This window comes from Asterias rubens, chromosome 6 (genome assembly GCF_902459465.1).
Source record: "Asterias rubens chromosome 6, eAstRub1.3, whole genome shotgun sequence".
In the NCBI taxonomy this organism is placed as follows: Eukaryota; Metazoa; Echinodermata; class Asteroidea; order Forcipulatida; family Asteriidae; genus Asterias; species Asterias rubens.
The window spans coordinates 20,185,723-20,329,901 of NC_047067.1; the positions used below are offsets into that span (position 1 = coordinate 20,185,723).

Below are 144,179 nucleotides of genomic sequence, written 5' to 3' on the forward strand. Positions count from 1 at the left end.
ACAGCTGTTCTCATATTTGGGAGATCCAGTCAACACCAAGTGACACTCAACAACGAAATTGCTGTTAGTTCTCTTTCACCAGTCTCATCTTCAAAAATAAACCAAGGCGGAAATCGTCTATTATTTTGCCAAGATTTTTTTTGTTTTGGTACGGCACAATGCAGTTCATCGCTCTTGTGGCAAACGAACTGATGGAGCCCAGTTCATTGAACCTGGTTTGATATACCGAGTTTGAACAACTGATGACTGCATGGTGACGTCATCGCTACCTGAAAACGAGCATTTCCTGAATTAGGTGTTTGTTCTCATCCTTCGACTTTAGAGTCTGAGAGAAAAATGATGAGACTGATGCATTTGGCTTGCACTTTGGACTAATGAAGCATCCATAGCGAGATTGCAAAACGTAACTTTATATTGGTTGAGTAAACAATTTATAGGCAGAGAAAAAAAAACAAAAGAGCATGATTCATCGAATTGTGCCCAAAACTAGTGAAATTTAATCCATGCTTCAAACTATAAGAACAGCTCACCTAACTCGACCATAGCATCGTGTCTCAAATTACTGTAAAAGGGCTCAGAAAGACGGGAGCCAGCGAGACGTGAACTGCTCATAATGACGCGAGAGAAAGAGCGAGGATCGCAAATATGACAAATTTTTGGCGGGTGTCCCGGCGAAGAAAATGACTCACTTCGCAATTATCGTCTGCTCGCTGAAAATGGCGACTTTGGTTCCAAAATGTTCACGGGGCTGTGATTGGCTATCGTTGTTATTAGGCTACAATTACGGCCAGTGCGTGAGTATACTCCTTTATGCAAATAGGATTTCAGGACTGCGTGGTGGAGAGCGTTTCCCGCCTTTTGGTCCTTCTCTCTTCGTCGATTTTGCTTGGGGCATTATTTAGCAAGTTGGAGACTCAGAGAAGGAAAATGTTGTCTTACCTTGGGGGCTAAGGATTGGCTGTTTTATCAGTTGATGTACTTTCGTGTAGCTGAACGATTTACCGGTGGTGATTGGGGGAGACTTAATGCACTTACGAATATACGTTTATGGCTTCGAAAGTAATGAGAAATCACGGCGGTATGGCATGTCATAAATGGATTTAGACTTGAAGGATTATCCCTTTACATATATGCTTGCACCGGTAACTTTATGCTAGTGTGTTTGACATCCAAATGTGGACAAAATAGAGATCTGTCTTATAGTTTCAGTAGTACATTTTTCAAAAACTGATAAAACTTAATGTCATTTAGAAATCGTCTTCAACTGATTGAGACCAACTGAATGACAAAGAAACATAAGATAAATGTATTTCATATCCTGACTCTAATAAGTCCCCTGAGTTTTTTGTCAAGACTTATTTGCTTATCTTTGTACAGATCAAGTTAATTCCTTAATTTCCGCCATGACAATTAACGCGCGAAAACGAGTGAGTCACTTTTCACTGTAGTCCTAAGGCTGTCGTCTGTTCGGATCATCACTCTAAGGTTCGGGCGGGAAAACAAGGAGAGCCTGACGCGAGAAACTGATCGACACAACGGTCACAAGGAACCAGTAACTTAAAGGCACGGTGGACATTATTGGTTATTACTCAGTAATTTGTTAGCATAACAAACTTACTTGGTAACGAGTAGTGGAGAGCTGATGATAGTATAAAACATTGTGAGAAACGGCTCCCTCTTAAGTAACGTATAATTTTAGAAAGACGTCATTTCTCACTCAAATAATAAAATACTTCAGCTGAAGCCTTTTATAATGCATCTGATCTGAAAGCACACAAAGTAATGCAACAAGGGTGTTTTTTCTTTCATTATTTTCTTGCAACTTCGATGACCAATTGAGCCGAAATGTTCACAGGTGTTTATTGTATGTATGTTGGGATACACCAAGTGAGAATACTGGCCTTTGGCAATTATTACCAAACGTATCCAGTGCCTTTAAAACAAACTTTTTCTTGTTGCAAAGTCAGTTTGTCATCTCGACTTGGGGGTCTAAGATTCTGTCAACCTCGTCCCCAGGGAGATGACTAGGATAACATTTTGGCAAATGCACTTTTTGCCCGCGAGGTTCTCGCCTTCAGTTGTGATCTTTTATTCTCCTCTGTGAATGGGTGATCCGCGGCCAGCCGCGGGTCACATAGCCAATCAGTGATGTCGTTAATCCGATCCATCAAATTCGACCAATGGTGAAACACTCCGTGCATGACCACACAAAGCATCGTATGCTCTCCAAATTATTAATACATCACAGTATAATATGATGGATGGAGTGGAAAAGTGCATGTTTTATGACTCATACATGGCACACACAAAAACGTTTGGGCCATCCATGATTTGGGATTATTTGTCAAACAAAATAAGGATCAGGAAAAGTGGAGAAGAGGAAATTAAATGGCACCGCGAGTTTAAAATTCCTCATGTTACCGGGAAACCCCGGCAAATAGAATTAACTCGAGGTGGAAAATAACATGCATTGAGGGAATACTGGAATATGTATATATTTCTGGTAACGAAACCTCAATAATTTTTTGAGGTGTCTTTATAAGCTCTCCTGCAAAAGAAAACTCAAGCAATAACTATGAGATTAGATGGGAGGAATTCCCAAATGTAATCAGCCAAGGGTCTGAAAGCCAAGTCTATATGTAATATAAAAAAACCCCACCAGATTCACTTCTTCGAAAACTCTTAAGTTGTCGATTCTTCATTTTACTAATGAGACAAGCTCGTCCTCTCCAAATGCAATGACCGGTGTCCCATAGAATTCCATCAGTCGAAGATTCTGTCCACCATAATGGGAAATAAAGATGGGCCGGAGGAGGACAATTCAAAAGAGGGCGCGATCAGAAGCAGTTTGTACATAGTTTGGCGTATGGGGGAGGGGGGGGGGGCACCAGAATCTCCGGGGGGGGGGGACACACAACAGAATCTCCTGCCACATCGGCCTCCTTCCCGTGTCTCTACACTAAGCAATGCACTAGTAAGTTAGTTGGAAGTTCTAGCAACAACACAACCTGTTCCAACATAATCAAAGTTTTGCCTGCCACAATACATATCGGAACATAACATGGACGTTCATAATAGTGTCTTTTATTGTATCTTTCTGTATAGCTCTTTCCATAAAGCATGCTGACGAAAACCAATATAATATGACACCACCTTTAAGAATCGACGCTGTTTTTATAAAATGTTGTACTGACTCTCCTTAGGTGAGGATACAGGTGCAAAAACGTCGCTAAAGGAAGGGCAGACTGTCCCTCCAAACACCTTTTCTCCCTAATAACTCAAAATGACGCACCTTCGTGTGACAGTCGTCGTACTTTTGACACCCCCCCTCCCTAAAGCAACCCTAGATTTACTCCATCTGTCTAGTTTCTAACCAGATTTGTCTTGCTTACTTTTCTTTCTTTGTAAAGGGCCATGTCAGACGAGCCAATCTACAGGTAACCAGTTCCAGGCAGAAAGAAGAGAGTTTGGTCACAATATTGAATGTTATTTTGACATGGACTCCGTCCCAGAAAATGGACATGAAAACTGTGTGCATGTTGTTCCGGGAGAACTTGGTATATGGAGCAGACTTGGTTGTCCCTGCCAGACAATATAAAGTTTAATGTATATTAAAATAAAATCCAAACGATCCAAATATGAAAGAACAATGGTAAAGCTTCGGCTATTGCTGAGACTGTCCTTGTATCAATTTGATAAAACCACATTTCTTTTGCAGCATTCTGATAATATAGAGAGGCGAGACTTTTTCATTATTATTTCAGCTTTTCATTCTCACGTTTCTTCTCATGGTGTCAATTATTTTCATTCCTTTTTCGATCCACCACCACCACCACACCACCACCAAAAAAAAATAGTCTATTTTGATGACACAACATTTCTTTTTGCATTTTTTCTGATAACATAAAGAGGCGATACTTCATTATTAGCCTAGCTTTTTATCCAACGTTTCTCAATGTGTCAATCTGTTCCTCAACCTTCCACCACCACCATCAAAAAGATAGTCTTCGATGATTCATCACCGAAGGCGAGCGTAACAAAAGAGAACCGCTCGCCCGTGTTTGCGCAGCGATTTCCCCCTTGCCAGACGAGAGTGCGAAGGAGGGGTCCGGGTAATGGACACTCTCGTCAAACACTCAAGCCAGCTGCGCTCCGTCGAATCGTATTGACTCTTCTGATTGAACAACCATCGTGCTGAAAAATGTTATTCGAGCAAATTCTATTTTGTATGGTAAACTGTTTGGGCTATTATATAGCTGGGTGGTGCATACAGTGATTGCAAACTCCTGGGTCTGGATCGATAGCAAGCAATCCACTCGATGGGTGTTTTTTTTTCTCAGCCGTTCACACTGAGGTGTTTTGTTAGTTGGTTGTGGAGATGGATTTTTCCATCTCAACGCCATCGTAAGTGCTGAGTCATTGTTCGTTCACCTGTGTCAAGATCGTCATCTTCATCAAAACTCAAAGTAATAATCTCATGATAACAATCATAATATTCTCAGCCATTATCGAAATTATTCAATATTGTTGTTATCTCACTATCTACACATATCGCACTTTGCTTAACCCTTGTCAACGTAGCCTAATTCAAATGATCACAAAGCTAAAAAATCACTAAAGTTCAGCCTTCGAGAAATACTATGCTGGGGTTCGAAACATCGGGCCGTTTTAAAGACATGAACACTTTTGGTAATTGCAAAGACCAGTCTTCTCAATTGGTGTATCTCAACATATTTTATGCATAAAATACCAAACCTGTGAAAATTAGAACTCAACCGGTCGTCAAAGTTGTGAGATAACAGTGAAAGAAAAAACACCCCTGTCACATGAAGTAGTTTGCTTTCATAATGCTTGATTTCGAGAGCTCAAATTCTAAATTATGTGGCATCGAAATCAAATTCGTGTAAGATTACTTCTTTCTCGAAAACTATATTACTTCAGAGGGAGCCGTTTCGCACGATGTTTTATACTATCAACAGCTTATATACCATTACTCATTACCAATAAGAACGGTTATATGCTAATAATTATTTTGAGTAATAAACAATAGTGTACAGTATCTTTAAAAGTATTATTTGCAATTTAACTCAAGTTTGACTCAATTGGTCCTCGAAGTTGCAAGAGAATAACGAAAGACTGAAAGCGATCCTTGTTGCACGAATTCTGTGTGCTTTGAATTGTCCGAGTGGCGTACTTTTTTATATCTGCTCAGATGTCTGTCTCTCCCATGTCTTAGACGATACTCCTCAGAAGTATCTGAACTGTAAAGACATCATTTCCCTCTGCTCCCACTTGTTCTTTTTTTGTTGCAACTCAATTTCCAAGATGTTGATTTTCACACCCAAGTTCCCTATAGTAAACCAAAGAGGCGACATCGTGGCTGGGATTGTGTGTGTGGACCCAGTTCCAAGGGGAGTCTTGGGTTCGCTGAGATGCAGGACGGGCCAATCTTTGTGAAGGAAGACGAGCAGAAATACTTAGACAGTGCGGATGAGTTCTTTCACATCTTGGAAGAGGACAATTCGGTCTAAAGAAAGAGGATTTGAGGCATTGGACAATATTCTTAATTACTCAAAATAATTGTTAGCATAAAACGTACTCTGTAACGAGCAATGGGGAGCTGTTGATAGTATAAAGCACTATGGGCTTCCTGTAAAGTAACGAGGTTTTTGAGAAAGAGGTAATTCCTCACTCAAATATGAAAACTTCAGGCCTGAAGCCTTACTGAAGATGCATGCAGCACCATGAACAGTAAATACAAAGACAGGAATTGTATTTTTTTCAAAATCCAAATCAACCAACGTTGACCCCATTTTGACCCATCTTGGTTTTGCGAGAGAAACAATACTTGTCTAAATTTGGTAAAACTTCCAGATTATTTCTTTATGACAACACATGTAGTCAAAATATCACCTCGTATCAGCCCAAAGCTCTCGAAGACTAGACCATAAGGCAAAGCTCAAGTGCATGAGATGTCGAGACAAGTTCTCAATCATTGAGCAAGGATAATGTGTGCAATGTCGTAGGTCCTTATTTCGTTTTGCTTGCCAGCAGGGGCCCACGCAGCGATCTTGACCGTCTGCCAAGCCGACTGCTGGGCCGCATGATTGAGCAGAGATACAGACGTCTCTCTGCACCAGCATGAACATATTACTGACAAGATATCTATATTTTAGACTCGTGCTTTATTTCTTAAAAAATGAAGACAATATTTATATATCTTTGTCTCGAGTGTGCATCCTATAAAGTTATAACATCTCTGAAGGACTGTGGACGAGGAAAAAAAATTGCTGAAAAGCGTCAAGAGAGGGCAGGCTCACAAAGAGTGGGATGCCTGATTATTGAAGGCTTTGGCTGCATACACCATGGGCGTTTCTCTGTGGCCGAGTCCGGGCTCTGTTTGGAAACGCCATGGCAAAGTTTACCCATCTAAAGTTGATGACAGCCCAGGCCAGAGCTGGGGCCTATGAAGCCGGGGTTTGAAGTACAAAAAAATCACACAAAATGGCTGCTATTTCTGTCAGAAATTTTGTTTTGTTTTTGAAATCTGCAATTCTCTACCACTTTGGGTTGACTGGATGGTGATATTATGTTTACAGCCAATAGAGTGGCATTGTTGTCTCCCGCACTGCAATGCTCATGTATGCCTAATTGGCACAGTGAGTGGTGACACATTGGTGGAACCAACCAACCTAGGTTAATTGATGTGGTTATATAGTAATTAATTTCTTTGTCAAGATCAGATCCGTGTGCTATTTATTAACTTCTATCAAAACCGTTTTAGAGGAACGAGATTAAATTGTAAGATACGAGCTCTGGAAACGACACACTGCGTACACAGGTTCACTAATAACCAACGCTTTCCTCAAACAACATTTTCCTCTTCAGCACCATTCAATCGAACATTATTCACCATTAGTATTTCCTATGTTGTGTCTTCTATTACACTTTTCGTAAATCCTTTCATCCAACCATCCTAATTTCCAACTCCTTTCTGTATGCCAACTTCTGAATTTCTACCCCTCCCCCACATCACACACCCCCACCACCACCACAAACAAATCCCCAATCCCATCCTCCAATTACAAGCAATCCATCTAGTTTCATCTTCCATCCATGAATCAATCCCCAGACGCCCCATCCCACCCTCCTCCCCAGATGGGATCATCCTCATAATCCCCCTCCTCGTTCCCATCATCTTGGCAACGAGGTACTGTCAACATCCTCTTCCAAAAATCACTGCAGCTGAACGGTGACACCCCGGTGACGTCACATTATAGGTGTTGCATCCTACACGTGGAAGATACCATGCCACTACATGCACGCAGGCAAAACCGCAAAGTGAGGTTCAAGAAAATAACATCCGAGTTTGGGCGGGAAAGAGGCAGAGCGGTGGGAGAAGGCATCTCCGATCCTCAATTTGTAGATGCTGCTAACGAAGCAATCCGTCAAACCACATTATGAGTCATTGTTACTGCTCAATCGATGTTATTAAACCATAGAGCTTTCTCGCCGAGCGTGACCGCAGTACTGTCCACTATTTCGTGAAAGACAAAAGCCCGCGCTGCTGTTCTCAAACCGCCGCTATAATTACAGTGTGTTTGTACACATCGAACGCCGACATAAATCAAACAGTACCAGCACATAAATTATTACGCGGATCTATATTACTAAACAAAAGGCCATTGATGATTCATATCAAATAATGTCAGATATTCCCGGTCCCCCCTTAATAATTGTGAGAAAAATACTGTAGAAAAAGAATATGTTTCTAATTAGTAGTTTTAAAAGGTCTGAAATAAAACAGCAATTCAGGTGATAATTTATAAACGACGAGAGGTGATTTTGCGGCGAAAAAAAACCGTGGAAAATATAAGCAGGAAATGAACGGATCATACTCAGATTGAATTACAGCGCACCGTGAATGGTATTGGAGTGACAGCCCAAACTCGGCTGCAGGATTTCCTGTTACAATCTGTTAAATATACCAGGGTCAGAATTGACCCGGATTCTGGGTCCAAGGAAGGCCTGACCCTAAGAGCAATGGTTACCGAAGCGACTCAAACTTGGATTCTGCACCAGTTTGACCCTTTTGGGGGTTTGACATAAATTCCGGGTCATACTGGCCAGAAGCGAGTCACAAGGTTTTAGCGTGTGGCTTTGCGGACTCAAAAACAACACGACGTTCGTTTTGGGGATTTGAACTGGGGTCCGCAGAGGTGAAATGCAGGGACATGCGCGTCTTATTACAGAGGATGGTAGTATTTGTAGATTAAGTATTTGCCCCCGAAGCGTTCCATACTAAAGACACTTCAACTTTGATTTATCAAAATAAGAAACTTAATCCCGAATTTCAAATCAGAGTTCGGTGCAAGTCTCATAAGTTTGTGTATACAAAAAAAAAACATCATGACGCAAAGGCCTAAAACATTCTCACAACAAGTCAACGTGGCTATTTAATATTTCATCTCAACCACCATTCATCATTGTCCATGAAACACGCACTTTGGTTAATAAGCCCAGAGTCGTCCCTTATATTTGCGCCCTGGGCCATAACATTAGCGATTAGTGAACAGCTAGCTTCCCCATGGGGTGGGGGGGGGGGGGGGTCTGCCCTGCTGCCCGTCTGTTCGTAATGACATCCCTCCAACATTGTTGTATCGCTGTTATGAGTCACTGTGGTACACAGACTAATTTATACGGACCGTAGGGGCAATCCCTTTATACGCTCTGACCACTGATTGTGATCTCGCGATTCTACACGGGATTCCCTCAAGTTAAAGGGGCGATACGGCTTGTTGCACTGATGAAGACAATGAGAGATGACCGATCGAAACGTCGACTTGTGTTGAACCACTGGATGCAACACAACAAGAAACAACTGAGCTTATACGACGCTGATGCTGGACCGAGATGAGTGGAAGGCGACCATCAGAGCTTCCCGAGATGGCGTCGGCTGAAGACAACATCTCGCTCAACTACTTAAAACTTCTGGATGTTTCAGAATCACATTAGAGCATTGTGGACAAAACAAACATTGGTTTTGAATGGCACGCCTACCACAATTGATATAGCACAAATTGTATTCAAATGTCCATTAGTCTTTATAATGAAGCAAACATTTGATACAAGGAAAATATGGCTTTGTTAAAATTGTGGCACTAGTTTTTCTATAGTATAATGTCATACTTCATGTAAACTGGCGATATGATTAAAGGATTAAACACCATGCAATTATCTTATCAATCGTTGAAGCAAATAACCTAATGTATGACTTCTCGAAAATTACGAATGGAAACACTTTCACACATTATCATAGTTCATACAGATATAGCTTTTTACAAAAGTACACCCAGTAAAACATGCCAATGACACACATGGGTGTGACGTCATACGCGCATTATGATCTTTGCTAATGGTGTCTAATTGTTTTCGGATCTATACACATAAGCATCATCACGTACTCCTACGAGTATTTTTTTTCTTATAATCTCGTCAAAGTCTGTTGACTTTCATTAATGAATTCCATACAGGCGCCTCTTCCGCCTTCCATGTCTTTAAAATATTCACAAAAGTGCTATTCACACGACAGTACTTTAACTGGGGTTCCTTGCTTAATTTTGCAAGAGAACTCGGACAGTATAAACAAATTTTTGTCCTTTCATATGAGGTACATTTTGTAAATGTTTCAACCATGCTACAATTTAGCAAGGGACCCTTGCTAAATTGCTTTAGTGTGAAGGGGCTAAAGAGTGCATAATATGACAATGACATGGTATTTTGGCTGAGCTTTATTCATAGCATAGTTTTGTTTGTTTAGCTTATTTTTGTGCTTAGGTAGCTCTATGAAAATACCATGTTGAAAATATAATTTGTGACAGCTAAATACAATTTGTGACTGCTCATTTATGCCTCCAAAAAATTGCTCAGCTTTGTTGTTGGGATACACCAAGCGAGTATATTGCATGGTCTTTGCCAATTACCAAAGGTGTCCAGTGCCTTTAATTCATGCGTCTGCTATAAACTAATGGCTACATTATATTATAACCAAATCCAACCATGAACTTCAAACTTCGAGATCATGGTGAGGGTAGGAGTCTATCCGACGCAGTGAAGAGGAGTCGTCATCCAACAGTGAGTGATGAGACATTGTTGGCGTTAGGTGAATGTCTCTGTTCAGACAGTATGTGGCGACATTGTGTCGGACTGTCCGGATGAATCATGTAGTCATACGTGGCATGCGGGACGTGTTGAGAGAATTCCGGACATGCTCCGGACAGTTCCGAGAACAGGAAGAGTTGGAGATGGGTGCGGAAATGGTTACAAACCAACATGAAATGACAAGAAGAGGAATGACATCATCATGACGAGTTTGTAAGATATAGAATGTTGCAGAGGAGAGTTAAACAGATACTAAGGTTTAAGATCGGCAGTCTTGGAAAAATGAAATCCCGCCGTTGAAATTCAAGCCATACCTTCCATCGAAGACACAATTTTTTGCCTAAAAAGTAAACGAACTTGTTCGTTATTGTACGGAAGCTTGGCGCCACATGAATACAAAAGTATCTAATCGTGAACGTACACAAAACGTTATAGTGTATACATGATAATTCAAACCTTGTCTTGTATGTACACAATAAGTTCAAACTTATCGTGTACGTACACTATAGTTTGGAATTATCGTGTACGTACACGATAAGTTTGGACTTATCATACGAACACGATATCTTGTCGTGTTCGTACACGTTATTTTTAAAGATACACATGTTCGCCACCAGGAGAGTATACATGTACGTGTCACAGACGGAGGGTATTGTGAATGATACTGTGTGACTGAGTGATGTACGATCTGCCCACGAGGGACTGGGTGTGACGCCCGGGCAGAATATTCACAATCTGGGGTTGTACAGCTCCCATGTAAAGAACACGAATCGGGTCCCCCGCACTTTGAGATTTTGTAACTCGAGAATATCTAGGTGAAATAGTCGGGAGATTTTCTCAGTTTCCAGTTTCTAGTTTCGAATCTGACTTCAGTGAATCACGTGAAGGCGTGATGGTTGTTCGCCATGGAAGTCAGGCTCCCCCACAAGTCAAGCACTTACGGCACCTTGGGTTTACACAAACCATCACCCTTCCAATATATAAGCAAACTTTTGATGTTTTGTATTGAGTGACTGGTGCCCATGTATGCTGGTGCCAATTTCAAAGAACTTTACTATAGTCCCCATACGAATCATAGCTCCATGTACACAATCATGCAGATAATTTTTCCTGAACCGAAAACGAGATGCGTTACTGACAGTAACGTTTCTAAGACTGTATGTTCCAATTGCAGATTATTTTCCTGCGTGGACATAAGCACCGCTCCAGATTTTCGGCAATATCTTACAAACGCTACCACCTTTTTCCACAGGTTAATTTAATGATATGGGATTTCAAACAAACAATAGGTTCCAATTGCCAAACGTATACAATCCCTTTAAACATGAGCAAATCATGGTGTCAGATTTAGCAATCTGATGGAAATGCAATGTCAATGTCCCTTCCCATAGACATTTTTGAATGTTTGAAGACAGAGATTTTTACCATTAGGCATTCTACACATGACGCAACGTCTCGGCGTCTTCTTTGTCTACATCCGAAGCATGACTCAGCATTCTGGCTGTAGATTGATCTAGCCCTTGCCCTTGTAATACTCACCAGTTTTTAATTAGCCTCAGGGCTAATTTAGAGTTGTCTTTAGAAAAAACTAAATGGGTGTGTGTAGTATGGGATCCCTTCTTGTGAACAGTTCGGAAACTTCCTGGCACCGAGTTTTATAAAAACTGCAAGTTCTACCCAAACGAGGCTACAGACCACTCTTGGTAATGGGATACAAGAAGAAAATATTACATATGAAAATAACTGGGGGAGCTGAAGGAAGGAACTGATATTTCTCTAAATAGTAGGATGGAGGGAAGTACCAGGCAAGGAGTTCCAAAGAGATGCAGCACGTGGAGTAAAGATGTTTGAATATTGTTATGGTCTTTGTTCATACCTCGGCAAAGCAAGAATGTATGGGTAAGAACAGACATAAAGATTGGTTTCATGCTCAAGAATAGACAGACAAGTTCGTTCAGGTTTACCGAAATGATAAACACATTCATCATCTTTTGAGATAAATTTATGCCTATGGAGTAGATTGAAGACACAATGATGTGGCTGAACAAGACCTCGGTCGACATGTGCAAGAACCACATAGTCTCCTATTACTAATAGTCCAAGGGTTAACTGAGCTAGCATGTGCTACAAACCTGACAACATAAGCGGTGGCACATTTCGACTGAATTTAGACTTCATCAAAATGTGATTGCGAATAACTTGTGACATGAGTAGTCCTACTACAAATTGATTCTGACAACGAACGAATGAATGTTTTGGCGCTAACTTCGTCAGATCATGTTAGTTTGTGAGTGTGTCTAAACACACAGGCATGCCTAAGTGCCACAAGGATCGGTTATGTGTCCCTAACTCTCGCTTTGATTGCGTGACTGTGTGCGTTGAACCAAATTACCCGGGAATTATTGTGAGTAGTTGTTTTGTGTGCACGGGCGTGAATCCGCGTGGCTTAGGGTGTCATCCGAATGACACATTTTGATAAGAAGTTAATCTTGATATAGTGGGGCATTCAACTTAATTTGCCTGTTCTGTTTTACAGTACGATTTAAGAGTTGGCATGAACACATGCAGGTGACAAACTGTGGTGTAAATGCCGCGTGGTGTTACGAAGTAGTGTTTAAAGACCACCAGTTGATCCTAACCAACTCCTCAAAGATCCAGCCAATAAAAACGGGCGTCCTCAAAAAGCAATATTGCGATTGGCTGAGGGTAACTCCGCTGGCATGTGGCGGTAAGGAGTCTTAGGCCATATTCAAAAGGGACTTGTGCAAGAACCACACAGTTTCCTGTTATAATTAGTCCATGTGAAACTGACAATACCCATTAAGGTAACCCACTATAACTGAATGTGTAGAAGGTTCATATATCACTGTATACAAAACGTTGAGGGGTGCGATTTTGACTCCTCCCGTATGTTTTATTTCAACAAGGAGCTACAAACTGATTAAAAGAAGAATATTTTCGCATAGTAGGACAATTATAATAATTATTGCCAATAAATATGCCACAAAGTAGCTGAACTTTAATGGAATAGCAATTAGTCTATATACGACATCAGATTGGAATCAGTAGGCCCAAGCGCAGCCTCTCAAAAGAGTATGTAAAGAGGTAGAATAGTGCGCCCTCTGTCGTTAGGCAAAACTTATGTATAAGTTTAGAGAAACTACAGGCCGTGTAAGGGATCCATGGCCTCAGCAGTTGCTACGTCTGACACGCCGACAATTTACAGGTATTATTCTTCAACGTTGTTTATTTCAGCCAACTGCCATAGCCTTAGCGTTAGCCTTGTAATTTTGGTTATAAATTATTTTAAAAACAAGTGGCCTATACCCATCATAGGTTTTAAGTTCCCGAAGATGTCAAGTTAAAACCTTGCTATTATTTTATCCTGACGAAAATCGTGCAATGATTAGCCATATCTATTGCAGCGCATCACTCTCACTAAACACAATGCATTCCAATTGGTCCAGCTGACTAGTTCAGTATTGAAAAGCATCCCTAATATGGACAAGTGAAAAAGCTGACTCACCGGCCGGTGACCAATAAAATGAAAAACTATAAGTGGTACCAATGGCCAGTTACTGAACAAGTTATAAATGCAAACACTGCATTGCGCCTATTGTCAACCTATGTCAATATTACCGAAATTATAGCTGATTTTCAACTCAAAATGTGTTTACAGTTACTAACAGGTTGGCGCTATAATGGCCCGGTGTAATAACCCACACGAATTCAATCCAAACAAATTGTGTAATGAATTCTGAAGAAGGCTTGGGGCTTTTGAGTGAAAACACAACTCCACACTGAATTTAATGATTGATAGAGCCCCATCTATTATCCACACATAGCCTGATGTTTTACCATCGACGTCCCTATCTGTCAGAGAAAGATCTTGACGGTTGATCGGCGTTGTGTCCCCCACTAAAATAACCCCGGATTCATGCTCAGTCGCCACTCTCACTCTCGGTCCGATTCCAGGGCCCGTGACTCACCAGCACTCTGCGGTTTTGTCACCAGGGCATTCCTTCTTTCTAATTTCAGAGCTAGAAAGTAATCAATATTAATTATTTTAACAGTGTAATTACAGTTGGGGTATTTCTTTTGAACCAATGATACGACGAGTCAGGGCGAAACTGTCACACGACGGGACTGGGCAAGGAGTGAGTAATCTTTCACTGGGTCGTTGTGCGCTTTCAACGAGAGGCAAACGTTCATGGCCAATGAGAACTGATGATGGTTCTTCCAGAAGGTCATTAAAGGCACTGGACACTATGGGTAATTACTCAAAGTAATTGTTAGCATAAAAAACTTACTTGGTAACGAGCAATGGAGAGCTGTTCATAGTATAAAACATTTTGAGAATGGGCTCCCTCTGAAGTAACGTAGTTTTTTAGAAAGAGGTAATTTCTCACTCAAAATATTATTATAACAACAAACTTCAGCTAAAGCCTTTTATTATGCATCTGATGAAAGCACACAAAAATATGCAAAAACTGTGTGTTTTTTCTTTCATTATTCTTTAGCAATTTCAATTACCAACTGAGCCCAAAGTTTCCCAGGTTTGTTCTTTCATGCATTGTTTTGGGACACACCAAGTGAGAAACTGGTCTTTGACATTATTATTACCAAACGTGTCCAGTGCCTTTAACGACAATACTTTGTGTTCTATACACGGTATTAGTCAGCACCCTAAATTATGAATAATGAAAACAGAAACATGATATCATAGCTGGCAAACAATTTTGTAGATGGAAGAATAATAAATCTACACAGAATGTTAATATGAAAACCACGTTTGATTGTGTGGCATACGATCTTACGAGGCATTTTTGAATTATGGACGGCAGAAAGATGAGTTTATAAAAAACAACATTGTTTAAACTCGTAACATAACAGGGGTGCCCTTTGTTATCTTTTGTTTTGTGGAAGATGAACTGTGTTCAAATGTCATAGGATTACTGAATGCCAACCTCCACTTCTCAGGTGGGCGTGGCTTATACAACAATTATAGATATTCGTTTTCGTGACAAAAAAGAACTTAACAAGTTAAGTGATATCGAAAATATTGCTGTATAAAACCCGTGATGTCCACAATTTTTAAGAATTAGTCACTCGTCGTTGACCTTATACACGAAGTGCCAAATGGCATCCAATGCTTATGGTGTCATACAGTTTTGTAACATTTTTTTTCATTAATAAAAGTCAAAAACCGAGAGAATATAAAATATCGATTGGAACTAATTCATGCTGTATTGTTTGCGGATGAAAAGACTTCTGCAGAGAGGAGGGAAATGCTGAAGATAGAATTATTAAGAGGTGATAAATTATTTCTGAGGCGAATGCACTTGTTCCAACAAAAGAAGACAACAACAAAATGAAAGGAGCGCGATGGTTAACAATGGCACTTGCGGAGAAACCCCTGCGACCGTGAGATCAAATTAAAGTACCGGACAATAGCTCCGTCTTCCCCGGGTTGGTTGGTTCAAGACTCGCTGAATCTACACGGTCAAGCTGTTTCATAACACGGCGCTCCGTCATGCGCGAGATACGCTGCTCTTGAGAGGTATAACAATAGCAAGGCTGCATCAGTCATTATACGACCCCTTATAGAAAATATGAGAAATATGACCGGCCAGATTCTATGATTCATCCCCGCCGATTTTTTGCCACCTTATCACAAATAATTACTTGTAGGTTCTTGAATCATCGCACGGGATTAGGAGATCTCGGGGCTTTGTCATTGGAGTTGCTCCCATGGGATTAACCGGGCACTCACTGTGTGCTCTTGCGGGTGAAAAAAGGGCACAGAAAAAAAAATGCTCTCAGATTTTGTTTCTTTCTGATCTCACGTCTTTTTTTGGGTGTGAGTGTTGCTGACATCGCATTGTGTTGAGAACGCTTGGGGAATGAAGGGTTTATAGCAACGTGTACTTTTGAATAGGATTCCTTTATGCAAATAAAACCCAAACTTTGAAGGAGGGTTATTGAACTATTGCAGTATGCCACTCACACGGAAATCATTCTAGCTAGAGACTCTACTCTTCTCTAAACAATTATAACTTCTGTTATTTCGTACAATCTCTACTCGTCACAAGCTAACACTGAAATATTGTAGCCAGTCCAGAAGCAATAATTAAATAGTTGTAGGTGTATTTGTGTCTTTTCCATGACACGTGTCGTGTGCTATTGTTTTGAATGAAGCCACAACTCCCGCCCAAACTATATTCTAATGCACAGAATAGAAATGAAAAACAGCAATAGCATTTCTCGATTTCTGTGACTCTTCAATCTTTTGCAAATCCAATTTGTAATCCAAGCTTGGAGAGAGATAGGTGAAACTGTATGGATTGCTGTAAAATGATGTATGCTTTGGCACACTCGTTGAAAACTCAGTTTTCATTAGTTGGTTTTTACAACAAGATTTCTGAACATAATCAATAAAAACGAGAGCTGTGTAAACATTTGTCTCAAATATCGTCAATATTCTATTTATGAATTTATCTTAGTTCAAGAAACAGCGAAAATTGCAACAGTTTATGAATTGTTCATAAGATCATGACAGCAGATAGAGAGTAGAGAACAATGAAACTAATTTGATGATATTTGTTGCATTGTCTAGTCACATTGTCTCGCCATCGATTGTCATGACTCCACAAAACACCAACTTGGCATGAAAAGTGTAAACATGACAAACAGAGAGTCACATTTGCTCCTCTGCAAGAGGCAACAAAAAAAATGCCCGGTGATGGGTCCATGAGTCACCAGGGGCCATTGGCTAGAAAACGGGCCGAACAAAAGCTGGATAATACTACACCATGATGACACACCGTGCTATAAGCCTATTAGTTCTGGCATCACAATAATGCCTGCAGTCAACGAACATTTCCATCTTTGTGGAGTACCTTCTGTGAAAATTAGGAGGAAGGTGATTGGTAAAATATCGGTGGAACATTGTTGGCAATCATACTAGGTGTAATAACCAGAACATTACTAGCGCGCTGATCCCATGAATCATGTAATTTGAACCGGACCAACTTGCAGAAAAAATAATCTCGTCAACCAAATTCAGTGAGGCAAAATGGATTTTCAATGTAAAAAATATACTAGGTCTTCTCTTCAATATCAGCTTGTGCAATACAGCATTTCAAGGGAAGCTATATTCAAACATGTATGATACCCAACACAAGCATTAACCTATTTTTGTTTCAGAAAATGTACAAACACAATAACTATGGACGACAATTTGAGTCAAGTGTCACCCTGAGTGTCAAAACGTTTTTTATTTTTTGTAGTAGGCCTTATTACTTGTTTTGGTAGCAAGAGGGCTGCCTGGCGAAGCTAAATTGTTTCAAAATCCAGACAGGAGAAATTTTCATTCAAACTCCAATTCTTGACCATTCTTATTTTGCGTAGAAAATGCTGACTAAAACTTCGCTCGCATAATGACATCCCTCTGGTGAGATTGAATTTCGGCAACATGCTCTCACACGAGATCGACATAATAAAAAGCAACTCAGTGACTTTTTTACGGACAACAGAGGGCGCTATCGGAAGTTTATGGAATGAAAAAGTGAAGACAAAATTATACACAGGATCGAGGACACAAATTCCGAATCCAGGGTAAGTAGAAAGAAATCCTCGTAACATAGTCATACATGTTTGTATCAGGAATCAATGATGCTCAAATTGTAGCAGAAATAACAGTGGATAATGTTGGTGTACTTTGTTAAAACATACTTTTAAAATGCAAATGATTGCGTTCCAGTACACAGTGAGTCTCCACTGACCATCATTTTGTACGGTGAAACTAGACCCAGTGTAACTGGGGCGCTGTTACGGTGAAACCTATTACCAAATCATGTGTAACTATTAAGCATGGCCATGTGCAAGTCTCCCTCACCAATCCATGAATTGCACCAAGCTACCACATTCTCAAGTTCAGATAGATTATCTATGTAGCTATAGAGTTCTCAATCTCTCTTAAAATTTAAGACTTGGTTTTTATCTTTTGGGATGATCATTTTTAGTTTGGGATAGCTAAAATTTGAGACCCACTTGGTGCACAAGTTTGAAACTTTTCTGTGTTTCTACATACTTCTACTACTAGTACTACTGACACTTGACTGTACTTTGTGCTCAACATTACCATTTTGTTATTTTTTTTATGCAGATCAATCTCTAAACTATGGCGACAATACTGCACAGACTTGGACTGCTGCGACTTTGCACAACAGCTTCAACAACAATACCATGTAGACTGAGGTCATCAGTCCCCAACACCACCCTGCCAGTGGTGCCACCAGATGCAAAAGATACTCAAGTTGACCACCTACCGAACCCAAACCAGACACCCGGAACTTGTAAAATCCGCAAACTCCATCCAAGGGAAGTCTCCATCCTCTCCGGTAGTCAGCCAGTAGAGGGCGCCAGACTGAGAAACGATGACCTGCGGTTGATGTATAACGCAGACCCAAACGGTTTCTTTCTAGCGACGACCGAGAATGGAGATGTCGTCGGAACTATCGCAGCAGTTTGTCAGAGTGAGACATTGGGGTTCATTGGATTTCATCATGTGGCAGACGCTTTTCAGGTGGAAGGAGCTAAGCTTTGGGAAACTGCCATGGAGTATCTGGGCGATCGGAATGTTGGGATAGAGGTTGGGACGCCGGACATTGGCAAATATACAGAGCTTGGATTTAAAGAGCAATGGAGGACTGGATGCTTCAAGGTAGAAAGTGAATCCTCAAACGTCTGCCTTGTCATAAAGTTTTCAGAGAGAGGGGTTGGAAGTTAAGAAATTTATTTTATTTTATGAGAGATTGCCTAACATCATCACAAGGTCGAAAGGCCACTTGAAGGTAAGGGCTTCACTAACATGATGTTGGCAATGGACCCAAATCAACTGCCACCAGGGAAACATTGCCACCTAACTGATCCTGGGGCTGAAACAGGATCACCCCCCCCCCCTTGGGACATTCCATAGAGATGTAGGTATGGGTGTCATTGGGAGTGTCGTGGCCGAGCGGTTAAGAGCACCGAATTCAAACTCTGGTGTTTCTCATCAGCAGAGTGTGGGTTCGAATCCCCAGCTGTGACACTGTGTCCTTGAGCAAGACACTTAACCATTGCTTCTCATGTGTTGTGTAACGCATGTAAAAGAACCCAGTGCACTTATCGAATAGAGAAGGGGTTCGCCCCGGTGTTCCTGGTTGTGGCTGCTTAATGCGCCGTAGCACCTTGTAAACCCTTATAAGGTGCTAAATAATTGGGTCTCAGAATTCATCACTGCAATAACCTATCTTTCTGAAAGTTTGTATATATACTAAGCGCCTTGAGTACCTTGTTTGGTAGATACGTGCGCTATATAAGACTTCGATATTATATTATCCACTGGGAGCCTGGCCATCCTAACTTTTTACGATGTAATTATGCCTTGCTCAAGGGAACAGGTGTCACACGACCAGGGGTTGCACCCACACTCTGCTGTTGGCAACCCTAGAGTTTGGTGAACTGACACACCACAAGAAAATATTGTACCCTCAAATGACTGAGTTTGGTGTTAAAAAGAAGAACACAAGTACAAGGGGTTGAGTTACTTCAAATATAAGTAGGCCTGTATGGTTTCCAATGAGGAAAGCATTTCAAGGGCACAAAGGCAACGACCAGGGGCATGGTGGAGGCCATCGTTTTCGTTGCCTCCCTCCATGAAGTATTAGGCCTGTACACGAGAATTTTCTATGAAACTGATTGTTTCTTTTCTTTCTTATCAGGGTACTGGAATTCCCCTTCTACCAGAGGTGCAAAGTAACAAACTCCTGCGACCGATTGCCGACATTGGATATGGTAGAGTTGTAGACTTTGATACAGAGATATGTGGCGTGCCAAGGATCAAGTTCCTTCTGAGCTGGCTACAGAATCTAGGTGGTCCCTCAGGAGCTGCTCAGGCAGTCTTAGAAGGTATTCAAGAAATTAAAAAGAAAGCTTTATTTTTTTATATTTTTTGTCTGCACAAGAACAAAACTGGATGGGAAAAAAGAGATGATAATGAGAGGTTGACAGTAACAAGATAGATTAGCCTGCAATAGAGGCAGCAAATCCTAGAGCAACTGGTCCCCTGTGATTCTTCTTTGATCTTAGGGTGACCTTGTAAAAATATGATTCGTTTGAAATGGAATTGCATCAAAATGCTCTTTATGCACGTGTTTGAAGTAACCTACAAGCACCTCAAACGTTTTTACCAAGCAGAGCAGTTGCTCTTGGAGCCAGTCATTATTGGGAAACAATCAACGTTGGGAGCCACTTTTCGGCGATATCTCAAGAATGGTACCAATGAAATTTTCACATATTATTATTAGAATTAAAACAATCGCACAGTTCCAAACCCAAAAGTGCACTCTGCATTGTTGAATAATTATTGTGGAGTCAGAAACGATGCTACCATGAGACACTTCAACTTGAGATATCAACTATTTTGTATACTCATTTTCAGGTAATCGAGTCATTGGGTTTGGCGTAATCCGCCCCCTGCAGGCAGCCTCCAGCCACCGCATCGGCCCTCTACTGGCAGAAAACGCAGCCGCTACCCAAGTCATCCTTCTGTCCCTCCTCAGTAAGATAGCTAAGGAGACGCTCTTTATTGACTCGCCTCTTTGTAACCCATCCTTCACTCGGATACTGGAGACGGATTTGAAGATGGAACAGGTCGACGAGAGAGCAAGGATGTACTCGAGAGGAAATCCGGGCATCGAAGTTCAGAAAATGTTTGGAGTCCTGAGTAAAGACATTGGATGATTGGAGGGATCAGTGTATGAATAGTATCGAATCCTAGTCTTGATTCTTGTGTCCTTGAGCAAGATACTTTACTTTAATCTTAATCGCTTCTCTTTATCCAGGGGTATAAACGGGTACCTTTGAGCCCCATGGCAGCTCGAGAAGGATACTCCCTAAGGAGCTGAGAAAAATTAAAGGAATGTTATTGGCCCAATGACTAGGGCTAGACGTTATTGTGAATTAAAAACTAGGTATTCTTAAAGTATCCATCACTGCGTCGCGATTCCCTGGTTGCAGTAAATACTACGAGGGTTTCATAGAGCTGCATTTTGCGCTTAACATTTTCCTGCTGAGCAAAACTTAGTAGAAAACCAGTTACATTTTGTACATGTAAAATGGAACTTCTTCTGGTAAGCATCAGTTTGTTGTGCTTAGCAACTTTTGATTTTAACTTCATTTTGGACATCATGCTCAAAACGACCAAACAAAAACAATCATGAACACAAATTATTTTGTAATATTTTGTGAAGTAAAATTCACTTTTATGCCCGGCACAACATTGATACTTTTACAGAAAAAAATATGTAAAATACAAGATTGTTAATGGTATAATTATTCAAATTGTTTATGAGAACATCTGTAATGCATACATAAATTAATATTTGAACACCAACAAAACATGTCTCTTGAAATGGAACAGTCCAGATTTCATTTGTGATTTCTATTCTTCTATAACATTGTATTCATACGCATTCAATAATTGTAAAATATCAAACTCTTGTTTTTATGAATCAACCATTTAGAATCGAGTTTGAAGATAATAAAACAGTGTCCTATTTTCCCATGGAAAATTATTTTCCCATTAGTCTTTGCTTTAATATTGCATTCAAATGTAGAGATTACATTTCCGTCTCAAAATTGATTATTTCTGGGCAGGATCACCCGGCACCGCCCACCGCGGATACAGTACTGATCCAGATGTATTTGTAAAACAATCTTCTTAAGACCGAGTGCCGCCATTTCTTATTGTCTTGGCACTGGTTGACCAAAAACCCACAGACAAAAATCCTCCGCTTTGCATGTATCTTGATATATGTTCAACAGCAACACAATATGCAAACTATTATGTTTGAGCTGAAATCAGTTTTCTTTGGTAGATTTTCTTGTCGCTGAAGTTAAACTTATCAGCTATTAGTGGTTGGACGATGAAGACGCTTGACTGTTCTCGGTAGCCATAGCAGCCACTCCCAGATGTTTGTTGGTCAGGAAGTCAAATTGCTCTGTACTATTTATGGCCTGAAGGACGTGGGTTGAAAGAATCTCCTTTGGAAGTCTGCGACAGAAAATATATACAATGAAAACATACAGCATCTGAATGTATGGTAAATTTTTCAAAATTTCTCTAATACATTTATATGTATTTAATAAGCATAAATACTTAAATACAATACTTATGGCGCCTGTTTAGGAATACTTTTGTTTTTATAATACACAAGTTTGAATTATTCATCATTGGTTAAGCCATTTGACGAACACTATACAGCCCTGAAGCATGGTACAATGTTTTAAAAGTTCTGCTTTTAAAAAGTCTTTTTTGAAATACTAAGATTGTTATTATTCCTCCTAGCATAAAATTGACAAGCAACATTATCTGCTTCAGCAGCTCTATGAAATTAGGGCATGTGCATGATTTTGGTCATTCTTGTTGAAAGATTCTGCTTCATAAAGACCATGGAGTTTTAGGAATAGCTGAGAGTTGAGTTCGGAGGTCAATAAGTGCTTACCTATTATCTGTACGTTTATTATAAGCCTTAGATAATGACTTCCGTAGCAGAGAGCTCATGAACTGAGAAACGGCCTGAAACAGAAAGAAGGACAGACAACATCAAGTTAAAACACGACGACAAACAATTTAACATTGCTATTACCTTTGATTTTGAATTGCTCGCACTTGAGCCCTTTTTCACACCTTGATTCCTCGTGATCAATTTTACGAGTGCGGATTGTTAACTTCTTATCTTAAACTTTTGCAAGCTTTCAAATTACACCTGGGGCCAATTTCATAGAGCTGCTAATCACCAAAATTTGCTTAGCACGAAATTTTGGCATCGATAAAAGCAGGATTACCAATCTATTTTCCACGTGATTTTCAGGATAAGCAAACAACAGCTGAGTACCAGTAACAAGCAATATGCAACAAATGAAAATTTGGTTGGTAATCCTGTTTTTATCAAGGAAGAAATTTCATGCTACGCAAATTTTGGTGCTTAGCAGCTCTATGAAATTGGGCCCAACAGTCCTTGAGATGAGAGTACAAATATAGAGAGCTGACAAAAAAAGGAAAATTTCTTTTTGGAAGTAATGTTAAAATTACTGCATTTCAACCTTTTGGTTACCCCTTGGGTTTAGATTTCACAGTATACTAGGAACAGTCCTCAACACTACAGACGACAATCAATTATGTGGAAAACATAACGGCTGATTTTCTTCACCAGGTCAACTTCAAAAGTCTGAGATCAGATAAAAGTATGAAATTTCTCATCCCTTCGTTTTGCGGACTTACTGATAGCATGACCTCCTCCACAACAGGGGAAAATGTGTCCTCAGCTAGCTGAGTGGGCTTGAAGCATATTCCAATCTAAGAAAAAAAGTTTAAGAAAAGAAGATCAGCTTACATTGGCCATGGAGAATTAATTCACTTAGGTCTAACAGTTTCTTTTAAGACTTTTACATCAACTAATTATAACTATGGTGATAATTATTACTATATTATTGATATTATAATAATTATTATTGGTTATTGAAAATACCCCTAAGGCCTACATCCCCTTCTGAACAGTGCTTGAACAAGAACATTAAACTAAAAATACTGAATTTACAGGAAATTTCAACGGCTTACTTGAAACAAAGATACGATTAACAACAAAAAGTTTTAAAAACAAATGCTAGACACATTTGTATAGTGATAATATACTAAAGTCAAGAGAGATAGACATATACAAATAAACAAATTAATACATTTGTGTCTTGTTGTAAAGACATGGTTATCAACAAGTTGTCAAACAAACAATAGACATTTGTGTAGAACATGTTGTACAGAACAGAGAGAACAACCAAAATATAAAGTTCAAAGGTTCAAAAATTTAGTCGTTAACAAACACGCGAATATTTGTATTCCACTGTATTATATCAGAAAGTCACATTAAAGATTGAAATCAAAATGTACAACAGAATACATTGAAACAATTGTATGGGTCCAATGTTGACACGATATTAGCAAGGGAGGTAAAAATTACATATAAATAAATACAAATAAAATATTAAGTAAATTGAAACAGATATATGGGGTCATTTGTTTCACCAGTTATTAGCATCAGATGTGAAAGGTACATATTATAAATACATACAGATAAAATAGTCAGCAATCAAGTTTAAAACAAACAAGTATTTAAAATATGAAAGTACAATCACAGTTATTAATCAAATTCATATGACATAACCATCACAATAATCCTAGTGGAGTTGTGCCATTTCTACAAACTGAGCTATCTAGCCCCAATGTCGTCAGTCTCCCTATTTTGTCAATATCCTTATTCAGGGGTGCCAGTCAGAAGCCATACAACCTGTGACTGTGGTATACATAGCCAGGGATCACACCCAAGTTTACAACAAAGTTTTACACTACAACCACGGCCAAATTTCATAGAGCTGCTTAAGCAGGAAAACTGCTTAAAATCTGCTAAGCAATTATAAGCAGGATACCAGCAACAGATAGTACGTGTGAAATGGTATTATGGTTGGTAACCTTATTCTGGTAAGCATAATTTTGTTGTGCATTTCTTACCTCTTGAGCTACTTCCTGAATCATCTTATCACCTTTACTTGGCGGAAGGTAGCACCTTATCCTGCCGGGTGTTCCGGGCGACTCCTTCTTGACTGAAACCCGCTGTCCCCGATCCCACACCCCGATGATATCAATTTCGGCTTCACTATCGGAGAAACTTGCATCGATGGTCAACTGGCGTTGCCGGATACTATTGGCGAGGGCGTCTGGAACTGTGTAGCTCGTCTGTTTCAGTAAACCTAGGAGAGTAATAATAAAGATAATGAATACTGCAATCTTTTATAGTGCCTTATCTCAGCCCTAGGGGATGTACCAAAGCATTGGCAGCAAACATTATTTTTGTTTTTCAGCAGGATAAGCACAGCTGTGTTTTGAATTATGAGACCCATTTAAAATGTATGTAGCATTCAGCAGGCACTGCTTAAAAACAATGCGGCAAAGCCCTTCTCTAATAGCGGTAATCGTCTAGGTTCTAAGCAATAATGGTTAAGCGTCTCCCTCGAGGACCTAAGTGTCAAGACCAGCGGCCGACTTCACAAAACGCTAGGATTAATCCTAACGCGAGTTAGGACGGGTAACACGTCATAACTCAATTCGTTTGGATACGGAACTGAACCCGTCCTAAGTCCTAAGATTAATCCTAAGTTGGGAAGATTTTGGTGAAATCGACGGTAGGACTCCTACCCACACTCTGCTGATCATAAACACTAGAGCTTGGGTCCAGTGCACTAGATCGCTCAGCCACAACACACCAAGGTTCTTTTCAGAGTATTTTGGGCATACCAAAAAAAAAACTTTTACTTCAAAATATTTAGTGTCAAAGAGAAAACATAGTTACTGAACGTTCACTCTGAGTGACTTGAGAACACTCTCATGGGGATCTAACCAAGGTTTATGATACAACCTGGGAAGCAGCAGCAGCAGAGCGATGAGGAGATGCAAATTTTGATTTCAAATGTAAAGTTTAGCACACAAGTCTTCAGAGAGACCCCCGCCAACTGGATAGAAACATTGACCATCTAGGAGTCTCATCTCACCTGCAGACGAGAGCCATTTCTTCTTGCATTCATGCTCCTCAACATTGACCTCCACTTTCCCCTTCTCGGTCAAATCGCCACAAATTCTGCACCATTTCCCTTCAGTCTCACGAACGTCTAGAAATCATGGAAACAAAACGGTTAGCGCATTAGAAACTTTCAATAAACAGGGCTCAACTTCATGAACCTGTTAAGAGGAAAATACTGCTTCCCAAGTTTCTTTGCTAAGCAAAAAAATGGCCGGAGAACAAGTCATAACAATGTAAGCTTTATGGACTTTTGGTGGAAAACAGTTTCTGCTTAGTAATATTTTTCTGTGCTTAGTAAGATTTTGTGCTTACAAGCTTTACCAAATTTGGCCCTGGTAGCTACATGCATCATTGCTCGTATATGTCTATCTAATGAAACAATGCAGTGCAAGACCAGTGGTGCCTGTCTTGATCCTTACAGAGAAAGACAGGGGGCCAGTCTTTGTTTCCGCTCAGCAATCTCATTCTACTGATCTGGGCCCAATTTCATAAAGCTGTTAAGCAGAAAATGCTGTTAAGCAGAAAATGCTGCTCGACTAATTTCTTTGCAAAGCAAAAATTGAGTTGGCACCTGCCACAACAGCGCAAACTTAATTTAATGCGGGCTGGTGACCTGATTCTGCCAAGCAATACTATTCTGTGCTTAGCAAGCTTTTGCGCTTACAGGCTTTATGAAATTGGGACCTGCTGTATATTTCTCCATGGTCTGGATTACACCATCAATTAAACCAAAGACCTTTTCACAATAATACTCTTTTTAACCCTCCTACCCTTAATCTCCAACCCCACTTCCATGCCATTAACCCCCAACTCCTTTACCTGGTTCCGGTGGGACATGTCCCTGCTGTCTACACCACACCATCACCTCTTTGGTCGACCACATCCTCTCAAATCGAAGCTTCTCTGATTTCTCCCTGGCTTCATTCGCAATCCGTCTTACCGAGACAGCGCGATGCCACTCAGCTGCTCGGCGCTTAGCCCCCGTCCATGAATGGTAATGCTGAAGGGAGGTTGCTGTGAAGGGATGCTCGCTTTGAACTAAATTGAAAAACAAAAAGAGAAAACAACTCAAGAGTTTGTTGCTGTTTACATGATCTTCTCGTCAACTCATAAAAGGGGGGTATAAACACCAAGCTGGCGACAGCCAATCTATCTTATACAAACAATAGTTTAAGGGAACTTGGCTAACTCCCATAAGAGGATATAAACGTCAAGCTGGCAACAGCCAATCTCTCTCAACATCTTTGATTATGAATTAAACAAACCAAGAAATCGTGATTCTGTAACTAGACGACAATACTAATTCTGGTCATTGTGAAATCAGCGGTTAGCTTGGTAGGATTTTGAACCCACAACCTTGTGAATGCATGTCTGAATGGAGTGGTTTTGTCCGACTGTGCTCTGCGAGGAATTTTTACAAGAGTGCACAAAAATAATTTGTTGAAGTCAGATTCCTTCACCTTTTTAACTTTTGAAGTAAACCTTCAAATTCAGACTGTTATAAAAATTAAATTCAATGTTTCTTACCCCTGTCTTTATTAATTAATGGTGTCTTCCTCACAACGGCTGATACTAAGTCCTCCATCGCTCCCAGACCGTAAACACTCACTGGTCCCTCAAGGCAGCTTAGCGTAAGCTCACGCATCATGATCGACACATCAGTCTCCGCCTCCTGCATGTCTTCAGGAACTTCTGTCTTCACCTTGGCGTCAACGGTGGCAGAAGCAGGATTAACAATGAACTGACTGGTAGAGGAAGTCGCAAAGTCTTTCGGGGGACTGGTGATCGGTTCCTGCTTAATGAAAATTCTGGGCAGCGGTGGAGCCAGAACAGGTATGGCAACTTTTGTAACTGGATGCCCTACAGTGTAAACTGTTTGTGCTTTAATTGTTGATGGTGTATCAACTTCCTTTGAAGAAATGTCGGGTATTATAGTTTTCTGGGAGGAACTTTCTTTCACCAACACAACCTCCTGAGTGCCATCTACAGTCGACACAATTTGAGATTCACTTATCTCTTTAGTGACTGAGCTGGGGTTAATTGGTTTCACACTAGATTCAGATCTCACAAGCTCCTGCATTGCAGTTTCAGCCGGCTTGGTAACCGTTTCGGGAGCAGTCGCAACTGCCGATCCATCTGTCTGTCCAACTTTACTGCTACCTGAAATCTGTACCACAGGAACAGTACCCATTTGTGTTGCAGCTGTTCCACTCACAGACCTTGTTGCTGCGACACTTGTAGGAGACGATAGGGAAAGCTTGACCTGAACTTGACCTGGAGTGATGACCTTTGCACCCTGACCTTGAATGATAAATTTGGGCGCCTGACCAGATCCAACTGGCTGTCGGATGGCGGTCACTGTCTGGATTGGTTTCCCTGGGAGTTTGGAAATGGAAGAGGGTTGAGTGTGCAGAACCAGAGTCTGTCCTTGATGGAGAGATTTAGTGTTTGGATTCTGAATGATGTTGACGGCACTCCCGGGTTTGAGGGTGAGGGATCCATGAGGAATTGGGACTGCCCCAGGAGGAAGCTGGGCAGCAAGAGTTATTTTCTGCTGAAGAGCCATACCACCTTGCACTAATGGAAGTCTGGCAAGAGTCTGTCCAGATCCAATCTTTCCGGTAGAGGCTGCCCGTTGGACAAACACGACTCCACCGGATGAAGTCTTGGCAAGCTGACCCTTCTGCTCTGGAAGGATCGAGATCCCTGCGGCCTGAGATGTTCCTGGGACCCCTGAGACCTTAGCAATACTCGTCCCTGTCGTCCTCTGGATTTGTATGACACCTCCTGATGGCATGCCCGCAACCTTCGCTGCTCCAGGATTCTTCACTTGAGCAGTGACTGTTTTGGCCAGAGCTGACGTAGGGTGGACTTTTTGCTGACTGGATGCCGCTGTTGATCGCACCGGGGATGGGACTTGCTGGATTTGGACGATACTCCCGGGAGGGAGGGGCGGCACGATGGATCCTTGAGGCAAAATCAACACATTGCTGGGCGACAAGAAGGGTGGCTTGCCAGGTGTTGCCGTTTTTGAGGCTCCAGCTTTCCCAGCAGGGCTAGATGTTTTACTTCCACCCAGCTTACCACCTGCAGCGACTTGTTGAGTGGACGCCTGCTGGAATACCTGCTGAGGTATGAGTATCACCTTCCCTTGAAGGTTGGGATCGGTCGATTTGGCCGTGATGTAGTACTGGGTTCCAGGAGGGGGAGTTGGTATCCCGGAGGTCGGGGTTGGCGGTGAGTGTTTGGGAGGCTCTACCACTGACTTGACTGGGGCAGCTGAGACGCTTCCAGTAGGGGAGGTCTTCTTGATTGTGGTGACGCCCCCGCTAGTCGATATAACAGTGCTCATAACAGGCTTGCTTATCTGGGAACTTGTCGGTTGCACGATAATCCCTCCAGAGAAAGACGCTGCTGCGGGCAAGCTGCCCCCAGACTCTGGCGAATGCTTCTGTAGAGTAGTGCTCACCGGGACACTTTGTACAAGTTGAACTCCGGAGGGCGCTGTTGTGGTCTTAGCCAGCGGCGGTTGGAGCGGAGGCATAACTCCTGCGACATTTGTTGCAACTTCCATTTTAACAGGGGGTAGGTCAAGAGCTGGTGTAGTCACCTCTTGGATGACTTTCCCTTCCTGGATTCGAACATCAAGAGAACCTTTCCCGCCAAGTGCAGCCTCGGCGACGTTTATAACACCAGGTAAGGTTGGGGACACATTCGTCGGTGAGGAACGATTTGACAACGACGACCCGATGATAGAAACGCTTTTTTCATCTGTCGGTGAAACGACTTTCACAGGGGATCCTGACGATCCTTGTGATTTCGTCTGCAAGCCGATCAACGTGGACGGGGTGATTATACCGCTCTTTGTGATTGGGCCAAGTGGTGGCATGACGCGTACAAACTGCCCGCCCTGTCGCTGCTGCATGGCGATCTGCCCGCCGGCCACAATGCTGCTTGGATGCGCCTGAAGAGAAGGCTGGAGGCCAGATGGTCCGATGATCCCACTGAATGACTGGCCGATCTCTGTAGGTATCAACCCCTCGCCTAAAGGTGTTCGGGGTTCAACTTTAAGGTTGCCCTCATCTTTCGCGGCATCACCGAGCAATGTAGTATCCTCAACCGTCTCAGAGCTCTTGCCAACTACCATCGGACTTGTCGCCTGCTCAGCGTGGGGCTTCTCACCAACCAACCCCCCACCGCGGGATTCCTTTAACCTTGGTGGGGTGTTTTTCCATCTTGACTCCTCCCACGATGCGGCAGGACTTCCTGGCTTGATACCCTCTTGGTAGTTTACCTTGGTGATGGTTGGGGTCATAGGTCGCGACAGAGGTTGACCTTGATCATCAAACAAGTATCGATCAAGCTCGACGTCCACAATCTGTATAAAAAATAAATCCATACGATAAATTATCAAAAAAGTATAAAACTTCTTTTGGTGTTGTTTTGAAAATGTGCATTTCAAATTTCTTCAGAATTGGTTTGTTCACAATGCTTCTCTCATCATTATTTCGTCATGTTCCCTGTATGCAATCATAAATACATGTACTGATTCTGATTATATGAAAATGGGATCAGACTATTTGCCTTTGTGGCCTCAGTTTGGCTTCACGAACTGAAGAAAAACAGAAGATGGCTGTGTCCTATTAAAGATTTAAAGCAAAAAGATTTACCGTTTCTGCTCCAAGTGTTTGAAGCCCTGTGTATGTTCTATCCAGCTGTGAAGTAAATGGAGACAACATCAAATAAATGCAGAAAGCGATTCAAGTTTTTGTCGTCCTTAAAGGATCTGGGTACTCTTTGAAACACAAAACACAATGTCCACATATTTACATTAAACTTACACAGTTTGAAGATAATGGTAGTAGAAGGCTTGCCTTAAAATATTACTTGATGAGGTGCTGTAGTTTTTGAAAAATTAGTAAAACAATTTCCAGAAAATACGTTTTACATGCTAAAATATTTTTTTGTCTCACAGAGACAAACATTATTTTTGTGACTTGTTTTACTCATTTCTCAAAAACTACAGCAACTCAGTAAGTAATGGTTTAAGGGAAGCTTTCTACTATCATTATCTTCAAACCATGTAAGTTTAATGTAAATCCGTGGACATTTTGTGGGTATTTTGTGTCCTACAAAAAGTACTCAGACCCTTTGACTTGAACTGTTCCATGCAACAAATGTATATAGGAATTAGATCTTCTTGACGTTTTCAAAAAAATATTATTCAAGGTTACGAATTGAAGATGCTCAGCAGAGTCATACAATTAACAATTATTATTTTACCTATCATCATTATTATTTAGCCAATACAAAATGTCAACAAATATGCAAGAACACAAGAAACTTACACATGTGTTTGGTAAAATCTTACAAAAAGTATAAAAATTGTAAACACAAAATTGGTAAATGAAGGCAACACAATAGTTAAAATCAATCAAACATTCAAAAATATTTATATATAGTGCTAAAATCATCTGAACTTGTTCAAAGGCACTAAAGACAGTTATAAAATTAGTTACAGATCAAGCCAAGACATCAAAACTATCAGAGATCAAACCACAAGACAACCCCATTCTAAGATGGCCAGGATTACGAAAAGTGAAACTACCCACTGTAACTTGAAAGCCGTTTAAATCCAAACACAAGATGAGATTGGAACACACATCACTATTTACCACATACCTTAAGAGGATGGATGATGTCCACTTTCTTGTTGCGAGGGTCGAGGAAGTGAAGTTGGATGCGGATCGGGAACTCACCCCATCCTCGTCGAGTCAGATGAAACGGAGGCTCTCTGAGAAGGAGAATGAAATAAAGAGTCATGCGGCGTCTTGTGCTTGATGTTAATATTGATTTCTTGAAAATGAAACGAAGGAATGCCATGGCTGAGCGTTACAGAGAACCTGTTCAAGTTAAAGTTGTTTAATACCAAAAAAAGTATCTCTGGCATCAGGTAAGGGAGAAAAGCAAAAACTATATTAAAACAGACGTTGATTTGGGGTAAGCCTAATTTTTTTAATAGGTTTTCAGGGGTTATCCGGGCTTCAACAATCATTCTGCATTTCTTAGGTTTGGGGTTATCCAAGCTTTAACCTCAAGTTACAGCTTTTTTAATTCAGCATTTATCAATGTTAGCCTTGAGGTTTTCCAGGGTAGTCTGGATTTCAACCTCGTGTTACCGCTTAATAAATTCTGCATTTCTGAAGGTCAGCATCAAGGTTTGAGGTTTTTCAAGGCTATCAGGGCTTCAACCATGCTCATCGCTTGTTCAATTCTGCCATTTATCAAGGTTAGCCTGAAGTTTCTTGGTTTTGTTTTCAGAAATTATCCAGGCTCCAGCTTAGGGTCACCGATGCTTAATTCTGTACTTTTGGAGGTCTTCCAAGGTTATCTGGGCTTCAACCTCGAGGTACCTTTTAATTAATTCTGCTTTTCTCAAGGTTAGACCAAGAAAGGTTTGTTTAGGTTGTCCGTGGTTTCGGGCCTCAACCACTTAATTAAATGTGCATTTCTCAAGGTTTGCCTCAATTTTTTTATAGGTTTTCAGAGGTTATCCAGGCTTTAATTTAACCTCAACCTAACCTACTTAATTAGTTCAGGAATTCTCAAGGTAAGCCTCCAGGTGTTAAAGGTTTCCCAAAGTCATTTTGGCTTCAACCTCAAGTTACTCTTAATTCATTCTGCATTTAAGGTTAGCATTGATGGTTTTGAGGTTTCTAGGGTTGTCTGAGCTTCAACTTCGAGTTCAACCACTCTCTCAACTCTACATTTCTCCCCAATACATACTTGACTTCAACGAGATCATTGGGTCTGTAGCTGGGATGCAAGAAGAACCAGATGCGTTTGACAAAGTGATCGATCCTGGGTTCCTCAGGTGGTCCTCGCACGTACACCATCCATTTATGAGTGGAAGGGTCGCTATCCTCACGGTTCTCAGGCGGGATGTATCTGAAAGTAAAAAGGAGAACATTGGAGTCTGTGTGGGAGGAGTGTTATGGCCGAGAGTTCAGGGCTCAATTTCATGGTTCTGCTTACTGTAGATATCAGCACTTACGATGCAAGCGTGGAACTTTTGCGCTAGCTGTAAAAGAAACGTAAAATATGCTTGCGCATAAGCAACAATTTCCTGCCAACTTGTGAAATACGCTTGAAATAAGCGCTTATGAAATTAGGCCCTGGTGCACTGGACTCAAGTTCTGGTGAGCATGGGTTGAGGATTCTGGGCCAATTTTCATGGAGCTTTTTTCCCCTTTTTTCTGTTTAGCCGGATCAGGATACCGGTTATAAATGATACATGTAGAATGCCATTTTGGCTGAAAACCTTATTCTGGTAAGCATGTTGTTGTTATGCTTTTGTCCTTGAGCAAAATGCAAACCACATTGATTCATAAGGTAGCTTACTTTGAGACATTTCCAACGATGATTCTTTTCTTGACATGGAATCTTGTTCCTTCGCTGGACTCCGCCTGTGAGATCAGAGGCTTAGGTACCGGCAGCGGGGGACCAACTCCAAAAGTGTCCTGAGAGACAAGGAAAAAGATTGTTACATTTCATCAAGACATGTAAGTGTTGTGTTGGTGCGTGAGCCTCCATTTTCATTTTTCAAAGGAAAATCTTAAAGTCTATGGCAAAATCCTGATGGGGCACCTAGGCCAAGACCAGGGGCAACAGAGGTCATGGCCTCCATTCAATTCCCGGCACGCCATCATGAGTAAGCAATCTTATCTTTCTGAAAACTGTAAGCAACTTAGACAGTCAATATCTCTAATCCCATGGTGTGAAATGAAATATATACTTGTAATTACCATTGGATATACAAGGAATCTGATTTGATGGCAACTCTACTTTAAAGATTTTTCAATTTGATTCCGTTTTCACTTTTGAGAAATCTTGGCTAGTATCAGGCATGCAACTGCCCGTTGAAAAAAAAAAAGAGGAACATTTTCAAAGGCACAACGCAAGTGCGGAGCGAGGCAGCCGAAACGCCACGGGACATGATACCCACAATGGTACCCTAGAAAATGTTGAGGTTTATTATGCTCTTAGGTGCATTGTTAACATGTACTAGGCTTATTTAACATGATTGTAGTTGTACACTGTTGTTGCCAGGCATATATTAGGCTAAAAAAAAAAAACAGAATTCTGCAGAAACGCGAAAGAGTTGCATGCCTGTAGTATAGTGATTAAATCTTTTTTGAGAGATTCCTTGGCTTAACAAGTAGAATTATTAGATGAACTAAAATGAAATAAATGTCTGACGAACTGCTTACCGGTCCCGAATTGCGTGGTCCTTTAGCCCTGGCTCCCTCCTCCACTCTCTCTTCAATCTCCGACAAGTCCACCCTACTCAGCCGCTCAGACTCCGGGGATGATCTCTCGCTCTGCAGCCCTGACCACAGACCGCTGGTTGGGGTACTGGTGGCATCTCTTATTGCTACGTCTCCCTGGGGCTTGCTGCTATCGATAGAGCTTGAGATCAGGGTCGTTGGGTCTTCAATCGGAGTCGGAGATTTGTTGCTGATGGCCCTCTGAATTGCCGGGTGGTTTAGATTCGACTTATTCAGCCGAAACTTCTGTTGGGGAGAGTCCAAATTGTTTTAATGATTATCGGGAATGCTAAATGAAAGAATTTAGGCTGTGTTCATCCAGTGTAGGATTAAACCCTTCTCATGAAACATATTGCGTGCCATGGCCTAGCCGTAAAGAGCACCAGGTAGAAGCTCTGGTGTTTCTGATCAGCAGACTGTGGGTTCAAGTCCCGGTCGTGACACTTGTCTTTAAGCAAGAAACTTAACCATGATTGCTTCATAAATTTTTAGGAGGTAGTACATTCTGCTCTACCAGCCAGGCTTCTGATGGATGATACCGAAGCCTACATCCGTATTGACTGTAAAGGAGGTAACCCTGTTTTAGCCCTAGGAGTAAGTTCTAATAATTTTACATTTCCCTCATTGAAGTGCCCACTCTCCAAGTGGACATATAATTCAAAGAGTAATGAGTACCTCTTGTTTGGTTGATGTATGAGATATGCCGATGTTCCCGTAGTAATTGGCAACGATGCAAGCTCGTAACTTATCCAGCATGGCCCTCGCTTGATGTATCCTCTGGAAGGGAACAAAATGCAAACACGATACCAACAGGTATTTTTCAGCAATACTGTATCTCTAAAATGCGACAACCTTTTGAAATGAAACTTTTACATATAATTAGTTTTATTGTGTACATCTACATTTGTATAGAATTACAACGATTAACAGTTCTTACAACCAAAATGTATACTTTGCACTTGAACATAAAAAGATGCTAAGCACAACAAAATTATGCTTACCTCATCAATCAGCTCCACTTCTTTCTCTTTGTGTCTCATCTCAAGACTGAACTGTCGTTTGATGATGCCCTCTATTTTCTTTACAGTGACATCTTTAGCTGTTGAAAAGAATGCAAAGTACAGCATTAGTTTGCGTGACCAAACAGTTATTCATTCCTAAACCCATCAAAAATCCAACTGTAAATTTGATTTGATTTTGTTTGAATGGGGATTGAACCCCAAACCAGCTACAGCCCATCAAAATCCAACAGCAAAATCCAAAAGGTCTAAAAAACAATAATTTATACCATCTTTCTCAAAGATTCGTTGTCTTTTGCTGGCAGTCATGACGGATACCATCTCATAATCCGGGTCCTGGTCCTTTCTTGGGCTCTCAGTCTCGGCTTTTCGCTTCGTAGACATGATGAGTCTAAAATATTTTACAATAGTCATTATCAAAGATGTATATAAATTTGTAATTTTGTTCTCACATTTTGATCTCATGCTGAAGTTAAAATTGTTCCATTTTCCAATAAAAAAAGAACACTTACAAATAATCAATGTCAACAAATATGTAGCCCGGTATAAAAAGTCAACTTCACAAGCGTATTTCTTGACACGTCTAGGCCCACACTTTTTTTTTTTACTGCCACGCACGAGTAGTGCTACACTGCTAGTGGGGTTACTCGGCTAGGACTAGGTAAAAAATGCTGTTCTTATGTTAAACTACATATAATCTGGAGAAATTAAAAGTGCACTATAAAATCAATTCCAGGTGGACAACATTCAGGTGTGACACTGCTGAGCCCCCCCCCCCTCCCAACTGGGACCCCCCACTGCTGGCACTGCTGTTGTCAATCATCATGCTCAATACTTCCACCGAGAGGAAATTCCAGGCCTACAACAAACTATAAATTATTCTACGTTATATTATGTTGATATTAAAATACCTACTTTACATAAACTGTCGCTTCTAGACCAGAAATAAACCTCTAAAACGGGCACATTGTCGACTCTCTCCAGACGACAACGGTAGCAGTAAAGGGCGCCCTCTTTCACACGAAAAACACTAGGTGCCCGACTAGACAGCACAAGATGAACGTATTTGTGATGTTGTTGAAAAGGATGCAAGACAACCTCTCTTAAAAAAGTCTGGTGCCTCTCCAAAAGTAACAAACAAAACAGACAGGATTGATTCGAGGAACAAGTCCGGAGAGCAGAGAGAAAAAAAAATAACAAGAAGGGCAATATGGCTGACGAAGAAGAGCAAATTTCTTCGGACGATCAAAACACAGATTTGACCGATTACCAAACAAATTTACCCCGGAGAAGTTACAAGTCAATACCGGATAGTTACAGGTAAAATATTGTGTATTTTATTCTAAGGATCACATTTGATTGAATTGACTGTCAACCATTTTTAGAAGTGACAGCCTCACTGAGTTTTTCGACTGTCACCGTACCGTCGTCAACACTACAGAGATGGGCCGTGTGGTGGGCGGGTGTGTGATATGGGGTGTGATATGCCACGGAGATGCATGGTCGCGCTGCGTTACACTGCAGTGGGGTGATCTTAAAAAGTAGCCTAAAATACTTAGATTGTTAATAATCGAGGAGAAATTTCCGCGGACAGATTTTGTGTTAAAAATTTCAGGAAAAATTTCCGTATGGCGCCACCACTTTTACTTCAATGAGATATCCTTTTTTGTAAAATTGAGTGAAAAAGTGGTGGCGTCATACGGAAAGTTATCAAAAATTCAATATGTCATTGATGTTTGTGTAAATAAGATTATTTTATTTTTTAATTCAAATGAATGAAAAAGTAGCAGTTTTGGACACGATTTTGTTCGCCATGATCAACGAAATGTATGGAACTTTTGTTGGTGTAAACATTTATAAACTTTAAATAACCCATTTAGGACTATTTCAGTTCCGGGACATGTTGTTTATTTGTTGCCAGTGGTATATGTGAGAGTTAAAATATACTTTTGTTTTAAACAGTTACCGGCTGACACATGACATCAGTCTTGACAACTTCCAGAGCGCAGATCTCTTCGATCCTGAAAATGATCTCAATCTACCGATACACAATGACTGCAGCTTTCTCATCCAGAACAACACGCCCATTACTGACTGTAAGTCTGCAAAGTAATTGTACAACATTCAGGCTAGGAAGAATGTTTGCAAATCCTCTATTTTGTGTCGTCCAAGAATCAGGCAGAATGTGTCGTGAGTAAGGCACTTAAACGCTAGATGCTTCATAAAAAGTTGGGCTACAATCTCTCTCATACAAACAAGATGTTTTCCAGGGTTGCCATTTTGCAAACTGCAAAAAGTCAACCAAATGTTTTATACAGGTTCCTTGAAAGTTTGTCTAGTTGAACAGGCTTTAGAGTTACTGCTCTACAGATACTCGCGACTAATTTTAACCAAAGTTCATATTTCTTTTTTCTTCAAGTGAAAAACATCAGAGAAAGGCATCATTCCAACAGCAGTAGTGACATATTGCTGAAGGAGGATATGATAGAGTTGGATCTCTCCAATACTAACGTCTTGTCCGAACATCTCACCAACGAACAAGTAGACAATGAGGGAGACACAGCTGCAACGACGCTACTCAACATCATGCAATCAGAAGGCAGTAGGCGAAATAGTCAGGTTGTTGTCAAGGTGAGTTCAGTTCAAAACGACAATTAGGTATCCTTTGCTGCTTTTGGTAATGTCTGGGCCCAATTTCATAAAGCTTGTTTAGGAAGAAAATGCTGCTCATCAAATTTTTTGCAAATTTCACAATCTTTGTAAAAGCGCTATGTAAGTAAGGTTATTATTATTATTTATGACATTTTCTGGTCACACTTCCGTGATGTCCTTCTCCGGGCATACAACAAGATGGTGTAATAGAACCTGGAAAGAAAAAGCTTGGCTTCTACTTTCAACAACTGAAGAAGACACCTTTGTCTAGCCAGATCGGGTTAGTGGTCAGGTTGGCTAGTGGTATCTTTACTCGCCTTGCAGCTCTAGGACCCCAGTTCGAATTCCGCCCTATGCACTATGTGGATTGGGTTGTTAGTCCCTTCCTGATTGCGTGGGTTTTCCCTGGAATAATTGTCTTGGGGTTTGCCTCCAACATCTAAAACTCAAACTTTCTTGTCTTCTCTCCATTGGGTTCTTGGCTAGTACAGCGGTTAAGTTCACTTCTCTGAGAGTCCTTGCTTCACCACCAGACTGAATAAATAAAATGAAAGAGCGCATTTTACGAACTGATGTTTGATTCTGTTTTACAGACTGATGATTCCGATAACAGCTGCCGAAATCAACGTCAGAAGAGAAAAACGAAGAGGAAAGGACGCAAGCTTCCTCAGATGCCTCCGAGTAAACCGGGTAGGTTAGGTTATGCCAATGGCTGAATTCAGTTTGTTGTGAATTAACTTCATCCAAGTAAAGCATCTGAACTGGAGGGGACAGATTATGGCCCAATTCAAAGCTGTTTAGCAGTCTGCTAAGCAAAAATGAGCAGAGAGCCAGTCACAAACAGTATACAAACCATGGTAAGTTGGCTAGTAACCTGTAAGCTATTGTATGAGTCAAACTGTTCTGCCCTAAGAGCCTCGGTTTGGCTGCATTGACAGAAACAAAATGGCCGCACCACAATGAATTGCAGGTCATCAATTTTATAGTGTTCTCGTCTGCACTTCAGGTAATCTCCAAACAGAACTACTGCAGGCTGATCGAGCGGTCAACTCCAACAGTTCTGCCCTGTCCTCCACCCCATCCCCCGACAACAATCTCTCGACCAGCTCCGTCCCACCAAGCCCTTCTGACAACTCAACTTTACCCAATACCCCTGTAGAGCCGTATGCGCTACAGCGACCCACACGCCTGGAGTTCAACACCACCAGCACGCACTACACGCCGTTCTTGACGAACACCAACATGCTGCTGCAGGAGGACTCAAGTCCGGAGGAGAGACAGATGAGGAGATTGCGGCAGAAGGCGGAGAGCAAGACGAGAGAAGAAGAGGAAAAGACGGAAGGTAAGAAAGGTAATAAAAATAACTAGACATTGAGAATTTGTGGCGCAGGCTTGTATGCTTTGTTTTTGCAAAGGCACCAAGGCATTTCTCCTTGGTAAAGGGCACCCAATGAGGAAATTGTAAATTTCAACTGGGGCATTTCAAGGGCACCAAGGCATTGGCCAGGGGGCATGGAGGCGATCGACTGTGTTGCCTCTTTAAAGTTTCAGGCCTGTTTGTGTTGCTGATCCTTGAATTGAGGTCTATTCTGCATGACCTTATGGTTCATGTCTCATGCTTGAAGATTCCAGATTCAAGATTTTCCGCTTAAACCTCAGGTTTGAATCAGAAGCTATAAAAGTTAAAATTGGGGTTGTATCTGTGTAGTGTTGTTCAGTTTGTGAAGATTTTTCTGGTAATGCTGAATTTGTTCCGTCTTCATGCTGAGGTTCAATTGCCCGATGGGTTTCAATACTCGATACAGTTTCAATATTGAGTTATGTGTGGGGAAGAGTTGAGAGGAAGAAGAAGAAGAAGAAAAAGAAAAAACTAGACATGAAGTGTTTATCTACATAGTGCCTGACCACCAACTGAGCACCAGTCCTTACATAGTGCACATCCATGAGGTCCCACATGTTTAATTTTAACAGTCAAGTTGTAATTGTATATTTGGCTTGGGTAACACCATGTTCATATTTACTTGCTCAACTTGTCTTGGTTTATATTCTACTAACACGGAGTAGATTTTTTCGGAAATCAGGACACTTCTCTACAACTGCAGAGTAAGGTTGTATACAAATAGCTCTTCATTATGGGATAGAAGTATTTATTGGATTTTTACAGAAGAGGAGAGGCCTTGTTTCCAGCCAGCAACGCTAGTCATCAACGGAGAAATCAAGCAACAATCGCACGTCGCTGTCTTCCGCTTCCTACCCCGTCACGAGGACGAGCTCGCCTTTGAGGTCCACGACCCTGTCTTTGTAGAGTACAAGTGTGATGACCTGTGGTACGAGGGCATCAATTTGAAAACGGGTGACGAGGGCTGTTTTCCCGGTCAGTATGTGCGAGATTTTACGGCGGATACGGAATGTATACCAGGTGTGTATGGAAGAACTTAATAAAAATAACAATATTATCAATAATAATACTAATAATGTAGCAGGCCCCATTTTCATAAAGCTTGTAATAAAGCACAAAAACTTGCTTACCACAGCAAAGTATTGCTTAGCAGAATAGGTTACCAACCAAGTTAAGTTTGCAATGTTGTGGCTGGTGTCCTACTCAATTTAACATTTTCTGCTTAACAGCTGTTTGAAATTGGGCTTGAGTCAAGAAATTTTGAACACTGAAAGTCAAAATTTTTCTCCTTTTTTTTTGTCTACCTGTTTGTAGGGTTTCGAGGCCGGAAGGTTCACGTTAATCGATATATGGTAAAATTCTTAGGCTCTGTCGAGGTGGCATTCCACAAAGGCAATGATGTTCTTTGCCGCGCTATGCAAAAGGTGAGTTGGTTTGATTTGATGTGAATTTATTCAGATGAAATACATGGAGAGCTTGCCAAAAAATACATACTGTCACAGGAGGATAATCTCTTGTAGATTTTGGGACATCATTTTGATGATTGTTTTTACTTTTTGCTGAAAGGTTGTTACTGCAAGAAGATTAACGATAGACATCCACCCACCGACGTTATGTTTACTGGAGATCAGCGATATAGGAGTAAAAATGGTCGACAAGACTAAACCACAAAAACTTAAAGAGGTGAGAATAATACATTGTAGATTTGCTAAGGTTATGATGATGTAGTTGCTCCAAAGGTTGTACTGTTTGGTTAACTGTCCTATTGACAACCGTGATAAAGGAGCACCGCATAAGAGACACAAAGTTTCCCTTTCAAAGGACTCTCTCCTCCTGTGGCATAAACCATATCAATAGACAGCCCTGGCAGCTGACAGGAAAGCATGGCACCAAAAAATGTTCCAAGGAAACAGACTCTATGAGTCAAACTTTAAAACCAGGGCCAAAGAGCAGAGGCAGCATCGTAAATACCGGACTGCTGACAGGACACCTCCTTCTTTTGTTCGCATTGCATTGTACATACATGTAGGACCAATGCTTTTATGTCCTATCTGAAGTTGAAGCAATAATGCTTAATAATGGTATCTCGCTAAAGGACACAAGTGTCATGACCGGGACTCGGACCCACACTCTGCTGATCATAAACGCCGAAGCTTGAGTTCAGTGTGCTTGACCGCTCTGTGGCACTGTTCTTCTCAGAGTATTTTGGGCAGAGAAATGCCAGGAGACTCTTGTACTGTGGTTAGTTTTACAGGGTTTCCTATTTTATTGAAGATTTCCTTGCATTTACTATTAAATAGATTGATTTTTTTTTCGACCCTCAGAAAAGAGACTCCGTCCTAAAGAAGGTTGAGAAGTTGCTAGGCTCTAAACAAAGTAAAGGTCATAATTACTTCTTCTCATTAAAGAACGTCTCGTTCTGTGGCTACCATCCTTCCAGTAGTAGGTGAGTGGTAGTTTGTTTTTACGACCCATCACTGTATTGAATAAAAACTGCCTCAAATAAGTATCACTGACGTACAAGACACTTTTAAAGATGGTTGGTCAGATTTGTGGCACATTTTACCCCCAAATTCCGATACAATTTGTAAATATTTTTTGTGTATAGACTCAAGAAAGTTGTAAGCTTTCATTTAAGATATTACAAAAACATCTGCATTGATAATTGGTAGCCAATTTTAAACTAGAGATGAATTATTGTCAGGATCCGACATTACTTCACATCCATCAGCCATACACAAAGAGCTTTGCGTGTTGTTCGTATTTCGTGCATTGTCCGTAGCATATGTGAACATATGTGTTTGTTTTTTTCATGGCAGGTACTTTGGGTTTATAACCAAACATCCATCAGAGAAGCGTCATGCCTGCCATGTCTTCATCATGGAGGATGGGGTTTCAGCAAAACCCGTCGCTGAAGCCATGGGGTAAGTGGGCACGTGGAAACATGGTGTTACAACCTCAATCCCAGTGGTGTATGATCTCTCTGCGGCATTTTTTGTCTTTCCCATGCTGCCTTGCTCGATCCAATCGTCATTTCGCAGAGCGCACTGTCAAAAGATACATCAAGTCTTAGAGCAACTGGCCCCTCTCTCTTTTTGGGGGACCTGGGGAGGGACGGTGTAATAAATTGCAGGAGTCAAAGTTTGAATTGCAACACAACTAAATTCTCTTTTTTTTATCATTTGTAAACTTGCACACACTTCATGATGCCAGATCAACAAAAATAATTATTTGATTGTGTTTTTTGTTCCGTAGGGCTGCTTTCAAAAGGTTCTACTCAGAGTTTCTTGACTTCACCGACCCCACTGAAGATATATACATGGAGTAAAGTTAGGAGTTAAGATGTAAGTTTCAAACTGCCCGTGAACGTGGTTTTTCCCTCCGGCTGTTCAACGTGAAGAGGTGAGACAAAATCCCACTGCTTCTCTGCTCCCGTTTGGTCGCTTCATTGTCCTTCAAAAAGATTCAAGATAATTTTGAGCAAGGCCCATAATTTCATCTTTGAGAGGGCAAGGCCATTTTAATTTTGCAAAGGGCACTTCCATTGGAAAATCTTAAAGTCTAAGAGAAACCTTTGAAGGGGAACCAAGGCCAACAACAACAACAGCAGATAAGAAATTAGTCAGTTACACCTTAAGTAGATATACAGTTTTAATTTTTGAAATTGTAGAGTTACAAATAAAAGTATTATTTAAATGATCCATAGATAAAGGCATTAGTGTGAACAATTAAGTTTAAATCTCCCTTACTACCAGTTTTATCTTGTAGTTTTAAATATCAAAACCTCAGACAGTTTTGCTATTCCTATTGGTGGAGAGCGCGTCACGTGGATGTGTATAAAGTGTAAAAAGTGTTGAAACATTGGCGTGACACGCGAGTTTGCACCTGTACTTATAGTTTTTTCATTCCTATTGATCGAGAGCAACAGCCGGGACAGCTGTGCCACATCACTCGATACACACGACGCGCACAACATTCCCTTATAAGGAGTTGTTTACCCGAGGGCCTTACCATTTCATAGCTGGAGGGGTGTTGTGTTGAAAGAAATCATTGAACAATTATAATTTTTGCATTTATTTTACTTTTTGGCCAAAAAGTGTTGATGTTTTTGACCGAAAAGGTATTTATGAATGGGAATCAAAGTGTGTTGAATCGGTTTTCAACTAGTGGTTTAAACCCGCCGAGGCCTGGTTCTAAATAATTTACCTCGACTTCATCTCGTTAAAATTATCAAGAACCAGGCCTCGTTGGGATTAAACCACTAGTTGAAAACCTCTTCACCACACATTGATTCCCTTAGTAATACGCCACAAGGGAAACTGACAGGGTAATGTTTACTAAGAGAAACAACTTTTGGGGTTTATTTTTAAGTTGTTCAGAGAGAAAACTTTTAACAATAATTTTAAAAATGTTCTGTGGAAATCAGGCCATGTGACTTTAATGCATTCCTTTTTGCTGATGTTTTTATTTTAAAAATATTTTATTCGCTGAATACTAGTTCAGATGCATTGGGAAACTCCAAGATGCTAGGTGGCAGCAGACACAAATTTTTGCGTAGTTATGGCCTTTTGGGGGCAGTCTGCTGCCACCTAGTGTCCAGAAAAGTCTCTGATTGTAATTCAAGAACTCTGGCAAATACTGTGTAAATATTGAATGAATAACTCACTTAAATTCTAAAGCACTCCGCACCAATGTCACTTTTGCTCAAAATACCCGGATGTCAGACAAACATTCCACAACTCACGCGATCACTGCATTTGCGCGCTAGACCCCAATTGTGCTACAGACAAGACGCCCGAGTAAACACAAAGCTTGGACACAAGTGGCTTGTCGTGGCCGAGCGATCTAGATCATTGGACCCAAGCTCTGGTGTTGTCATGACACTTGTTCCCTTGAGCGAGACACTTAATCATAATTGCTTCGTAACAAGTTGGGAAGGTAGTGCATTCTGCATAACCAACCAGGCTCATATCGTGGGTGATACCCATGTTCATCCTTACGGACTGTGAAGGAGTTAACCCTGTTTCAGCCCTAGGAGTAGGTGGCTCCTAGTGGATGATACCCATGCCTACATCCTTAGGGACTTTGAAGGGGGTAACCCTGTTTCAGCCCTAGGAGTAGGTGGCTCCTAGTGGATGATACCCATGCCTACATCCTTAGGGACTGTGAAGGAGTTAACCCTGTTTCAGCCCTAGGAGTAGGTGGCTCCTAGTGGATGATATCCATGCCTACATCCTTACAGACTGTGAAGGGGGTAACCCTGTTTCAGCCCTAGGAGTAGGTGGCTCCTAGTGGATGATACCCATGCCTACATCCTTACAGAATGTGAAGGGGGTAACCCTGTTTCAGCCCTAGGAGTAGGTGGCTCCTAGTGGATGATATCCATGCCTACATCCTTAGGGACTGTGAAGGGGGTAACCCTGTTTCAGCCCTAGGAGTAGGTGGCTCCTAGTGGATGATGCCCATGCCTACATCCTTACAGACTGTGAAGGGGGTAACCCTGTTTCAGCCCTAGGAGTAGGTGGCTCCTAGTGGATGATACCCATGCCTACATCCTTAGGGACTGTGAAGGGGGTAACCCTGTTTCAGCCCTAGGAGTAGGTGGCTCCTAGTGGATGATGCCCATGCCTACATCCTTACAGACTGTGAAGGGGGTAACCCTGTTTCAGCCCTAGGAGTAGGTGGCTCCTAGTGGATGATACCCATGCCTACATCCTTAGGGACTGTGAAGGGGGTAACCCTGTTTCAGCCCTAGGAGTAGGTGGCTCCTAGTGGATGATACCCATGCCTACATCCTTAGGGACTGTGAAGGGGGTAACCCTGTTTCAGCCCTAGGAGTAGGTGGCTTTTAGTGGATGATACCCATGCCTACATCCTTACGGACTGTGAAGGGGGTAACCCTGTTTCAGCCTCGGGAGTAGGTGGAAACATTCCCCTGGTGACAGTTGATTTTGGTCGATAGCCCTCATCTAAAGTGTCCGTCCGGCCTTGTGAGTTGGGCAATATATATATTTTTTTTTAAAACAATGCTCGCAAACTTTTTGCACTGTGTCTGAGATCTGGGTACTGAGCTTCTGTTTTTGGCATTAGTGCGGAGTGTAATTTCCTGTGTGAATATATAAATATATTTATCTCTATAAATGTATATTATAGTGTAAAGCTAACAATATTTATTAACTATATGTAATAAACAATAATGTGGATTTTGATTGAACGCGGACTGGTGCTTAACATGTAGTTAGTTGAACTCATTTTCATTTCCATTGCCAAAAGATTATTTTTATTTCGCTTTAAACTTGTGCAGAATTATTTTATTTTACAAGGAGATAAATAAAAGTTGATTTTTAGTTCAATCATGTAGCTGGGAGAAGTTTCATCAAAATATGTGATGGTTTTGGCCAGAGAATTATAAATATTGACACTTATAGGATGTCCTTAAAAACACCCTTAGCTTTAACAATTCAGGTGCGGCTTATTCACCCATTTTGTTTTTCTCTGATCAAACCAAGGCTTATCAAATCTCTTTGAAAAAATCTTATACACATTCGACATAATCCATTCAGAGTTTTCTAAACGCATGTAACTACACGACACATTAAGTGTAACTACGTTCCAAATTAGTAAGACTATATTCCAGTTGATGAAATTATTAAATCTTAAGTTATGTAGCGTTTGCTGAGATCATTGAGTGATGTTCACCTTGTTTCTAGGTCAGAGCTGCCAACTGTCCCTGATTTTGCAGAAATTTCCTGAAAAAAACAGTCTTTCTAAGTTCTGATGAGCAAATATGAAAAACCTCCCTGATTGTGGACACTCTTTCACTATTATGCTTAATGCAAATCTAAATATCTCAATAATTGTGGTAAAAAAAATTCCCTAATTGCAACTTGCAAATGTTGGCAGCTCTGTTATATTCTTATCATTCCAAATTATGTATCTTTCTGAAACTTATTCTGTACTTATTTTCTTTTATTTTTGATAAACCAAAAAGCATTTTTGCAGTTTTGCAGTTTTTGGTTTATAGGTTTGCTAATGTATTATTTTTTATTCTACATAGTACTAGGTTATTTCAGTGTGTGAATTTATTTTATTATTTATGTATTCAAACTCCGCCCTTAATTTATGTATATTTATTCAAGCAGCTTGTTTTCCTTACATAAAGTATTCAGTGGCTGAAATGCAGGGTCCGATAAATCAGCATTTATTAACACAGATGATTGATGTTTTGTGTCCAGTTCGAAATTTGGTTAAAAATTAGAAAGAAAGAAAGTGCAAAATAATTGTGCTCACGTGGGCCAAATAGACAGATCCTTTTAGCTTTGCCCCATTGCATATTGACAAATCATAACCCATTGCACAACCAAAAGTCTGACACTATAAAGTCCGACATGCATGGGCGTATGTTTGGCGTGCCCGGCAGAGTTGTGCAAAATGGCGTTGGAGAGGCCCACGTATTCTTGCTTACAAGTGCGCCGTGGGTGGAGCCTAATGGATCGGTGTATTTCATGGCTTTGCTTGCTGCAGATTTCTGCACTAACGATCACCATTCTCTGCTAAAATGTAAAAGCGCCAAAGTTCTGCACTAAACGTGCAAGGGAAAAATGCCTTATCACGTGCAGTAGGCTGGAATATTTTGGGTCATAAAAAGTATTCACAAAATCGACCCTAAAATTCAGTACCAAAAATGTGTGAAAATTATATTTATCTGTAGTATTAAGTTCTTTACTGGATTATATTGCTTTATATTTTTATTGCGTTACTGTGTGTCAACTAGAGTATTATTTTGTTTATTAAACTAAACCTTGTGTGTTAATTTTAATGGTTAATTACGTCCACTCAAAGCGTTTTTTTTTCTTCTGTTTGTTGGTCATCAGGGTAAAACAAATAAATATGTTACTGAATTTACATAGCTGTGGGGTAAACCAGAGTAAAGCCCTGTTCATACTTCCTGCGAAAGCTTCGTGCCAAGTAAATTTGACGTCAGAGCTTTGTTTTCGCTGCGGATATTTCGCAAGAGTTTGTTTGTTTGGATGATCTTCTCATGAAGGGAGCTTGCCAAAGCCCCACAAGGGGGGTCGTTCAGACACAGTACTAAAGTCGGTTTAACTCATGGTTCAGCTCTATCGAGTTCAACTCTGTGTGTCTGAACAGTTCTAAAGTAAGTCTGAATCGAGTTCAACCCACAAAAGATAAACCGTCCAGGAAGGGGTGTTTATTTTCTTTTAACACTGTGTGGACAGAATAAAAAATCAAACATCCGGTTTAACTCACTACAGACAACCCATTGACCTCAATAACCATTACGTAAACACACGCTGCTCGTGAAGGTTAAACCGGTTCGGGTCTAACTTAGTACGCTGTCTGATCATACCCAAGGAGATAAAAAGTCTATGATTATGAATTGCACAAAATTATGATGCAGTATCTGGAGGACAAAATTATTCTAGTAATTGTGAAATCAGTTGTTAGCTTGGTAGCATTTCGCGCAGCTCAACTCTTTCGAATTGTTCATTGCAAATTTGTGACACCAAAATCGCATTCCTAGGAAGTATGAAACAGGCTTAAATCAAGTTAGAGAGCGTTTAAAGAAAAGCTGTAATGAATCTGACAGTTCTTCAAACAAAATAAACAATTTATTTCAAGTCAAATATAACTTCAATTATCAAGGAATTAATACAGGCAGTAGATTTATTTATAATTGTATAAAAACAAAAGATTCATATAATGCCAGAGGACGAAGCAGTATTATTTTTATCTAAAAACGCTCTAAAATGTTCTTGCTGTGTTTACCATGCAGTTTTTGATCAGGGTTCTGAGTTTAAAATACAAAGCTTTTCAATGCAAATTGGCAGTTGAAGATGGACCATTAATGTTTGATAGTTTCTGAGAAAAAAAAAGTGTGTATATTAATTTAACGCAACATTCACTTCATGCATGCCAATCTCAACAAAAATTAAAAATAAATACAACTAGAAATTTAACTCAACGATTACTTGAGCCTTACAAGTCTTTTGATTTCTTGAGTCTTTTGATTTCTTGAGTCTCTGTTTAGTGTGTGACCATGTTCAAATTACTGGCTACAGTGCTGCCATTTCTGATAGTTCAAGGAGACACCATTTTGTCACCATACTTCATTTTAAATATGGATCCTTTCAACACTGAACTGAAGCCTGCCAGACCACTTGGAAGAAAATGTTACTAGTCGTACAATGTTTTAACTGTCATTCAGCGAGCCACTGATATTAAGGGATTTACATAATATTTTGTTTGTGACACTTTTCTGATGACAAATAGAGTCCTATTTGAGACATGGGTTCAAAAACTTTTGTTTGATCATTTTGAGAAACATATATATTATAAATTTAAGATACAAAATATAAACAAAATATAAATAACTGGACGGAAGGTTCAACAGAATTCATCACAATTGGGAGGATTGTCATCGTACCATGGAATGTTTAATTTTGTTTCCCATTTTTATTTACTTTCAATTAAAGTCCACCTCGACGTTCCCATTACTTTTAGCAAATCTCCCTGGATTGCATTTCCACACAGTCACCTCTGAAGAAGTCATCAAATACAAGGATATTTACAGAAAAATATACAAATACATATCATGAAAACATTTGTCCAAATGTTGCGATAGAATCCATCAACGAATAAAAACTCATTATTTACAGTTGTGCAGATAAACAAGTTTTGAAAACGAATGTATACAATGCAGATATGAAACATTTTCCCAAACAACCTCACTTCTAAAATTTTAAATATTATATTTGTTGATTTATCAAAAAAATGTGTATCGTAACAAACAACTCCTGGAAGTAAAATCAAAGTTTGTATAAACAAAGTTCATTTCAAAATACATTTTTTATTGGACGGATATACATTTCAAACTGGACGGATGATAATTCATAAACCAATAATTAAAATTTGACATAAATAAGGCACATTTTGGAAGAACTTAAAAGACCATTTGTAGGAAAATCTGTAATAGAAAAATTGTGAAAATTTGGGCGGATATTTAATGAATTTAATAAATTTATTTTAATAATCTTTAGTATAATAGAGGGAAGCAAAGTGGGAGGGTTGTGTGTATACACAGGCCTGGAAATTTAAGAGGGCAAGGCCATTTTCATTTTACAATGGGCACTTCCATTGGAAAATCCCAAAGTCTATTGGAAAACTTTTGAAAGGGCACCAAGGCCAAGACCAGGGGCACGGCAGCCAGGTCCTCTTGGTAATATCAGGCCTGTATATATCCCACACCATGGTTGTCATTGTTATGTCTTTGGAGGGTTGAAGCGCTGTAAGCCCATTGGCTAGTCTACTCGATGCTTTTATTTCTGAACTTGTAGTTGGTGTTCTTTTAATAATCCAGAGCGCAGATAAGAGCAACACCTCGTTTGATCCAATGGAACTGTGGTTTGTCTGATGGTACTTCAACTGGTAACACGTAGTTGGTGGAATGACCGGTTGTAGAAAGGGCACCTTGTATAAAGACAAAATAAATACTTTGTTAGATAAACAGGACTTGTATCAATTCAGTTTAAATTGATTTCAAGTAACTTTTATTTCCACATTCATGAGCATTTGTGTAAGTATTAAGTAAAGTATATAAAAAATTAAAATAAAAAAAAACTTAAATAATGCAAAGGCATGATCTGATTAAGCCTGTCTACTGAAAGACAAGAACTAACTAAAAACATCTAAACAAAGTTAATTAAACTAAGATTAATATTGTTTTAGTTAACATTTTAAAATTAAAATAACACACTGAGTTGTTTGTAGAAATATAACGATTAGAGGAATGGATTCAGCTAATTTCAGAGGCAAGTTTAATAGACAGTTTGAGGAAAAGAAAACAAAGACACTTTTAAGCAAGTTATGTAGACATGAAAATGCATTGTATTGAGGGCAAGCAGTTTAGAGCACCAGACTCAAGCTCTGATGTTTCTGATCAGCAGAGTGTGGGTTCGAGTCCCGGTCATAAACTTGGATCCTCAGATGAAAGTTTTGTATCAGGACCAACGTTAAAATCTCAGAAAAGAGCCAATGTGGTCTCGACATTTCAAACACTATACTCTGCTGGTCTTCATGTGGTCTTGAGGAGAAAGTTAAGCTACACTAGCTTTATAAACATTAACATGCTTTACCTGCTCTTGTTAGCGTCTTGTACACAGGACAGAGGTAAATCCCTTCTTCTGGTTGTTTACGATTGGCTGCTGGAATGAGCTGCATGGGCGGCATGTCAGTGTATAACTCCTTGGGTCTGGACTCGGCCAGCATGTGTTCCTCAAAGCTCCATCTCGCTCCTTCAACAAACAACCCTCGGATGTAGCAGCCGTTTTCCGGTTTTTCCTTCAGATTTTCTGCTGTCTGTTTTAATACCTAGATGAATAAAACAAAAAATAATAATAATTAAATTTATATTGAGCCACTACCATACCACTGTTCAAAGGCGCCTGACAATGTTCAGTAACAAAAAAAGCCACTGAAACTAAACTTACACATTAAAACAAAAAAATACAGTGAGAGAATCTTTACTGAGGCTATGAACGAGCATTAAAAATATACGTCAGTATTAAATGTATACACATAACATGTTGAAAACAATCTAAGAACAACCAAGACAATTTGAAAAAGAGATAAACAAAAATTAAGAGGTCTAAAAAGTGAGGCAATACAACATGTACATGAATTTAAATAATAAAAGCTTTCTTGAAAAGAAATACATTTCTTGCCAATTGAAAACATCTTTTCAATTGGCATTTAAAAACATTTATGGAATCAATACTTCTGATGTGGCCTGGCAATTGGTTCCAGAGTTAAGACCGGCCATCATAAGTGCCCTTTCCTCTGATTTATTCATACTTTTACAATTGGGAATTTGCAACGATAGGTGATTGAATGATCTCAGTGAATTATATGTACATTCTCTGATCTATAAGGAAGGTCACAAATAAATAGAGGGCAAAATTTATACAAGGCTTTACAAACAAACAAGAGAATCTTAAAACCAATGGGATCTTTTACAGGCAATATAACAATAATATGGATTTATAATGCGCACTACTCCAGAAAACCAATCAAGACGCCAACACAAAAAGAAAACAATACAATTAAAAATGAACAATATGAAACAAATGTGAATGACAAAATGAATTGTTATACCTCTGTACAAGGTGTGAAGTTTGATTGGTCGAGAACCAATCACATGCCGTGCAACAAATACGCATGTATCATGGCTAAAGATGCGCGCTACGCGTAATGAACAGCGCGCCAGGTAGTATGAAAAGTGATGTACACCGGTGTACATCACCTTGATCGTTCCCACCATTGGTCGATTTCCAGCGCTGTACGAAACACACGCAGGTTCCAGGGAACAGGTGAAGAATTGTTTCTTATTTGAACTGTGCGTCTGCTTATTAAACCATGAACAAACTATGCATTGCTCATAATACTCCAATCGTACAATGAAACGAGCTGGCATTTGACTGACCTTGAAATCAAAGACGATAGTGTCGATAGAGATGATAGCACGTCGGGCGTAGTTCTGCAGGGTACCAGTCAAGAAAGCTTGAGGGAAGAAGAATCCCGAGATCCAGTAGACTGTGGGGATTCCGTTATCGATCCAGTCTTGAAGGAAGTGGATCCTGGCTACCAGGTCTGTCACCCAGGAGGACAGTGGCTTCAGAGATGGGTAGGCCTTGACAAGGGAAGGAAGTACAAGTATCATCATTATTATTCATGGTTCCACCCAGGAGGACAGTGGCTTCAGAGATGGGTAGGCCTTGACAAGGGAAGGAATTACAAGTATCATCATTATTATTCATGGTTCCACCCAGGAGGACAGTGGCTTCAGAGATGGGTAGGCCTTGACAAGGGAAGGAATTACAAGTATCATCATTATTATTCATGGTTCCACCCAGGAGGACAGTGGCTTCAGAGATGGGTAGGCCTTGACAAGGGAAGGAAGTACAAGTGTCATCATTATTATTCATGGTTCCACCCAGGAGGACAGTGGCTTCAGAGATGGGTAGGCCTTGACAAGGGAAGGAATTACAAGTGTCATCATTATTATTCATGGTCCCACCCAGGAGGACAGTGGCTTCAGAGATGGGTAGGCCTTGACAAGGGAAGGAATTACAAGTATCATCATTATTATTCATGGTTCCACCCAGGAGGACAGTGGCTTCAGAGATGGGTAGGCCTTGACAAGGGAAGGAAGTACAAGTGTCATCATTATTATTCATGGTTCCACCCAGGAGGACAGTGGCTTCAGAGATGGGTAGGCCTTGACAAGGGAAGGAATTACAAGTATCATCATTATTATTCATGGTTCCACCCAGGAGGACAGTGGCTTCAGAGATGGGTAGGCCTTGACAAGGGAAGGAATTACAAGTGTCATCATTATTATTCATGGTCCCACCCAGGAGGACAGTGGCTTCAGAGATGGGTAGGCCTTGACAAGGGAAGGAATTACAAGTGTCATCATTATTATTCATGGTTCCACCCAGGAGGACAGTGGCTTCAGAGATGGGTAGGCCTTGACAAGGGAAGGAATTACAAGTATCATCATTATTATTCATGGTTCCACCCAGGAGGACAGTGGCTTCAGAGATGGGTAGGCCTTGACAAGGGAAGGAATTACAAGTGTCATCATTATTATTCATGGTTCCACCCAGGAGGACAGTGGCTTCAGAGATGGGTAGGCCTTGACAAGGGAAGGAATTACAAGTGTCATCATTATTATTCATGGTTCCACCCAGGAGGACAGTGGCTTCAGAGATGGGTAGGCCTTGACAAGGGAAGGAATTACAAGTGTCATCATTATTATTCATGGTCCCACCCAGGAGGACAGTGGCTTCAGAGATGGGTAGGCCTTGACAAGGGAAGGAATTACAAGTGTCATCATTATTATTCATGGTCCCATTTTTAGGAATAACATTCAATACAATACAATACAATTAAACATACTGCAATATAGCGGCTACAAGCCAAAAAGTACAGTTTACAAAAACAGTCATGGAACAATATTAAAAACAATAGCAATATATTCAAAATGCAACATAAATATAAATTTTTAAGGACAAATATAAATTTAATGTACAACCTAAATATAAAAAACAGTTGGATTGAAATACACTCACATAGAATCACCCCCAAGAAATACAATACTATGTTTCATATTTTCTACACAAATTCCAAAAATATGACAAGAAACAAGGCAAGGCAAAGAAACAGTAGCAACTTCATAAAAAGATATTCATAACAACAAATCAGGGAATGAATGGAAAACACATCAAAATTTGGTCAATATACAAAGGAACAATGGACATTAGAATTATAAGTTCGATGTGCACAGTAAAAGTGGGCCAACTTTATTGCCAATCAATCTTTTTTTTACGCACACTAATCTATCCACACTACTCTATTCTCCAGGGGCAACCTCGGGGAGTAATGGCCGGCCTGTTCACACCTGGATTACTCTACCCTTGATCTACCCCAGCAAATGGGCATACCATGGGAGAAACAGCCACCCTGCATGCTCTAGAGAAGGGGCAAGTGGTAGAACCCTGGGGGATTCTTGAAACTTGCAATCGGAACCCTCTTGGAATAGAGACCTAGGCGGGGACAGTGAGAAAGTGCCGATAACCATGGGGTAAAGTAACTCACAGGGCCTCCCCGGGGCTGTATTCCACAGTTTCAAAAGGGCTCATGTCAGCCGAATATGTAAAACCACAAATATAGATAGATAGATAGATAGATATAGATAGATAGATTGAAAGATCAAACTTTATGGGTAATTAAATTTAACGAACATTGTTGCACGTACCTTTGCAGCCCATAGTTCAGGCACCATGTTGATGTACATACTATTAGACATAGTTTCCAGTTCCTGTGAGAGAACCACCAGACCCTTAAGGGCTTTGAGGAGCTCCTGCAGAGTCCGATGAATCACCTCCAATAGACGATTGTATCTGCAGCAAGTAAAACACAAGCAACGTTAAGATTTGTGGATACAGTCATTGTAGGGTGCTTAAGGAGAAGTGGGTATCTACATGATGGCAAGACTACAGAATGTGAATGTGGGAACCACAAACAATGAAGCAATTTGTTGTGATGCCTAGATCGGCAATCAAAAAAAGTGTCAAAGACTAGCCTTCACAGTTGATGTATCTCAACATATGCATGAAATAACAACCCTGTGAAAATTTGAGCACAATCGATCATCGAAGTTGCGAGATAATAATGAAAGAAAAAACACCCTTGTCACACGAAAATGTGTGCGTTTAGATGGTTGATTTCGAGACCTCAAGTTCTAAATCTGAGGTCTCGAAATCAAATTCATGGAAAATTACTTCTTTCTCAAAAACTATGGCACTTCAGAGGGAGCCGTTTCTCACAATGTTTTATACCATCAACCTCTCCCCATTACTCGTCACCAAGAAAGGTTTTATGCTAACAATTATTTTGAGTAATTACCAATAGTGTCCACTGCCTTTAAGCAGAAATGATTGCTTAACAGTTGTCTGCTGAGCAGAAATGAGCAGGATTACCAGTCACAACTTGTACATGTGACATGTTATTTTGGCTGGACCTCATTCTGGTAAGCATAATTTTGTTGTGCTAAGCTACTTTTTGTGCTTAAGCAGCTCAATGAAATTGGGCCCTGTGCACAGCAATAGACTTAGGTAACTGAGATTTCCTTGTTGACAGTGACCTGTTGGTCCAAACTGTTGTAACATACTGGAGTCCTGAGAGTGCATGCCTTGGAATAGAAAGATATCTACCCGTCGTTTATATGTCAAGCTTAGCACCATGTAGAAATTGTAAAATTAATATAATCTAGCTGAGAGGAGACAACTTCTTGAAAGAAAGTGATGGTTCTGAGACGAACCAGAGGTGTGATGAGTCTCGACGATCATCAACGGTAAATCAAAATCAAGGATTGAGGTTCCAAGTTGATTTATTTCCGCTCATTTACAAAAAAACTTGTTGTTGTAATGCATTGGTTAAAGGTTATAGATTCAAAAAGCAAAGTAGAGATATAACAGTGATCTAGCTGTAGCCATTATTTGGCAAAATCTTGACTCTGTTACTGACCTTACGACCTCTTGGATGAGAACAGTATTCATGGACTCTTCGTACATCACAGGGTGTTTCTTAGTCACCATGGCGATATCGATGGGCTTCGGAACATGCTCCAGAATGTTCTTGGCTGATTCTTCAATCACCTACAATTTCAAAAAGAAGAAGCAGGGATGAGACGGGGGCTACGTCTAAACCTCAGCTTAGGCTCCGTCTCTCCTGGCCTTAAAGCTTTATTTGATTATTATTATTATTATTATTATTATTATTATTATTATTATTATTATTATTATTATTATTATTATTATTTCATTTTATCACAGCATGCAAAAGAAAGATCTCATTTTCCTTTGTGCCGGTAACTCCTCGAGCCGGGCTACGTCCCGTTGCCTTAGATCTCAAGGGTCTTTCTCAGGATCCTCGCTGTTCCCAAAAGCGCTGCCTTCTGTAATAGATCTACCCTCACATTTGTCCCTATTTCATCTAGATGTTTTATTTATTTATTCAATCACAACAAACAATTAAAACAAAATACAATACAAGGCAAAATAAAGAACTATAAAACCAAACAGAAACAACAAAGCAAAACATAATTACAGACCCAGCATAAAACGGACTGAACGGTAAAATACAAAAACAAATTATGATGACACGAGGGCAGCTTGAACAATGAACAATGAGTGTATGAGGGAGACAGCAAGTACAATAATTTAATGTTGAAAACACCATGCAAAATGTACACTGCTCATAAATTGAAAGAGCCCAAGCCCTAGCTGCGATTTATGAACAAGGCTATTGACATTAATGTGTAGATAGATAGATAGATAGATAGATAGTGTATTTTCTTTTTAAATTGTTACTGGTACTTGCCAAGGAAATACATTTTAAGCTCAAGAGCATCACGAACTTTGGTTCCGATCAAGGCCCAATTTATACAGACAATTTTGCCTACAAACAATTATCAGGAGACACTGGGAGATGGTGCATGTGACATGGAATTTTTCTGGTTACCTTAATCTGCTAAGCTTAATTTTGTTGTGCTTAGCTTCTTTTTTTGTGTAGCTTAAGCAGCTCTATGATACTGGTCCCAGGTTTGACCAAGGTTACTAAGTTAAAATCTAGATACTCGTTAAAAATAGACTTTTGACGGAATTAAAAAGAACGAATTTGACAAACCTCTTCCCTGGATCGGCCGGCTCCCGTGGCTGTCTTTGGCTGTAGGAGCAGGATGCTAGACAGGAGAGTGAAGGTCTCATTCTGGGCAAAGGTGATGTTAGCGTTGTCGTGAAGACCAAATATTTCTGGCGTGTCGTTGATGGGTAGGCTCTTGATGTAGGACATGTATCCCTGTTGGTCAGAGAGGCGAAGAAGGGGAAACGTCTTAAGTGAGAATGTTTACAACTTGAGATTAAGAGTCAAGTTTCATTCAAAGATAGGTCACACATACAATAAACTGCATTTTTACCCATGAGGAAAATAATCTGTCGCTATAAACTTCAGACTGATATGTTTTACTCTTTGAAAAAAAGTAGAACAGTTGGTTTGAATCGGGTCCTAGAGGTGGAAGGCAAGGAAAGTTGTTTAATTTTTTATTTTTGTATGCAAGTCGCCAGACACACAAAGCCTGAAGGCCACTTCAAGGTGTGGGCTACAATTTTTCTTCTTTTCAGAGGCCGTTGCCACCTACTACTAGGGCTGAAACAGGGTTACCCTTTAAACAGTCCATACGGATGTAGGCTTGGGTATCATCAATCCGAAGTCTGGCCGGTAGAGCAGAAAGCACTACCTCCCCAATTTTACGTAGTGTGTCACGACCTCGAACCCACACTCTGCTGATCAAACACCAGAGCTTGAATCGGGTGCTCTTAATCGCTCGGCCATGACACGCGACAAAGGAGTTAACACTGCTACACCAACCCGACCCAATGACTTGAGTAATACGTGGTGGCTGGAGGTTGTTCCATGACTTACATTGTGGTCCATAGCAGTAGGGATCTGCCTGTAGATGGCAGAGACAGAGTAGCTGTACTCCTCCTGTAGTACGACCTCGCTGTAGAAATCATTCAAGATATTCATGATGCAGCGTCGGTCACGGTCGTCCGTTACGCGGCCACCGTAGTTGATGTGACCTGCCGTGTACGTTAAAACCTAACAATTGGAAACAAGAAAGAAAAGAAAAAAAATCTTCAAATTTTTGTTTCTTTTAGCTCAAGTGGGCAAACTCAGTTTTCCAGTGGTAAGACATCTGGGCCCAATTTCATAAAGCTGTTTAGCAGAAAATACTGCTCACAGAATTTCTTTGCTAAGCAAAAAAGTAGTGGGGAACCAGTTGCATAAATGTTTACTTCATGGAATGTTGGCTGATAACCTGTTTTTGCTGAGCAAGATTTTCCTGGGGTTAGCAGGTTTTGGTGCTTACAAACTTTATAAAATTTCTGTTCTACAATGGTCAAATGTCATGGGTCCGAATCCAACAAAAGTTTATATGCCTGTGGATTTTTTTCACAGGATGGTTTTGTTTTTCTAGACTCACCTTGAAAGGTATCTCTTCGTATTCCATCAGGAACATTTTGAGCTGACTGATGCAGATACGTAGATCTCCCGTCGTGAACTCGTACGGGATATTGAACCCTAGAGGGCCAAACTTACGTCTCTCGACCACCGAGGCGTGGAACAGGGTTAGAGAGAGCATCAGACTCTTAAACTCATGGACCTAAATGAGAAACATCAAGACATGATATTAGAAAACAGAATAATAATATACACACATAACATGGTTTGAGGGTGAACAGTTGCTATAAGCTCCCCTAGAAGTTGACAAGCTAGTTGACAAGAAACTAGTTTGTCAACTTCCAATACCGAGGGGAGACTGTTCACTCGAAATAAACCATGTTATATTTGTTCTTCTATACTTCATACATGTTCATTTACTGATACAATATTATTCAGAGCAAGGGATCATGACGACTGTAAAATAACAAGCATCCAGGATAAGTTTTTGTGTTATGCGTTGGATGTCGCAAGGGCGATATTCGCACTTGTGTACAACAACCAGGAACAGTTCCACAATCGTTAAGCACATGACAAATAGACTGTGAACAACACTCGGCCATGGTACCCTACAACTGCCATCCGCCAACCATGAAAGAAACTCTGTTGCACTCACCTTCCCTGTGCATGAGTTGAGAAACTCATCGCTAAGGCTGGTGTAGGATTGCATGAGGTTAGCCTTGATACCTTTAGGAGGCTCGATGGTCATCTTGGAACTATTCTGAAGGATAGCAACGGGGAACTTTGGACTTGGCATACTGGTCAGCCACAGACGGAAATCACGATGGACCTGGGTAGGAAGTATTCCATTATCAAGGTTAGGACGATGAGGAATTACGAGTTATTGGAGTAAAAACAAACTAAGAAGTAAGCAGTAAACACAAACTAAGAAGTAAGCAGTAAACACAAACTAAGAAGAATGTAGTAAATACAAACCAAGAAATCTCAGTAGGATGTGAAACTTTGCATGGTGGAGATACAATCTAGTAAGGTTTGCAGTAACACCATGTACATGAGTAGGATGTGAAACTTTGCATGGTGGAGATACAATCTAGTAAGGTTTGCAGTAACACCATGTACATGAGTAGGATGTGAAACTTTGCATGGTGGAGATACAATCTAGTAAGGTTTGCAGTAACACCATGCACATGAGTAGGATGTGAAACTTTGCATGGTGGAGATACAATCTAGTAAGGTTTGCAGTAACACCATGTACATGAGTAGGATGTGAAACTTTGCATGGTGGAGAAACAATCTAGTAAGGTTTGCAGTAACACCATGTACATGAGTAGGATGTGAAACTTTGCATGGTGGAGATAAAATCTAGTAAGGTTTGCAGTAACAACATGTACATGAGTAGGATGTGAAACTGTGCATGGTGGAGATACAATCTAGTAAGGTTTGCAGTAACACCATGTACATGAGTAGGATTTTAAACTGTGCATGGTGGAGATACAATCTAGTAAGGTTTGCAGTAACACCATGCACATGAGTAGGATGTGAAACTTTGCATGGTGGAGAAACAATCTAGTAAGGTTTGTAGTAACACCATGTACATGAGTAGGATTTTAAACTTTGCATGGTGGAGATACAATCTAGTAAGGTTTGCAGTAACACCATGCACATGAGTAGGATGTGAAACTTTACATGGTGGAGATACAATCTAGTAAGGTTTGCAGTAACACCATGCACATGAGTAGGATTTTAAACTGTGCATGGTGGAGACACAATCTAGTAAGGTTTGCAATAACACCATGTACATGAGTAGGATGTGAAACTTTGCATGATGGAGAAACAATCTAGTAAGGTTTGTGGTAACACCATGTACATGAGTAGGATTTGAAACTTTGCATGGTGGAGATACAATATAGTAAGGTTTGTAGTAACACCATGTACATGAGTAGGATGTGAAACTTTGCATGATGGAGAAACAATCTAGTAAGGTTTGTAGTAACACCATGTTCATGAGTAGGATTGGAAACTTTGCATGGTGTGAGTAAATAATCAGGTAAGGTTTGCGGTAGCACCATGTACATGAGTAGGATTTGAAACTTTGCATGGTGGAGATACAATCTAGTAAGGTTTGCAGTAACAACATGTACATGAGTAGGATTGGAAACTTTGCATGATGGAGATACAATCTAGTAAGGTTTGCAGTAACAACATGTACATGAGTAGGATTGGAAACTTTGCATGGTGTGAGTAATAATCAGGTAAGGTTTGCGGTAGCACCATGTGTAAATCTCTTTTGAGAAGTGTTGGTTCTGAAAAGAACCGGTGGTTGCAACTCAAAGTTTTGATCATTATGCTGTGATTATCTTCAGTAGGATGCTAGACTCTGTTGCTGGATGCTGCTTAAGTATTGCCTTGGATAATAACAATTTGAGCTTGGCTCAATGTTGTGAGAAGGCGGGAACAGGAAGAGGATAAGCCGGGCTTAGCTTGGTGAGGCGTGTAGGCTAGAGCTAGGACTAAATCCCAAACTGAAACCTACTGGGAGTGGGTTAGAAATTTCAGATTGGATCAGTTGGAAAGTCAGCTTTGAACTTATGTTTGCCTTAAACTGTATTCATTTCTACAATTTTTATTTGCAATTTCTAAAAAATAAAGGAACTATTTTACAGCTTAAAATGAACAGTTTTAACAAAGGGCACTACTCAGGTGAAGTGTTACCTTATCAGGATCGATGTTCTCAATAAGTCTCTCCAGCGAGGGCATCCAGCTCGGAGACAGATGACAATTCTGGAAGAAGACCCACTTTCCTCGATCCATGGCACTCCTCATCATGGCTTCAGCACGAGGACCCTGAAAATACAAAGACAAGATGGATTAAGAAAGAGATACGACGAAGTAGAGCCAAAGTTAAAATCAAACACAAATAGTTATTTCTTAAATCAGTCTCCTGACGATGACTAGAGCAAGCTAGTCGAAAAGTTGAGACCAATTAAGAGCTTTCTCTGTGGCAGTGAGGTTAAAAACAAAAAAGTCCCCTCGATCCACTGGGAACCTTTTTTCACTTTTTTAGTATTTTTTTCTTCTTCTGGAATGTTGTATCTATCTGATGAGGTGTGATGCTCATCACAGCACTGCAATCTATATGAAATAGTATGGAAACATCGACTGCTATGAGGGGCACAGTTAAAATTATAGGCCCAAGGTGATGTCAAAACCATACCCATGGTTTTGATTTCTTATTCCTGATTCATACAAAATTATTTACCTGGCCCTGTCCGAGTGATATCGACGACAACTTCTTGGAGAATCTCATCTCTTCTGCAAATTTATAGAGATCAGCGGCAGGGTCAGTACCCGTTGAGAGGACAAAGACTAAAGGAGTGGTTGGAGAGGATTCCTTGTAGGCGATGGCAAGGTCTGCTGTCTGAGGCTCGATGAAACGCTGGCCCAGATGGTTAGAAACAAAGTCCTGTAAATAAAAAGATGTCAAGACCAAGTGAAAATGTGGTTGATGGTGTGTGGTGGCTGAGTGGTCAAGCGCACTGGACTCAAACTCTGGTGTTTCTGATCAGCAGAGTGTGGATTGATCGGCAGAGTCTCGGTCTTGACACTTGTGTCTTTAACCATTATTGCTTCGTCCTTTGGATGTGATGGGAGCTGTTGGTTGTGTATGCTCGTAAACAACTCAATAACACTTATCCCTATTAGAGAAAGGGTTTGACTCAGTGTTTCTGGCAGTGGTTGCTGAATGTGATGCTGCTACATAATTGAGTCTCCAGGCAATGAACTTTGCTCTGGAAGGGCCACAGCAATTTTCCTCTGCTGGTAATAAGGGGCACTCCATGGGGAAAATGAAAGTTTGTATTGGCACTTAGCAGAGGGCACCACAGCAAAAGCACAGGGCACCACCGTGATTGCTGTAGGTGCCGAGAGTTATTTTGAGGCCTGGGTCTCCTTCACAAAGCACTCACCTGCATAGCATTAGTGACTTTATCCGCTCGGATACACTTCAGGACAAGAAGTTTCTGGAAGTCATCAAGCTCCGTCTTCCATTCACCGGGGAGGTCTTCTCGATGGGGCTCGATGCTGTCAAAGATTCTCTGGAAGCCGTCGATGTGACCGGAGAACTTCTCAGCAAATACTGAAAACTTGGGCTGTAGGTAAAGATACGGGAAAAGGGTAAGTTAGTATAGCCATTCTACCTCCATACACAGGGGAAATATCTGAGATGGAATAGCGTTTCTATGGAATGCTACATGGAGAGAGTTTGAGGATCAACGGACAAGTGTCTCTTAGGCTGTGTCTGAACTGGCATCTACAGTTACGGCTATGGCTAGATTCTGCGTCATCATGCGTTGAGGTATAGGACATCCTTATAGCAACACCCTTAGCAATTGTAGATGTAGCCGCCAATTGTAGATGTAGCCGCCAATTGTAGATGTAGCCGCCAATTTTAGATGTAGCCGCCAATTTAGCCGGCCTTAAACCAAACTACAATAAGAGCCTTAAATTTGCTCGAAAGGTTAGTGGGCTAGTGGCTCTAGAATGAAAAAAAAATAATGGGTCCGAATCCCACCTGAGTAATATGCCTGTGGATAGTACTAAGTATACAGTGCTTAATGCACATCGGTGTATTAATAGGTAAAACACAAATTTTACATAAAAATTAAACAAATAGCAAATGGCTCCAAATACTTGTTTGTCCCAAAACCCACAAAACCAATACCAAAAACAAGACCACAGAGATGATGAGATGTTGTTTTTTATGTAGAGATCTTGGACTGAAAAATCTTGCATGTATTTATTTATTTTCATAAATGAAAATGTTTTACTCACCAGTGCTGCCAGCGACAGTATTTCTTTCCAAGCTCTCTCAGATAGCCACTTTGGTGCTGGGTTGATCAGCTCTTTGGGTATAGATGTACCACCTGAAAGCAGGAAGCGCCATTCCTCCTGCAGAGAACAAACATTAAACATAACATTTATTCGTACATGTTGTCTGACGAAAGACGGTCGATCTTAATGACACATTAAAGAGAGACTATGAGGTCAAATTTGGTTTTGTGATTCACTCATTTTTCCAAGAGATAGAACAAACCCTAAAACATTTCTACAAAAAATGTGAAATTCATTCCTGAATGTTTATGAAATACACTCAAAGTAGCATTCAATCTGACCCTCTTGACTGGCAAAATTCCTCTATGGAATGTACAGAACAATTTGTTGTTGATGTCCGATGATGTCATGTTTCAAATTTCATCACTTAATCACTGTAACTTGCAAGCCTGAGGAAAGCCTGAGGAAATGTTTGCTTGTGAACCAGAAGCACGGGTGTTAACCCCTACTCTTCCACTGTAAGTGTTCTGGGTTCCCTTACATGCACTACCAATCCATATACACAGGACCTACGACTCAAACCTGGTTCATACTTCATGCGAATGCGAAGCAAATTTGATGTCTCTCTTTCCGCAGCGATATTCGCAAGTTAGTTGAGCAGAGTTGAACTGCTGCAAATTATTTGTTGCGAATCTGTGACATCAACAATCGCTTTGCATTCGCATTCGCAGGAAGTATGAACTTGGCTTTAATGTCTGGGACTCAAACCCACACTTTGCTGATAAGAAAGGCCATGCAGAGCATGAGTCAGGTGCTCTAAACCACTCGGCCACGACGCGCCATAAAATAATCTACCATCTAACTTACCATGTCAATCTTGCCGTCGTTCTGCATGATGCGTACACACAGCAAGAAGGCAAACATGAGCTTGTGTTTCTCAAACAAACTACGGCACACGTTGCTGTAGAGACTGTAGGTGAAGTACTCATTGATGTTGATGATTCTCTGAGGTAGATTATCTGAGTAATCAATAAAAATTATACAAGATTATCTAATTTATAGATTAAAATGATTCAAGATTATCTGAGTGATTGATAAAACTGATCTGTAAGAGTATTTGACAGAGAACACCACTAAAACTAAGAGAAGTTACTTACCCGCACGCTCCGAGTTTGCTATCCCGGCCAGGAAAATCCTGACGAACCACTCCAGTGAGTATTGGTACATTGGATCCACATTGGCCAGGTCTGTAGTGCAGAAGAATAACAGCTGAGTACGAACAGCTACGGGGATGTACTGAGATCGAGTCTCATCAATCTCACGCTCAGTCTTTTCAGCGACGATGACTTTGGCCTGGAAGATGGAAGAAGGAGACATGGAATAGTCAAAGAAAATTGTATAACAGGCTGTACTGATGCCTTGCGCAATGCCCAACGCATTTACACATACAAATAAATCAGATACAGCACCACCACACTAACATTGTGGGTTCCAATCCTACCAAGTTAACCACTGATTGCACAATGAATAGAATTAAAATTGTCGTCTAGTTAATACTGAATCACAATTTTTTGGATTTGTGCAATTCATATAATCATAAACAATACACTAATGTTTGTGATTCAGTTACTAGACAAAAATACTTATTCTAGTCATTGTAAAATCAGTGGTTAGCTAGGTAGGATTCACACCCATAACCTTGTGATTGCAAATCCGGCAGTCTAAACCATTGGACCACGGTGGCCAGGGTGTGAATGGGTGCGAATGTAGACACCAATCTTGTCTCCGCGTGACCTGCACGAAGGGGTCAACGTACCTGGATTTCATGAGCTTTTATCTTAGATGCCTCCAGTGTCTTGATGAGATCGACGTCATCCACGGGGTTCCCTTCCGAAGCGCTCAGCCTTTCAAGGATCTTGTCTTCAATCTCCTTCAGTTCTTGCTTCATCTTAGCATTGCTGATGATCAGTTGGTTCTTGGCTTCCTCCAAGTCGGGTCTCTCCTCTGCCACGACGCGGGCCAAGAGCTGGTCCTCAAGACCACTGGAAAGGGGAGGGAGAGACAAATCATTGTGTCAGGCCAGAAATTATGTTTGTCTTTGTTTAGAACTGGGCCCAATTTCATGGCCCTGCTTACTGTTGAATTATGCGCTTACGATCACATACTCCGCTTACTGTGCAAGGGCCTGGTTTCTCCGCCAGGTAAAAGCAAAGAAAGCCTAGTTACATAGAGTACACATGCCCAGAAACAAAAATATTCCCCGCAAACACACTGTAAGTGACGATTCTTTGCTTGCGGTAAGCAGAGCCATGAAACTGGGCAGAACCCGTTCGATCCACCACCAGTAAACCTTTCCCAGTTTTCACAGATATTGCTAATGCCACCTTTCCTGAAGACAAGACAATTCACATTACTATATTCAAATTAATATACTAAAATTACTCAATGGGCCGACAGCGTATTAGCGCACTAAATTCAAGTTCTGCTGCCTGAGTCATCGGCTCGACACTTGTGTCTTGAACAAGACATTTAACTATGTTCCTTGCTGTTGATATTCTTACTTATGGAATTTGCAGAGTAATTAAGTAAACTAAAATAAAAAGGCATACAAAATGGATATCCAATGTTCTAGCATCTCCTTCAAGATGTTGATGCGTTACCTTGGCGACAGGGTGAAGTTGACCAGTGTGACCTTAGTGGAGACCTCTGGAGTGTAGTGAGGGTTGGGAAGCTTGGTAGTGATGTAGAACTTGAAGTCTTCATGGTATGGGATGATGGCGTCACCAAGCTTGATGACAGTGCTGCCTTGCTGCTTAAAGGTCTAAGGAAAACCAAGATTTCAAGCGATTATAGATGTTTATAGCGTGATGCTAAATCTTTGCCAGGTAACCCAGGTTCTACCACAATTAGGTATGTGGATTCTCATCAAACCAAAAAGGGATCAGACTGTTCTTCACTCAGAATCTGGAAAACGATTCATGCATGAATCATTTCTCAGATTTCTGAGCGATTGTGTCCCTTCGCCAATGCTGCGTGCAAAGATGCGGTTGGTACCCACTGTCACCTTGCTAAACATGGACTTTCACATCTTACTTTTATTGTGTCTTTTGTATAATTTTGCTTGTAAATCTGCATTACGTTGAAAAAAAATCAAAAATCTTTGAGACTACCTTAAAACCATCACATCACATTGATATATCATGGCTGACATTTTGGTTCTCTTCACATTATTGCTATTTTCACTATTTCTGAAAAGTGCCTGATTTTGACATTGAAGCATCAAATATTTAAAACCAAACAGTTAAATGCACCAAGTGGAAGAGGTTAAAAGGAATAAATGTTTTTTGTTTTATTACCTGTCTGAGAAGAATTGGTTCCAGTGCGGGGTCAAGCTCCTCAGCAACATTCTCCAGCAGACAAGGTTTTCCGAATCGGACAGCATTCTCCAAGCTACGTAGGAAGTCACGATCTGTCAGTTTCACAACGTCAAGACCATTGTCTTTTTCCTGTCATGATCAATTAACAATAATAAAATATGAAAGTCTTCCATCTGGACAGGATATTGAGAATAAAATCGTGTATTAAGTGTTCAAAGTATGTTTATTGAATTTTGTAAATTACACAAACTCTTTAACAAGTATGATTAATTAACTTTTTGTATACTTATGACCTTTCAAGAAAAATGGATTGTCGCTTGCATTTCAAACTTATATTTTTGAAAGATGAAAGTGGAAAGATGATAATAATAAATATCTACTCACAAATGTTTTGATCCACTTGTTAGCTTGTCCCTGAGGGTCAATGAAGAGCGGCCAGCGTTGTGAGAACTGGACGATCACACCGTTCTCAATACTCAGGTTGTCCCTAGGTAGACCAGCGATCTGCCAGGAGCGGATCTTTACCGGGTCTCCAAAGGCATTGATGAAGGAGGGATCGGCGGTGTGAGGAACATTCAACTCCGGGAATTTCTTGACCCATTCCTCGGATAAGGACGCACGGTATTCACCCTGAATCGCAAAGGAAAAGGTTGCAGTCACTTTGTTAGGGATATTTTATTAAAAGAACACTTTAATAAAGATATTATACAGAAAATTCTACTGAAGACAATCAAGCCATACTAATCCAAATAATGAGTTGTTAACAACCAGTTCTATTTTCAGATAAAGCCCACAATTTCACAGGTTTGATGTTTCATGTATTGACCCCTTGCACGCCCGTCACGTCACATGCGGTGACTGGTGCCACGCTCACCATGTTGGTGGGCAAGTTAGGTTTACGTGTATTAAGGCCGCGTCGCCTAAAATGCGAACTTCACTGCATAACGCACAGCATACTCTATGCATTGAGTTAAATATGAAAACGCACAGTGAAATTGCCCACCAGTATGGCGCATTAAAGATTTTTCTGATGATGACGTCAGGTGAAATGGGTCAATATGGTTAATCACATGAACACTGTCTGCGATTATTTTGTTATCTCTACCGATCCCGTATTGTAACTGGAGCCAATTTCACAAAGAGCTAAGATTGTTCTTAAGTGTGAATGAAACTTAATTTCTAAGCAAAGAGTGATGTCACGACACAAATCACTATGGTAATACTGACAACTCTAATTAAGATGAATCTTAGTGCTTTGTGAATTCAACCCCTGTGTTTAGTGCAACTTTAATGACTGTCAAACTGCTTAGGAAATAAATTTGTTGAACCACACTTACGGTAAATGGTCCAAGATACGCGACATATCCAGCCGACACCAGCACGTCACCCACAATGCTCTTAATAACCGACTCCAGTCTGTCCACGGACTCCTGCCAGCGTCCCTTTTCGTCGGCCAGACCGCCGATCAGCTTATCTGCCCTCTCCAGTCGGGCCTCACAGAGGGCGCACTTGTGCTCGAGTTCTTCCTTCTTGGCTACGCAGTCCTCGTACTTGGCCTGGAGGGTTGCGATACCTTCCTCGACCTCGCGTAGCTTGGCCTTTGCTTCGTCCAGCTGGCGTTGTGTCTCCGCCAAGTCTTCGGTGGCGATGCGTAAACGTTCCTGGTAATTGCAATTGAATCATAGTTTATCATCTCCGGAAACTGGTTGATTATGCCTTCAAGCATTTATTAGTTGAAGTACAACAACTTTTGTTAAAAAGTAGTTTGTGTTATTTCAACTCAAGATTAACGTTTCAGATAATAATCAAGGAAGAGGCCTCAATTCGGTAAAGCTATAAATAAGCAGAAAATACTGCATAGCAAATTTCCTTGCTGAGCAACAAACTTCTGGGCATCAGTTGCAACAAGGTTAACTTCATGAAATTTTGGCTGGTTATCTGTAAGTAAGATTTTTTTGTGCTTAGCAAGTTTTAATGCTTACAGGCTTTATGAAACTGGACCCTGCTCGTGAATTTACGACAATTAGAAAATACACAAATTTGAAATGTTCAACTTACTCTTTTAGGGGCCACCCCTTTGGCGACAAAGTGGTACTTGTGCATGGCTCGACACCATTGGCAGATTGAGGTACAGGCTTTAGAAGCCTTTGCAATGGCTGCTGGCTGGAACTCTTCATTGTCTATGAACGGCTGAATCTTCACAATGACAGAATCGGGAATGTTGTCCTGTCGAGAGAATTTGAAAATGAGATAAGGTAAGTATAGAACAGGCCTGGAAGTTCAAAGAGGCCATGGACTCTGTTGCTGCCTTGGTCTTTTCAGAACATAGAAGTCTCCCACATTCTGAAAATCCATTCCGCAGTAATAGGGTAGCAAGACAAGTTCTCAAAAGAACATAATCTACCCAGCAAGTAGATATACACACAGGGTTTATTTTGTGATTGTTGCTGTTGTTACCATTTTAATCATTGTCCTTTTTCTGTTAGTTCTTTAATTTTTTCTTTATTATTTTTTTGTGCGCTTGTGTTCATTTTATTGAATGGTTGCAATATAAATCAATAAATGATTATGATATTGTTACTCCTGACGATGACTAGAGGTCATCTGCGTCCCTGCTTTTAATTATCTTTCTGTTTTTGTCTTAATGTTCTAAATGTCTTTATAGATTTATTGTAAATAATTTTAGATTTTAATATATGGCCAGGGATATTGGAATTGAAGGCCTTCAGGCTACAGTTTTTAGGTAAACTTTTTTAATTCCAGGCATATGTTCCTGGCTTTTGTTTTGTTCTGAATATGTTTGTACTTTGTATGTGTTTTTATGCCGAAAAAATAATAATAATAATAATAATAATAGAGTAAGCTAGTCGAAACGTTGATGAGACCAATCCAAGAACTGTCTCCGCAGTAGTGCAGTTAATTACGATCCTATAGGCTAAAGTAGTAGTCCCAGCCAATGTTTTATACCTTCAGCCCGGGTAGTAGTTAAAATCAGGCAGTTCTTTTCAGAACTGGGAGGTCTCCCGAACATCCGATAAATCTACTCCACGGTAGTAGAAGAAAGACGGTTCTCTAAAGAACAAACTCTACCTGACAAGTAGATACACACGTGATGATACCGCAAACCAAATATATAAATACTAGTACTGCAAACCAAATATACAATATCTACCTTATCGAACGTAAACAAACTCTCTAAGAATTTGCCGGGATCCTGCAGTAGAGCTTTGCCTGGCTCCCAGTAGTCGTCAACCTTCTTGCCTGGTTGGTCACCGGCCACTTTCTTGGGTTTGACGTTACGCATGATACAGACAGCTTCAATTGTCATGCGTACACCGGCCGGGGGACGCTGCATAGCACGTACCTACAAATGGAAAATGATAGAGCATGTTTAACTTTAAAATTACATGATGTATAAAACCATACACCTTATGCGATGAAAGAAGGCGTGTCAAATTCAGAAAATGAGTGTAGAAATCATTTATCACCCAGACGACAATTTTAACGAGCTGCCTATATAAGCAAAAGAATTGGCTAAGTAAAACGAAAAAAAGAGAAGGTTATGCACCAAAACAACACCTGCGCCCTGCTGACAGTGAGCAAAGAATCAGCACTTACAAAAGCAGGGCAATACGCACTTATGTATAAAGCATATTTCACATCTTATCGCATTACTAGGGGCTTTTCGCTTTAGCAAAGAAATTTGGTGGTTGTCCTGTAAGCGAAGATTGGTCATTGAAAGCGCAAAATTCAGCAATAGACCGTATTGAATAACCCCTTTTTGCTATGAAAAGTGGCCATCTTGTAGAGCAAACCATATGCGCGTCCAAATGCATACATCATCAAAGCCCGCAGCACGCATGACATTCCTGGTTTGATTTCTACGGCACATGCACGCACACACGCACGCACAAAAGCTATCTTGTAGGTCAGATATTTGAGCCTGATGTGCTGTAACTGGTTTCCCTTGCTTAAGTTACCCATTTTGGGTAATAAAAAAAGCTCTTTTGATGAACGGGTGAAATATTCACACAGTGACATGAACCTCTTGCAAGTGCTATGAAAAAAAAAATCATGAACATGATCTTTATCACCATGTAACAATCTACTTACCTCCACTACATCATTCCTGTTGAGCGATTTCAAACTAGCGAGGGCAGCATCCAATGCTGGCAGAGCCTCGTTCAAGTCTCGCTGAGCGCTGTCAGCAATCTCTTTAGTCTCTCTAGCCTTGGCCACAGCCTGTTGCTCCTCCTTCTGTACTATCTCTTTGGTTTCATTGGCTACAATCTGTTGAATATTCATTAGGTATAATTGCATTATACATTCATGTTAACAAGGGTATCTTGGCCACAGCCTGTGGCTCCTCCTTCTGTACTATCTCTTTGGTTTCATTGGCTACAATCTGTTGAATAATCATCAGGTATACATGCATTATACATTTATTTTAATAAGGGTATTTGACCACAGCCTGTTGCTCCTCCTTCTGTACTATCTCCTTGGTTTCATTGGCTACAATCTGTTGAATATTCATCAAGACATGCATTGGGCATAAATAGTGGTATCTAATTGGCCACAGCTTGTTCTCCTCTATTTGTTGAGTATTCATTAGGTGTACCTCAAGGGGATGCAACTTTTTTTTTATTCACTTACCGTATCCTTGGAGATCTTCTCCATAGTGACCACCGTCTCCCTGGACGCCTCTTCCAGCATGGGTTGCATCGTCTCTAACTCTTCCTGCATCCGTGCAACATCATCAGCAGTTGCCAGGAGCTAGAAGCGACAAGTTACAATTTATATTTTTAAAATGATTTCAAAGAAAAGGCTTATACATTGGGTTGTTCAGCATTAGTTTGATTTTTCAAACAATAAGAGTGGTTTCTTATTTAGTACTCATATCCGTCACTACCCATCCATACCCCATTATTGAACACCAGACGACAACACCTACCTTATCCAGACCTGTCTTGGTCCTGTTCTTGGCCGTCTTAAGCTCCATCTTCTTGAGTGTGAGTAGCTTAGAGAAGATGCCTAGAAGCTCCAGGTAGCTGGTAGGGGTGACGTAGTTGTGACGAGACAGTTCCGCTAGGAACAGGGTGGATTTGGCGGCTACGGATTGATGGAGGGTCACGCACATATTGACCTGGTAGTTGTGGGTTGGAGGATGGAAAATTAAATAGGAGTAGTAATGAAAATGGTAGTTATAAGGAAAATCACTGTTTCAGAAAAAAAATCGTCTGTGTTTAGTTTGTTTTACCATCTTTGTTCTGTTTCCATCTGAAGCACTTACATTTTTTTTTTCCAAATCAAATTTATTTCTTCTTACTATGACAGGCATAAGATTGCATAAGTCAGGAAATACCTGTACACTCTAAAACGAACACTAAAAGCAAGGTCAAGTGCACACTTTTAGTTGACCCGTGATTGACCACCAACTTGAAAAGTACATTGCAATGACATATTCACTCAACGCCGCATTCGGAAGCCTAGTCAAACCATTGGTAACATCGTATTCAACATTTTCATTGCCTTTACCGTTATCGCTACTGTGTCAAAAGCTGGTTCCAAATGGTCGACCACAGTAGTCAACCTATGGTTGACCAGTCTGGGTTCGAGTCAAAATAGTCGACCTTTAGTTAACTATGGTGCACACTCAAATTTGCTCCAAAGTATAATCTGTTTGATTAAAGTAGCTTACCAGTCCGGTGATGATTTCTTCTCCTTCATCTAGATCCGGTATATCATTTAGGAAGCTCTCAGCGACGGAGCACAGGGCTTCATTCGGCCACTCACTGAACCAGTCTATGGTGCAGCAGTTGACTAAGGATGGAAACTGTCTCAGGCGGGCTCGGAAAACTTCACCAATCGGACTGAAGGAAAGGAATTGTGGTCATAAAGTTAATAGGCCATTGCAATGCCTCAATTCTAACCCTCCTACTATTACACTCATATATATCACCCACATGGTTTGAATGCTAGATGCATTTTGTAGTGGTCTGGAATGTGATACCTACGGACTACAAAGCTTTTCTGTGCACAACTATTCTACCCTACACAACCCCTGCAATTGAATGATTTTGAAGGGTTGATCAACTCACTGGAAAATGTTACAGACAGTAGAAAGTTAAATAGAAAATAAAACCACCAGCAAGGAAAATACCACAAGGCGCTTCACAACCAGCAAGATTGTAATAAATTATTCAAACGGTTTACGTCAAGCAAATTTCAAATGCGAAGTCCACTTAACAAGGGATTCTTTGCTTACACAGACAGCCCAGAAATTTTGCACTAGCACAGTAAGCAGAGAATGGGGATTGTCAGCACAGAAATTTGGGGTAAGCAGAGTCATGAATTTCAACTCAATCCGAAATATGTCATTTGTAAGATGGTAGAGCGCCAATAAAACAGCGACAGACATTTATTTCTCACCTCATGCACAATACTGTATGCGTGTTCTGCTTAACCTGCTTTGTGTAAGCTGAGAACAGGTTAGCCTTTGTTGCCTGCAGTCCAGCATCTAGAACTATCGGCTTCATGGCGTTGTAGATTGTATCTAGCTCGTCAAACCCGTAGATGTTTGGGACGTCTCCGGAATTCAAAATGTTATTGATGTCTTCAAGGAAAGATTCGGCTTTAATCTGCAATCAAGAAGTTGGTTAAAACAATTACACATAGATTTGCAAAAATAGACATCGAAGCTGTGTCCACAGACATTCCCTGAAATAATGATCTTTCTGCACTCTAAACCTAGACCTCTAAATGGGTTAGCAACTTTTTGAAGGGTCTACAGACAATCTGCAAAGTGATGATCATTCTGAACTCTAAACCTGATTCAAGTTGGAGTTTCATGCAGAGTCAGTACAAGGCCTGCATATCTTCATTCTACGCACTAAACCTGATAAAAATTTGAAGGGTAAAGCAGAGTTACCACACAATCTGCAGATGTTCATTCTGGATACTCAACCCGATGTAAATTAGGGTTACAAGAAGAGCCTGCACACAATCTACAGATTTTTATTCTGAACACAGTAAACCTGATATAAATTGGAATTGTCTAAGGAGTAGATGATCATTCTGCACACTGAACCTGGTGTACAAATTGGAGCTATCAGCAGAGTCTGCTGATGTGTATGATTCAAAATCGTCTTTAACTGTCTGCAGACAATCAGCAACGCTTATTCTGCACACCAATCCAATATAAATTAGAGAGGCATAGTCTGCATATAATCTGCAGACATTCATTCTGCATAACAGACCCAATTTAAGTTTGAGTTACATGTAGTCTTCGCACGATCTGCAGATCTTCATTCTACACACTGAACCTGTTATAAGTTGGAATGGTCTGCAGAGCATGCAGACAATGTAAGTGTTCATTCTGTACACCATCCGACACAAACTGCATTACCTGTGTATCACAGAACAAGAAGACTGTAGGCTTTCCCTCCAGCCCGGCTGCTAACATGACTTTCTTCAAGTCCTCTCTCCACTCATTCACACCGTAGTTCTTGGACAACTCGATCTGGAATAGGTCGTACTCAGCCCTGGAATTCAGAAGAAAATAAAAACTTCTTTTAAAAACTGAGACAAAAGGCTAAAAACTATACTTCTCAGCTTGGTCTTAAGGAATTCTGACATACATAATGTTACGTTTTTTTCTCCAAATTGAAAGATGGAGTTCAAATGACCGTCCTTCCTTTGCAACCACCATTTTATCTTAAGTTTTACCAGAACTTTGCTGCAAACAATAAAAGGGTTTCTATACAGTTGGTATGTGACTCTGAAAATTAATGGCAATAAAAACTTTACTTTGGAAGTACTATGGTTGTGAAATAAGATATCACTTTTTATTCCCCAAAATTTTAATCTAAGCAGAAATGCTTCTCAGATAATGTATTCCAATTGCAGATGTTTCTTCCTGCGTGGACCTAACTGCTCAAGATTTCTCACTTGCCCATTTTGAAATGAAATTTCCACAGGTAAGTTTTAAGGTATATATCTACAACTATGTAAACTGAAACCATGAGTTCCAATCGTATACAATCCATTTAGGCCTTACATGTGAGCTGCCAATCTTGTGAGACTCTGACGTCCGCTACCCCCGACACCAAGCAGCAGTGCATTCCCTAGAGGCTGCCTAATGATACGACTGATGCGACACACATGCTTGGTTGCATCCATGAAGAGAACCAGCTTCATCTGGGCTGTGTTGACCTGGTTGAAGTCATCGAGGTACTCCGTCATCACTTGGACCATCTGTGAAAGTAGAGAAATAGTCCAAAAGACTGTGTTTCAAAGTTCTGAGTCAACCAATCTGGACCTAATTTAGTAACGCTGTTTAACAGAAAATGCTGCTTAGCAAAAATGGATGAGGCACAAGTGGCAACATTCATAGAATGTTGGCTGGTACCCCATTTCTGCTAAGCAAGATTTTTCTCTGCGTAGCAAGTCTTTTGTGCTTACAGCTTTATGAAATTGAGCCCTGATGAGCTATGTGGCCATAATGTTGGAAGTCTCCCAATTTTCAATGACTGAAAAATATTATGCATGTGACGATAAAACTGTCACTGGCTCAAAAAAAATAAAAAATTACTACCTCCAAAAGGTAAGTTTTCTGACATACCTTTGAGTGATCCTCAATGAATGCATACTGCTTGTTATCAACGTTTGCAACCATGAAGTCACCGTATAAGATGGTATCATTGGGGAGGACTTCCTCTGGCTTGGCGCCAAACTCCGATTTCATCTTGCCTCGCATGAGCTCCTCAAACCACTCCCTGTCCTCGGCGTTGACGAGACGGTCCTGGAAGATACGACAGCTCTCGTGGTACCAGAGACGAAGGAGGCCGTTAACGTCCTCTATCTTGTTGCCGTTTCCCATCAGGATGCCTGAAAAGTTGCAGTTACATTAACGCTATCTACTAGACTTTTATATTTTCATTTGTCATTTTCATTTCATTTCATTTCATTGATTAATTCTGGTTGTGAAGCCAAGTACTCTCAGAAAAGCAAACTTAATCACAGTACTAGCCAAGAACCCAATGGAGAGAAGACGAGGAAGGAAGTTTCAGTTTTACATGTGGGAGGAAGCCCTGGCAAGCAGTCCCTTATTAGTTTTTTGTACAAAGCTTTTGTCGGAGTGAAACACCTCTTTGGTGATAGTGTTTTATTTCAATGTTGTCTTTCTCCTAGGCAGCCCATCTTTTGTTCTGTCTGTTGCTCCCTGTGTATTCTTTTTCCACAATTTATGATATATAATAGGGGGCAGAGTTTATATTTGTATACACTTTTATTTATGGTCCTAAAATTTGTATATTTTTGCATGTATTGTGATATGCCTGAATAAAGTATTGTTATTCTTATTATTAAAGCTTTGAATTTGGGGTAACAGCACAAGCTACACCGCCACGTCATCGTGCATTGAAAGGCATACTTGCAACAAGAGCAAACACCGAGGACAAACCTTGGAAGATCTTGGAGAGGTCACGGAGGTTGAAGGTGTAGTGACTCTTGGCTGGAGTAGGTAGGAGCTGAGTAGTGATGGTCTCGTATACATCAATGGTAGTGTTAACGATTTTAGCGCAGTACTCCTGAATGGGAGGGTTTTGAGCTACATTTGCAAAAGATAAAAGAAAATGGAGAAAATTATACAGAAGCTGTACCTCTATGGGTGTCGTTGCTGAGCAGTTTCATGCACCAGACTCAAGTTCTGCGCCCAGTTTCATAGAGCTGCTTGGGCACAACAAGTAGCTAAGCACAACAAATTATGCTTACCAGAATATGGTTATCAGCCAAACTATCATGTCACATGTATAAGATGTGACTGGTATCCTGCTCATTTCTGCTTAGCAGAATATTGTTAAGCAATATGTTCTGCTTAAAAAGCTATATGACATCAGGCCCTGGTATTGTCAAGAGTGCGGGTTTGGGTCCCTGTCATGACACTTGTGTCTCTAAGTATGACACTTGACCATTATTGCTTGTCTTTTAGATGGGACCCTTGTGTTGTGCAATGCATGTTAAAGAACCCAGTACACTTATCAATAAAAGACAGGGTTTGCCTTGGCACTTTTCAGGTGTCTTGAGCAAAAGTGACACTTCTAGTGCTGATTTTTTTTTTCAAAGGTTCATAACAGACTTCTAGAGGACTGGACAGTTTTAAAAGGAAATAACTCTTTAAAAACAAAAAGATTTTTGTACAATTCCTTTTACAAAAAAAAAAAAAAAAAAAAAGAAAATGAAAAATGGTATGCAGCAATGAGGTGAGAGCCTCCCAGTCTTACCGAGCCAACTACTCAGGATCGTTCCAAAGATGCGGAACTTGCTGGTGTGTTCCATCTCGCAGAATGACAACACGTTGAAATGTCTCATGAGTCTAGATGTGACTGGGTTACGTCCACCACCTGGAGGTCCCATTGCACACAGGAAGTTGATGTCTACAAGCTCACGGAAAGCACCTAGATCAAGGAGAAAGAGAGATTCTAGTAATCAAGAACCTTCTTAGCCTGAGCATCTGACGTCACACTTCAAGGCTCATGAATTACGCCAGAAACCTGCATTGAGCCTATGTCAAGTTTCATGAGCTAACTTTTCCTTGTGAATCATAACCCTTAAAAGACCATTAATTTCTGTATAATTTTCAATATGTGCCCAGACATGGCAAACTTTGTAGGGGTTTTTAGTAATTTTTTTTCAAGAACAATGTCTTGAAAAAAAAAAAAGACTTTGCTGCGTACATCTCTTGTCTCTTAGTCTGCTTACCGATCTGTTTCCTGTCGTACCAACCCTTGTGATCCATCCACTGCCTAATAAGCTCAATGGGAGGTTGGGCACCATACACCTCCAACCCAGGCATGTTCAGATCGTCAATGAACAAGATAAAGTATTTGCCAAGAGGAGGACCAAATACACCTTTACGTCTGAAACGACAAAAATAAATCAATTAATAAACCCCGAGAGAAACTGACTGGTTAAACTTGAACCAATGACTTTGGGATCAACATGCTGGCTGGAACCAAATGATGTGGTTTTTAATAAACTTTTTATATGTCCTTATATGTTATTAAAAACTTAAGGCATAGTCCTAACTCAAGATAAGACTAGTCATAATTCTTTGTGAAATCCACCCAAAAACTCCTACCTTTTGTCCAGTTTACTGTCGATGAGGTCCTGGGTTTGGTTGGCGCTGGTCCGAGCTGAGAAGCTGATGAAGTTAGAGATATAATCCTTTGGCATACTCTTGATCAGTTTATCCGAGATAGTTAGAGTCTTTCCTGTTCCGGTGTTACCAACAGTCAAAACCTAACAGGGATAAAAAAATAAACGATAGGTAAGAATCGGGGATGAATATTTTGGGTTTCTTTATGCAAGTTTGCCCCAAACAAGGCTAAAAGCCGCTCTTGGTAAGGGCTACAAGAAGAAAACATTTTTAGATGAAAATAACTCAGGGGAGCTGAAGCTACATGTAGGAATGTATATAACAGTTTTAATTCATACTAGTATAAACCTGTTGCATTTGGCATCACTTGACCCAAATAGCGCCCTCACTGAGCTCAATTATAATTCATCATAGCCTGAGAGTCTTGGGCGATAACTACATACACACAGGCACGTTTCCTTTGTCTGACCTTAGCAATGGAAGCCAATGCAGGACTGTTATTAGCAGTCAGAAAGCAACAGGTTCTTGTGTATATCCTTGTGGTGTTGGAGTTTATTTGGAATGATGCAAGTGACCAACTCAGGGGTTGAGAGTTTGACAAGATTTGACTTGGAGACTCTTTAGACCTACATGCCTTGAACTTTGCTCTTGATGGGGCACAGCAGTTTTCCTCTGGGGCACTTATATGAGGAAAATGTAAGTTTGTATTGGAACCTTGCAGGGGGCACCACAGCAAAAGCACAGGGGACCAGGGCAATTGCTATTGGGGCAGTGGGTTACTTTGAGGCCTAGACCTACCCGCTTCTTATTGAGGAGTAACATCTCAATGAGGTGTGATCCACGGACAGTGTCCGCAGTGGGTACGATGATGTCCGAGTAACGCATCTCAGGAGTGATTTTACACTCGCTCAATCCGTACATCCAGTCTAGCCATCGGACCTAAAATAAAATAACCACCCAAATAATTTTTTTTAGATGGATCTTGCATAAGAGGTATTAAACAAATTTGTTACATTTTCTGTGAGAACCAAGTATTTGTGAGTGAAACATGTTATTAATGAAACAAACCAAATATAAGCTTTAAAGCCATTGGACCCTTTCGGTTCAGAAAAAAAAAAAAAGTTCACAGATTTACAAATAACTTACAGGGTTTACAGAAGGCAATGGTGAAAGACTTCTCTGGAAATATTATTCCATGAAATGCTATACTTTTTGAGAAAACAGTAAAACAATATAAATTCTCGTTAGCGAGAATTACGACTTTATTTTAAACACATGTCATGACACGGCGAAACGCGCGGAAACAAGGGTGTGTTTTTCCATTGTTTTCTCCTGACTCCGATAACCGATTGAGCCTAAATTTTCACAGGTTTGTTATTTCATATAGAAGTTGTTGTACACAAAGTGTGGGCCTTGGACAACACTGTTTACCGAACAGGTCCAATGGCTTTAAACAAGCTTCAAACAAGCCTGGATTTACATCTTTGAGAAGAGGGCAAGCCCATTATAATTTTGCAAAGGGGACTTCTTTTAGAAGGCCAAGACCTGTTGCCTTGTGTAATACCAGGCCTGTTAACAATTATAAATGGGTAACAATATATGTTACCAAAATGTACAAAACAATCACATAAAAAACATTGGCAATGTTCAGATAAACATCATCAAAAAATGCAAATAATATAAGTTAAGTAATAGTATGTAAATAATTGCAAACATCTATGATGAATCTAACATGAAAAACAGGTTTCCATCAAATAAACCTTTCAGAGAAAAACATGAACAATGCCAACAGCAAGACAAACAAAATAACATAAATAAAAGCTTTCATACTCATTATTAGATCTTTTCAAAAAGACAAATACAATCAAAGATAAATATTAATCAACTCATTTATTTTAAAATGAAAGCAATTGAAACCATCATGCATTATAAAAACAACGTAAATAGAAACAAATTACAATATCAAATTGCCTCCTCCTTATAAAGGTTTGGCATTATTAAAAATTGTTCAACAGAATTTTTATTGAAAATCTTTTGATTTTGGTGTTAGGGTTTTATAACAACTTGAATAGGGACAATTCTAGGTTGCGGTTGGTCCCAACACAAATACCCTAACCTCTGTGAAAACCTCAACTGATGCCTTGGTGTTGGTGTTTGAACCAGAGCTCTGCAGCGCCTGTTTTTAGAGAAATATGGGTTAAACATACTAGCTTTGACTGGTTCAAACTGGTTTAACCAGGGTTTGAACCAGAGCTCTGCAGCGCCTGTTTTTAGAGAAATATGGGTTAAACATACTAGCTTTGACTGGTTCAAACTGGTTTAACCGGGGTTTGAACCAGAGCTCTGCAGTGTCTGTTGTAGAGAAATATGGATTAAACATACTAGCTTTGACTGGTTCAAACTGGTTTAACCGGGGTTTGTACCAGAGCTCTGCAGTGTCTGTTGTATAGAAATATGGGTTAAACATACTAGCTTCGACTGGTTCCAACTGGTTCACACTGGTTTAAACTGATCTTGCCAATGTCCAGATTATTGGCATTTCGACCCTAACAGAGTCTTTCTCGAAGACTAAACGACAAAACACCACATACAAACACACACATAAAACAACAATGGTGTGACACATAAGAATCTGTAATGTGAAGCTGATAGACCATTCTTGGTAACATTACCACTAAATGTAACCACTGAACACATTTTTCTTTTGCAAACCAATGAACAGTATACTGTTTATACACAAACATGGCCTATACTCTTATGAACCCTTGTAGAAAACTAAACTTGATGTGCCTTTCCAAAAGCAAATATTTTACAATCCTTCCAAAGGAATCTTGTATTCTCTTTCTAAATCAGAAAATAGAATTAGCTGTTGCAAGCTGCTTACCAACCAAAAGAACCTAAGGTATAAATGCAAAAAATAGGTAGTGACCTGACATTTCAAACTTAGTAGTTTCTTTTTTTAGAGGGCTAAAATCCTTAATGAATTCACCAATTTCTTTGACCTACCTCTTTCTTCTTTCCACTGTCCTCTTCTTCTTCGTCATCTTTAGACGGCCGTTTGCTGACGCCACCATCGTCCAGTTTATAGTCGTACACCAGGTTGTCAGTCGGGAATTGCAATGCAATCTGAGAGAATTTGTTTAAATTAACTGGTTTGAATTGCCGTCAAAGTAGTTGTGGATTTTGTTTTTTTCTCGATTACACATCCGTTAGCACCAATAACAGGATGAATAGGAAACATTTTCAGTTTTAAATGTGGGAGGAAAACCCAAGGGGAAAACCCACTCAATCAGTTGGGGACTGAAAACCCAATCCACATGCAAGGCTTGGTCTGAGGTGGGATTTGAACCGGGGGTCCACAGAGGGGAAAGGCAGGGAAAGAAACCGCTGAGCCAACCTGATCCCGTCAACTTTTAGCTATAACTTTTTGTTTATTTATTTTTTATTTTAAATCTTTAGACATACACAATAGTTACAAGTTGTACAAGGGCTGTCAAGGTTAAAACAAAAGTATAAAACTGTCATCAAAAGATGTGTAAAACCAGACCCCTGCCAACGATAAAAATATAATTATACAATATAAAAAGGTGACTGCACTGAAACATTTTAAAATCACACAACAGAAATCATTAAAACACAAGCAAAACCAGACTATTGAAAACAAAAAACTACACCCACAACAAAACACCCAGCGATAAGAGGAAGGGACAACAATTGAAAATAAAAAAACATAGAATGGACTAAAAACCCCCAAAACAAAAAAAACAAAATAAAATTGGCACAGAGTGCACCCTCACAGAATCATTCCAACCCACTGGGCCCGAGGACAATGATAGCAGAGAGCCTCCCCAAACACCACCCAAAAAAGCACAAAGACCCCTTAGACAGTAAAAGAGTAACGACAACTTTCACTCAATCTAAAGTTCTGAGCTATCATTGCTGTATGAGTTTGGTACTTAAATTGACTTTGATAAGAAATGGGTACTGAATACAATAAAGTCATATTTGGCAAAGATACGGTTTAAAATGAACAGATTAGTAAACTTGTTTTCCAAAGAAGTACAGAAACAAAACGTTCTTCATCTTCGAAAAAATAGTTTTGACTTACATTTTCCTTCTTCATCTTCTCCCTGAGGAAGGTGCTGAATTTACGTCGTCCATCGATGTCCACCGTCCCTCCAACTGCCCAGATGAGAGCAAAGATGAACCAAGGCTCGATCAGCTCCGCTACTCGCTCCAATCTCTCTTCTGAAATTGGAGGCTCACCCTGAAGTAGAAGAGGAAAAGCGCTTAATTAAAGGGAAGGTATACTTTGGTAAGCACTCATAGAGTTAATAAAACCTTTTGATTAGAAGCCTGCAGCAGTGCTTGGTAGTGTAGAGCATGTTGAGAAACATTTCACTTTGAAGTAATGTGGTTAAAAAGATAATGTATTCCTACTAGCGATTGTTCTTCCTGCGTGGATATATTCGCTACGGATTTTCTGCGATATCTTAAACGTGCAAAAATTGTCACCTACATTTGGGGCCCCACTGCAGTGACAATGTGCATAAAGTCCGTTGAGGATGGTGATGATGGTGCATTGTTTTAATTAACGTGAATGTGGTGATAATAAACAAAGGTTAGTAGATGAATGTTTTTCCCCAAAAACCAACAGTGACAAAAAGGAGAGACCACATATAGGGCTAGACAGCTCAGTTGGCAGAACACCCAAATAGTAATCTGGAGGTTCAAGTCCCACTCTAGTCAATTCTTATTTGTTAAAAGCAATACAATTTAGAACAATATTTCCTTATCTTGTCATTTTCAATTAGAATGTCATGGTATAAGAAACAGTAACTTTTTTTGTATGAGAACAAATCGTAAATTTATTTAACCTTTGTTTTTAAACTATATGTTGGAACAATCCTTCCTTAATCTTTTACATTTCATTTATTTTTTGGACAATCAGCATATTGGCAAACAATACAATAGGAGAGCAGATATTTTCATAAACTAATTATCAACACACGTAAAATGATATGAAAATGAGCAAATACACAGCAAAACCAAAATATTAAATAATGCAATAAAAAGTTTGCAAAGGCAAAGAACACTTACAGCCTGTGATAGTTTGCATCAGCGGGGGTGCAAAAGTAGCATGCAAACAAATAATATTTAAGCCAAAGCAAAACAACACAAAAGCAAAAAAAAATGAAATAAATTCTGTCCGAAAGTACGAAGCATTGGAACAGCAAAGATTGAAATAGTGGGCAATTAAACACTGAAGTGGTGTAAAGGGTAATTTGGGGGGATTATAAAGGACATAATCAATGTCGGACAGGGTAATTTTTACAGGCAACTTGGAGGCAACCATTTGCACAACCATATGCACAAGGAGCACTTTAACAGCACAAGAGACATTCTTTGAGCCGTAACTCACTATCCCCAAGAAAATAGTAAGACAAACTGAATTGTTCTATTCAAGATTGCTTGGAACTGGCTGACTGTAAATTGCCTTTATTTCCCAATAGCTTACACCAAATGTGGCCATGATAAAATAAAAACCTTACTCAAATTCGTCCATTATTAAGGGACCACAAAACTTGTTAACATAAATTTTCAAACTTAAGTTTTTAAACTAGTACAATTGAAAAAGAGTACTAGTTACAACTGATACATGTAGAATTTACTACCCCTTACTATCAATGCACTGTTCCAATTTTTGCATAGGGGCAATGACACAATTGACTGCACCACTTACCTCTTGAGGGATGAACGGAGTGAAGAAGCAGTCGAGGAGTTTCATCATGCTGAGGGTGAGATTGCTGTCCATAGTAACCACAATCTCCTTACAGTTATCCCGGATAAATTCAATTGATTCCTAAAACAAAAGATTTATAGAAACAAATTTATAGAAACAAAAATCTCTGAAGCTGATTAGGGGTCACCCACATCTTATTTTCAAGCCTCATTTTCAAAAAGATGTCCCCGTACTTATTTAGCCCCTAATTTCTAAAACGCATTTAAAAGAGTGACGACGAGGTCTTAAACATCCATTTAAAACTGGCAGGGTCATACCGAAGATGAGGTCTTTTATTGTCGGGCTGCGACCCTGCAAGGTTTTACACAGTCATTTAAGACCAAGTCACTTCTCTTTTATTGCCATTCAATAATGCCCCTTTTTGTTAAAAAAAAGTGTAAAAAATGTAGGAATCTGTGCATCTTTTGTTTGGTTTTTGGTGATAGTGTCCTAACAGTTCGATTTTGTACCCATATTCAATTGTGATTATCTGGACACTCTTGGCCAGCTACTTGGGTCGTTTTGACAATCTTTATTATCTGTCAGTATAGGCTGTGCGGCTATCACTGTGCACCATGTATTACGCATTATGAGTTGTATTTTCCATGTTTATGATGAGGTTTTACCTGAAACAAATAAATAGCACTGAGGCGACAAAATGGGAATTTGAATGAATTGGAGTGGATACCTTAAACAACTTTTTTTTAATTATAAAATATACAGGGAAAAAGGGGCTGACAAACCACACTTTATACCTCTAAGAAACGATCGAAGAGCGACTGCAGCTGCTCCTTGTATGGATAGATATTCTCAGGGATTCGTTTGAGCCAACAGGTGACAAACGGTTCCAATCCAAGGATACTAGGCTCTAGGTACACCATACCACAACGGCTGACGGTAGCTGGGGAAGCTACGGCCAGGTCAGCTACCTCAAAGATCATCCTCATGAACTACGATGAAGGAAATTATTGTTAACAAACTTGTTATAGGTGGTTTATAGAAAGAAGGTTCAAACATATTGTCTTATTTGTACTCTGACTGTGGCTCAGTAAGCACAACAACAGAAAAGTTGGATTTGAAACTTTGCATGGTGGGAGTAAAATTAGGTGGAGTTTTCGATAGCACCATGTGTAAATCTCTCTTTTGAGTAATGTTGTTTTCTGAAAAGAATTGATGGTTGACAACTCAACATTTTGATCAGTATAATCTGATCGTCTTCATGAGAATGCTGGACCCAGTTGCTGGATGCTGCTTAAGTACTATCTTGGAGATTGACTGGGGGACTCTCAAGTTCTGAATAGATCTGTCTTGCATATTCATTACAACCTTGGCGGAAATACTACTACTTTCACTGCCATAGAGTGAGTTCGTAATTGGTCTTAATGAGTACAGACCTGGTAAAGACCAGACCTGCCAAAGATCACTTAAGTCCCATGTACATTGCTTTAATGCGTGAAAGAAACAAACTCGCACACTTTAACGTATCCCAGTGCACGAGACATGCATCGTCTATTGGCAATGATTTTATCCATACCTCTGTCAGCTTGATGATCTCTCCACTGCTGAGACACAACTTCTTGTTATCATCCAGCACGGTGTTCATGTTCTCGATCCACACCGCATCCACGGGACCGTCGAAGATGTACCAACGATTCTCCTCATCTTGAGATGATGAGCCGATACGAATCAGCGAGGATAAGATACCGTCCGTCCTAAAAAATCGATTAAAAAATGGAATGATAACTTGGCTGGTTCTCTTACTCAGGCAAGCATAAATCAAAAGCGAATATGTCTTGAATATATGAGATAGAAAATTGAAGTAAATGTAAACACTGTCTATTTACTTACTCAAAAGTACTGATAAGATGACCATCCACTCTTCCAAGAGTCAATCACGGCGATGGTCAAAACGTGGTAAAGCCAACTAGTGTATGAATGTAGCGCACGTACTCCAAAAATAAAGAATCAAACCGCACGAATTGCAAATTAGAATTGTTCCGCTTTTCCACAGAAAAAGGTGCCGGAATCCGTCCTCAAAATACTCGGAGCGAAGATATGTAGTATACAGTGTCAGCAATGGTCAGATAGGGTTTTCCCGAATACCCTTTTATGAAACTTAACTGAAGTTATCAAACCGAAGGTGGAGCAATAGAATGATGCGTGTTCATCTGTTGACTTCATAAAACAAGATGGCGTTGCCCATGCAAAAAGCTGAAGCACATGGAAAAAGTCAACTGCTGTTGCATGTAGCAAATATATACAATGTACATGTTTTCTGTACCAAAATAAACGGCTGTTGCATGACTAATATAAATAGCAATAAGTCACTACAAAATGATACATTTGTACATAATCATATTGAATTGAATTGAATTGAATTGAATTGAATTGAAAATGCTTTATACTAGCGAAAGCTGCTGTAGGCTTCTACCGATTTCACTTATAACTTTTGTGCTTAGCAAAAATGAGCAGGACACCAGTCAGAAAATGTGCATGATACATGGTATTTTGGCTGATAACCTTATCTTGGCAAGCATAAGTTTGCTGTGCTTAGCTAATTTTCTTTGCCTTGGAAAATGAAATTGGGCCATGTTATGTTGGCTGGTAACTGTATTCATTTAGCATAATTTGTTTTTGCTTAGCTATTTTTTTGTGCTTAGCCAGCTGTATGCGTTTGAATCCTGAGCCAAATTTCGCAGAGCTGCTTAAGCACAACAAAACTGTGCTTACCAGAATAAGGTTACCAGCCAAAATAATATGTCACATGTACCATTTTTGACTGGTATTGTGCTCATTTCTGCTGAGCCAAAAATTCTTAAGAAATATTGTCTCCATGAAATTGGACCGTGATCTCAGTTGACGACCCTTGACACACACTCACCATTCATGAGTGAGTAGATCAAACTCTCCATATAGCTGGCCCATAGTAATCGACTTAGGATTTAAGATGTAGGTGATGATGTTCTCATAGGTACCTCCTCCTACTGCTTCCTCTCCCTTCAGAGATGATAAGGCTCTCTTCAGTACCTCGTAGCACTGTGGAAAAACGGTTATATTTTTACTTTATTCTATTTGTTACGCAAGTTTATGACTTAACAAAAGTAAAAGCCACTCTTGATAAGAGGCTACAAGGAGAAATTATCAGGGCCCAACTTTATAGAGCTGTTTATTTATAAGCACAAAAAGTAGCTAAGCACAACAAAGGTTTATACTTCACACAATAAGGTTACCAGCCAAAGTACCATCTCACACATGTTATATCTGATACATGCTGTATCTTGCTTAATTTTGCTAAGCAGAAATTGTTTAAGCAGTATTTTCTGCTTAAGCATCTCTATGAAATTGGGCCCAGACCATGAACTTTGCTCTTGAAGGGGTGCGGCAATTCTCCTTGTGGAGCTCTATCAGGAATTGTTTTAATTGTATTGAAACTTTGCAAAGGGCATCACAGCAAGAATACAGGGCAATAGAGCAATTGCTGAGGGTGCCTTCGGTAATTTTGAGGCCTGTTGAAGCGACAAATATATTGATCTCTTTGTGATCTCAAACATACAATTCATAAAAAAAGTGTTAAAATTGAAGACAACTATTTTATATTCTCACCATAGTTTTTCCAGATCCAGCTGGTCCCACAATCATCAAGCCGTGCCTAACTACAGTGGTCTCATAGAGCTGGATACATTTACCGATGAAACCATCCACGTCTTTCAGAAATAGTTTACCGCACATTTCACGAACTGACTTCTCTAGGTTACCATAATCTATCGGCTCCTCCCTGTTGAACAAAATTTCAATTCAATGTTTATTTTGATTTGAATAATGTCTGGTGCAATGACTTGCTTAGTCACAAGCTACTGCATAAAGGTAAAGTATGGAACCATTCCATTCGTTCAACCCTATACAAATGTAGATGTTTGCAAAAACCAACTTGTGAAAATTTCATTTATAAGGTGGACAAGTTTTTGAGATATCACCGAAAAATCCAGAGTGAATAATGTTCACGCGGGAAGAATAATCCCTGATAGGAATAGACAATCTGAGAAGCATTACTGACAGTTAAAATTTGTGGGGATAAAAACTGATATATATTTTTACATAACTACATTGATTCAAAGTGCAAATGTTTCTCAGAATGCTTTACACCAGCAAAAGCTGCTGTAGGCTTCTAACCCAAAGTTTGTGCTGCCATTGATTTTAAGAGTGATTACCAATTGTATCCTTCCCTTTTAGAGGGACTCCAAGGTCATATTCAGTTTTGTGAAATTCCAGTAAATTGGGCAAATATCTTACTTGATCTTTGGGAAGAGATCGGAGACGATACCATTGAAGAGTTTCAGATCATCCTGAAGGAACTTGGGCACGTTGACGTCTCGGATCGCCCGCAGTACGATCAGTTCCTGAAAGAAAAGACAAATAAATTGATCACATGGCGAAAATAAAAAAAACTTGCAATCCAAATGTTGCATTGATGCGACTGGTACTTGGTCATTTCTTGCTTAGCCAAGAAACTCGCTTAGCAGAATTGTCTGCTTAACAGCTTTATGAAACCAAGCCCTGCTTTGAGCGTGATGACTTGGCCAATAAGGCGGTTTTGAAGTTGTTTCCCTTAGAAGTTTGATTTATAGCATGTCGTGGTCGAGTGACCTAATGCACTATATTCAAGCTGTGGTGGCTGAGTAATCACATAAAGTGGGTTTGAATCTCTGCCTCTGCACTTGAACGAAACCCTTGACTGTAATCCACCATATTTTTGACCAGGTGAGGGCACTCTCAATAATGTTTGTATTACTTCCAGGGGAAGCGCCCTCACAAGTATTGTTCCTTGGCGTTTATATCCTAATTTATGGACTTTACCGAGTGATGAAGTAGAACTAGCAGTAGAAGTAGAAGTGAAGAAACTTCAAGAATGGTATTCCTGCGGAGATTTTTTAACAATTTCTTTGCGAAACCTCACCTCACTCATCTCGGGGTTTTCTCGTTTAAGGTTTCCGGCAGCCGAGATGACCGTCTTGACAGCCCTCATACCAAAGTCATAATGGTCCTGGGAACTAAGCTGCTCCGAGGACAATTTGAAGGTCGTTACGATCTTCTTGGAGAGGATCTTGGCCTCGCTGAAACCGAAGGAGTAGAGTGAGATCTCAGCGATCATGGCGTAGTCTGGCACCATCATAGCGACTGGGCGGAAAAGAGCCTGAATGGTAACACAAAATAAAATATAGAAAATATTGCAAGGGTCTAATAGGTGACATATCATCGTGTTGGTGCTATTAAGCATGTTAGGGTGTAGGGTGTCATGGCAGAGTGGTTTAGAGCACCAAATTCATGTTCTTGGGGTTAAGTCATCGGGGTGTGGGTTTGGGTTCCGGTCATGACATGTGTGTCCTTGAGCAAGATGCTTTACTACAATTGTTTCTCTTCACCCAGGGGTATAAATGGGTAAGGGTAGAGGTTGATATTTTGTATATAAAAGCCTTTTGAGTGCAATGGTTGCCCAGGTTGTGTACTCCCCAGGGAGCTTAAAAAACAACAATCTTATCTACATGTCAAATAAAGTGCAATTTTATGTTATTAAACTTGACAATTTAAATTGCCTGTTTTTTTTTTTTGCAGGAATCAACTGGGATGAAGTATAACTTTTACCTTGAGGTTATCAGGCAGTTCCGTTCTGCCAGCGTAACCTGGATTCATAGTGATGAACACAGCACATGATAATCTCAGAGATATCTCAACACCTTCAAACATGAATCTGTCAACCTGTTACAAACAAATCAATATAAAGACTGGAATAAATACAGAGTATTTCTCTTTAATTATAAAACAAAGGCGAAAAATAAACAAAGTTAAAACAACAATTAAAGTCAAAGACAATCAAGAACTGGCTAATACAAAATATTACTGATTTTTTTTCATTTTATTAAAATAAAAATGACATGAAAATAATATAATGTAATGGATACGGAGCAAACCAATATGGGGGCATTTACAGAAGTCAGAAAGGCTTGTTTTGAAATACCCACAGACAAATACAAAATGATACAAATTACAGCAACAACAAAAGCAACAAACAAATGTGAATTTCGTCTCTCCGTCATGGGACTTACTTTCTGTTGCTGGGCCTTCTGGATTGTACTAATCTGCTGCGCTACCACAGACAACACTTCAATATCGATACGGTTGAACTCGTCAAAGCACGCCCAGGCACCAGAGCTTGCTAGACCCTTGAGGAATTTCCCCATAGCCATGAAGTCAAGCTGGTCTGAGCAGTTGAAGACCACTGTCTGAATTGCGAGGGCTTTCCCCAAATCCTGCGTCAAACAAGGCAACGTTCAAGTTGTGACACATCAGCTTTTAACAATTGAAAGCTTTGCATGGTATGGAAACTAAGAAGTAACTATAACTAGTAAACTTGCTGGTACAACCATGTTTAAACCTTTTTTGGGAGGAGCGTTGGAAACAAATTTCATACAGTCAAGTCTCATATTAACATAGGTATCATATAACCAAGGTATCAACAAAAATTGCTAATATGGCACCTATGGATGACTTTCATATGGTGCATCAAACTATTAACATTAGATATTGTCCACTGAGTATTTTTTTTTCTCTTCTTTTTCTGACAGGATGATTTTGTTCATCTGGTAGGTAAAATATTTCATTAATATATTTGGATTTAGCTACTTTAATATAGAGAAAATTCACCGAAATTATTTGTTCCTGATTACCATGGTTATATGAGATTCGCCTCCAGGATCGATCTAATCAGGCAAACGATGTATTTTTTTTATGGTGGACAGTATTTTTTGTTTATTCCAATCGAACAACTATGCTTTATAGTACAACAGTAATAGGGTAGTCCAACCTACCTTGGTTGTCTCTGTTTTGCCAGTGCCTGCAGGGCCGGCCGGTGCACCACCAAACTTCAAATGCAGTGCACCAGTGAGTGTGAGATAACAACGATCAGTCAGCGGAGTGATGACGAGTCTTCCTGAGTTTCCCAGGTACTCATACCCATACGGGAACTCGGCATTGACGGCACGGACAAAGAGATTCTTCTCCACAAAATAGTACCTAGATGAAACCAAGTAATGTATTTTTTATATACATAAATTACAGCAAATTTTTCTTTGTTCAATCCCAAATCATTTAAAATTCACCCCATCAGTTTACTCCATGGTTTATTCTTTGATATCTGAAATAAATAGTTGCATCCCTTTCAGGTGATCCCCTGGCTACCGCTTCCCAGGTTGTATCGTGAACTTGGGTGTGATCCCTGGCTACACAGCGGTTACTGGTTGTATGGCTTCTGACTGGCACCCCCGAATAAAGATATTGACAAAAAAGGGAGACCGCCAACATAGGGCTAGATAGCTCAGTCAGTAGGGCGACGGCACATACATCCGGAGGTCGTTGGTTCAACCAAGGTTCAAATCCTGAATAAGGAAAGTTGACAACGCTGGCATTGCTGGCTGCCTCTGTGGCTACAGCTGTTGCTATGGGCGTCCTATGCTACGGCTTTGGCTGTTTCTACGGGCATCCTATGCTTTTAACACTTGTTCACACAATGATCAAACCAAAGCCAAAGCCAATCAATCCTAACTTACCTGAGTTGACTAATCCACTCAAAGTCGTTGATGTTAGCCACATTCTCCTCGCACATCTTGGCGACCACATCCTGAGCGTGGACCTCAATGACAATCAGAGCGGAGAGGATCATACGGCTGATCTTACCTAGGTTGCCTCGGACCAGGTTGACCAGGTCAGCAATCTATAAGAGAGTAAGGAGTCATCGGTGGGTTAAGGGTCAACCCAGGTCAAAATTCCAGTTGAACCTAGTTTACTGGGGTCAACTGGTTCAACTGGATAGTGATCAAACTCGTCCATTTTCCATATTAACCAACTGGTTTGGACTAGGTTTAACTGTGTTCAACTAGGTTGAAATTATAAACCAGCTGGTTTCTGTCCATTTTCCATATTAAACCAACTGGTTTTAACTGTGTTTAACTAGTTAATCAACTGTTTTCAACTAGTTCCAGTTTAACCCAGTTTAACTAGGTTCAACTGAGTGTCATTGCTGACAAAAAGGTCCGACACTAGGATCCAAATTCTAGAAGGTATGCTGCTAATAAGGGAACAAGAGAGTGGCAATGATCTCCAAGAATATATATGCAACCTTTCAAGTCTTTCAAGTTTTGGAAATATGAGACCAATTTATTACGTAGCAAGCACCTTGTAATGGTTTAAAAGGTATTGCGGCGTATTCAGCAGCCACTGCCATAAAACATGGGGGAAACCCCTCTTTTGTTTAGCGATGGGTGTAACTGTGTTCTACGAAGCAATAATAGCAATAATGGTTAAGCGTCCATTGGAACTTGAATCCACACTCTGCTGATCAGAAACACCAGTACAACAGAATGATGGGAGATAAGTAGAATTGTTTTGGGTTTTTTGTGCTATTTTTTGTACAGACTTGTACCGGGAGGTCACGTTCCAACCATGATGTGACTTCGTTCGCCCTTTTCTTGCTGTGTTCTCATGTTTACTGACCTGTTGCTTGAGAACTTCCAGGAATGCCACCAGCCGATCCTCTTGAATGGCTTCCTCTACTCTCGTTGTCCAGAATGTTTGACAGCCGGCGATGACCACCTGGCCGGGCCACTGGAGTACCCACTCAGTACGCGGGGTCTGCAAAAATAAACAGAGTCCAACAAAAAGATTGATATATGATAGTAATTTCGTTAAAATCTAAGCACCTACAACTAATTTGTTGAAAAATTACATTGTGTGAATGAATGTTCTCTTTTAAAACAAGAAAAAGTTATTGAAGTCTCTGTGGAAAAGGGGGGGGGGGGGAGAAAAAATAAGGTTTTTTTTTACACCAGTGTAACATAAACAGATAAATACAAAATCTCAAATTTCTGTGAAATCTTCAGGGCACAATATCAATTTTGCTTAACAGTTTCCTGCTAAGTAAAAATGAGCAGGATACCTGTCACAAATTGACCTTGTGACAAGGTAGTTTGGCTGGTACCCTTATTCTGGTAAGCATTAGTTGGGCCCAGTAAAGAGAGAAAGAGATTTGAAACGAGACTCTTACCTCCGGATAAGAGAGCAGAGACTGCCCAAGGATCTTCCTGATGCTGTCCATCATGACTCGTTCAACCTCCAAGAGCCAATCCTCCACGTTGCCCTTAGGGTAGAGGGGCTCGGACAGGGGCACCATCTCACCCTCAGCCGAGAACATCTTGGTGATGAGAAGGTCGTCTTCAAAGTGCAGCTGTGAAGAGTGAAATTCAATATTTTATTCTGCTCGTCTTCAAAGCTTCTCAATATTTTGTTAAAGTAAATTTGTGTACATCAGGCCTCAAAATAGCCCATATTTGCATTGGTGCCCTGTACTTTTGCATTGGTGCCCTGTACTTTTGCTTTGGTGCCCTTGGCAAAGTTCCATTAAAAATTAACATTTAGCTCATGAAGTGCCCCTTACCAGAAGGAATTTGCTGTGCCCCTTCATAGAATAAAGCTAAAGGCAATAAACGGCACCCTCAGAAAAACATGTGGCTAGTTAGCTCAGTTGGAAATTCTGTCCCCCATGCGTCATTCTGATAGCCCCTCTTTTTGAATCAACCAGTTCATGTTATCTTCCTATAAAGGGCACAAATCTCAGGGAGACAGATTTTCCTAGAACACAGACATGTAAACAATATCAAAGTCTTATATAGCGCAAGTATCTACCAAACAAGGTACTCAAGGCGCTGAGTATATACAAACTTTCAGAAAGATTGGTTATTGAAGTCCTGCTCCAGTCAATTTTATATTTTATTTTTTCAAACCCAATCTATTTAGAAAAAGAAAACAATGAGTTACCTTGGCGACATTCTCAAAGCATTTTCTCAGATGAGGCTGTACGGCCGTTGGATCTTTAGTCTGCGACAGGATTTCTAGGAGTTCGTCGTCTGAGAGGAAGTAGAATCGTGGGAAGGAGGCTCTCTTAGTCTCCAGGTACTCGCTCAGACCCTTCTGGACCTGATCCAGGAGCTTGTTGCACTCCTTCAGGTTCTCTAGGAGGCGGGCGTCGGGACACAAGGAGATGACCTGAGGAAGGAAAGACACGGTGGGATAGATCCTTAAGAACATCACTTGGTATTGGCATGTCAGGGTGGTGCTGTCAAGCACACCAGACTCAAGCAGAAAAGTTTTATTCAGCGTAAGCATATTTGACAGGTTAGCAAGAAAAATAGGCAGCCAGCTTGAGCATTCACCATGAATTTACATCGTTACACCATTCATTTTTTACATTTTCATACAGTAAGCACCAGGAAGGTTAGCATACCTTTTAGTGTGCTTACAGTTAGCAGCGCTATGTAATGGAAATAGTAAGTACAGTAAGCACAAAATCTACCATTAAGCAGCTCTATGAAATTGGGCCCTAGTGTCTGTTGTGCTTAGCATATACTCACTCCACTGTTTTTTTTATTTCTCTCTTGTCTCCTTTGTTTTTTGGTACTATGTATGTGTTTACTGTGTTTTTTTTAAATATATAAGTGTTGGTTGCTAAACTGAACAAAACAATTTTGAAAGTTTTTTTTTTTTTAGACATACCTGTGGATTATCCTTGGCGTTCTTCATGATGCGTCGCCACATCCTGTCCATAGTCTGGTACCGCTTTCCCTCCACTGGAAGCTGCCTATTGATATCGTCCGAACTGAAGATGGGCTCCAGATACAGCCATGACCTTTGACATACCAGCCATTCATCAAGCACATCCTGCAAAATGTAATAAGATAACAATTGTTTTAAACTTTCTCACATTTTGGTTGAAGCATCAAATGTCATATCCAAAATTTTGCTTATTTGCATCATATTACCAGCCAAAATACCATTCAACGTGTGCCATCTGTGACTGGTATCCAGCTCATTTTTCCTTAGAAAAACTGTTTAGCACCATTTTTTGTTTCACTCTTTCAGTGCCCACCAGTTTTGCCCAGCTTTTTAAGGTTTCTTCTATTGTTATGTGTATACAAAAATTATTAAGTCTTTCTCACCAAACAAAATGTATCTTAACATCTATCAAAATGTACATGTATCTTGCTGATTGTGTTGCCTTTGGTACATTCCAACCTATGAATTTTTTCTTGACAGATAATACCCTCTCTTCTGAGAACATGAAACGATTGAAGACAATTTGAAGACACTGCAACAGTTAAGCATCTCTATGAAAATGGGGCCCAAACATGAAGGAGAAATGTTAACCTGTGTCATGCGTAGCTTGCCCTCCCACGTACTGATCCTCTCTTCAAATGGTTTCTTGTAGGGCGAGAAGGACATACTCTGAGTCATCACGATGTGGTCGTCCAGAAGCTGAGTGCACTCGTCCGATCCTTTCATGATGTACGTCCCTGTGTCTTTGTACGCAATGATCTCAAACACTACGGGCTTCCATTCTCCTTCCATCTTGTCCAGAGCCTAGAGGGTATGGAGGGAACGAAGTCATAATTTACCTTGAAAGGGTTTTAGTACTTTTTGTAGGAAACAAAACACAAGCGTCCACAGATTTACAATAAACTTACACAGTTTAAAGATAATGATGGTAGAAAGCTTCCATTAAAATATTACTTGTTGAGGTGCTGTAATATTTGAGACATTAGTAAAACAATTTCATTAAAATGATTTTAGCCTTTACAACGAATTTAAGTGACTCTCCAGAAAACATTGCTCTGAGACTTTCACTTTTTTTTTCTCAAAAACTTGATGACTAAATGAAGCTGTAAATTATACTACATACATCTTCATTCACAATGGGTAGGGATCCATGCCATGGCCAAAAACCCTTTAAGTAGGTTTTGGGTTTAGTCGTAAAAGAATTGTAAATTTAAATATAGCGTGTCATATTATAAACACAACTTAGAAAAAAAACTGGGGCTGTTTTTCTAAAAATGACTGATACTTGAATAAAATAAAAATACGTTGAGTTTTTTCCGACCTGCTCGATTGAATATTCTTTTCCAGCGACCTCAGCAACCTTGGCAATCTTCTCGATATGGTCTTGAAGTTTCATCTCCAGGCATTTACTGAACGTTAAAGACGCCTTAGGGACGACCGTGAAGCCAAGCTCCTTAGAGAGAGCGTCCCAATGACGGCTTCGCATACCAGGGTTACGCAGGCCCTGGATCAGGGGGATGTACGGACGGAAATCCTCGACCCAGCGACGGATCTCCTGAGCAACAAGCTGTACACCTGGAGAGGAATTTTTGTTTATAATTTTTTATGATTCCCTCTTGTGCACCTTGAGTACCTTAATTTGGTGAATTTGGGCGCTTTATAAATATTCTATACTATTATTATTGTTATAATTGCATGGTGAGGTATCGATGTATATTCGGTTTGCAGTAACACCACGTGTATAAATACTTTGCTGTGTAGGGGAACTAGGTTTTGCTTTATATTCTACTCAGTGGAGTAGAGTTTTTGAATTATGGATAATTCTCAGTTCTGAAAAGAACTGTCCTCCTTTTTAACTACTTCCTGGTTGGAAGGTAGGAAATCGGCCTGGACTACTAATTATGTTTAGTGGATCGAGAGGACCTCTCGTAATTAACTGTACTACCGCGGAGTGAGTTCTTAATTGTCTTAAATTTCGACTAGCTTGCTCTAGTCATCGTCAGGAGAATAAAGAGTGTCAGAGATTCTGGCCCATCTATAGGGGTTCAGAGATTTCAGTGTAGAGTCACAGCAATGATACCTCACCATGCAGTGCCTCAAATCCCATATATTATTATTGTGTGCGTTCGTTTAGTTTCCCTGGGTCGACCCGGTGTGTGGCGTTTTTTCTTTTCCAGGACGAACGTGTGCAGATAATTACCCACGTTCGTCCTAGAAAGAAAAAAAAACGCCACACACCAGGGGAGCTTCACGAATGCACCCACTGTTGTTGATTACCAACTCCATATTTTAAAATATCATTAACAGGAATACCTACCTGGGATGTCTTTGAAGATTTTGACGCACTTGTGCATGGTCTTGAACGCCTCGTTGACTTGTTTCTCACACTGTTCTGCATCGATGGTTGTGAGTGGATCAGTCATCCAGCTCTCGTGCCATTTCAACCAATCAGAGGTGGTGATCCATAAGTTCTTGAAGGGCTCAAAGTCTCGGACAAGCTTGCTCAGTTTGTCGTACTGGAAATAAATTTTGAAATCTTAGGGTATCAATCTGAAACAATTGGCTTACGCTTCTTGCTTGAGAAAGGGTGCCATGGCCGAGTGGTTTAGCGCATCAAATTCAATATCTCTGAAAAAGTTGAAAAGCAAGTTCTTGGCACAACAAAAAGGGAGCAAGAGGTTTTCGAATTATAATGTCTTTGTTGAGATGTCCTGGCCAGCTTGAACTGGGTTGTCTTTGTTCCTAATTCCCTGCTGTTCCCTCTCCCACCCCATTTCCCGTCTACACCCAATCCACCCTCACCTCTCATTTATTCTTCACATGTTCCTTGTTGTTTCCAAACCTTCTGTCAGTCATCTTCATTCGGGACCTGCCATCGATTTCACAAAACTCTTCCTAACTTAAGACTATTCATAGGACTTAGGACGAGTCCCAACCCTGCACTGTACCATGCAGACCTTAAGATGAATCCTAAGTCGAGATAAGACGAGTCCCAACTCTTTGTGAAATCGACTGCAGTGCTTTAGTTGCTAATAAGCCTGTAGGCCTACAGATAGTTCTGTAAAACATGTTTATTTTATTTTGTTCCTGTAGCTAAACTTTTGTTTGCAAGTATTGGTAGTGTACTTTGAGAAACGGCCGAATAAACAATAATATAAATAATAGTTTTAGCATATACTTACATTTGTGATCGGCAATTCAAAGAGCCTCTCTCTGTTGTTGTACATGGCAGCTAGCTGCTGGCATTCCTTCATCTGTTTGTTGACTCTACGGACCTCGTTGGCCACCTCATGGGCCTTATTGATGTCTGTATGGGCAGCGAAGCCTGCAACGACCATCTATGAGGGGAGGATTAGAAAAAGAGAGATGTTTGTATCTGCTTACTGACACAGTTTCTATTTCTTAACCACTGCTTACCAAAATAAAGGCAAAAGGCAGACTAAATTGTTATTGATTTGTGTGAGCAAATGAGTCAGAGGAACGTCGCAAATCCATTGTGAACCCTAACAGACTATATATTATTTATTTATTGATTCTGGTTGTGGAGCTTTATCACTATCATGACTATACTAGCCAAGAACCCAATGGAGAGAAGACTAAGAAGAAAGTTTCATTTTTAGATGTGGAAGAAAAACTCCATGGAAAACCTCTGCAATCTTTCAGGAACTGAAAACCCAAGCCACACCAGGCTCTTGCGGGATTCGAACCGGGGGCCTAGAGGTGGAAGGCCAGAAAAGAAACCACTACGCCAGACCTACGATAACAAACACATGCTTACAAATCTTCTTGATCGTTTATAACATGCACATTTTATTCTGATACAGTAAGCACACAAACTTGCTTAGAGGTGAAAAAGCTTAGGGCCCCATTTCACAGAGCTGTTTCATATAATTTTTTGTTAAGTAAAGTTTGGGATCGGGGACCAGCCACAACAATGTAAACTTTGTGCAATTTTGGCTGATAACCTTATTCTGCTAAGCAACTGTTCTGTGCTTAGCAAGTTTTACGAAATTGGGCCCAAATCTGTGCAATTTGTATCAATATTTTTACCTTGTAATGCCACATAATTAAGCTTTGTGCTGCCAGTTGTTTTTGCAATAAAAACGAATGAATGAATGAAAAAAAAATTGATAAAACGTTGTTGATGACCGTACCTGTAACGTGTCAAGTTTGTCAGTGAAGTTATTCTGATCAGTGACTTGGATCTTAGCGAAGCGTTCTTGGTCCTCTTCAAGTTGAGCCAGTGTCGCCTCCATCTGGAGTTCAATCTTGTGTGGCCATCCGATGGCATTCCACCTAAAAAAAAACATTGCAATGTTAATATCAAGAAAGCAGCAAAATATATTTCATAAATCAAACCAAACACAGCTCGCTTGTCCTGTCCAAACTTCTCAACATCAAGCTTTGATACCATGGATGGCGTGCAGAAACGATACGTCTCGCCACTAACCCCTGGTAGGGAAGCACTGAAAATCAGAGCCGAACGGCTCGCCAAAATTCTTTATTTGTGCAATTCATAATCATGGACGGTTAAACCAATGTTTGTATGAGATTGGCTGTTGCAAGCTTGTGGAAGTTTGCCGAGTTCCCTTGCCGAGTTCCCTTGATGGGAAGATCATCTAAACAAACAAACAAACAAACAAACAAACAGACAAACAGACAGACAGACAGACAGACAGACAGACAGACAGACAGACAGACAGACAGACAGACAGACAGACAAACAAACAAACAAACAAACAAACAAACCCCTCATTCAACACTCACTTGAGATTGAAGTCATCCGTGGACAGATTGTAGTAGAACTCTTCAATCAGCTCGTAATCCGTCATGGCTTTATCAATCAGCTCCTGGTGTTCCTTCAGCTTGTCTGGGATTGTCGTCATCCATTCCTTCTGCTCAGCCAGGTCCTCGATGCAGTTGGGGCGATCGTAGAGACGGCGGGCGATGAATTTGAATTCCTCGCAGGCCTTTTTGAAAAATTTTGAAAGTTTTTGCAAGATCAATAATGGGGACTGTCAAGAGACAAACTACAAGCAATCTCCAATAAGAAAATTCATTCATATCTTCCTTGTAAAAAAAGTACATTTTATCTAGTACAGATGACCTACATGTACACATGGTGTAGGCTGAAAAAAAAAGACTAAATCACCAAACGTGTCCGGGGGTGGATTTCACAAAGGTAGTCCCAACTTAGGACTAGTCCTAGGCAATGCTAAGAGATAGGACCAGTCCTAAGTTAGGATGAATTACTGGTCCTAACTTAGGACCAGTCCTATCTCTTAGCATTGACTAGGACTAGTCCTAAGTTAGGACTACCTTTGTGAAATCCACCCCAGTACCTTTAAGGTACTGTTACCATTTTAGTAGTGTATTAAAAGTCAACTTGCAAAGTACACCATACTCACATCCTCAGCTTGTTTGCGCAGTTTCTGTGCCAGTAACTCCAGCAGTGCATTGGCCAGAGCCTTGCGTTTCTTAGACAGACCCTGACGGACGTTCTCGGTGCTGATGTAGAACGGACCGATAGTGTAATTGCTTGGGATGCTGTTTTCCAGAACCTCCTTCTGGATGAGATGGCTCTCGATCTCTTTCTTGACCTCGGCGGCTGTGTGCTCTTTGGAATCATAATCCCTAGTTATAAAGAAGCAATCGTTTAATTGTTAAAAGCAAAGTATATCTTTGGTTTTTGGAACCGTTTGTTTGTTTCAATCCTGTATAAATGTAGATATTTTACAACAATACTAAAGTGTGAACATTTCATTTCAAGAGGTGGTAGCATTTTTAGGAGTTTTGAGGTCACACCCTGTTTTCACAGGAGTGAAAAACATTTCAACACTTCCAAATTTACTCATTGTGCATTTGTGACGTCAAAATTCCTATCACATTGAACTGGGCTTTAAACAGAAGTCACCAGTTCTCTATAATTATTTAGGAAAATTCACATAGAACACAACCTTTAAATTATCCACACACACAAAAACGGCAGATTAATTTCTACTTACTTAATATATTCATTAATATCCAGGTTCATGAGTTCCAAGAACTGCTCATAGGCTCTGGCGTATGCCTTCATGGGTACCAAGGCTTTCTGGATAGCACTGCGGATGGTGTCTCTCAGCTCCTCTACTCTGGGCTCATGCTCACCAACTGACTCCAGGAGAGGGGTGTCTGCCCAGAAGATGTCCTCAAGGACAAACTGAAGTAAAGATGATGAACAAAATTTAGTAAGTCTTGACAAAATTTATTGTTAAAATTTTATTTTCAATTCACAATTCTACAGAGGACAATAAACACCATTGTTTGGATTTCCCCCTACATCAACAGGCAATGAGCATTTGTGCACACATAACCCCCCCTAACCCTAACCCTAACCCTAACCCTAACCCTAACCCTTAACCCTAACCCCCCCCCCCCCCCCCCCCCCCCCCCCCCCCCGAGTTCTGCAGAATTCTGGAATCAGGCATAACACAATAACCAACAGAAGAGGGGATAGTACAGGGCACGATTGCCAGTTCCATGTATCCCTCTTTTTATGAGTGAAACAAAGTATAGCACAGTAGGTGCTTGCCTGTGCATGCTACACATGCACTGGCGAGGTAGATACTTCCGTCAGCCACCCGGCTGCCAGAAACAAATAGACGTTGCTCCGAAGTTTTTCAAGTCATAATAATTTGTTCCAGCCATATTAAACCGTCCAGAGTAGGCCAGTCCAGAAAACTGTGCACGTCTTCCGACTTGAAGTAGTTAATTTGTTTTTAAATCTTTGAAATGTTTCCTGTGTGATTACGTAACTAACCTTCTCCAGTTGAGGCACATTTTGAGTAGAGCTGATTCCTTTATCAAATAGTCCGACCAGAGCATTTTCAAAGTTGTTGAGGTTTGTGCTGTAGTGGCAGCCTTCTTTGTCAACCATCAGGTCCAGTAGAAACAGGCAGTTTCGCTTGGGTCTGCAAGAGGGAAAATACAATGTTAACTCTTAAGAGGCAATTCGTTTCTGTATAATCATTACAAAGCACCTCGACATAACTAATATTGTTCATTTCTTTAATCAAATTTTGTCAGTATAAATGTCAACAGAAAAAAAAACACGAAACAAAAGTTGGGATACTATGTTAACATACTAACTTGAAATTTCATATCCAGACATGACTTTTACTTTGATCTCTATAATGTGAATGGAAGTAGGTCAAACCATGCAGCCATGGTCTCTTAATGGTTAAATCTCAGTCACAAATACCTTGGAGAGTTTATGCATTCTTGTTGGTCATAGCATGATAATGTGGTAGTTTGTTCCACCAGTCTTAAATCATCCACAAATACATTAAGGATTAAGGACTGATTGGCTAATGCTCGTTGGAGCCAATAGCCATATGCAAGTTGGCAGGCAAGTTTACCTGTATTTGACTTTGATGAGGTCTTTTTCCCATTCCATGTCAGCTGGGAGTTGAAGGACGGTAGAGGAGGCATCTACGATCATCTGGGTGAAGTTAACCAAGGAGTCCTGAACCAAATACCGCAACGAATCCTGCCAGTGCAAAGGTTAAAACATTTCATTATTGTTCCAGTGTATCATCAGAGTTTTCACTCGTTTTATTCGCACCTAACAAACAATCTCCAGCAAAATCTTCAAATCAAATCTTCTGAATTTGTCTCATACTTAAAGCTTCACAATACCTTACAGGAAAATACCGAATGTTGAAACACCGGAGCTTAAGTCCTGTTTTCTTATTCGCTCCGCCACGACACGCCATATTATAGGTTTATATTATTGGTTTACTCGGCCAATTTCAACCAAATTCATTCAAATTAACACCTGGCTCATTCAATGCTCCTTTGCTAAATTTGTCTATCTCACCTGCATGCCGAATTTGACCATCTCCATGAACTTCTTGAGTTTGGAACGTTGGTAGACCTCCCAGTTTGTCTCGTGTAGATTAAACCAACCCTTGCCGACATCACGCAGGCTTGTCCTGATGGCTGCACGCAGAGTTCCAATCCAACTGTCTTTCAGGAACAACTGAACCTGTGTAGCAATCAATGAGTAGGTGATTATTAATAACAACAATTTGGGAGGTTAATCATCATTACTTATAGCTGATAAGCTGAATTGAAAACAGCAACTGCGAGAAGCAGCCATGCAAGCTACAATGGCTATAGCGACCTACAGCAAGCTAGAGCGGCTACAACATGTTTGAGCAACAGGCAATCAAGGGTGCCTTTTGAAGCGACAGACATCGAACCATATATTACTATAGAGCACGTCCAGTTGTCGAAACAGTTTGATTTTTCCGGAGAAGCTGAATTGCGAGTCGCAACTGCGAGCCGCAGGCATGCAAGCTACAATGGCTAAAGCAAACTACAGTAGCTAAAATGTGTTTGAGCCACAGAAAATGGAGGACCCTTTAGAAGTGGCAGACATCGAACCATTACCATGGAGCACAGTCGGTTATAAAAAGAGTTTTTTTTTTTTTTCTGGAGGGAGGAAAGCCAGACCCTAAGCATATTACTCATGCCATAGGAGAAATAACAACTCACGATTCTACTTCTACTCTTTATAAAGATCACATTAGTGAGAGGAAAGCACTCTACCAGGCCTGGAATTTCATCATTGAGGGGGCAAGGCCATTTTCCATTTGCAGAGGGAACTTCCATCGGAAAATCTTAATGTCTACAAGAAATTTGTAACGGGCACCAAGGCCACGAGTGAAATCCCAGGCCTGCTCTACGCACTAGCCACTTTTTTTTGTGGTAGGATACAAGCGTTTTATTTAAGTGTATGAAAGTAACCAGTGATGACCTCACCACTGTTTTTATTCCTAACCACCCATTTCTTCACAGACCAAATCAAGCATTATTTCACCAATTCTTTGTATACCGTCGTCATCTCATTCTTACCTGTGAGCTAGCCTGTCCCTGTGTCTGCTCAAACTCCTCTAGTCTCATATGCTTGGTCATGGGGACGTGGAACAGCGACATGCCCGACACCTTGTTACACTCTGTCCGTACTTTGGTCATCGCCAGGATGGCCTCCTCTCGAGTTAGCAGTGAGTTGAAGGCAAAGTTGTCATACTGCTCGTCAAAAGGGTACTCAGGAACGTCGGAATAGAAACCTACGATTGTGTCAACACCAACAAAAGTTTTCAGAGGAAAATTGCGAACTCACTTGAAATAGTCTGTCTGAAAATATCCGTCTACAAATAACACATGAAAACTTCCAACCTTGCTACCAGTGCGCCGTATTGATACTTCTCGTCACTAACCCCTGGTAGGGATTTACTGAAAAACAACGCTGATTGGCTAAAAAATTCACAGCTTTGTGAATGCACTTGTAAAAAAATGTCAAGCCCTAATATGGTGCTTGTTAATTAACGCTTATTACGAGCATGCCAAAATGGGTTACTATTGGGCATGTAGAGTTGATCAGCCACAGGCCTTATTTAAGTATGCCGAACGAACCAATACCAGGGGTTATAAAGCCAGCAAGGCGCGCTAGAAAAAACAAATGGCAGGGCGAGATCGATCAACCCTGGGAACAAGGTTTGGCTTTACTGTAACCAAAGTTACTGTTTCTCACCTCTCTCAGGTACAACCTCTTCCACGGGGTCAGGGACAGTCACAAAAGCAAACATCTCTGGCTTTGCCGCAACGATAGAATCAAAGGTGATTCTGTTCATGGCTCGACTGAAGTCAATGTTGATCTCCTTCTCCAAGGTATGGATGTAGTCATCCAAACTGTGTAGAAAATAGATGGATTCAATGAGTGAATTATGTGACACAAATACACTCTTAGGTTTTACTCAAGTGAAGTCCACGTAATTTGAAGTTTAGTTGGTTCCTGCACGGTAAGCCAAAAAGTCTACTTGCTGGTAAAGAGGGCTCAATTTCATGACTGTAAGCAATAGTTTTGTGCTTCTGGAAGCAGATAATTTTGCGCTTACATCAAGTGTATTTCACGACTTAGCGAGGAATATTTGCTTGTGCATTCTTCGCTTACACAGCTACAGCAGAAATTCAACATTGGGCAGTAAGCAGAGAATGTTGATCATAAGTGCAGAGTTCAGCAGTAAGCAGAGCCATGAAATTTGCCCTGAACTTGAGTGGAGTGCAGTAACGACCATCTGGCCAAGACACATTACACCATAAGGAACATACACCAAAAACTATCCATGGAATGTCTAATGTTTATGAAAAGCTTGTGATTCCTACCTTTTATCCTTTATAAGAGAAGGTGCCCCCTTGGCCCAATCTACCATCCTCTTAAGGCTCTCTGGGTCCAGCTCAACAAGGCCTTCCATCGGCATACAGTCGACGTAGAGGTTATATCTAAGATGGGCTTCTGTGTGTTTCCGATCACGGTGGGCACGCGCTACAGTTTGGGCAAAGGTTAAGGGATCCTCGGCTGTGAACATGACTTGAATACGAGGCACCCAGTACTGGTTGGGTTGGATGGTGCGGGTTCCTGTTGCGAGAAAACAAATTATTTGATGACAGTTTTTTACTTTATAACTCAACAGCATTGAACTCAGACCAAGAGCAAATTTTGTGAAGCTGTAGGAAAGTAAATACTGCAAAAGCATTAGTTTTGAATAATGTAAGATTTACAAGGTGCAGCAGCGCACTATAGCAGCCACTGCTGCCAGAAACACACTGGACCTACGGCTTTTCATCAGAGTGTGGATTTCAGTTCAGGTCTTGACACATAACCAGTATTGCTTCGTCCTTTGGATGGGACATAAAGCCATTGGCCCTGTGTGTTGTGTAATGTTTGCTAAAGATTCAAGTACACTTATCTTCAAGAGAACAGATTCACCCCAGTGTTTCTGGCATGAATGGTTGCATTACATTTGCGTCACAGAACCTTGTAAACCGTTGCAAGGTGCTAAAATGGATCTTATAATTTCAAACATAGCTCTGTATACCTGTAGACAAAATAATGAGCGCTTTGGGACACCCTTCGAGTGTGAAAAGCACTTCACAAGAACTGCGTATTGTTACTATATAGGTGATTGAGTACAAAGAGAAGGTCTGAGATGAAACTGGAGGGAAGAAAATGTCTTCCTGACATACCATCAGCATTCTTGCCTCCGTTGATCACCGCCTTCCCTTCCCCATCTAATATCCTGTTGTTCAGATCTGTTTTCTGCACCAGATAGAGCTGTGTCTCGCTGTCATAGTCCAGCATTCCAACGTCAAACCATTCATACTCTAGGCTTGGGTCCTTGGGATCCACTGTGTATAAAAAGTTTCAAAAAAAGAGTTTGTTTAGTGAATCTATACTTATGTTTGTGTTTGTCACCGTGGTCCAGACTGCAGGAATTTCAACTACAAGATTGTGAGTTTGAATCCCCCAAGCTAACCACTGACTTCACAACGACTAGAAAAAACACATTTATTGTCTAGTTACTCAATCACAATTTCTTGATTAATGTGCCAGTCATAATCGTAGATTTTAAACCAATGTTTGTATGAGAGATGATAAAAACCAATGTTTGTATGAGAGAGATTGGCTGTTGACAGCTCGGTGTATATATCCCCTTTTGGAAATAAAGAAGATTTAGCAAATTGAAGTAAGTTGTCTTTTTTTGAAAACCATTTATGTGTATAAATGAAATTTTAAAGATTTATTGACAACTTATAAGAACTAAACTCCAAAGACTCACATTTCTCTGGAGAATCCCAGGCTGGTAGTAAAGCTCTAGCCGGTACCGGCAGCCTGTGGCCGTTCTGGACTCCCATGTTGAGCCACTCCTGAGGCGTCCGGCAATCAAACTCCATATCCGTAAAGATATCCAATGGGAGGAATGTTGGAAACGGCGCCGGGTCATCATCGCCGTCTATTCCGTTCAACTTGACCGAAATCTTTTGCGTGATCTGTTTGGGCATGAGGGCGTCGGTCTGGACCCCTTCGGCCCCCAGCAGATCTTCAAGACTCTGATTCTGGTAGTGGCGTTTGCGACGTTCGATCTCGATTTTACGAGGGCAGTGACCGGGCGGTACAAAGTAAGGCAGTTGCACTTTGGGAAGAAAGGACTTCTCTGGAAAGTCCTGGGGAAGGGGAACAAAAAACATCATCAGACGTTAATTTAGGCAATTGATTGAAAATCTACTAAGCCCGGCTGCCATTTCATGTACATACAATGAATATTAACAAATTTGACAGAAGACACCATTGTCATGTTAAGGTAAATTAACTGGGTAAACTTTGGTTTTAACAAAGAAAAAACTGGGTAGGATATTAATCTGCAACCTCCAGATTAATGTGCTGCCACTCTCTACCAACTTCGAAAATTTACAATGTCAGAAAAATAACAGATTTAAAAAAATGTTTTAAATTAATGTTTAATTGTATACACCTGGTGAAAAAGATGATCAACTTCTCCTTATAATGTTTACACAATAATTTCATATATTCCTACCGATTTAGTAAGTATTTCACTGGTTGGTCCATAGACTTGTTTGCCTTGCTCCTGGGTGACTTGCTCAGCTCCTTGAGGGCCCTTGAAAGATGTAACCTTTGGTGTGTGCTTTTCCTTTGATATATTCCATAATGTGTCTTGCTGGGTTTCCGCTCCACTTAAGACATTCTGCAGAGGAAACAAATTTCATTGAAAATTAAAAAAAATCCATGAGCACTGCTATAAATTTGTGGTTATACCATACACCAAGATGAGACCTGATACTTAACAGAGGCATTGAGGCGATTGCCTCCATACCCTTGGTGCCCTTGAAATGCTCTACAGTAGAAAATCAAAATTCCTTAAAATGGTGCCCTTTATCAAGAAGAAAATTCCTCGTTGGATACAAGTCACAAATTGTACATTTAAACATGGTGTTTTGGCTGGTAACCTTATTCTGGTGAGCACAATTTTGTTGTACTCGGCCACTTTTTGTGTTCTTAAACACAAAAATTAGCTGAGAATAAAATCAGGATGAAATTGGGTACTCATATTAGTGAGAAACAAATTACAGGTTTCTCATATCGGGCCGAGCAGTTTAGTACATCAGACTCAAGTTCTGGTGGCCGAGTCGTCAAGGTGTGGGTTCGAATCCCGGTTATGACACGTGTGTCCTTGAGCAAGACTTTCAGCTATATTATGCCTAAATGCTTTTAAAAATAAAAATTTTTGGATAAAATTGGCCTGGCTTCCTTTGTAATAACATACCCCAAGTCGCTGTTGTGCATCACCACTCAGAATATCAGAGTAGTAACCTCTCTGTTTAATTTCTGGATAGTGCGGTCGTCCATTTCTGCGACTCGGTGGGAGCTGGGTGCGGTTTGCCGAGAAGGGTCTCCCGCCATCCCGGCTACTCAAGGAGTTTCTGGAACTCATCTAGAATAGAAAGAAATAACAACAGTTTATTTTATATTTAGGGACAAAAATCAACACTACTAATACACTATTTTCAATGTTAGTGTATGCCAATGAAAACAGCAGGAGCATCAAATAATGTTAGTTACAATAATTCACTTAACAATTTAATTGTAACCTAACGCTCCGGCGAGCGTCCCTTCAACGCTCCGTCAAGGTGGTCGCTTCCACCCTTGGTGGAGCATTACAATTATTGTAACTTTGAATGTATGCAACGGAGGAGTCCAGCCTGGACAAGTGGAACTTCCAATCGGCAAATGGGGCACTAGATTGGAGGCATCACAAGGAATCAAGGATTATTGGGCCGTGGTGGTGGGGAAACACAAAAGCTGCAAATTCATTGAGTTTTTTAAAATACATCCAAAGCTTCAATAAGCCAAGGAAGATAAAGAGGACATCAGTTGATATTACCTTTGCATTAATGCCCAACTATTTATTTATTGTTTTTCAAATCAAAGAAAAAATAATGAACCCGCAAAAACGTGTCACACTCAATCACCAGCTGAGTCACTCACACAGTCTAGTAACACAAGATGTTCATTACTATTAGACATTACAAATACAAATCACTGATTGTGATTGTTGATTGTTTACTACTGAACTGATTCTATGTTTTTGAAACTTAATGATGTAAAAAAATAAATGAATCTATAAATTGCACAAATACATATGTTTATCTACCTCACACTTCAGAGAAATGCCTCAATGAATAAGACCAATGTAAGTAAGTAAATAAAATACATCTCTGCAAGCAGTAAACAACACGAACAATAAACGGTAAACAAGTTAGTTAACTAACTTTAAAATTTTAAAAACTGTGTAAAAACACTGAACATAAATCAGGATATTTTAATCATTGAAATATTTATGTACCTCGATTGCTAGCTTCTGATTAGGAACACACTCTTCTTTAGTATCTTGTCATTTTCCAGTGGTGAGTAAACCAAAAGGGAAGGCTCCTTGAGGATGTTTATTTTGATTAAATTATTTTGGCGTAGTTGTTGGTCCTTCCGTGCATTTTCAGATTGCTCGCGATCGCGGTTCAATTAATTACTCGTTGCTAAGTGAATATTCCCGGGTACCAGTTCCAAAGTATTTTTCGCGTTTTATTCCGCTGGTGAGCAGTGTAAACAATCTACGTTCCAAAATCACAAGAGGGCGCTCTTTGGTACGTCCATTAAAAAATAAACATGTGGGATGTCGTCGTCTGCTGCATGCACTATGCACAAGAAACGCCAAACACCTTTCAACACTATACAACGGTTAAAGCCATTGGACCCTTTCGGTTCAGAAAAAAAAAAAAAGTTCACAGATTTACAAACAACTTACAGGGTTTACAGAAGGCAATGGTGAAAGACTTCTCTTGAAATATTATTCCATGAAATGCTTTACTTTTTGAAAAAACAGCAAAACAATATAAATTCTCGTTAACGAGAATTACGGATTTATTTGAAACACATGTCATGACACGGCGAAACGCGCGGAAACAAGGGTGGGTTTTTCCGTTGTTTTCTCCCGACTCCGATGACCGATTGAGCCTAAATTTTCACAGGTTTGTTATTTGATATAGAAGTTGTGGTACACAAAGTGTGGGCCTTGGACAACACTGTTTACCGAAAGGGTCCAATATGGCTTTAATTTTTAGGTGTCCATTTTTTATTAGAAAAAGACAATAACATTGTTCTATGTTATGAACGGCATGAAGACTTAAACTTTAGCATACCCATTAATCAAACAAGTTCGTGCAAAGGAATACTTTGTTCAGTGTTCAAATTTGCAGACAAAGTGTGACGGATCATACCGATGTTTGAAGTGGCCCTCGGCATCCCACTTATTTTGGGGGTTTGGTTTGTAGTTGTTTTGGGGTTTTTTTGGGGGGGGGGGGGCGGGGTTTAAGGGAGAGGTTGGGAAGCAGACTTTAAAAGAAAAGAAACTCAGATATTTCTCACATGATGAACTAGTAAAAGTCATATGAATTTTGCCAATTAAAAGTATTTAAAATTTATTTGCTTTCTCTCTACATTTCTCTTTCCTTGTCTTTTATTTTTTCATTTTATTCATTGTTTGCTTCCTGTTTGTTGCTATACTTCCTGAATAATTTGCTTAATTAGCCTCACGTTTCACCATAAACAGTGGTTGTTTGCATTGGTACCATTTTCGGTTGCAACAGCTCTAAAATAGTCACGGTGCTTTTTTTCTTGTCTTTTCTTGATTGGAAACTATGCATACACCGTCAAATGTGTGCTTTTGTTGTACAGGACTTCTGGATGTGCATAATTATGTTTGTTTATTTACTTCAAATACTGACAAAATGACACCAGCATGATTCATGTAAACTTAGTTGAATCGTCACTTTCCGAAACGTGGTTTTGAACATCATCAACATCTAGAATTACTATCGTGGGCGGAGACATTTCTGCAACAGATCAAGTTCTTGCATCAAATTATGAATATTCAGTTTTACGAGAAATACGGAGGGATCCCATTGGCTACAGCTGTTTATTGTGTAGAAGACGTGGCGTCACCGACGAACGAAAATGATGCTGATTTGCATCTCATATTTTACAAGCTGTGTCCATATGGCGATAGAAAATTGCAAATCAACACAAACAAATGAAGTTCTTCTGCAACATACATTTGATTAACAAAATGTCAAGAAAGAGACCCACTTTTTTAATATAACAATGTTAAAATGCCCTCGTCAGCAACATAAAGTCATAGATTTTTAGAACGGCCTCCGTCCGCCCACCAAAAGGTCATTGTGCATCGCGGGGTTATAATTTGCATAAGTAAGTGTCCGTGCATGTGCGCAGTACATGCACAGGATGTTGCAGGAAATATATATCCGTACGTGTTGACGCTCAGCGCATAAACCTATGTCCACTATTCTAGCAGACATCAACCAAAAGCAAGAGAAGTGGGTCCGAAGACCCTGCCAGATTTTCCCGATTTCGGACCGGACCGACCAACGACCGCGGCACAGCATCGCAATGGATGACATTCTTGGTGGAAGTAGTCTTTACGAGGGTGAAGAGAGTGATTTCAAGTACATTCTGGACTCCGACGTGTTCCATAATGTGGTAGGAATTCTGTTATTTTTTTGCATACAAAATAGCTCAAGTTCCAGCAGACAGTTTACATATTATGGTTCGGCGTCTCTCCATATTTTCGTCTGATAAACCATGAATAAACAGTTTATTACTCAGATGTAAACAGCAATAAAGCGTCACTGTGTTCTTAATGTCTGTCCTTGTGAATAATTGAAGCAATTTTCGCTTGTTAATTTTTTGGAAGTTTTATTACTTTTGTTTAGTATTATTATTAAACTAGGCATAGACATTTTAAACACTGCACTGTGGTGGTACATCATGTACCATACATCATCATGAATGCTGTAACTTGTTGCACAAATTGTTTTAAATTATCACAATTTAAATTTAATCTTCAGATCTTTGCGTATCACTCGAAACACTATTTGTGTTAACGATCCTGTGTTTTTATACAGTAACATTGGAAAGCTGTGTTTTTGATTTTTGTTCAAAAAAATAGTCAACAAACAAATTGTATTTTTCTTTTTTTTGTATTAATAAGTTATATTTATAATTCAATGTTAGTTCATATTAGATATAATAATTCTAATTCTATTTACACATAAACAATAGGTCACATGAATGTGTGAAATTACACTTGAACGTCAAGAAACTTATGAAGGAAATATTTTAACAATTGCAATGTTGAAACTTATTATTAAATGTATTTCAAATAACATTCGTCTGAAAGTGAAACATTAACATTACATATGAACAAGGAAATATCTGTTAGTTATTAGAGGCTATCAAAGCTAAAAACTGAATCAAAGTTAGACAAGTAAATAATTCCATTAATAGCATTGTTGAATGTGTGATTGTGAAAGAAGATGATGTCAAGAAATTCTTCCAGTACCCAGTTCTTTCTACATTTTCTTCCTCCATGATGATATGACAACTACTATAATCTGGTGAAAGTTATTAGCAATATACAAGATTGTGTCCAATCCATAAATGTGGTAACGTGGGGTGTTTCCCCCCACTATATCTGTCTCAATTATGTCAATGTTTTTTAAATCTAAGTTCTTCCTTGTTTACAAAAATTGCCATTCAGTCTTCACAGTATCGAGACTGATAGTAGAATAATTCATCGACCATTGTTGTTACTAATGACGTTAGTTAGTTAGTTCCACTTCCAGACTGGAGTAATAAAGCATAATAGTTGAAATGTCCAATAGTCATAATTGAAATATGAGAAAATAGAAGTAACGTCTAACTTCGTCACAGCATCATTGAAACTATCTGCTGCATACTATTTTGTTTAGAGTAGAGTGAAACGGAAGTTGATCTGCCATCACATGAAGCTTAAAATGGATTCCAACGCAATCATTTAAAAATAAACTGTCAACAACATGCATGGTGTCACTTTTGCTGGTACAGCAAAACCATATTGTTGCATGTGTATGCTGTGTGAAAGTTGATATTTGCTGAGCCATGCAGCATGGTACACACACACACTACTAACACATGGAGGACTACGCCCACTTCATTCACAAGTAAACCCTACCCTACTATTGTATCTATGGGAACCTTGCTTTTCAATAGCACTTGTTGAATAATGAATTCTAGCATCTCCTCTCACGCATGGCTAGCTGTGAAAGTGTTAGACTGTGAATCAGGCGCTTTCTTCAATGGAGGGTGAACTCCCTATCAAACTATTTCCGTTCATTGTTGTGTGCGAATTTTGAACAAAGTTTTTTGGCACTGGCTTCTGTTTGACTTCCTGTGAACTGAATTCAGTATTTTGGGTCAAGGTGGAGAGATTGAATAAAGTGACCGAAATTGAGGGACTGCTTGTTAAATTTATCAAGTACATGTATATGTATTGGAACTTGCTGTAAAAATTTAGGAAAGGGAGAATCTTTTTATTTAGATTTATAATGTAGTTTTACATACGCTGTAGGACATTGTTGGTGTTTTTAAAGGTTTTTTCTTGCATGATTGTATGCATGATTGTATGTTGTGGCAATGTCCTGTTGTAGTGTTGATAAAATATTATATAAAAATCTTTACTCCAAAATCCATTCATATCCAATTGCCAATATGAATGAGTTTGAAGAACTGGGGCCAGTAGGCCTAAATAAGAAAAACATTATCAAAGGGTCAGGCATTCTATTCCAGGCCACCTGCCTACACTGTCAGTGTTTTAAAGCATAACACTATAACACCAGTAAACCGTTACCTTTGTTTCTGATGTTGATCTTTAAGAAATGCTACTTCAGGAAACTCCCCATAGAACTGGAGCAGTTTGTTATGAATAGCAGGATGTGGTTTTAAACGCTTCAGTTTTATAGCATTTAATCACATGTGGGAATCCTTGGCCAGTTAACTAGCAGTATCCGCTGTGTGCGACTACTAACCATCGTTCAACTTGAATTGAGATGACAAATTTATCAATAACGGCAATGCTTTTATTTTATTTGGTCAGTAGTCAGTGCAATGTTGTATGAAACTGATTACATTATATGTTTCTCCCATCCCAGCCAGTGATGCATAGCTCTACTGGGGGGAAATTATTCACACACATCAGCGACAGCGTACATATTTTTAAATGTCAACTTGTCATTCTTGGACACAAAATGTATTCTGCCTGGTATGGTCAACTCTTAAGTTTCAATTCATAGTTTATTTACTTGTACTTCACTTTGATATTTGTCCAGGCCACACAACTTGAGCGAGCGTGAGTTTTGATTGTTCATTTGAACCTATTGCATTTGAATCTACAATGTAATCCATTTAAAGTTGATGCAATGTACTTCAAGCTCTATAAGTCGATTGGGAAACTTCTAAACATTGGAACTTGTTCATATTCCACAATTTAAACTTGGTAACCTACAGATACCTAGAAAATTGTGGCTGTCATACTGTGTTAGCCAGAGGTGTGTCTGGGTGTCTTTTAGACATCCTGTTTTAGATTTGGATTTTCATGAACAAGTATTTTGTATTGTAAATGAGCAATATGTACACCTAGTTTTTAAATTCTCAGGAAATTTGGACACCCATTTACCAAATCCTGGCTAAAATATTGGTGGCTGACACTTAATGTCCACAAACCAAACTTGTACCAGTCAGTGTCCATGAAACGTGCATTCACCCGATGTACCGCCAGTAGTTCTCGTATGGTTGATACAAAGTAGGCAGTAAGTCTGACTGACTGAGAGTGATTGTTACGAATGAATAGGAGTGAAGTTTCTATTATTGACACACCCATCCCATTCAATTGATTTCTCATTCTCTGTGAAAGCGCTTGTGCTTTCAGTCTGGCAGGAGTTACGTCATTGAAGATACTTTTTTCTGGAGGGGTTGGGCCAAGATGCTGAGTGTAAACGAAGACTGCAACTTGTCAGAAAATGTTTCAAATAGTGTGTTGCAATGTTAAGTCTAGTGATATGCTCTCTTTGGTTTCATTAAAACCTCATATTTAACTGCTATTGCCTCCATGCCCTTGGTCATTGCCTTGGTGCTCTTTAAAAGCTAGTAGAAATTTAGAATTTCCTCATTGGGTGTCCTTTAGTAAGGAGAAAATATCTTGGTGCACTTGCCCTTTCATAACAAAGCATACAGGCCTGATGTGTTGTACTGGTTCAAGAAAGCATCTGTTTGTTTGCAAGTATAATATGGTGTATTTAGTTTTTGCATACCAAGACTTGCCTGATTCATTTATGTGGTGACAGGACAACCTAGTACCATTTTGTTTGAATTTGGTTTCAAATTATTGACATTCGGTTGCAGTTCGGTTTCATTTCCTGTTTGCACTTGGGGTGCAATGTCTAATAGAATTGACTGGGTAGGGTTTCATGACCATGCTGGCATGTTCAATGTGCTGAGTATTGTTTTACGTAAGTAACATATGGTCTGGCTACGTAGTGGTGTGCGGGAGGGGGTTACTGTTTATGACATAGTGCTTTCTGAAATGAACCATTCATTCAGACTTTGTTGATCTGTGAAATCATTGAGCAGGAAACTAACTACTGAAACTTTTATTGAAAAGTCAGTGTCGATATTGCTTCTTACAATCTAAGATTGAGTAACTGATGCATTTTAAATTGTTTCCATGTAGCCTACCATAAAAATAACAGCCTGTAAGCATAACAATGCTTAGAACAGAAAAGTATTGCTTTGAAACAGAAACAGGTTATCAGCCAGAGTTTACTTTGTTGTAAATGGTACCCCACTTATTTTTTGCTTAGAAAAGAAATTTGTCAAGTAGTATTTTCTGCTTTAACAGCTTTATGGAATCGTGCACTGGACATAAAGTTGAACTTTAAGATTGGAACTGCTGCAAATATTCATTCAAATAAACCATGTTTCTGTGTTACTTATTAATTAAATCAAAACTAAATCATGTCTTAATTAAAGTCTGACACTCCTGGACACCATGTGTGTGAAAATTACGAAGTTTATTGTTGGTGGTAAAACGGACGCATGCCCCGAAATTTCTAGCAAGGGGTTTACTGCTGCTACCGAGTGTTGGCTTTCTGCAAGGTAATCAGATTCCAGCTAGGGGGTCAGATTCCAGCTAGGGGGGTCAAGGATCCTGGGTCGCGTGAGGTCAGGAGACCTTGCTGGTTGTCGGAGGTTACACTGTTTGATCGCAGAGTGAGGGTTTGATGTGGTACACCTTGAGAAAATCAAACCACTGCAATCTCATATGGTGGTTTCATCATCCTTGTGTCAGTTGGGGTTTTGACCCAGACAGGATGAACGGCAAACTGTGGATGTCAGCATGAATGCTCGCTGCCAAGAAATTTCGGGAAAAATATTGAGGTTGTCAAAATATTATTTGATCTTGTTTTCATGTGCAGACATTTTTTTAAGTGGCGAATTTGAGGTGATGTTTTGGGTTGGTACAGTGAAGGTTACAACACTTGATTTCGTTTCAACAAAAAATTGGGGGGAAATATATTGAGCTTGTCAAAAAAGTAGCTGATCTTGTTTTTATTTGTTGAGTGGTGAATTTGAGCATAGAGCTATGATTTGAGGTGATGTTTTGGGTGGGTACAGGGAAGGTTACACTTGGTTCCATTTCAACAAAATAGTCTGACTCTGGGACTATTGAGTGGGCGGAACATGATTGGAAATTAATGAGCCATAAAATGAAACAATGTGCACTGCATGTGTTATGCCTGAAGGCCTGATACTACTACACTACAAAGGCAAATAATGGGATTGGGTTTATGTTATCTCCTTTAAAAATCCTTCTGTAGAAATTTAAAATTCTCTCACAGAGGTGCCCCCCCCCCAAAAAAAAAGGAGAAATAGTATCGGGGTTAAAGTTAAACACTTCAAGTTCAGACTTGTTTTCAATATAACTTCTTCAAGATAAGACTTTTTGTAAGCCCTAGTTATGTTCATATTTTTGTGGATTTGACTTGGGTTGGTAATTTCCTGTAGTGTAAACAGTTGTGTTTTCCTATGGTCAATACATGTATGTGTGAAATACAAAATAAAAAGTCAGCACAAGTGACTTGGTTTGAGAATTTCCTGTAAACTGTTTTCCTATGGTCAATGACTGTGAAATTTCTAACAAAAGTCAGCACAAGTTTAGCCTTTTCTATACATCACAGCATGGTATTCAATGGATGAATTATTACAAATTACAGAAGTTGTGAACCCTGTGAATGAAACCAAAACTAAGGATACTAGATCTCCATTGGGTTTTTGACCCTCCAGCAGCCAGCCTGAATAGGAGATCCCTTATAGGGTGGGAACCAAAGACTTGTTTTGATGACTAAACCATCATGTCTAGCGAGAGAGAGAAAAAAAGTCACCTCAATTTAACCTTGCTTAAGATTAAGGTCACTGATGACCTAGCTAGCTAAAGACTACTGATTATTTATGATAATGATGCACTACATTTAGTCCAGGGGACAGTAAAACTTTGGTTGTGGAAGTTCAATCTCAAATTGTCTTGTTTATAAATTTCGTTTTGGTCTTATATTGTACAAGTACAATCTGTATTTTCTAAGTTGTGTTTGCGGGTATTCCATTTTTATTTTTATTTGTTATATTTTTTTTAAACCACTTTTATAAGCAGAATAATGCGGTGCTACTCATAGGTAGGACTATATGGTTATATAAAAAAACTTAAAAACTAAATTGTTATGTGTTGGACTTCTGATTGCAGTTTTCAAGGGAACAACACCTTTGAAAGTCTTTGAACGTAATCATTCTTGAAGTTCGTAAATTTACAAACCAGATGAAGTGTTGAGTCCCAGGCAATAGCCTCCTGGTCTTTGCCTTGGTGCCCCTTCAAAAGTTTCCCAAAGACAGTTTCCGTTTTCAAGTAGAAGTCAAAATTGAAAATGGCCTTGCACCTTTAAATATGAAATTCCAGGCTTGAAGTTTCTGGTGTGTGTAGTTCTGGACCATTCCCATCAAACTTGAATTGTTTAACATATTAATGCCTATTTGTCTAGACAGCAGTCCTGGCATGTGGTTTCGACCATACTTGTCTGATTTTGTACACACACGGTGTTTTGTTGTTTAAAGGAAGTTGAAATTAAAGAGGGATGAGGATTCGTGAGCAGTTTTGACACTAAGCCAAAGCTATGGACGTCTAGACTTGAAAATTTTGTTTGAATTTTTCAAGATACATGTAGTTATTAAAAAAAATATTGGTCTTAATTACAATGTGAACTTTGCTATGATTGAAAGTTAAGTATGGTTCAGAAGTAAGACACACATAGCACCAATTCCCTGTGTTACTTTGTGCTTTTTTCACAAATTACATTCATTGCATTCATTCATCTGTTTGTCTGAGAAAAGTACATTACTGAAAATGGAAACACCTGGTGTGCCAAATCTGCTCAAAATGCAAGTTGAAGTTTAATTTACAAACATTGAATCTAAAATCCACATTGGACAAATAATTAACCAAATGATGAAGCCAACTAAGTTTCCTTTATTATATAACAAATAAACGTTTGTAAAACCCAATTCATATCTATGCATAAGGAAACTAAGTTTCCTGTAAATTATTTATAATAAAACAAATAACCGTTTTGTAAAACACAATTCATATCCTGCAAATGTGTACTTTATATATTTTGTTAAACAGGAAAATCCTATGTGCAGTGTGTAGGCCTTCTATGTAGTGGGAACAAAATAATTTATACAGAATTCTCTTTTTTCCTAAATGAATACACCTGTGTCCAGTGAATTTTCAATTTGCTGTTTGAGCCGCTTAAGCACACTCCATAGTGGCCCAGCTGGTCAGGCCCGTGTTTGGTTTAGCATTGTTCCCTTTCTATTGATTACAAACGCAAATTGTCTCTTGCGTCAGTTGTGACACTGCTGCCGCCAGCCGGATACAGTGTTGAAAATTTTAAATGACGTATAAGTACCCAGTAACCAACATGTGTTTGGCCCCGAACCAAATCCCGGCCGCATACAAATAACGCCGGAGACAAAAGACCCGATTATGGAAAAGGTGCAAACACCAGAACATGTGCGTACGTTACAGTAACTATCACACTCAACCTCCATTCTGAAATCCATTTGTATATTTAGGTATTTTTGCATTTTTGAGATGGGTATTAAATTACAAATAATACATTGATCTTCGATTCATCTTTTGAACATTTTATGAGGGCGCACGTTTGAATTTTATATCATGAATATTAAAACCACAACAACATTAAACACTTTATGTTTGAAAAGTGGATGTATACATTTTCCAGTGGTATTGAGGACACATGTAGAACGAGTTGTGGTTAAGCGTAGGGCTGAAGTGTGAAGGTGGTTGAGACGTGCGATGCGTAGAGTCAAAGTCCATGCTTAATTGAGTCTCAATGAAACTGATCAGCATTAGGTGTGATGGAAGTGAACATGAATTGTGCTCAAGTTTGACTGAATCAGGCCTGATACTTCACTGAGGCAACGAAGGCAATTGCCTCCGTGCCCCCTGGTCATTGAGTTAAGGCCCTTGAAATGTGCAATTTCCTCTAAGGGGGTGTCTTTTAACAAGGAGAAAATGCCTTGGTGCCCTTGCCCTTTTAAAATCGGAGCACACAGGCCTTTGCAATATGCAGACATTATCAATGTAATTCACGTGTTTGTTGAGTTACTTGAGCTGGTTTATAACTGAAGTGCAAACGAACTTAATACTGCAATTGACTTCACACAATTAACATGAAACTCAGGTACTGGCTGACTGTTCTACACGCCTGTATGGACGGCTTTCCCCTTGTGATAAAGCTAATTTCCTGGCTTGGTTGAGTTACCATGGCAACTGATCATGCTAAATAGCGTGCTTATTTATTTTTTGTTGTAAAAACAGAGACTGTCCCTTCATCGATCCCCTGAACGAAGAATCCATGCTAGATAAGTTTGCCTTGTAAAAAGCAACCATTTTTGGGTGCATTTAAAATAACATTATGCCTACATGGTAGGATTTGTCAAAATGGCTCTAGTACGTTGCTGGCTAAAGCATGGGCCTTGGTTCGGTTGAAGCAAGGTATAAAGTCTTTCCTCCATGTTTGAAGAATCAGCGTCCACACCTTAAAAAAGGGTCTCTATATTAAAACAGAGCGATCAGTTGAGTAAAAACATGTACATGTATTAATGTCTTTAGCTTGTGGAAAGTGCTCACTGTTTGGTCTCCTTTGTAAAAAAAAAATATTTCTGGGAAGTAATTTTGGTTTGGAAGAAATCCAAAACCACACCTCTTGAGCATCTGCTGGTATCACAATTAAAGGTCGCAATGTGTAGGTGTCTTGCAAGCCTGGAATTTCATCTTTGAGAGGGCAAGGCCATTTACATTCTTTTTGCAAAGGGCACTTCCATTTAAAAAGATTCAAGGATGTGGGAAACTGTTGAAGGGGCACCAATGCCAAGATAATGGGCAACAGAGGCCATGGCCTCCTTGTAATTCCAGCCATGTTCTTGAATGTTTTAAAAGCATTACAAATATACCTGTTTAGTCTCAGTGTTGTGGAACTTTTGCCAAGTGTGTAAGAAACATGTCAGGGTGGTTGAAGGACATCTTAAAGAAACATAACTTGAAGTTTTGTCAAGCTTTTAGCTTCCACACATACTTGTGAAAATCTGTGGAAGAGAGGAGTCAGGCATGACGTTAATTTGGGATGGTGCTTTGAGGGTTTTTTCAATCAGGATTAGTCCAGGATTGTTGTTTCCCTGGATTAGATCAGTGATTCTTAATCCCAGATCAAAAGTTTTCTTTTCCTTGAGCGCCAATGAAGTGGAAAGGGTCGCTGGTGAATGGGTCAAGTTGAAAAGTAGGACTGGACTGATGGTTTAGAAAATCAATACGGTTTAGGATGGAATGTACGGTCGGCTTAACCTGAAAGGTGGACCACCAATAGGCAGTGATTTGCACAGCCTCTATTTCTATGGTCAGTATCTCCAGTTTGGGTCAGGAGCTGAATCACACTGTTTTGTATTGCGGTTTTGGGGAGATCCCTTGATAAAAGCCCTTTTCACTTTTGTGTTCTGGAAAATCAATACGGTATGAAAGCAGCACTTGGTAACTGTCTGCTAGAGTATCCACAGTTTAACCACATGAATTAATGGAGACTGTGTGAATTCGTCTTCAGACCAGACTTTTGTCATTGAAGTGATAGAGTTCAATAGTTGTTAGGTCTAGAAGAGAGAAAAAAAAAAAACGGTTTCCCAAGGACCAAATTTCATGCTTGAAAATAACTAGGACAATTAACTGGTTTGTTTTCTTACTTGACCGAATCAGAGTAGTTGAGGTTTTTTATGAGAGGAATGCTACAATGGAGGGTTAGACCACTGATATATGAGTATTTTTTTAAGACTTTATTGTTAAAGGGACCTGTTGTCTTGGATAGGGCGAGTTAGTCTATGAAAAATGTTTGAAACCGTTTGTTATGAAATGCATATGGTTAGAAAGATGTTTTAAAAGTAGAATTTAATGATTCACACAAAAATGCCTCGAAATTGCACAGTTTTCCTTATATGTGGTGAACTAACACTGCATGCCATTTGTAGAGTCAAATTTTTGACTCAACAAAATGGCTGGCCGTGTTAGTTCGTAAAAATAAATGGAAAGCCATGCAAATTTGAGGCATATTTGTGTGGATCATTTCATTCTAACTGTTAAAACATCTTTCTAACCATATGCATTTCATAACAATTGGTTTCAAACACTATTCATGGACCAACTCGCCTGATCCAAGGCATCTTGTCCCTTTAACCCAACCAGCCACCATTATCTGCCGAGAGTGACCCTGGGTGCATTATGAAGAGTTGGTTACACTTACAGTTGATTCTGAGGTCAAATATCCAAGTTGGGCTATTCCAGAGATTGATTTACAACCTTTGGTGGTTATGGAGTTTGAAACCAGATACCAAACTTCTATTTTGTTTTATTAAAAATAGCCCCCCTTCAAAGCCAATATTATTAACACTTTGTTCTTTTAGTGTTGCACTGAAGTTCAAAGTCAATGATAGGTTGTTTACAAATTCCAAAATGACTTTTGTTGTTACCTCGGAGCAGATAAAGGATTTCTTATCGTGATCATTGTTGCAATATTTTGGTAACAACACTTCATAAATTCTTGCCTTTTTCTTAAAAAAACTAGATGAATTATTACGAAATTGTAACTTATTATTTTCAAAAGTTCTTACTCGTATGGAAAAAAATATTTCTGGAAAAAATGGAAAATGAAATCAATATACTAAAAGTTTTAAAGTTTAAATGCACCTTTGTATAGACCTTGGCTTGCCTTGATTTGTCACCTTGAAATTGCTTCATGATGGGAACAAAAATTGTCCTAAAGAATAAAATAAAAACGTCAACATCAACCAGGCTGTTCATCCGTTCGGAACACAAGTTAAAACTCAACACGCACATTTATTGTGCAGTATCAGCGAAGAGAAAAGACTGTTTAAAAAGGGTGTTGGCTTGAAGGTTGTTGTGATGTTTGTGTATTGTAGTGTAAAAACTCTGCCACTCCCATTTCTATGGGTGCATACCATAGCTACTTCGGTTGACTGGTCGACTAGTTATGGGTGGTTGCTGTGTTCATTCTGTGTTGGTGATGAAAACAAGTCCCTGGTCTTTCAGAAGAGTCCTCTGTCTGCCTGAGTGTAATCCCTTCATAATACACATCTAAAGGTAACCCCCCTTGAGCTTGTTTGAGCATCTTTAGTTGCTTATCCCTCTGGTATAATCGCCCTGGAATCTCCGAGAAAGGGGTGGGGTCTGAGTTTACTCTGGAGTGGTGAATGGTTGTCAGGAGAATGTTTGCTTGAGATCTGGGTATGTGCTGCGTTGACCCTTTTTGAACCTGTTATCAGATGGAATGTGCTTGGATGGATTGGTTGAAGTGTGAGGCAGCTTCAAAAGATTGCAAGCAGAAAATTTGAAAAACAAATCAGCCAGTTAAAACAACCAGTCAGAAATCTAATGGTCTAGCTGGCTAGTTCAGTTTTAATTTTGAAAGATTGACACAGTGAAGAAGGTGATGGACTAGTGAGGTGACAACTTAAACCAGTCTTGCTGGCCAGTCTTTATAAAAGTTCAGGGCATTCCAAACCCACCTCACTACAGTACTTGTCCTTTTAAAGTTGTGCGCTTCACTCCGATATGGTCTACAGGGTATTTAGGCCTATTAATTTGAAGCTCACGTTCTGATTTGAAATGATGTGTACGAATCGGCCAACCGTGGCACTTAATGGACAATTAAAACAGAATAGTTTTAACGGAAGAGTAGTTTTGATGAATAGTTAAAGAGGGATTCGGGTGTAACTACTGTCTGGCAATATTTTTTGGTTTGGTGCGTTTTGTGAATCGTGTTATTGGCAAATGTTGATACCCAAAATTCTGTCTGTCTGTCTGTCTGTCTGTCTGGAAATATTAATTGAAATAAGAGATCTGATCTTGTTTTAGAACAAATTGTTGTTAAACTCGGTGTAATAGTTCATGCTATTTTGTAAATAGGAGGTCTGATCGCAAAGCTTTTTTTCTGATTGCCTTGATAAGATTTTAATCATGTAGCTGATGGTCGGTGCATAAGGAAAGGACCACAGATCATGGTCTACTTCATCAAGTGTGCTTTTCTATACTGCAAGTTCTAAATCCGTTCCCAAGGTGACTCCTTCAAGTTCCAACACCCCTATGTTCGTACAACCCTATGTTTCGAGAACCCCTGGTGATTTGCATGGAAAGTTGTGTATTGGGTAAAGAAAGTACAAAAGGGGTGTTTGAACTAGTGTTTGAACACTAGGTGTGTAACCATTACCAATACCTACATGAACATTCCATCAACTTTTCTAAGCTTTTTGTTTGGAGTTTTTCATGTTGTAAGACAGTAAAGCTCTAAAGCTACTGTTTGTAATGTATAATATATATCCATACAACAAGTGATTACTATGTTGATTGTGAAATAGAGGACTCTAATCACCATTGTAGATAACAAAAAAAAGTATCAAAGCATTGTCCTGAGGAGTCCTAAGTCCACTGCGAGTACAATGGGGATTGTATTCGCTGTGTTATTGTACTTGTTTGTCATTTTAGTTACAAACCTTTTGGGATCATGTGATGGTATGGGACCCAATATTTTGACTACATGTAGGGCTACATGTATGTTTACAACATCTGTGGTCACTTCCGAGAATAGTACCAAGTCATGAACTGTTCATCAAGCACATTCTTCTTCATTTGTATTACAAATTATGCAAATTTTATGCGAGTATGTAGCTCATTTGCATCTAATTTACATTGAATCACTATTGGAATTTGAATGAAGATCATGGACTTAGATCATGGTTGTCTAGCTGAGACTGTGGTGAAGTTTAGTTGAACACTGTTCTGTTCAACTTCTCGTTCGCAAGGGTTTTTATCAGAGGCTTGATTATAAACATGTTTAGAGCACAGACTCAAGTTACATTCAGAGAAATAAACAGTTGGAACTCTAACTCAAATGTCAATCTCAAAGGTTTTTGCCGTGTGATGAATGCAATTCAAGTGAGGTTTGAAGGTTTTGATGCAAATTTAAATTCAAGTCATGTGTCCATGAGGTCCCTGTTTGCTCTGACTCCGATTAACTGATCGTTGGCCGTGTTGTAATTATGCGCATCTCAAGTAGCCACTGTTTCCATCAAGTTTTGAAGCATACATGGAGGCCGATGGATTTCGCAAAGAACAAGGCATATTATTCTTGTTTCCTACTTCAGCTTCAATCCCTCACATTCGGTTCAACTTGGCAAGATTGCAGCGATTGTGTAAATAAAACACATATGAGTTAATAGTTGTAGTAAACAAAAGTCATTTCACAATATGTTTTCTTATTTCAAGGATGGGTTTAACAGAACAAGTTTGCCTGGACACAAAAATCAGGGTCAGGTCACGAAACTAGTAGATGTCTCGAGTCGGCAGTGTTAGTAATCGAGCACTCTGAAAAAATTTCCAATTCCATTCAACTTGCCCTCTTTTCTCAAAACCAAACCATGAATCAATGGTGAACATTGATTGTAAAAACAGTTGTTGCTCCACACTAATATGGTATGTCTTGTTTTCCCCCTAGTGAAAACAAAAAATCTAAACATGTGGTGAGTGGTCAGGTCCGGCGGAATCCTACCATCTGATTATTAACAATACATCATTCACCCCCCCCCCCCCCCTCTGCCAAGTTGAGGTCACACTATTTCCCTCCTGGGGTTTCCTATTGGCTGTCGCGTTGACCTCGATGGATCACATGACCTTCAGCGAGTTGGTAACAACATGCTGACAGTGCAGCATTGTGTCCATGGTGTGATCATGGGAAAGAAATATTGGTAGTGGTTGTTGAAATACCATAGAAATTTCTGGCAATGATTCAAAATAACTGCAGACAACTTATTCTCAAGACTGCAGGACTTTTTAAGAAGATGAATTCACAGAATATTTTGGATTCCTTTTATTTGTAGGAGCATGGAAACCAATATTGATGTTCCGTTTACAATTTTGTGCTTAATTGATTTGATATTATTGGGCAAATGAGAATGTAAATGAGTTCTTTATGTTCACATAGTGTGATCACTTTGCAGTTACGTGCCAAGTTAATTGTATTTTGTTACCTAGATTCCCTTCAGAATATTATTATAAATTGGTTCTGGAAATGAGAAGTCCCGCTCCAAATCGATATTTGAAAAGGAAAAAATTAATCAAGTTGATTTAGGATTAGACAAAATTAATCATCAACTCCAGAGTCTTCCGCTCCTCTGCTCATGAATTCAGTTTTCACTTTCTCTTAGTATAACTCTTGTTATAACAATGTCACTGGGACTGGCCTCTTTATAACAGGAAAAATATAGAAACATAAAGTAGAAATGAGATTTGGGACTTCAGAATGTACTCTTTGTAAGCAGAACCTCTTCTCGTTAGACTTTATAAACAGCCGACTGTATAGACTGAACTTTAGTTGTTAATGTATGAGGTACGTGCGTCTATCTTTCGGTTTAACATTATTGATCCGAAAAGAGAACAAACAGTTGACGCAAGCGATTTGGAAATTTAGTAAATGCACTCGTAAGTAAATGTTGACGAAGAGGGAATTTTGGCATAAACCCAGACTGTCAGAGGGGAATATCTGTGCTTTATCCTTGAAAATGTTCATTTTGTACCACCATGTATTTTGATATTAACCACCTACTTGTTTATGCATAACCCTTGTTTGAAAAATTTAGGTTAATTTTTATGAATATGGTTCATTGACTGTGTCTATCAGATAACTGCTGGTACGTAACTGTTTTTATTGTCTTTATTTTCAATTCAAGACAACATTTTATTTTGTTGTGAGGGCACCGACTGTAATCTCCATTAGTGGTGTCCTGTGTGAGAATTTATGTAACCCCTGTGAAAAATGGTACATTCCAATCCAATCCTTGCAACAGGTGTTTGTCCAGCCAGTCGAGTCATGGGAACCACTTTACCATGTGGAGTGTTCCATAGAGAAAAAGGGGGTGATGGGTGGGTAAAGGACACTGATAATTGGACTCCCTGTGTTCCAGTATTACTTCTCAGGGGGCAGGGTCTGACCCTGGACCCACAAATTGAATGTCACAACAAGATCGCTGACTTTACGAAAATGGTCTTCATCAGGCCTGATACTTCAAGGAGGCAATGCAGGCAATTGCCTCCATGCCCCCTGGTCATTGCCTTGGTTCCCTTGGAAGTGCTACAGTAGACATTTACAATTTGAAATTGTAAGGTTGCCCTCATAAGATGCCCTTCACCAAGAAGAAAATACCTTGATGCTCTTGCCATTTTAAAACCAAGAATAAAGGCCTGCTACATACATTACTAGACATTCTCAATGTATCATACACGTAGCCACATATTTTGTCAATTGCGGATTTATAGTATTCCTCTGTTTATAAATTGAATTCCCATCCACTACCAGCAACATTTTTTAAGTGAGTTTTGAATGGTTCATCAGTTAGTTCGTTCGTTTGTCATGTTTTATTATATTTCATAGTATATTGTTGTTATATTGATGAAAGAGTATTGGTTTTAATTATTAGTGTTCTTATGAATTACAATTATGATATTTTGAAGTGGAAGTAGAACTTTAGCAGTCGAGACTCTTGTCTCTGTGGTTGTTCAAATATACATGCCAGATGTTAACAACGCGGCAAAAATAATTGGTATTCTAACCAAGGAAGCTGTTATGTTGACTTTCTGTTTAATTAAACGAAGCATCTGTTGTTAAAGGGGCTGTCTCATTGCTGTGAGTTGGGCAACTTTATCATATCATTTGCCAATCATTCATGAATATGCAAAGTCAATTTTGTAAAATTGTTGATGTCTATGATACCATCCAAACTTAGTGAAAAATAGTGATTTGACAAAGTTTATTCATGATTTTTTTTTAAAGAATTGCCTCTCCGTGAACATTGTGACATGATGAAAGGCAAACAAAACAAACGATCATTTTTTATTTTCATTTATCCCGCAAAAGAAATTAATTTGTGTGTCTTTGCCTTTGCAAACAGAAACTATAATGTGCTTTGCACGACTCTCAGCCAATGATAATAGGCAAGAACACATTTTGACTTGACAAAGTCCCTCCAGCATTTCTCTTAGAAGCTCAGAGCATTGTAGCGAGTCTATGTATAGCTTAAGGCCTGATGTATTGTTTCTATGGCGACTACCAATTACTTCAGATCCTTATACATGTGTAGAGATCGACCCGCAGCGTTTGGAAAGTAATATCTATTCGAACCTTTGTGAACTATACTTCCTCTCCTTTGACTGTCAAGAGCGGCCACCTCCGAAACTAATATAACCAGAAAGGAAGTTGTTTGATACAACGTGTGTCTGAAACATGCTTAATCAACATATAGGGCAGGTTCATATACTGCATAGCTTATTTAGGATCCACATTCCAGACTCAGTCTGTCTGGAAAGCCACCTCCTCTGATACAGAATGTAAAATATTCTGGGGAGGATTAGAAAGTATCGGTGGGACAGCGCTGTGGCAATCAACATGGGTCTAAAAATGCACGGGACTTGTGCTTAAAATAGGTTGCCTTTTCCTGGTTAAGTAAGGGGCCGTGTTTCCTTACGAAGGCTAGCCGAAATGTTGAGACCAACTATGACTAATAACCCACTCAGCTGCAGTTCAGTTGTTTTTAACGAGACTTCACCTTGAACCATTAAAGCGACTAGTCCCAGCGGATTTCCTACCTCCCTAGGTTGAACTTAATGAGCAGGACAGTTCTTGTTAACTAAAGTAGTCTGGCCAATCTTCTTGGTCAAACCATAGAGAAAAGTAAAACTATCTTCAATTTAACTCTTCATGGGTTTGTGAAGCCGTGTCTGACTTGGTGATAGAGGTAGATTCTACCTCCATGGGCTGACTCGCCATTGTGCATTGAAGTACTTAACAAGCAACAGCCATAGCTGTATCTATAGTCACCATTGGGATAGGGCATACCTCTGACTGTTAGTATACCCCAGAGGAAAGAACATCCAGGAGATAGACTTGGTTTAATTTCTTGGAAATGCAACAGGCTTGAATACCAGGTACACACCAGCTTGCTGGACATAGTTCTGGCAGTCAACTATGGGTCAATAGCTTCATCAGGCCTATACGCTTCGTTTTTGAAAGGGCAAGGGCACCAAGACATTTTCTCTTTGGTAAAGGGCACCCTATTAGATAATTGTAAATTTCTACTGGAGCATTTCAAGGACGTCAAAGTCAATGACCAGGGGGCATGGAGGCAATTGCCTTTGTTGCCTCCAGATCAAGCCTGGCTTCATGGTCAAACATGAAATTATTATATTCCATGAACTACTTTCAGTGTCCAGCAAGCTGTTGTTTCCCTGGTATTCTAGCCTGTGGCATTTCCAAGGGAGCTGCTACAAGTGTTATGCAACAACCCTGCATCCCTGGTTATCTTGAAACAGATGCCATTAAACTATTAGCCTACTTAATGTAATCAATGATAAGGATGTCTGGTTCTGAACTGTGGATGTGTGGGTGGAATGGAAGACCAAATGGGAATGGGAAATGCCCAATGCCAATGACCTACTGTGTATTAGCCAGTACATATCCACATAGTATTGTTCTATAATACAATATACTTAATGATGAAGTTTACTTGTGTAATGGGGAATCATTCATTGCTGATTAGAGTTATTGTTTCATGACTAGCCTTTGTGAATTGCTCCATGTTTAGACTATACCACAGATCCCCATGCTTGTCTCTAGTTTTGTTTAAATGCGTAGTATGTTTTGAATGAAGGTGAAGCATTTTATGATGATAGTACATTTCTACCTCCATGGTACATGTATTGCATAGTCTTGGCCAAAGACGTCAGTAATCAGTAGTGGATAGTGTACTGTGCTCGCTGTAGATAGCACGCCTCTCTCATGGCATCAATTGACCAACTTGACTGGCTCTCACTGATGATGGTGGCTCGTGCAAAATTGATACAAAATCATGTGTGCAATAAAGGAAAGCAGCTGCAATTAACGATTATTCATTTCTCTGTATCAAATTCCATTCAAATATTCCCCTCAAACTTATTTACCAACTCTCGTGTCTCTTTCATTACAGCCTCTATCAGAACAACTGGTGGACGTACAGAACGACAACTGGTTCAACACTCTCTTCGACGACCCCATGCTCTGTGACAAGCACTTTGGAGCACCCTCGCCGACCCCTCACATCCAGACAGAACACAGTTACAGCCTGAGCTCGCTCAGCGAGCCTGGCTCTCCTGTATCAAGTGGCTATAATGAAGAAGGTGAGTGTGACTTATCAGACTAGCCGACGATTTCACCAAACTCCTAACTTAGGATTAATCTTAGGACCAGTTCAGTATCCTAATACATAGGACGCATTGAATAACGTTCTAAGTTAGGACGGGTTACTCGTCCTAACTCGAGTTAGGATTAATCCTTGCGTTTCATGAAATCCGCTTCTGAGCGTTTTGCAATACAGTGCGCCCTCTATAATTTGTTCTTGGAAAGGCAATTTTTCATTGAGGCTTTTTAGAACCTTGATAGTGGCTGGCATTCACAGGCCTGGAATTACACTCAGGCCTGTGGCCATGGCCTCCCTTGCCCTGGGTCATGGCCTTGGTGCCCCTTGAAATGTTTTACTGCATGCATTCACAAGCCACCCCAAATGTTTCACTGCGTGCATTCACAAGCCACCCCAAATGTTTCACTGCGTGCATTCACTAGCCACCCCTAATGTTTCACTGCGTGCATTCACAAGCCACCCCAAATGTTTCCACTGCATGCATTCACATGCTACCCCAAACCCTACCATCAAGGAAACATCACTTATGTAATTTCCTGTAAATTTGTTTGCCCTGACCGCATGTGAACTCTGAACGAATACCCAGGTGGGTGCTGTGTGAGGACCAACAGCTTGTTGACCTTTCCCAATACACTCTGAAAAATAGCCTTAACTGAACAAACTAAAGCAGGCAAATTGTACTCATGTGAATTGCCCATATACCTAGGTATAATACTGGGTGATGAATGTTAAGGCACACGGTAACGCCCAGTTTCAGGGCACTTCTTACCCTGTGGAGCCAAGATTATAATGAGTGCTACCCTTAACTGGCTCCCAGCCGCAAGAGATTTGGAAATTGAAAAACTTAAAATCTAAATAGATACATAATTTTCAGAAGTCCAAGTGGAAACAAAGTGTGTACATTTCATGTACTATAAAGGGCCCTCATTCTTGCTACATGTATACTAGCTTCTTACCTACATTGTGTAGCAAATTGAAATAGCCTCCCCTAAAATAAATGTTTACTTAAAAAATAAGGCATCTGATGTGCAAACAGGTGTTCTTATAATCTTCAGAAAGGAGGAAATGCGTGTGTGAAGCAGCTGGTTAAGGTTTTGGAGCTTTGCTCCGCACATGGTCCTCCTAAAAGCATTGACCATAAACAAACTTGATGGTGAGAAACACTGCAGCTGTTGCTAGTAAAAACTATTTTAAGACAGGATTTTTCTCGGAAGTATTATGGTGTTGACAAATGTTCACATTTAATTCTGAGAAACAATTAATGCGAATCGTTTCTCAGATATCTGAGTGTTGGTGTCCGTTTGCAATTACTGCCACCAGAGATGCGACTGCTGTCACCTCTCTAAACATTGATTCATTAAAAAAAACAATTTAAGGGAATGTATAGGTTTGGTTATTCACTCTTAAAATTAATGGCGATCCAAAATGTTGTTTATTGCCTACAGCAGCTTTTGATAGTATAAAACATTTTCAGAAAACATTAAACTTTGAAATAATTTGGTTATGTAAAAAATAAATTATGTAAAAAGTCTTTATGGTCATAATTTTGAATCTGAGAAACATTACTACAGTAATGCTTCTCAGACTGTGTATCTATTTCATGTTATTGCATTGGTTGGTCGGGTTCCACCATGGTTTGGATGATTAATTCATAGCTACCCTTCTTATCACCCCCATCTCAGACGACCTGGACACTTTTGACCTCCCCCTCCTGGACCCCGAGACCAACCAGCCCCTCCTCATCAAGTCGGAACCCATGGACGACCCCATGCAGACTCACTACGTCCTGAAGGAATCGCTTCCCACGCTGGTCCCTGCTCCATCAAGGCAGACCATCGAGGCCAAGCAGACCGTACACCTCAAACCCAAACAGGAAATCATCAAGATCAAACTGGAACCGATGCTGGATTATCAACTGGAAACCTCTTCAATAGGTATGCAAAAAATACTCTAAATATTTCACAAAAATATTTTGAATATTTCACAAAAATATTCTGAATATTTTGCAAAAATATTCTGAATATTTCGCAAAAATATTTCAGCGACTTATTGTTTAAACTAGAGTTTGTAATCGCATAATATGTTTGTTTTAAATGAAAGATATACTATACAACTACTCATCAAGGCCTGGCATTTCATTTTTGATTCTTTTTCTTTTTGCAAAGGGCACTTCCATTGGAAAAACTGTGTGTCTATGGGAAAATTTTAAAGAGGCACCAAGGCCAAGACCTGGCACAACTATGGCCATGACCTATGTTCGATTATAGTCCTGGGCCCGATTTTTTCAAAGCAATAGAATTTATAGCAAGACAAATCGTCAGTACAATCGAAGTGATCTGTATTGTGACATCACACTTAACAATAGCAACTACGATTGATTTAAAGTTAGCTCTTTGTGAAATGGGCCCCTGGTTGTCCATGCAATTGTGCCTTTTTATATCCATGCGCCCTAAATTGCTTTAATTCAATTCTAAAGGACTTGACGGACTTGGACTCCCACCTAGCCCACCCAGCAGTATGTCCAGTGACAGCGACGGTGGCAACTCCTCACAACCCGGAAGTCCCCGCCCGCTATCAGCATACGTCAAGAAACACGAGCCACACACACGCATGATCACCCAGCCGATGTTCACCAACACACAGGTACTTATTTCAGACAGGGAACACCAACACACAGATACTTATTTCAGACAGGGAGTTGTCACTGTCATCAGGAATATAAATGAGGCTTATGACTGAGAATTGTTTTCTCCAAGCTTACGGGCAATTCCATTGTACAAGTTCCAGCCAGTTCAAAACCCGATCATTAATCCAAAAGTTGTAATAATAAATAATAATAAGACTTGTAATGCGCACGTATCCACCCTGCTGGGTGTTCAAGGCACAATACAAACCAACAACAAACAAAACAAAACAAAGAAAAACAGACACAACAAAATTAGTCCTTGAAATACTGTGACATAAGATAAGTGTTGAGAAGAGCTTTGAATGTTGAAGTACAAAGACAAGATCTAAGATTAAGTGGTAGTTCTAGTATTGACCCAATTCACCTGACGTCATCATCAAATAATCTTATATGCGCCATATTGGTGGGCAATGTCACTGTGCGTTATTCATTGGAGTGCGCATTTTAGGCGACACGACGCGCCGCTTCGTTTATATGTAAACCTAACTGCCAACCAAAATGGTGAGCGTGGCACAGACACCACGTGTGACGTGTGTGCAAGGGGTCAATAACAGGTGCTTTTCCCCCGAGTCCTGCAGAAAGAAAATCCACAGGCAGACTACTTTGGTGGGACTCAAACCCAGGGTCCAGGCATTCTAGAGCATCTACTCTACCACTCTGTTAAATAACAAAGAGAGGTTTGCCGTAATACCATGTGCAAATCAGCATCCAGCAACAAGGTCCAGCATTCTCCTGAAGATGATCAGAGCATACTGCTCGAAACCTTGAGTTGTCGACCACCGGTTCTTTTCAGAACCAACATTACTCAAAAGAGATTTTCACATGGTGTTACTGCGAAGCACCCTTAGTTATACTTCCACCACGCAAAGTTTCAAAACCTTCTAAGTATAATAAATCATATTCTTTATCCTAAATACAATTAAATAAATCAGTTGTTTTGTCTTTGTTGTTGCAGAGGTTACCTCAGTCTGGCCCCCTTATTCTAACTGAAGAGGAGAAGAGAACACTGACGATCGAAGGATACCCCATCCCAACTAAACTCCCACTCACCAAGGCCGAAGAAAAATCACTCAAGAAAGTCAGAAGGAAAATCAAAAACAAAGTGAGTACAGAATCCAAAGATTGAAGAAAGGCTCAAGTGCTAAGCAGAAACATGGTCCCTGCCAACATTCCATGAAAATTACATTGTTGGAACTGATACCCCACTCATGTTTCGCTTAATAGTGAAGAAGTTTGCTATGCATTATTTTCTGCTTAATAGCTTTATGAAATTGGGTCCCGGCAGTTTTGGATAAGTCTACATAAAGTTTTTTTTGCAGGTTGGAAAAATTATAAAAATAGGTAATTTGAAAAAACGAACAGGACAAACTGAAGCCTAAAGCCTACCTTGATTTGGCCTACACACGAGTGGGGTCTCCACTCAGATGTAAACACTTGAAAAGTTTGTGTCAATACATGGTCTTGTTTAGACACCTTTCTTGCCTTCATAATGTTATTTGGGCCGATAAACTATTTCTGATATATTAAGCAATACCATTTTGTGCTTAGGTAGTTTGAAATAGGTCTACTTGAACTTAAATCTTGATCAGGTTGGCAAATTCTTAGGGTAACTCAACAAATCCATCAGACAAAGACAAACTGTAGTAGATGGTTTCGAAGTCTGATGCTTACTTTTATTTGGCCATCAGACGGGCGGGTCTCCAATCAGATGTAGCGATAAAAACCAAGACGATGACAACTTTCCTTGAAGGGTGGGGATGATCTTGGCTAGACAAACCTACCTTGACCATGTAGCATATTCTCATTTTGATTTCCTCGTTTTTTTTTGTCTCCCCTGTCTAGATCTCAGCTCAGGAAAGCAGACGGAAGAAGAAGGAATACGTAGAAGCACTGGAAAGGAAGTGAGTTTTGTCTAGGAATCAGGGGTTCCTGTGTCTATGAAACTAAAACAAATTGTCTCAGATTCAATGTCTGTGAGTGGTTTTTCTAATGTTAGATTAAAGTTCATGAATTATGGTTTTACCCCTAACCGATGTGTGTTAGCACTGTGTACTCAGTACTTATCCGAGTTCTGTGAAAAAAAATCACAGGTATATTACTTTGGTGGGATACGAACTTACGACCTTTGCAACTCCAGAGAGTGCTCGGTAGGAATAGTTTACTTTGTACTTTGATTCTATGAGAGATGCACTGAACATTAAATTACGTTTCCAAAGTCACGAGAGTAACCGTCTTAAAAACCTGTTATTTGTTTTTAGAATGGAATCGTTCACACAAGAAAACACCGACCTCAAACGGAAACTACAGTCGATGGAGTCGACAAACAAAACGTTAGCAGCTCAGTTGCAGAAACTCCAGAGCATCGTCAACAAAGTGACCAAACCACTCAAAGCCAACTCAACCCAATCTGGGACCTGCCTGATGGTAAGAAACAAAAAGTCTAGAGGCTATGACCCTTTTTGAAACCTCGGCTTTGGATTCGGCTCGGGCCCCTCAGTTGTTTGGACAATTACGCGTGGCTTTGTACGCGTGGCTTCAGACGAGACGACGGAGCCTGAAGCCGAATCCAAAGATGAAGCTTTGTTCTCAAAAAGGGCCATAGTCGGCCCCTCTTCATTGCAAGTTAAATCGACTCAAACGCACCCTGTCTTGAACAGAGCCCAATGTTATGGCTCTGGTTACCAGAAGCAACGAATCTGCGTTAACAGAAGCAGGGAATTTTGCGCTTACTTCTCAAGCATGTTTCACAACTTAGCAAGGATTTTTAGCTTGAGTGAGGTTGTACACAGATAGCGCGGCAATTTCCACGCCTATCCTGTAAGCGAAGATTGGTGATTGCAGAATTCGGCGGGAAGCAGAGTCATGAAACTGAGCCCAGGTTGCATATTCCAATCCTGGTATTAACTTTGACCGTTATAAAATACAAATATGCAATCCCGAACCCAGCTTTTTCGCCATACCCAAGAGCCATTCCTTTATTTACCATCAATTTTCTTTACTTTACTCGGTGCAAATTAAAGCAAATCTGATTATTGGCACAAATGAAACATTTTTTTCTCTATTATTCTTCTTTATGTCACCCTAGCATGAACCTGGGCTTAAGGTTCGGAGATAATACCTCCTTAAACTGCCAAGACGTACACTCTCATCCTCATTGTAGATTTTTTACAGGTGGAGTATTTTGGGCCAATATTTTATCCTTTTTTATCCTGACTTTATTCATTGCTCATCTGTAGATGGTATTGGGAATTTCTTTTGTAAAAGGAAATATATTCTTTGGTTTCTTGTTGTTATTGTCTGCTTTGTTGTTGTCTGATCTTGTTGTTTCTTGTTTGCCCGATTTTAGTCTTGCCCCAAGACATCAGTGCTCCACAATGGAGCAGTGTTCTGCACGCGGTTGTTAAACGCTTCAGCAGGCCCCTTACGGTATGTTTTAACCAACTTGACTGGCCTGCACTAGCGAGTGCAAGCCTAGTGTGAGCAAGTAAAGTTGGTTAAATAATGCCATAAGAGGGCGCTATAGAAATTTACAACCGAGCCCAGTACACTATCCAATGATCACTGACGTCTTGTGCAAGGACTAGTCTGGTATGGGCTGCTTGCTTTGTACTTGTCTATTTCGTCTTGAACTCCTTGTTGAACTCTCTGTGTAGTTTGCAAAAGATGAAATAAATTTCCTGATCATATTGAGGTTGAGATTGTACGGCAGGTTGGCGGGAGTTGATGAATACTGACCTTTTCCAAGTGCTGAACAACAATAGTACAGTTGTACTGCACTTGTTGATTAGTTTCACAGCATGCAGTCATCTCTTCTGTATTTGTTCATGAGGGAGCTTGGCAATGAATGAAGAAGTTTGTTGGAACTCCATGTTATACTCTTTGCATTTGTGTAGGCTCTTTCGGAGCCTGAAAAAAAGAAATTGGAAGAGATTTTACATGGTGTTGCCACAAACTTTATAGTTGTTTCTTTGGTGATGGGTGACATATTGGTATCATTATTTCATTGCATTTTACAAAGTGATAAATGTGTCAAAAATCATAATATTTTACAAAACGGTTCTTGTATAAATTATTGATGTACTCAATGCTGTGAAAATTTTCACAAGTTTTTGTACCATTGTTAAGTAACTTATCAACAGATTGAAAATACTGACGGTTCAGTATAACTGAATTCTTAAGCTGTAGTTTACTCCTTGACTTACTTGAACAGAGAAACTAGTGAAGTAGTGCCACAAATAACTGTTTGAAAAGTAGTTAAACTTCAACTCTGTGGTTTTCTTTAAACGTGTGTTTTGGGGGCTAAATCATCGCTTAGTAAAAACAGCAACGGTTTACAGCTTACTAACTTGAATGTGGAGTTACTTACTTGTATATTGACCCCTTGCTTGACCGGGAGTGCATTTACGTGTGCCTATCCTGTCCCCCTATGGTAGGCAAAGTGGTAGGCTCATTGTTTGTGGAGGTATGTTTCTTGTCTGCCATGGTGTTTCTTGCAGGTTGTTTAAACCAAGAGTATTTTAAGAGAATCGTTTTGTTTAAAACTTCAGACAAAGTCGGAGTCATAATCAGGAAAACAGTTTACCATAAGAAGCACTTACTTACTTCCTTACAATTGATTGGAGAAATTGTTTAGGATTATGCCTTTGTGACCCCAAAGAAATTTTTCTGTCAAAAGCTATGACAAATTAAGAGAGCATTTGACTGTTACGGTAGTATAAACTTGGGGGTATAACCATGTATAAAATTATTTTGGTTCTGGGAAGAACCGGTGATTCGTACAGAATACTCTGCTCGTCTTCAGGGGGAGCATTTGTACTACCATACTCCTGCTGGCTCTGATATCAAGGGACAAACATTGGTGACGGCCACTCTTTTTATGTTATTTAGGCTTATTTATTTATAACAACAATTTAAAGGGGGGTAGGGGCTGTTTTGTGGGGGAATTTTCGCTGAGGATAACATGAATTTGACGAGGTCTATAACAGTTTTTCTGTAACTTTGTTGTTGATTTCTGCAGGTACTCGTCCTTTGTTTCGCAGTCTTCCTCGGTGGCTGGTCCCCGCAATCGCTCTTCGGCAACTCCAATCTTCCTAAGACACCCTCCCCAATGTACGGCCCGCTGCCAAGCAGTCATTACTACAGCAAGTACCACATGCACTACCACGAGAATCAGAACAAGGAGGCCACGACAGCTGGTCAGTCTGGCGCCCCCTATGGACCAGAACAGTCTAATTCGGCCTATAACCCAAGTGGTAAGTGTTCTTGGAAAGAAAAAAAAAGGTGTTCTTTACGGACTTGTTAAACGTGTTAAAACATTTGAAACTTACAATTGATGCATCAGTTTTGAGAAATTCATTCCCTTATTGATACTTTGAGTTAGAATAGGCTGTGAAAACCTTTTAAACGATGTTATGCAAAGTACTGGAGTTCATTTTGTGTTTCCAAAATGTTGTTTCAACGTTTAAGTAAACGAAATTGTTGATGCTTTAACTCAATTCAATGTTGTTAGGAGAGATCTTTCTATCATCTCCTTTTACTGTGCAGAAACCTCTCATAGAGTATAATGACACAATGCTTGAAGTGCAAACAAACTTTTAAATGCGGCTATAAAGAAAAATGCTAGAAACACCACGGTGAACCCATTCTCTAAATATTGATTAGTGCACTTATTAGTGCATAATACAACACATGGGACCTAAGATGTTTGTCCCATCGAAAGGACAAAGTAATAATGGTTGAGTGTCTTGCTTAAGTGTCAATACCAGGACTCGAACCCCTGCTGTTTAGAAACACCAGAGCTCGAGCGCGGTGCAGTTGGCGGCTCGGCCACAACACACCACACATCGAGCTTGTATCAAAATCTCCAAGTGAAGTCGCCTAAAGTTTTACCACGCTCTTACTTTCTTCTCTCTTCAGTGCGCTCATCCCGAATGCTTTTCTCCTACGACGACGAACTCAACTCTAAAGACTACCCCTTCATGGAACGGATGAACCCCCTTGAGAATACCCAGGCCGATAACATGGCCCCTCTCGACCAAGCCAGCCATCAGAATCCAGTCAGCCACATAGCTGCGTCTGTCGGAGCGTTCATCGACAACCAGGGATCAAAGTTTAATATGGGTCAAGCGCCATTTGGCAGTGACCTCCAGGCCGTCATGCATCCTGACATTGAAGCCCAACTGGTTGCTATGGATTCCATTACAAGGTTAAATAACTCCAAAAATAAGTAAATGAACCACCGCCCCCCTCTCTAGCTGGTTGAAGACCTGTACTTTATAACCCAAGCGAAATTCACGAACTCCCCGAAAAATATTTGAAGCTGGTCTGCAGTCAACGCAAACATGGGACAACAAAATGTGACAATTTGGTTTTGGAAATGCTTCACGTTTGGATTTTGCTTGAATTAGGACCCAGCCTTTTTAACAGACTCCCGTAATTTTTGTCCTCCCCATAAAAATATTTGAGGCTGGTCTGTACTAGACGCAACTATGAGACTACAAACTGTGAACATTTATTTTTGGAATTGCTTCAAGTTTGTCTTCACTTGAATTAGGACCCAGTCTTTTATACAAGAGTCCCAAAGTAAAATAAGATGAAGTTGCCAAAATAGCTGCCAAACAAAACCATCACTGATGAATCAGGTTATTTATTGGTACTTTGAAATAATCAGGTACATTTTGTGGACCCTCAAACCCTATTGTTTATATTAAAATAATTATCCCTTGCTGTATGAAGTCAGGCATGCAACTTTACAGCTGAATTACATGACAGTAAATTTAGTTTAATATTGGACATTGGACATTCACATATAGGTTTGTACACCGAATGTATACTTTGTTATTTTGGTATTGGACATTTAGGTATTGTACAGTGAATGTCTACTTTTCATTTGGATATTGACATTGCTGTTCAAACCTATATGAATGTTCAATGTCCATTTTCAAAATGAAAAATAGACATTTGCCCTAGAAACCTATGTGAATATCCATTGTACAATATAGAAGGAAAAAATAGACATTTACTGTACAAACCTATGTCATGTCCAATATCAAACCATCTTTACTGTCATCTGATTTCCTCATTTGGGGTTTCCAAGCTGTGCCGTTTGAAACTTAAAAATACAGTAAAAATGTCTCGCTCAGCCTGGGATTTTTTGACACCCTTTGCAGCTGTATGCCTGTTCACTCTCTCGTTTACTATTTATCCTGCATATTGTACATTTTTATAGTGATATTTATTGAAACCTTTCAAAATGGATTGTGGTTGTTTATGTCTGAGAGGAGACATTTATTTTTACCATTCCAAAAGGAGCCATCTTAAATTTGTGACAAAACCATAATTTAGGTTTTTTGAGTTTTTGTAATTTATAAAAATTAGTAACATGAATGACAACTCAGAAAGGGTTTCATGAGAGTTAGAAAGAATTACTTCGCCCAAAATGTATTTATGGAAATGAAAAATGACTATGCTGCCCTTAAGATTCATGTTATGTGCCTTTACTGATTATGAATATTTGTTTTCTCTTCTAGTTCTGACCCAATCTGTCCTTGTTTGTTAATTAAACAGTACTTATAAGTTATTATTTAAAAAATAATAAGAAAAACGTAGATTCTTCAATTTAAAAGTTAGTCCAAAATAATGAGTGCCTTGTTTGTGACTTCTGTTTTAAAATCACACGTCAAAGGGTTTCCCATTTTATGCGATGTCTAACGCTAACCTCAGAATGGAAAGCCACCTAATCAGGGTTTTTAGGTATATCTGATAGAAATTTAACATGTTTGTCTGCTTTAGTCCCTTTCACACGAGAGAAATTCAGCAAGGGACCTTTGCTCAATTGTAACATGGGTGTACAATTTTACAAAATGTAGCAATGAGTTTCACACAAGTACATTTTTGTAAAGATTGTTCAACCATGCTTCAATTTAGCAAGGGACCCTTGCTAAATTGCTCTCGGTTGTGTGAAAAAGCTTTTTGATGAGGATAATTGTAAATATATTTTCATTTTGGTAGAGTAGCTTCCAACTCTGACAACGGCAACTTTGAAAGATAAACAGTATTTTATTTGATAGAATAGTTTATTAGATATCTTTGGAATATTTAACGATGAATGTGTAACTGGTTACTTATTCAACCACTTTGTGTATCAGTGAATGGACAGTGATATCATGAGTATTAAGCTTACTGACAATTATGTTTCTTAAGAAGCTAACAACTTCAAACTTGGATATCATTTGTCATTTGATTTCAGCAGGAAGTTTTTTTTTTTTTTTCTTTTTTAAACAAACCTCTAAAAATGCATATCAGAAATGTTCTTTATCAATTTTTTTTTGTCGTCTTACTTATTTGCGGGCTTCCATCATTTGAAATTTATAGCAACTTCTGAGCTATAGTGCGTAGTAAAGTCAAGTGTAAAGAATTCATAGGACTTGGATGAAATGGTTTGTCCTAAAGAAAAAGAAAAACCTTGTTTAATTGTGCATAGGGGATTTATGTAGAACTGCCTTATGTAAATATCATAGTATTATAAAAAAGGAGTTCGCCATTCTTAAGGGATAAATGCATGATGTTTTGGGGTCGTTTTTCATCTTCTTTCTCCTTATATTTTGTGTCGCGGATTTTTATAAAATTTCATTGTTTTGTTTATTTAATTTTCAAGTTTTTTGGATGGTCACATTTGTTGAATGGTCACATACAATCTATTTCATTTATTCTTTCTGATAATTGTTATGTTTTGTAGGTAGTTCCAGAAGACATGTTGCTAATGTGTGTTCTGCTTTTTGTTTGTAAATAAAATATCTTATGAAATTATTTTTTAAAATAATCAGATTTTGAGTAATGTGCCAGGCTCAAGTACACTCAATAAATAATTGTAAATAGAGAATACATGCACCATACATGCATCCGTACCGTTACTATGCTATAACAAACACACACACACCCACAAAATGTAAGAAAATATGTTGTTCTTGCAAAATGGTGAATCTTAGGAATAAACACATTTTGTAAAAAAACACTGTGATGTGGTCATCTTCTTTCATGTGTGGTACATTCTTAGATAATTCTGTGGTAATGATTTTTGTCATGTTGTTGGATTTTCAACGGGGGATGAACACATTTCGAGGACAATTGCCTCCCGAAACACCTATTTTCGAGGTTAATTTCTCCTCCCCCCTACCCCTCCATTGTTTGATGTGCCATCTTGCCCTTTGACCCCCCCCCCACCCTATTACCATGAGCATGAAACTAAAACTTTAAAACACCCATTATTTCATTCTTCTATCAAAATGATTACGAAAATTATACAAAAAACTTCTTCAAAAATACTTTTGAATCGGAAGTGTTCTCCTTTTTTCAACGCAACCAAAAAGGGAAGGTTCATTGACCCCAAAAGTCCTTTGCGTCCTAAAAGTACAAGTGCCGGTACTTTTTGTAAAGTGTGTTAATGGACTGCTCCATTATAAAGTGGGTGTGTCGAGTCACACTTCTGCTTAAATATTATGAGGAAACAGAGATAAATATTACAAAAAGCTCAATTGAGAAGTCTTGTTGAAAATTAGAACTGTTAACAAAGACAATTTGAGACAAACCATACTTTTATACCGTTCAAGAATGTATTAAAAGTATGCCCTATATATGCAAACTCCTCTTCAGAAAAGTCGACTTGGTCCAACAGCACGCGGTGGGCTAAAAGTACAGGCGACCCTGCCAGTAAATTGCTACTAATGTATAATTTTGTAAGTTTTTTTGCTCGGTCGGCGACACAAAAACCTCACTTACCCTATGTATGTCACTCTCCTCTCAGTGCAAGAAAAAGTGTTATACATCCATGATTAAACGTAATGTGAGAGAATTGGAAATAGAAGTGCTACATGAATTCTTGGTAGCGAAAATGAACGGAGAAGGAGAAAGAACTGTGAGGACCCAGTCATCATCTTCGACACGGTCTTCAAGGAAGTTGCGCACGGCAGCAGCACCAAGTGTTTCGACCGTACCTCCGGTGACTGCCCAGGCAGATGCATCAGCTGATGCTTCTCCTCCTGAGTTTGATGGACAGGGCCTGAGAAAGAAGCGGGCCCCTCGGTGTTCAAGATGCCGTAATCACGGCTACCTTGTTCCTCTGAAGGTAAACCTCCTACTTTACTTACTTTTAAAACAGGCTTCCTTCAACGCTATTTTTTTATAATTATTAGCCAGAACTTTAAATACTTATTGATTCCAGGACAGTATGATTTTTTTTATAAAGTATATAAAGTAAGGCTTTGCAAAATGTGTACTCAATAAAAATCAGTTGTTGTGACGATTTGGGTTTGAAACTTAAGTAAAGTCGAAGACCGGTTTGTTATTATTGAGAATGAGAGGGCAAGGCCTAATATTTTCATTTTGCAATGACAATGGGCACTTATCAATAATTATGATTGTAGCCTCTGTGTGTGTAACTCCATCCCTGACAGTGACAGTGACAAACACTTTATTGTATTTAGGATAATTAGTCCTTATTTATTATGTTATATTTGTAGATTTCTATGAAATTAAAGTAGTCATGGTACTTGAAAAAATATAATTAGCTGTTGCAAACTGTTTACCAACCAAAAATGTCCTGACAGTGACATTGACAATGACATTTCAACCCCAGTACTACAAAGCCTTTCTCGAGGGCTAAAATAGTAATTCTTACGTTTTTCATTTTTAAGGGACACAAAAAGTACTGCAGGTTTAAGCTCTGCAAATGCAGCTACTGTCAACTGATCACAGACCGTCAGAGGGTGATGGCAAGTCAGGTTGCATTGAAACGGCAGCAAGATATGGAAGAAGTGGTCGCTGGATGCCGGAATGCAACTGGAGTAGTCGCTTTGCCTCCGTTGAAAGAGCATCTGACGTTTAAGAGTAGCTGTACTGCCACCAGCCAATCTCTCCACACAGTGCATTCTGGAGCTTGCAACAACCAAGGTTTGGGCAATATTATAATATTTCAGAAGAAGCAATTCAGTATGTTAAATCATGAGTAACTTTGTGTTCAATCATTTGGTTTAATTTCCTAACTGTACATAACTGTAAGAAACTTCAGAAGTCGGTAGAAGTTAGTTAAATTATGAAAAATATTAATTAGTTGTACTAAGTCTGACCATGGACTGACGGCACACTTGCCCTCACTATAACCAATAGACCTTATGCACATGACGTCATTTCAGTACGGCGCCCCCGCATTGAGGTCAAAAGGAGGTTGTTCATTGGCCAATCTATGTGCGTTTCGATTGTTTCGTCACCGTTTGACCTCAAAGATGGCGGCTTAATGACGTCAATGCATAAGGTCTATAGATCAGGTAGGTTTCAACTAGGCCTAGTACTAGTAGTAGTACTAGGGCTTTAAACTAACAAGTTAAAAAAAACTCCTTCCCTACCAAGTGCCATCCTTATTTTAGCAGTAGTTTTATCAGATAACATTTTGTTAACCTATAGGCTTGTCTTCTTTTTGTGGCTCTTTTACTGATGTTATTGAGATGTACTTTTTGTTGACGTTTTTTTTTTTTTTTTTTTTTTTCAAATTGCTGTACAATTGATAACTCATGTCATGTAGATTGAATTGTATCAAATTTAATTGAGTTTAATTGAAATGAAGAGATGGTTGTAACTTTCCCTATTGTTTTCTCCTAATTAGGAAATACCCAACTGCACAATTACTCACCCAACACTCACCCCACATTCCAGCCACAGTGGCAGAACAACAGTAGCACTACGCCCATCCCACCTGATCTCACCTGCAGTGTTGAGAACCACACCTTCTCTGTTGTTGACCCAGCGGAAACACAGTCCTCTACCTTCGGCCCCGGGTTCCCTCATGGTGGCAGTTTCAGCTCAATGACGCCATTCGCCGTCTACAACGACAGCCACGGGTCATCGTTCCCGTTGATGTTTAACGCAGCGAAGTTCCCGCCCAATCAGATGTTCTCGTCAGAGTATTTAGCCTATCAGAGACAGCTCCACCTACAGCATCAGATGCAGCAGCAACGATTGCGAGACAACAGCATGGGGAATGAGTTCGGCTACTGCAATGGTATCCAAGGTGCCTTCATTCCTCTCAACCATCAGAGCTCACCTTCAGGGGCAGATGACAGCTTAGATGAAGACATCTTAGAGATAGCTACAGATGAAGGACCTGGTGGGACTGATGATGGTTTGGGACATGCTTGCCCGGCATCAACTAATATTGACAGGACTCATGTTACTCAGAGGTAAAGGTCATGCCAATACAATTGTTGCACGCTGTGACGGGGTCCATGACGTTTTGTACACTCGAGGGGGCAAATGGCACCCGAGGCAAAGCCGAGGGTGCCATTTCCCCTCGAGGGTGTACAAAATCCCTTGACCCCAGTCACAGCGTGAAACAATTGTTTTGTTATACCTTTGTATAATTTTTATTCCTCTTCAAACATTCTTACGACAGAGAAACAATTCCCTCGAACCCTTGGTTGTTTCATACACAGCGCTGAAAATCGATCAACGCCATCAAGGTGATGTACACCGGTGTACATCACTTTTCATGTTACCCGGCCCGTCGAGCCATGTAACATTCGTTTTTTTGCGCGTCACGTGATTGGTTCGCGATCAATCAAACTTCACAGTTTGTTACCAAGGTATAACAAAACCAATTGATTGCTGAGCTTTTCGAATACCAGCTAGACCTATTTAATACCATTGTCGTACTCAATTAGGCAAAGTTCGTGGCGGCCACAAGGGTAGATGGCTAGGGGGCTTACCCCCCCCCCAGGTTACTTTCTTAATCTCCCACCCCCTCATCTATTTTTAACCCCATTTTTGTTCACCACACCCCAAGCTCAAGAATAAACCTGGTGCAAGTCCATCATTGTGGAAGTGTTGATGCTTTTTCCTCCCCCCCCCCCCCCCCCCTGTGCTCCCCCTCCCAGATTAACTGCCGCTGACAAAGTCAGATAAAATGTGTGGCAATCCAAGCAAAGCTATTGACTTATAGGGAGACTGCGAACATATTGCTTGATAGTTCAGTTGGTAGAGCGCCTGTACTTCAATCTGGAGGTCGTTGGTTCAAGTCCCGCTCCAGTAACTTTGCCTTTGTGCCACCCAAAACTAAATGTGTTTTGTTGAGAGCATAAGGGAAGGGATACAAAATGAG

General features: G+C 39.9%; 6 protein-coding genes across 9 annotated transcripts in view; 4 read left to right on the plus strand and 2 right to left on the minus strand.

Annotated features, from left to right (window-relative positions):
- Positions 1–17,706: 17,706 nt before the first annotated feature.
- Positions 17,707–21,336, plus strand: LOC117291383. 2 transcript variants are annotated; one of them, XM_033773036.1, is made up of 4 exons: positions 17,707–17,778; positions 18,329–18,886; positions 19,929–20,115; positions 20,648–21,336. In XM_033773036.1, the coding sequence occupies exons 2-4, from the start codon at positions 18,344–18,346 to the stop codon at positions 20,947–20,949; spliced, it is 1,032 nt and encodes a 343-aa protein (XP_033628927.1). In that variant the 5' UTR covers positions 17,707–17,778; positions 18,329–18,343; the 3' UTR covers positions 20,950–21,336. The 2 variants fall into 2 exon arrangements, with proteins under 2 accessions (XP_033628927.1, XP_033628928.1); XM_033773037.1 differs by lacking the exon at positions 17,707–17,778 and adding an exon at positions 17,832–17,929.
- On the minus strand, positions 21,336–36,186 carry LOC117291381 (YEATS domain-containing protein 2-like). The gene is made up of 16 exons (XM_033773031.1): positions 36,100–36,186; positions 35,454–35,575; positions 35,167–35,264; positions 34,841–34,942; positions 34,109–34,411; positions 33,240–33,358; positions 32,625–32,786; positions 31,521–31,632; positions 30,509–30,553; positions 27,366–30,216; positions 26,658–26,876; positions 25,810–25,926; positions 24,773–25,011; positions 23,492–23,566; positions 22,713–22,786; positions 21,336–22,261 (listed from the first exon to the last, which is right to left on the minus strand). Exons 2-16 carry the CDS (start codon positions 35,566–35,568, stop codon positions 22,120–22,122), a joined length of 4,773 nt encoding a protein of 1,590 aa, XP_033628922.1. The 5' UTR covers positions 35,569–35,575; positions 36,100–36,186; the 3' UTR covers positions 21,336–22,119.
- A 208-nt stretch (positions 36,187–36,394) lies between these two features.
- LOC117291382 (C-Jun-amino-terminal kinase-interacting protein 1-like) lies at positions 36,395–43,274 on the plus strand. Of its 3 annotated transcripts, none has more exons than XM_033773033.1 (11): positions 36,395–36,504; positions 37,147–37,280; positions 37,604–37,815; positions 38,430–38,526; positions 38,843–39,187; positions 40,001–40,255; positions 40,550–40,659; positions 40,802–40,918; positions 41,560–41,681; positions 42,055–42,159; positions 42,491–43,274. In XM_033773033.1, the coding sequence occupies exons 1-11, from the start codon at positions 36,395–36,397 to the stop codon at positions 42,561–42,563; spliced, it is 1,680 nt and encodes a 559-aa protein (XP_033628924.1). In that variant the 3' UTR covers positions 42,564–43,274. The 3 variants fall into 3 exon arrangements, with proteins under 3 accessions (XP_033628924.1, XP_033628925.1, XP_033628926.1); XM_033773034.1 differs by having other exon boundaries at positions 38,843–39,178; XM_033773035.1 differs by having other exon boundaries at positions 38,996–39,187.
- Positions 43,275–47,456: 4,182 nt separating this feature from the next.
- On the minus strand, positions 47,457–107,991 carry LOC117291143 (dynein heavy chain 1, axonemal-like). Its single transcript, XM_033772686.1, has 72 exons — positions 107,891–107,991; positions 106,811–106,978; positions 106,064–106,231; positions 105,308–105,692; positions 104,715–104,876; positions 103,854–104,106; positions 103,222–103,379; positions 102,543–102,757; positions 101,503–101,670; positions 101,042–101,172; positions 100,444–100,594; positions 99,650–99,843; positions 99,053–99,278; positions 98,412–98,614; positions 97,799–97,940; positions 96,827–96,982; positions 95,962–96,160; positions 94,966–95,219; positions 94,236–94,448; positions 93,585–93,749; positions 92,850–93,077; positions 92,080–92,259; positions 91,530–91,667; positions 90,587–90,750; positions 89,849–90,053; positions 89,087–89,290; positions 88,626–88,739; positions 87,940–88,176; positions 87,276–87,382; positions 86,589–86,760; positions 85,867–86,021; positions 84,520–84,697; positions 83,741–83,935; positions 82,947–83,066; positions 81,312–81,470; positions 80,210–80,329; positions 79,320–79,379; positions 78,002–78,142; positions 77,186–77,346; positions 76,807–76,964; positions 76,329–76,502; positions 75,509–75,655; positions 74,669–74,934; positions 74,105–74,301; positions 73,454–73,589; positions 72,478–72,686; positions 71,747–71,918; positions 71,000–71,191; positions 70,702–70,821; positions 70,162–70,338; positions 69,221–69,412; positions 68,107–68,274; positions 67,386–67,709; positions 66,433–66,678; positions 66,028–66,177; positions 65,332–65,492; positions 64,488–64,713; positions 63,829–64,024; positions 63,539–63,690; positions 62,672–62,788; positions 61,807–61,989; positions 61,101–61,304; positions 60,554–60,685; positions 58,497–58,670; positions 57,864–58,043; positions 57,302–57,478; positions 56,507–56,677; positions 55,346–55,476; positions 54,075–54,219; positions 51,738–51,944; positions 50,392–50,626; positions 47,457–49,726 (listed from the first exon to the last, which is right to left on the minus strand). Exons 2-72 carry the CDS (start codon positions 106,976–106,978, stop codon positions 49,605–49,607), a joined length of 12,690 nt encoding a protein of 4,229 aa, XP_033628577.1. The 5' UTR covers positions 107,891–107,991; the 3' UTR covers positions 47,457–49,604.
- Positions 107,992–109,873: 1,882 nt separating this feature from the next.
- LOC117291455 (cyclic AMP-responsive element-binding protein 3-like protein 2) lies at positions 109,874–140,043 on the plus strand. Its single transcript, XM_033773151.1, has 9 exons — positions 109,874–110,097; positions 128,137–128,326; positions 130,029–130,280; positions 130,823–130,989; positions 131,988–132,134; positions 132,875–132,933; positions 133,291–133,456; positions 136,050–136,284; positions 136,949–140,043. Exons 1-9 carry the CDS (start codon positions 109,894–109,896, stop codon positions 137,260–137,262), a joined length of 1,734 nt encoding a protein of 577 aa, XP_033629042.1. The 5' UTR covers positions 109,874–109,893; the 3' UTR covers positions 137,263–140,043.
- Positions 140,044–140,757: 714 nt separating this feature from the next.
- The window catches only part of LOC117291854, a 3,991-nt gene continuing 569 nt past the window's right edge, over positions 140,758–144,179 (plus strand). The window contains exons 1-3 of the mRNA XM_033773788.1: positions 140,758–141,155; positions 141,724–141,979; positions 142,689–143,262. Coding sequence (XP_033629679.1) covers positions 140,817–141,155; positions 141,724–141,979; positions 142,689–143,262 — 1,169 coding nt within the window. The 5' untranslated portion in view covers positions 140,758–140,816. The remainder of the gene's footprint in view (positions 141,156–141,723; positions 141,980–142,688; positions 143,263–144,179) is intronic.

Excerpts from the sequence above, each read along its gene's own strand:
- LOC117291383 (XM_033773036.1), top strand. The coding sequence starts at position 18,344 with ATGGCGACAATACTGCACAGACTTGGACTGCTGCGACTTTGCACAACA. Across the intron at positions 18,887-19,928 it reads GGAGGACTGGATGCTTCAAG|GGTACTGGAATTCCCCTTCT; the intron begins GTAGAAAGTGAA and ends CTTTCTTATCAG. Across the intron at positions 20,116-20,647 it reads TGCTCAGGCAGTCTTAGAAG|GTAATCGAGTCATTGGGTTT; the intron begins GTATTCAAGAAA and ends ACTCATTTTCAG.
- LOC117291381 (XM_033773031.1), bottom strand. The coding sequence starts at position 35,568 with ATGTCTACGAAGCGAAAAGCCGAGACTGAGAGCCCAAGAAAGGACCAG. Across the intron at positions 35,265-35,453 it reads ACGAATCTTTGAGAAAGATG|CTAAAGATGTCACTGTAAAG; the intron begins GTATAAATTATT and ends TCTTTTCAACAG. Across the intron at positions 34,412-34,840 it reads ATACATCAACCAAACAAGAG|AAGTTTCGGCTGAATAAGTC; the intron begins GTACTCATTACT and ends TCTCCCCAACAG.
- LOC117291382 (XM_033773033.1), top strand. The coding sequence starts at position 36,395 with ATGGCTGACGAAGAAGAGCAAATTTCTTCGGACGATCAAAACACAGAT. Across the intron at positions 37,281-37,603 it reads CAACACGCCCATTACTGACT|TGAAAAACATCAGAGAAAGG; the intron begins GTAAGTCTGCAA and ends TTTTTCTTCAAG. Across the intron at positions 39,188-40,000 it reads AAAGACGGAAGGTAAGAAAG|AAGAGGAGAGGCCTTGTTTC; the intron begins GTAATAAAAATA and ends GGATTTTTACAG.
- LOC117291143 (XM_033772686.1), bottom strand. The coding sequence starts at position 106,978 with ATGAGTTCCAGAAACTCCTTGAGTAGCCGGGATGGCGGGAGACCCTTC. Across the intron at positions 94,449-94,965 it reads AAGAATATTCAATCGAGCAG|GCTCTGGACAAGATGGAAGG; the intron begins GTCGGAAAAAAC and ends CATACCCTCTAG. Across the intron at positions 93,750-94,235 it reads GCAAGCTACGCATGACACAG|GATGTGCTTGATGAATGGCT; the intron begins GTTAACATTTCT and ends TACATTTTGCAG.
- LOC117291455 (XM_033773151.1), top strand. The coding sequence starts at position 109,894 with ATGTCCACTATTCTAGCAGACATCAACCAAAAGCAAGAGAAGTGGGTC. Across the intron at positions 130,990-131,987 it reads CGATGTTCACCAACACACAG|AGGTTACCTCAGTCTGGCCC; the intron begins GTACTTATTTCA and ends TTGTTGTTGCAG. Across the intron at positions 136,285-136,948 it reads TTCGGCCTATAACCCAAGTG|TGCGCTCATCCCGAATGCTT; the intron begins GTAAGTGTTCTT and ends TTCTCTCTTCAG.